The sequence below is a fragment of the Dromaius novaehollandiae genome, chromosome 2 (assembly GCF_036370855.1).
Source record: "Dromaius novaehollandiae isolate bDroNov1 chromosome 2, bDroNov1.hap1, whole genome shotgun sequence".
In the NCBI taxonomy this organism is placed as follows: Eukaryota; Metazoa; Chordata; class Aves; order Casuariiformes; family Dromaiidae; genus Dromaius; species Dromaius novaehollandiae.
In genome coordinates this window covers 108,335,829-108,480,007 of record NC_088099.1, presented here as the reverse complement: position 1 = coordinate 108,480,007, position 144,179 = coordinate 108,335,829, and the positions used below count along the sequence as shown (strand labels likewise).

The 144,179-nt window shown below is 38.2% G+C and overlaps 1 protein-coding gene across 4 annotated transcripts; it reads right to left on the bottom strand.

Annotated features, from left to right (window-relative positions):
- Positions 1 to 53,841: 53,841 nt before the first annotated feature.
- On the bottom strand, positions 53,842 to 123,706 carry NETO1 (neuropilin and tolloid like 1). 4 transcript variants are annotated; one of them, XM_064507136.1, is made up of 12 exons: positions 123,601 to 123,706; positions 121,988 to 122,978; positions 118,324 to 118,377; positions 116,662 to 116,799; positions 108,602 to 108,850; positions 83,238 to 83,279; positions 83,004 to 83,131; positions 70,930 to 71,158; positions 59,662 to 59,775; positions 56,886 to 57,444; positions 55,632 to 55,706; positions 53,842 to 54,366 (listed from the first exon to the last, which is right to left on the bottom strand). In XM_064507136.1, the coding sequence occupies exons 2-11, from the start codon at positions 122,013 to 122,015 to the stop codon at positions 55,646 to 55,648; spliced, it is 1,602 nt and encodes a 533-aa protein (XP_064363206.1). In that variant the 5' UTR covers positions 122,016 to 122,978; positions 123,601 to 123,706; the 3' UTR covers positions 53,842 to 54,366; positions 55,632 to 55,645. The 4 variants fall into 4 exon arrangements, with proteins under 4 accessions (XP_064363206.1, XP_064363207.1, XP_064363205.1 ...); XM_064507137.1 differs by lacking the exon at positions 123,601 to 123,706 and adding an exon at positions 123,213 to 123,322 and having other exon boundaries at positions 53,842 to 54,803; XM_064507135.1 differs by lacking the exon at positions 123,601 to 123,706 and adding an exon at positions 123,213 to 123,322.
- Positions 123,707 to 144,179: the final 20,473 nt, after the last annotated feature.

Below are 144,179 nucleotides of genomic sequence, written 5' to 3'. Positions count from 1 at the left end.
GAGGATTCCTTATCTGAGCCACAGTAAGTGTAGATTGCTTGTCTGAAAATTTTCAAGCCCAGATACAAATGATTACATATTGTTTCATAACCGACTTGCAAATATGGGCCAGCCCAATCTGTGCCTTGTTTTCCAAGAAATGGCAGAATGCTAGAGTCTACTATTTTTATGGAGAAGGGAGATGAAAGGAAGGTAACTCTACAGCAGGGCAAACTAACTCAACAGCTTCATAAGCCGTGTCTAGAGGATTCAGAATTAAGCTGTTAGTTAGCCCTGCAAAGAGCACTTGTGTTCCTCTTTCTCATTCTTTTAATAACTAGCAAGGTGAAATTCATGGAGCTGTGTTGTTAGCACACCATCTGGTCTTCTCCTGGTTGACCAGGTGCAGAAGACAACAAATTCACTGTACATCTTATGAATAAGCCACTGTAACTTGTACTATGTCTCCTTTGTGTTTTTCTCCTGCTCCTACATTAAATGTTGATGACAACTGGTCACATACTTTTTCCTTACACATTAGTCCAGTCTAAAAATATGGAGATATTCATTCTATAGCAAAAAAAACCCTCCCCCAAAACACCATCTATTTTAGAATTGGGCTTTTTTGTATTGAGTTTGTTCATGTTATTGCTTGGTGCCCAGAAGTGCTTTCTGTTTCTTGAAGTCCATCACTTTCTAAGGATGGGAAACTTTTGCATATCTTTTCATGAAAGATTTTTGCTGTAATAAGGCAAAAGAAATCCTCTCTCTCCAAAAGGAGAAATTTTTTTTCACACAAGGAAAGACAGACACTCAAGCATTTGGCTTCCTCTGTCTTGCATATATTTTCTCTGTAGGAGATGCTGGCAGTTCACATCTGCACAAGAGAAGAAATCTGCAAAATGCACATGCCATCAAAATGTTGAGCAGCCCTGAGACTGGCAGATGGAACACTAAACAGCAAATCATACTCACCTACACAGAGCAGCCACATCAATTTAACTAATTCACACACCATATTTTCAAATAATTTATTTTCATTATTATTGCTCCTATTTGCAGGGTGATCTGAGAAGCTGAGTTTGATTTACTAAAAGGGTAGGGTTTTTTCCCTGAAAGTGATATAGAATTAGGTAAGTATAGGAGAGAGACCAAAGAGAAAGCTAAAACATCTGGTCTAAGTGGTGACATATCATCATAGTTACTGACTGTCAGATGGAAAGAAATTTAAGAACAGCTCTTGACTCAGGAAAATATTTCTTTATTGCTTCTTACCTTTTCCTCCCCCTAAAAGTTTGTTCTTTCCCTATGTGAAAATAATAGGGAGTAAAAACAGAATGACAACAACAAAAAATGCAAGCTAAGTCTATTAGTCCTTTAGTTTAATTCACACTTCAAAATCTTGTAGCCTACAGTAAAGTGATATAGTTTAAACAAAATTAGATTGGCTCCTAAACACTGAATCATTTATGAGCATGTTATATAAATATATGTACATTTTGTGCTACATTTTGAGCATTTTGGCTAAAATTTAGCACTGGAGTTAGCCTTTTTATATTATCTGTTCTTGAAATCAAGGTCTTAGGATAATTAAAGTTATTTTTTGCATAAAATGAAAATCAGCTCTGCAACCTAACTAGTTTCTAGATGTAACTTTGTTTTTCTATGGTTTTGTTATTTTGTTTTGGAATACATGGTAAAAATATTTGTCAAATAGTAATATATTTTTTTAATCAATTTTTCTCTGTGCAAACTTTTGATTAAATACCTGCAGACAGATATAATTCTCTGAATAAAGCACATTCATTTGAATTTAGAACTACCTGGACACCTGAAGAGGGACATGAACAAAACATGATAGTAGCCATTCTCCTGTCACTTGTGCCTGAGACTACATGGATTTGAAAATGGAGCTTAAGTTTCTTGTGGTTTAGGTTCTTGGAAAATTGTACCTGGTTTGCATAATAGCATTACTGTAGCACTTCATGTTTTCCCCAGAATACATGATTTTTTTGATAGAATATGTAACTACAATGAAGCAGCAAATGTATAAATATAGAACATTTTCTTCCTGAGTTTTCAGATAATTCAGAGATGCAAGTAAGACTCCACTAGGTTAGTTTTTGCAATTTGCCACAAATTTGAGTTATCAAGGTTCAAATATTGATAATAATTAAAAAAAGATGCAAAAATCTCACTGTAGCCCACTGTCGTCAACAACTCGACATATCCTGACAGCATAATTGACATATGCGGTAACATGAACAATTTTATGGCTATTTTAATGGAAAGAAGAAAGTGGAAATGAAAGCCATATGTACAAAACATAGGTAGAGGAAGAGTTCAGATAGACAAAGAAAGAAATCAGAAACAGCAGTTCTCCTAAGAGCACGTGATGAATCCCTGAGCTGGTCAGAGTTCTGAGATGGATATATTCAGAGCTTTTTCTATAGAGGGAGCTCCAAACGGACTAAAAGACTTAAATTCTGAAAGCCCGGTTTTATAAGACTGGAAACCAACATAATGAACTTTTTTCCATCAAGGAAAATGCAAAATGACTTTTTCAAGCACAGCATGGACAGGAAGGTTCACATTCAATTCACCCATTGCCCCATATGTTCTTGCAGGCAAGTCTTGCTTCCAGCCTCGTTTGAGTCACTCAATAACCTTCCGAGTTTCAGCAAACTCTGCTCAGCCCCCAGTTTTCCTTAGAAAATCCCTTCCTTCTCCACTAACATTGGCTTCACTGCTCCTTTCAATGACCTTGACCTCAAGCATCTCCATCTGGCTTTAAGGAACATAATGCAATTATGAATAAAGGAGAAAAAGTCCAAATGTCATCTCTCTTGGGGCCATCATATTACTAAGTTGTACCATTTATACCAAAAAGGCACCAGAAATAATAAATCAAATAACAAATCATGGACAATCTATACTTCTCTTACTGTGCTAAGATCAGATACTACCATTAACCAATGAGCACATTTTCCTTGAACACCAAAGGAATTTCATTGACACTGGAGGATGGTATGCTTTTCAATATGTAATCCTACCGACAGCTGAACTGACAATCACTTGAAATTAGTTTGCAGCTGATATATATACAACATTTCAAACACTCTTGTCAGGTGAGAAATTATGGATGAGCTACTTAAAAATCACTTTCCATCCCAAAAAAGATCTTCATGAGGAATATTTCCCACTGAAGTCAGAAGATCACGTGTGGAGTTTTCCTCAGGTCTCTCAGATGGCTCCCCTGTCTCAAAGACTCTGAAACCCAGCCCTGCAGCCTTGTGCAGTTAAATATCTTCACGTGACATTGAAGACAAGGCCAGGCAACACCTCTCTGGCACATTCTGACACATCTTAGCAGTCTAAACAAGGCCTACATCATACCAGAGACAGTAAAGCAGGGTAAAGAATAAGCCATTTCCATGTGTAGTAGCATCAGCCTGAAATTGATAAAAATAGTCACCATTTATGCTGGCAAAGATGCAGAATTTCCAGAAGGAATCCTGTACCTACTTAACATGAAGATCCAGGGAAGGCAGGTGTCTCACTTTGCAGATCTGGGCCACTATATCTTTTCTGAAGAGTTTCCGAACACATGAGCCCCAGATCTGCTAGGGATTCTTAAGGAATTTAGGGAGGAATCATGTTGCAGGCCCAGTGTCTGCAGCACAAGCACTGCAGCAAATGCTGATACATTCCTCCCGAGAACAACTGACTCCTTGACTTCCTCACCAATGGGCACTTACAGTGCTTTGAAGAGACATAACATTTCTTAACACAGAAACAATTCATTTCTAATGTATTTTTTCTCTCTGCTCAGTCAGCTCAGAACAGAGCCAGCTGCATGGAAACACCTGACACCTTTCCTCAAGCTGGGAGGCAGAGGGGAATGTAGTACAAACACATTCAGTTACACAAGCCCCTTTGTATCATCATTTTGACCTAAATTCAGCAGGGAACTGCGGAATAAGCCTAACTTTGAGCCTGCAAGAAGTCCTACCAGAGTGAAAATAGGACTAACTCCATGCTTAAAATAGTAACATCTTTGATGCTTTACTGCACCAGGTGACTGTGAACATCCTTCCTGCTGTGTTCTGGTTACAATCAAAACTGCTCACCAACAGTCCCAGCAGCCAGGCATGAGATTCCCTACTTCTCACAGGCATATTTATTTACCTGCAGCTCCTCTTAGCCTTTATAAAACTAAATCACCAGACAATTAATTGATTTATTAATGTTGTCCGGGAAGAAACTTAATCGCTGGAAAGTGGAAAAGATGTCAATAACATTACCTTGGGTCAGACAGTGGTTTTTCATGGGATGTGGCTGGATACATAAGTTAATTCATGTACATAAAGGTAAAATACAAAAGCATCTTACAGTGAGACAGTAAGACTAACTAGTAAGTTCCTTAAAGATAGGGTTGCCTTACACACTACCTCAGGGCATGAAGAAGTCTGAGTTTCATCACCTCACCTGTCTTCTTGCCCTAGTCTCCTCTCCAACTAAGTCTTTGCTATTTCCCTTGGGAAAATAACCCCTCAGAGAAAATGACACAGTCTGTAAAATAAGCTTACTATTTATTATTCTTCCCCTAAAGCTTTTTTTTTTGCTGGTCATCCCTCTCTCCATTAGAAAATTCTTCCAAAGCCCTGACTGTAGAACTAAATGATATCTTGCACATCCCAGGATATCTTCCACACCCTGCAGCTCCCTCTTTCAACCCAGAGATCTCACCCTGTTAAACAACTGTCCCTTCTCCTCTCAGTCTTTCCTCCCTTCCTCCCTTCATCTTCATATTTAAATGTAGTATTTTCTCCCTAATCCCTACTCAAAAAAAAAAAAATGTATTTTTCACTCTGCTTGTGCTTTATGTTTTGCAGCTCAGATTCTATCTTATTTAAAGAAAACAAATACAAACCCAAGTCCTCAAGGCAGACACTGCTCTAATACTCTACACTGCATAATTCTAAAAGATTACTATCACTTTAAAATGCTCATAATTCATAAACTATAACAATTTCTTTCTATTCCTGAAAAACAATTCCCTCCCAAACCTGAGGGGCATCCTATCTCTACATTTCCTACCTAATGGCTGCTTGGGGACTCACAGAAGCACTAAGGCTGTAAAGGCAGCATCTGCAGAAGGATCAGGGCTACAGCAGCAGAGAGGGAAGGGCAACAGAAGATAAGATCCTCATCAACCAGGTTGCTCTGCAGCAAAAAACCTGTGCCACCACACCACTTTACATTTCATCCAAGCAGAGGGCAGCTCATACAAAGCTGACCAAAATCACAGCACATATCACAGTTAAAATGCTATGTGCAAAGTTTGCTGCCTGCTCTGTAAGGAGAGCACTCCTAACACATTCCTGCTTCCTCACAGCTTGTTAATCACCCCTTCACCTGCTGCTGTTCTCAGCTGTGGCACATCATGTGTGCAGAGAGCTTTAAAATAGCTTTTGCAGATAGTCATTTGAACCAAACAGCTGATGCTCTCCCTGCAATCAGACTCAGACACTCTGGCTGTGCTGCCCTCAATTGCGGGGTTGAAGGCTCTGTGCCTGGCTCACTGGTGAGGCCACATGCTCATCACAAGTGTCATCTGCAGGCTTTTGGTGAGTGGCACAATCCCCAGCATGACCTCCTGAACAGGCCCCTTCAGCAGGGAATGTAGCAGGCATCTGACAAGAGTATTTCCAAGTTCCTGCTTAGGAAAACAATTGGCACCCTCTGGTGGTATGCTGATCCAATTGCTTGTGAACTCTCTCCCCAAATGTCATATGCAGTGCCAAAAGTAAGGTACCAGTTTCTGTCATGATGACAATATCACTTAAGAGCCCTGGAAAAAACGCCAGAGAGCTCTCAGATCTGAGAGCATGCTTTGCCAGATTAAACTTCCTAGCTTTCAACCCACCAAGCTCTCTCCAGGGTCAAAGACAGTGAGGAAAAAGTTATTCCTGTTCTCAGTACCAAGAGCTTTATTTTTTTTTTGGGGGGGGGGGGGGTGGAACTGTCACAGCCTAATTTTTTACCTTCCCTTTGGGTTTCAGATGCTGACAGTTTACAAAAACACCATGGGCAATAGAAGTAAAATCACGCAGGAAGGTAACAGAACTATGAAATTTGCAGTCACTTTCTTACTGATGCATTTCTTACTACAGGAAAAGTTATGGTGGAATTTAGATCTATATTTTTTTTTCAGTTTTACAACCAAAAATCATAATTTCAATGACAGGGGTAATGTAATTCAGATTTCGCTTTGATTTGATTGACACATAGGAACAAGGAAGCCCGCTTTACTGGTGCCTACCCAGTCATGCAGAAGATTATGTAAGCTTCCCCAAAGCACTTGTTCGTAGAAAGGGCAGTACGTAAAAACAGTACACATCACAAGTCATGTTTTAAAGGGCAGAAGGACAAATATTATCAGACCTGCAGCCGCATGCGCCCTCATTCTTTTCTTATTGACAGTGGAGCATTATTACTGACAATATTGAGAATGTCATGGCCATTACTCTGACAGCACAAGAACTAGAGGGGCAGAGATGACTGAGTTTGCAAAATCATGTCATTCACACCCAGGACTTCACATGTAAAGTACAGGTGGGAGCCATGTAGCTTATTCAATGCTGCCCCAACATGCATGTCAGCTGCTTGGTAATAATTGTCATGATGTATTAAGCAGTTTGCTAAAAAAGTGTAATGGCCCTGTATACAGTATAATTTAGAGGCCATGTTCAATGACAAGAATTGTCTTAATTATCTTTTTCCTATGAGGTAAATATTGCTTCCCCTAGTACCTGTAATGCACCAGTGTAAGGCACCAGGGCTAGTGTTCATTATCGTCCCAGGTAGAAAGACACTCAGACTCCATGATGTATTACTTAAAATAAGCAGCTCCCTTTGTTGGAGCTAACACTAGAAGAAAAAAGAGATAATATATAGACAGTACAGATAATCTTACATCCCTTCTGGGATGCTGGGAACCCCAAGCTGTCCAGCCTTGGACAGACTTCCAGTTGGGCCATGGCACGGCAGGGCATGCGGTGCACCCCGTCAATGGAGATGTTTCCCAACATTTTGGTCTTCAGAGCTTTTACAGGGTTTTCTTAGAAGAAAATAGGTCTATTCATCATTTCTACTGTCAGACAAAAGGGTATTCACATGAGAACCTGCTGCTTCACTTGAAGGTAAGGGCAAGGACACGCAGGTGGTGTGGTCACCTGTGCCAAGTGGGTGCTGCCCACAGGCTCCTCCATTACAGTTAGCCCTCTAAGTTTATCTTGCAGCCACAGGATATGTGCAGCACGGCACAGTCCTGAAGGTCAGGCTACATGTGCAGCATAGGGCAGGACAGCACAGCACAGCACAGCACAGGCCTGTGCCCGCTCAGGTTAACTGTTTACGTGGATCACCAACTCCTGCAATGGTCAGCGTGTGCAGCTGGGGATACAGTAACATTGCTATATGTGTCTACCATTACCAATATGTACTGTAATCCCTGCACTTTTGGTGAAGGCCCAATATAATCTGTTTGCAGGTATGGCCAGGAACGGGGCCTTGTTGGATCTGCCCATAAGGCATAGGTACGTATTAAGCCTTCATTTCACAAACTCCGCACGGCCACACTGCTTCCTGAGTGGCTTCCTAGGTACACAGGATACCCTGGCTTCAAGTCCATTTATATATGCCATCAACATTCAGGTGTCCAGACGTCCTGTGGGCCCATTTATCAAGGACATCCTCATCACGAAGTAGAGCATCAGGAGACAGAGTAGTGCTATTAATCTGAGCTAGCCTATCCACTGCAGTGTTGTGCTGCCTCTCTTCCCCAATACCCTGGGTGTCATGATCTTCAACATATCTAACCCACAGCTTTGAATTCACACATTTCTTGGCTAACTGCTTCCATAAATCCTGACCGCACAATGGTTTCCTGTGTATTGTCCAGCTGTCTGCTTACCACTTGCTAGCCCATATGACTCACACTTTATACACTGCCCGAGAGTTAGTATATATGTATCATGCAGGACTTGGGGTCTCCTCTGACATCACGAATACAAGCCATTAGATCTGTATACTGACTGCCACCCCTATTGACTTGCTGGGTCATGAAGAATTGCTTAGTGGGATTAAAGCCAGCAGCCTTCCACTAGCTCTGCCCCTATAAATATATTGCTGATCCATCTGTGAACCAGGCACATTGTCGCTGCTTGGGGGTGAGATTTTCATATGGTGGGACTTCCTGAGCCAAGACAGGGGGGGAAGGCTCCAAATTAGGTTTAGCCACATTTGTCCTATTTGGGCTATTTTTTCCTGCAAGGCACTGATTTTGGGGAGACCTGGTTCTGCTTGTGTAGAAATACACCTGTCTGGCTGTTACTCTTTTCCAATTCTGCAGTTGGTACCATTAGACAAAATCAAATGCAATATAGGCATGCCAACAATTACAGTAATAGTATCTCATCCAGTCACTTGTTCAGCTTCTACCAAAGCCCAATATGCAGCCAGCAGCTGTTTTTTGAAGGGCTGATAGTTTTGTGGGGAGGGAGGGAGACAGTGTGACCGAGTGGGACTCACCTCCCTTCACCTCTCTGTCACAAATTCCAATGAACAATATCATCACCTGAAACTAGCTCTTCCAGTTCAAAAGGTTTGTGAAGTTGGCTGGGACCTAAAGCAACAGCATGGGAGACAGCATGTTTAGCCTGCTCAAAAGCTGTTTTTTCATCTTTACCCCATACAAACTCATTCTTCTTTTTTGTTACATTATATAGGGGTCTTAAAATCTATGCCAAGTGTGGGATAAACTGGCACCAGTATCCTAGCAATCCCACAAAGCACTGTATGTCAGCTTTATTTTGGGGCTCAGCTATATGAAGTGTCATCTGTTGGGCAGCTTCAGGCATAATCCAGCCAGGTTCTTGCCAGATGATGCCTAAAAGCTTTATTTCAGCTGCTGGTCCTCGTACTGTCTGCAGATTAATTTCCCAGCCATGCTCTCTCACAGTGTTCAGGACACTGCTCTGCCTCCCCAGCACCCTGCTCGGCAGGTCCACCAGCAGAGTGTCATTAATGTAAGAGGACAGCTCACACTTTGGGGACAGACCACACTCTTCCAAGCACCAAGCTGCAATGCCAGGACAAACCATGGGGCTGTGCAGGCACCCCTGAGGCAGCACCGTAAACATATACTGCTGGCCTTCCTGGGAAAAGGCAAGCTGTATCTGCAGCCCTTTAGCAGTAGGGACACTGAAGAAGGCATTTGGAAGCCGGTAGCAGCATGCCCAGTGTGCCCCTCCGCCTCTAACCTCTCTAGCAGGGAGGCAATACGGGAGCGAGCACAGCCCAGGGAGGGGTGGCTGTGTTCAAAAGCCAGTAAAGTTTGGTCAGATGCCAGGACCCACCTGCTTTCTTTACGGGCCACATAGGGCTATTAAAAGGTGAATGTGTCTGCCAGATAACCCCTACTTCCAGCAACTATCTGAGAGGTTTCCGCTTGTCCCCAGTATTGCTCCCGCAGCCGTAGGTTGTGGCGGGGAGGGACAGCACAGCCAGGATGCCTGTAGTTCTCCCCTCCAGCGACGCCCAGAGCCAGACTGATTGGACACCGAAGGAATATTTTCATCCAGTGGTGTCAGAGGTCTTTCCTGCTAACAAACCATAACCTATGATATATGTGGGCACTCTTGTAATCCATGCTTGAGCTGTAAACTGTAGATAGTTTTCTAGTTGTAGGGTTAGGAAAGCTTTTCGAGTCAGTCCTTCCACCCCCCTCATGCATTAATAGTTATCAGTTTATTCTTGGATTAATGGGATGGATTTCCATGAATTAGGATTATCTCTGCCTCAGTATCTAGGAGAGCCATAACCCATCATCTATTATGCCATCTCCAGTGTTTTCTAAGTACAACATACGGGTGATGGTCCGTCAGCGAGCTCCCTTTATAAACCCTCCTGGAGAGTGACCATCTGTTCCCTATTCTTGTTTCCAGGGAGAAAGGTTGGGGTGCCTGGAGGTAATTAAGGAAGATGTATTTTCAGTGTCAGCAAAAGAGGGTGCAGATGGGATTGATGCCCCAGTACTCCTCCTTTGCTTCTTCCCCTTTGCTTTGGCATGTTTATACAAGCCCTGCAACTAAGGAGTTGGTTTTGTATCTATCTGTTCCTTAGGCATTCCCACCTGGATTGGTGCTAGAAACATCACTTTCTGAGAAACCTTTCTCTGGTTTTTGCACTTCTTCAGACTGATAAACACCAAGCTGCGGTGACAGAATAGCACTCCCCCCTACTTTTCCCAGTGCAGCTCCCGGCAAGGGGTTACTGGTCCTCTCAAAGCAAGCTGTGCACCTGCTGCTGTACAGGGTTTTGCAAGACAGCATCCAAACACTTTAATTCTTGAGGATTCAAATGGATGCTGTCTCCCTCAAGGTCCCATACTCACAATAACCACCATGCCAGCCTTTCCCCCAGCTTTTGCCAGTATGTTTCTGCCAAGTCTTGCAAGTCAGATTGTGTGTAATCACACACTGAGTCAGTGTGTTTGCGCACCCCCAGAGGCCCCTCTGCTTTTTTACTCACTAGCAGCCAGACAGTGATGCTGCTGCCCATCTCATCTCCGACCTCTCTGTCCACTCCTCACCACTGGAGTCTGGTCTACCAGCACCCCCCCAGCAAATGGCTCATGCTCCAGCAATGTCCCCCCACTGCACTCCAGCAAGCACCCTCCATCCCGCTTGCACCAGCACCATTGCTGCTGCTCCAGGGCCTCTGTGCACTGCTGCATTTGCAGCCCATATGGGTCTTTATACAGTATATCTAAATACTTGCATATTTGTTTCAAGCATGTTAGCATACTACAAGCAAATATAATGTAAATCTTGCTGAGTTTTTCCTTTTGCCACCCCTTGTGTTTGGAGACAACTTAATATTTCCACCAGGATGGGACATTCAGATAATTCTCTCTCATTTTCCCAAATCACCAGGGGGGTCACCAGGCACAAATTCTGTGTGTCCACTCCCCATGGTGTGTGTGACCAGCTGGGCACCATTCTGTCTGTTCCTCACTATCCTTTTTCCAGGAAGGCATTTCTCACCAGGACCTACCAGCTGCACCAAATGTAATGCACCAGTGCAAGGCACCAGGGCTAGTGTTCATTATCATCCCAGGAAGAAAGACACTCAGACTCTCTGAGGTATTGCTTAAAATATCCTTTACTGGAGCTAACACTAGAAGAAAAAAGAGATAATATATAGACAGTACAGATAATCTTACATCCCTTCTGGGATGCTGGGAACCCCAAGCTGTCCAGCCTTGGACAGACTTCCAGTTGGGCCATGGCACGGCAGGGCATGCGGTGCACCCCGTCAACGGAGATGTTTCCCAACATTTTGGTCTTCAGAGCTTTTACAGGGTTTTCTTAGAAGAAAATAGGTCTATTCATCATTTCTACTGTCAGACAAAAGGGTATTCACATGAGAACCTGCTGCTTCACTTGAAGGTAAGGACAAGGACACGCAGGTGGTGTGGTCACCTGTGCCAAGTGGGTGCTGCCCACAGGCTCCTCCATTACAGTTAGCCCTCTAAGTTTATCTTGCAGCCACAGGATATGTGCAGCACGGCACAGTCCTGAAGGTCAGGCTACATGTGCAGCATAGGGCAGGACAGCACAGCACAGCACAGCACAGGCCTGTGCCCGCTCAGGTTAACTGTTTACATGGATCACCAAATCCTCAATGTCTCCTGGATCACTACAGCAGGATCACTACAGTACAAACCCAGTTTCATCAGTATATTCATGGAAATGCATTAAATCATGCTTTGCCTTTCCCCTTAAGAAAGGGAACTGGAGAACAGGAAGATCCACTGGAATTTTGGACCCAATTTGCTTATTTCAGGCTGCTGAGTTAATGCTCTGTTGAGTACTTCCATCACTGCAGTGGATGATCACCATTATGAAGAGCAGATGACTGCTATCGCCACTCAGAGACAGCAAAACTGAAATAAAATTTTACAAAGTGCTTCACGCAAGGTCACACAGGTTGATTGCATCAAGGTCCAGGTGATGATTTACTGTCCTACCCACAAAAGCATCTTCCACTAAATTCTAGAATCCCTATTTTGATAATTCAAGGACTTAGATGGAAACAGAAAAACTTCTGCTTGCTTTTCTTAAACTCCATATCACAGAAAAATACAGGTCAGAATGGACCTTTGGAAGTCACCTGGTCCAGCTTCCTGTTCAAAGCAGATCTAACCTGAAAGTTGTTCAGGGCCTCCAGCTGATCAAGGCTCATCCAATTCAGCAATATATTGCAACATATTTGTGAAAAAAGTGCACTGATTCATAGAAAAATATTATCTTTCCTCATCACTAACACTCTCCCATTGGGAAAGTATTTTGTGAGACCTACATCTGAAAAGATGCCATACTCCAGTGTCATTTCCTTTTTTTTTTTTTTCTTTTCTTGTGGAAAAAAAGAAGCAAGTTTCTTCAAGGCTTCACATCTTCCAATTCTGACGCCCACTCAGACACAAAGTGGGATGAATGTGAAAGTTCTAACAAACCAGCAGCTACAAGGTAGCACAGAACTACGAGTCCTGGCAAATTTTGATAAGATCACATCACTCCTTCTACAGCAGACACATTTGATAAATCCATCATAAAGCATTTTAAACAGAAAAAAGAAAAAAATATTCTCTTGTTTACATGATTATAAAATAGGCATATCATCTTTTCCACTGAGCTCTCTCTCTGTCTTCAGCTAAGCTCTCCAAAATTTATCTACAAAAATTACATGCCAGCCCCCCTGGTGGTTAGAAGTATAGAATTTATGGCTGAGATAAGTTGAATCTTGTCACCTTTTATGTCAGGAGAAGGAGGAACTGGGAAAAAACCTATCATTTGTTTATCAAGGTAATAATATAGCTACTGTTTACAACAGTTTAAGGAAGGTCATACTTCCACCACAAGCTAATTCCAAAATGCCAACTGGTCTTCATTTAAATAGGACTTGTATAGCAATGAACTGAAATTGTCTTAGAAAATTAGTTTTCAGTTCTGTTTATACAGAATGTGATGTTTATAGTGAACTAAGTTTGGTTAGGACTCTGGAAATTTCTGCTATGGCTTTCAGTACAGATAATATTGTCTGCTAATGGCACTTGTGCTCCAGGCGCCTTTTTTTTTTTTTTTTTTTTTTCTTTTTAGTGAAAATGCATGTTTTTATTGCTTGAACTGATAAGGAAAATTTAATATAGTGGTCATCAGGTTTACTTTTACTTTCTATTTCACACTTTCTTCATGAACATGTTGTTTATGCTGAATACTGCTCTGGGCTGTAGCTGGCAGAGTTATTTAGTAATGTAGCTCTGTTCCACCATGCTAGGTATTACCTACTGAATTTAGATATAAGCATATAAAAGTTAAGGATCACCAAATACAACAGTCCACACATACAAATCACACAAGAGAAAACATGAAATCTTGTTTATATTAATAAAACTTGTCTTTCTTTTAAGGGACATATGAATAAAGTAACCTTTCATCCGGCTTACAGATCTAGAACAAAATGAATGCTAGTGCAAATATTTAACATAGCACATGTATCTTTGCATGACACTTGGTCAGTCTCTTTCCCCTGTGGGTCTCTGATGCTGGAAATCATTTCCCATATTTGGGGTTTTGCATGCATGTGTTTTTCAGGAATAGAGATTTGAAAGTGATTTCCAAGGTACTATTTGCAATTGCTCTCTTGACAGGTCTCCAGTAGTTCAGGTCAGGAAAACTGTTTTGCTTTCTCCTCAGAGCCTAGCAAAAATACTTATTTTAGCTCATTGGGAAGACACAATAATCCCAGTCTGAACCAATATTTACCCAAGTATGTCATGTAAAGAAGCAGTTTTGGGGCCAATCATCAAGGCTAGACCTCAGACCTGTGTTAAGTCTGTGGTTAGGGACGAAAGTTAGGTTCAGATCAGAAGAAGCCAATAAGCTAGGGTTATGGTTGAGGCCAGAAAGGGCTGTGAGGCTTTGTTTGCTGTTAGTCTGGCACTTACTAAGTGCAGAATTAGGTCTATGATCAGCAGAGATCACCAGGGCAGATTCGCAGAAACAGGTCAAATTAGATAAGGGTATATCTGCATGCTTTAAATGCCATCATTATAGTACTAATGAATATATCAGCAAAAATCCACTTGCTTTGTGTTTCTCTTGAACTGCCAAGAACTCATAGGTGTAATTAAATCTTAGATTAGGATTGGGAGTATTGTTCAGGCCAGCAAAGAACTGTAAACTAAGTTAATGGCTGCGTCTAAAGAGACCATTAGTTTATAATTAATGCTGGAATCAGCAAGGGTTGGAGAGCCTGGTCTGGTGGTGGTCTCTGGGCCTACCAAGGGTAGCTGGCTTTGAATAAGCACCAGGAGTTGTCACCTTGCTGGATTAGCTCTGGGTCTGTCAAGGACTGCTCAGCTGTTCAGACTGGCAGAGCTTGGTGAGCCACAGCTGTGGCTGCTGCCTCCAGGAAAGCTGGTAGCATAGAAATAAAACAGACTATACGGGAAAATTTTGTGTTGTGTTTTTTTTTCTGAAACTGGCACAAGGTACAGAAGACTGTTTAAGACAGCTGATAACTCAGCATTGCAGATGACTGTAGTGCACGTGCTAGGATAACTTTAATGCAGGCATCTGCAGGGCCAGCCAGCCTAGTGTTGGTCTGGATTGGGCAGAGGCTACAAGGCTGTGATTAAAGCTAGTGCTGAGGTTATGATTAAGGGTATACTTGAAGTCAATAGACACCTAATCACCTCCAGGTCCAAATGGGCTTGCTGCCTGCAGGTCACTGAGTCTGAAACCAAGACAATTTTAAGATGTGTGCAGACAGGATTCACTGTTTAAATCTTTACTTTAGCTGCCTTTTGGCACAAGTCTTTGTGTATGATAATGTCTTAGATAAGGCCTTGACGCCTGTTCATCTGAATCAGACTTCAAATTGGTGATGGCAAACTAGACACTCAGAAAAACTCGTTGTAAGGAGGAGACACATCTAAGACCCCAGTATTCCCATAAATGGGGAAAGCTCCTTCTCAGACCAGGCACAGAACCTTAGGCAGGGACAGATTTGTCTATTGATACGTATTTTGTAAGGAGAGAGGTGAAAAAAGCACAACAACCCTCTGTTTTAGCTGTTGCCTGTCTATGAATATGTTTTTCACTAATAAATTCCAGGATAAAGAAAATAGTCTTTAAGAATTATGACATGTAAAAATGCTATTATGTTACCTATATTAAGCCTCTCTATATTTATGAAAACATTTTAGGTGAAGATTTCATCTTTTTCTATATTAGACAAAACTGTTTCCTGAGGTCTGTATCTGTTGATAATGAAATTAAAAGGGAAGTAAAAAAGGCACTTACATGACATAGTGCGTTTACACGAAAATGTGATACAGACATTAGAATGAATGAGGAAAACTATGAAAAAGCTAGAAATGTCCTATTTTGGAATAGGATGTGTTGAAGGAGGAAGAAGCTGTTTTTTAATTTCCACTCCAATTTTTTGATGTATTTTGGGGATGAGAACTCATTGACTTTTACTACTGACTGAGAGGGAGGAGAGGGGAGATGGGATTCTTTAAATTTCCTCAAACTTCCCCCCAGTCTCTTTCTGTGTGGAAAAAAACAGAATTAAAAAACATAGCCAGATAATGCCAAACACTTTTTTAACTAGAAGATTGTCTATAGAAAGGTAAAATATGAAAAAATAATTTTGAAGCCTTTCAGAATGAGCAATCTTTTAAACACTTTCTTGAGTCACAAAAATGTTCATTTTTCAAGCTGGTCTAGTAGGAATGAAGTCAGTAGTGTGCTACAGCAATTAATCTAAAAGCAAAGAAACCAGGAGAGAATTACAGCATAGCTATGCAGTTTTATGGATGCCTTTAAATACTTTGTAACTGGAGTTGGCACTTTCACTTCAGGCTGTATCATAATCCTAAAATCCAGCCTAATTAAGTAACAGCCAGACATTCCTGAGGCAAATAAGTGACCGCAACCTGAGGCCCATTTTTCTCTTGCTCCTGACATGAATAATTTGCAATAATCTTTTTGCTAATTACTGTCCCTTTGCTCTAGTTGATGCTGGAGCTTGGAGGAAGAGACCTCACGCTTCCCCTTGGTTGCTTATTAGGAGAAACAGCAGGAGCCAACCATGTGTTTTTCTTCTCTTGTGCAATTCAGTATCTTAAACATGTTGAAGATTGTCCTTGCACTTCTTTCCCTTATAAAGTGGAAGCTCAACATGCTTTATGCAAGTCTTTAAGTAAATCTATGGGATTTTTATAAAGGGTGTAGACTATTAGTGTTTGCCCCTTTCCATTCTTTTTGTTTTACCCAGGAACCACATAAATTCAACATTTCCCTGCCATGAATCACTATGATTTAGGTAAGCTCTGTGCTGATGCCAGCAGAGTAGCATTTGATTAGGAAGGGAGCTATTCCAAACACATAGATGGTGGGTAAGAGGGGAATGGAGTATCATTTTTTCCTCCCTTTAACCACAGCTGAGTATTTTTGTAGCCAGATCTAAAGAAAAACAATGTATTTGTTGATATCAGTTGTATTATAGTCAGAAAATTGCAACTCCCAGGAATAAGTCATCTTAGCAAGCAGGAACATTCCCTTGGGCCTTGTCACAGGTGTTAGCTCACACCTATTTAACAAGTTACCCAACAGTAAACAAAACATTGCCCAGGAGAAGCCAACAGCGAAGAACAATCAATTGAACATTTTCAAACAGCTCGGGAGAATGATGTGAACAGCAAAACAGTTTTTCACTTCAGAGGTCACAGACTCGATTTTCATTTCACCCACCACTCACGGCTTCCTCTACACTTGGGTGCATTTGGATACAAAGTTGACTGCTTCTATATCAGTAGGGTAAAAGGGATGAGTAGGACAGGACTGAATAAGCCATCAAATACATCAGTTCTACTGTTGAAATAACTGCTTGAGTATCCTTCCATACTTAGTGACTATCTTTTTGCCCATCTTGGCTGCATCCAGCAGGCAACCAGCACAGTTCCTATGCACAGCAGAGGTGGCCATGAAAAGCCAAAAAGGCAGCTGGGATGAACTACAAGGATGAATGGCCCATTACTTCAATCCCAACTCTTAAAGATCTTCCAGCACAGACACAACTAGTCTGTGATTTGCTTCTCTACCTTAAGCATCAGTAACATGGCATTAAGAATTTTCAGCAGAGTCAACAGAACTAAAATTTGAAGTGTTGATAAAACAGTGTAGTAATTTTGGATTACGGGCTCCTATTTTTTCATTATACTCTAAATATTATGCTTGGCTTCACTGACAGCATAAAGCAAATATTTTGTTTTGATTTAGAGCCCCATTTTATTATCTCTTTATGTCTGCTACCAAAGCATAGCTGAACTTTTAAGAAATGGGACTGAGAAGAATTTCAGGTGCTATCTCTATCCGGCATGTTATTTGAGTCTGGTATGCCTGTTTAGTTTTGTTCTTGGCCTGCTCTTGTTAAAGATGTGGAATATGTCATGCAGGTGTTCAGCATAGATAATTTAAAGAGGCACTAGGATCAGGAGGAGCCTGATTTTGATTTCCATTTCCAACACAGTTTTAGAAAAAAGATAGAGGAGAGGAATGGGTTCTTTTCAACTCTATGATTTCCTTAAAAAAAAAAAAAAAAAAAACTCAGAAAAAGCTCCTTCCTCATCTTCCTAACTATTTGGGATTACATCACAGAATTCTGTTCTGATGAAACTGAAATTGAATTTTTTTTTTGAAGCACTACATTTTGATTGAACAGTCTTTTTGAAATGAAAAATAAAAATTATTTTATTTTAAAATTTGAAAATAAAAGATACTACATCAAGATGAGCCATTGCATGACCCAACAATGTGCCATTGTGGCAAAGAAGGTCACCCGTATGCTCAGCTGCGTTAGGCACAGCGTTGCCGGCAGGTGATCAGAGGTGATCCGTCTCCTGTACTCAGCCCTGATGAGGCCACATCTGGAGTGCTATGTTCAGTTCTAGGCTCCCCAGTACAAGAGAGACATGGAGCTTCTGGAGCGAATACTGAGATGATTAAGGGATTGGAGCAACTCTCATATGAGGAAAGGCTGAGAAAGCTGGGACTGTTCAGCCTGGAGAAGAGAAGGCTGAGGGGGAATCTTATCAATGTGTCTTAATCTGATGGTGGGGAATGAAGAAGACGGAGTCAGACTCTTCTTGGTGCTGCCCCATGACAGAACAAGAGGCAATGGGCACAAATTGAAACACAGGAAACCCCTCTGAACATAAGAAAACACTTTTTCATTGTGAGGGTGTTTGAATATTGGAACAGGTTGCCCAGAGAAGTTGTGCAGTCTCCATCCTTGGAGATATTCAAAACCCAACTGGACACAGCTCTGGGTAGCCTGCTCTAGCTGGCCCTGCTTGAGGAGGAGGGTTGGAGCAGATGATCTCCAGAGGTCCCTTCTAGTCCCCAATTATTCTGTGATTCTCTGCAAATTATATGATAAAATACTCCAGTACTTCTGATCATAATGAGATGTCAAAATAAATACCAAAGGAGAACTTTCAATCAAAAAGAGGCAGTATTTTTTTCCATAAAAATCTGTTTTCACTCTGTAAATGTTACCAGTTCTAACAACAAATCATCTGAAGAAGTGCACAGACTGAATGAATGGATGTTTTGATATGGAACATTTCTGAGCCATTCCAACTACTCTTTTATCCAGTTTTGCCATCTGATGGTGTTGACATTTACATATTTCTCTCATCAATAAGTGTTTTTGTGGTAATATTTGTGCAGATGACAAGAAAGGAATTTGAAAATTAGAATTAATTATTTAGAGGTGATAACTTTGAACCAAAGTAATGATCGGTTAACAACTATGACTAACGATTGTCCATGCGCATGCACACATATCCCTTTTGCATCCAGCTACATTACAACCAGAGCAGAATGTCAAAAGAAAATTTTCCTTTGGAGTATATCTCATGTTACCTCAAATTTCCCTGAAATGAATCTTTGTTCAGGATTAGTGTTAAAAATGTTCCCTATCTTTGCCATTAGATGTCTCTGTTATCCTTTGTAAAATACCAACAGTACATAGTTTTTCAATGTTTCCAAAACTGTGCTTAGAGGATTCTTTTTATCCCTCTCTCTTACTCTTTCTGTTGGGTGGAAGGCTTATATACTAACAGTTTTAAATAAGCTATTATTAGAGTGCATCTCTCCCTATAACTTAAAGTTTACATAGGAAACTTAATTAACTAGGAAAAATTTGCAGGTTTGCATCCCAACACTGAGAAAGGAATTTCTTAAGTCTGATTTTTGGAGTCTGAATAAAGATAAAAGCATAAATAAAAAAGCATCTGAAGTTTTCTAGCTGTCTTCTTCCTCCCCATATACCTCTTCATAGGGAGGACAAACCTCATCCTTCTTTTATTTACAATAGGGCATCAATTATCTCTTGCATCTCTATGTCTTTACTGCTTCTATAATTCTGTAATTAAATTGTAGCTTGGCCTTCTAATCAGAATGTAACAACTTTCCATTTTCTCCACGTTAAAGGCCTCTCAAGTTTCTAAGTTTTTCTAGAATGCAAAACATTCAGCAGAACTTATGCTAGATCCCTCCTTCATGCCACCATGTTACCAGAAAAAAAAAACAGTTAGGAAAATGCATGAAAAGCAGGGAAAGCTGTAAATTAACATCTCTCGGCAGCTCCTGCTACTGTACATGGAGGCTGTATCTTTTGATGATGATTTGATGTAGCCATCAAAGCCACACATCCAAAATAGAAACCTTAGAGAATAACCCTGACACAGGTAGCAAAGAGACACTGGAGATTTCCATAATAATCTGTATTATCTGGGAAGCAGGGAAACCTCACCTGTCAGATTAGCTGATGGCACATGAGCAGTCTAAGCATTAGAAACCTCCTAAGCAAACATGAATGGCCCCAGGGTGTCCTGTGGTGTATCAGGCAGTAAGACGGTGACTCCAGCTGCAGGCAGGATGGACTCCGTTAAGCCAACAGAAACACTTCAAGCTAGTCTTTAAGAGAAAAGTTAATTACATTCAGTCTTACGTATTTTTATTTTAGTCCTCATTGTTTGGGAAGACTAGTACAGGTCTGGAGGCTGAGATAGAATCTGCTTCTGACTCACATGGCATGAACAAAATTACTACCCAAATTCCTATAGCAAAGCACTTTTCCTTTTGCACTGTTAAAAGCCAGCTTTATTTTCACACACCAGTTGAAATTGCAAGCAGTTAGAAAAGCCAGTTTCTAACTTATAAAAAAAAGAGATGATTTGAACCAAGAATCATTGAGAAACAATACATTTTACAAAAAATGCTTTTCAGAGCGGAACCACATTTTAGTGTCAACTGAGTGCATGTTTCATGTTGAAGGAAAAACAGCTTAGTGTACCATCTGTTACTTTTAATAGCAAACGAACACCATGAGTTGTAGTTAATACTGTTGATGTAAAATATAAGAGGGATGTTATAAAACTGCTCAGTGACAGATATAAACACACTTTGAAATATGAATGAGCTCAAGCAATTCAATATGCAACTTCTAATGGCCAGCTGTTCTCAAAAGATAAGGCAACATCAGAATTTTAACAACCTCTGTTCCAGGCAGATGCAGGCTCACTTCACTGATCCGCAAGCTTATGGGAGAGGCATTTCCTGCATAAGGCACACATAGGGTGACAGATTCATTTCATTAAGACCCTACAAACTTAGGGGAAAATAATAATGTCTGTCTTGTGCAGAATAGTCACACATCTCACAACCTGACAGGTGGTATGAAAATGTCATCATGGGTATATATATATGTATATATATGCAAGAGACTCTTATGACAAATTAAAGACCTTTTTCAGAGATGTCCAGAAAAATCCAAATAGTACTTCTTCATTTTTGCTTGACATGATGCTACAATGACATTACATATAACATAGGTCTTGGTACTATAAATACTCACTTACTGGGACATGGCACATGGATAACAGCCCAGTCATTCTATATTACATCTTCCTATTCTTTCTGACAAAGCTCAGTACTGAATTAGGAAGGGGTGGACCTGTATTACTTCTCCCTCATTTTAAAATGTAACATTATACGCCCTCTGTATTAAATGCATTTATCAAGTCTTTGGATGATCAGGAATATGATTTAGAGAGTTTCATTAGCTTATTGTCATTAATAATTGTCTAGTTTCTGTTCTGCTAGCTGCCATTTCATTGCTTTTATTTTCTGTGAAATGTTCTTTCTCATGCTGAAGAATTAAAAAAAAAAGGCAAATTTTTTTCTTGATAGAGAACAAGTTGCTGAAATCTTTTATTAATAATGCCTATTATTCTTTGGCCCTTTAGGTGAGAAATGGTTGCTAGGTTTGTTGATCTGTCAAAACATTTAGAACACAAGCTAGAGCCTTTTTCTCTTCACAAATTTGAAATATAAAACAAAGAAAAGAATATTTATGAAGCCCAGTTATTTTTCAAAGCCCTCACTGGAAGCATACAGGGCATGAATGAACACAGGCTTTAATTCAGTGCCCTATTGTATTTAATGCTTATGATGAATTATACTCTAGCCTCTGGCCTGGTTACTTCTTTGCACTTATGCTGAACCTAGGTCAATAATGGGTGTAAACTGCATGTTCAAAAGTCAATTTAGATCAGAATTACTATCAAAATTCTCAGAAAAGAAATGGTCAGATCATCTCACAGATCTTCGGTCAATTCAAAGTTAACTGTCTAGTCTAACCTGGTTACTTAGGTTCCTCCATAATCTTTGTCTTGGTTTGTAATTTTGTTTTTTTTTAATTTGAAAGTGTGGATATAAACTCGTAAATTGAGTGGCTGGTGGTAACTGTAGATTCAAGTGTGACATTTGAATTTGTTCATCTGTGGATAGGTTGTCAACAGGTTTATAAGAGCCTAATTGTATATATGATGGTCTAACTTAGACTACCTTACACAGTCCTTGTATTTGGCCTCCTGAATCTAAACTGTAAATTTACATACATGAAGATCTATATCCCAAGAAGTATTCTTGAAACTTCTATTACATTTATTGCATATAATAGGTGAGCTTTGTCCTGCTCCGCCTTATTTTCAGAGAGCTCTGAGCCCCATAAATATAGATCAAACTGACCTTTCTCTGAAAGAATCCCGGGTTGCACACCTGTGGGCAGGCAGCCATGGAGACAGTAACTTCAGATGATTAACAACAGGAAAGTAATTTGGTGTACAAGTGTATCATTATACATCTTGCCATCAGTAATGCCACTGACCATATTCCACTAGCTCCTAGCAGTTTTTAATTATTGTAGTATGACCATACGATATCAAAAGGAAAACCAACCCAAATCCCAAAAAGAAATCAATCCCACCAGAATTCTACTACTATTACCTGGATTCTATGTTTGTTTAGAGGTCATTCATGTGGATCTCTTTGAAGAATTGTTGCTTTTGATAATAAAAAATTTACTCATGATATTTCAGATCTAAGATTGTTTCTTTAGTTGATAATCATGGTGATTTTTAAACTCCAATTTTACGTGAAAACAATTTCTTGGGTCAAGTGGTTTAGGAATAATAATTCTGGTGTGCTCATTATATTAAACAGACTTTTAAAAATTATGCTCAGATAACTTCCCATAACTTCACAGATATCAAATATAAATAATGCACAGGCTTTTCTTATCCTTTTTTCCAGGCCACAAAGCTGTGTCAAGGCATATATCTCACTAAAGCAGTAATTATGACAAGGGCAACAAAGAAATTCTGTGACTGTGCTGGCTTAAATATATAACATACACATGCATGTTAAATTCTGCTGTAAAGTGACTATTAAAAGCAGGTGAAATCAGCCTTCAGTTTTGAAAGAGGTGTTAGATTTAGTGAACAATGCTATAAAGCAAAAAGATTTATGCTTTTAATTATATAAGACAGTAGCAATTGTCTTTGATGCAAAACAAGTCAAGAAGTAAATGGCACTTGAATGAATAAATGGATTAGCCATTGGTCTACTTGTTGGTTAATTTACACACCAGCCATAACCTTTTATACTTTATACAGAGAAACAATTATTTCTTAATTAGATAAAAACTTTATATTGTTCCACCAGTTAGCAGAAAATGTCAAAATTTAGAAAGCACCAGCTGATGAATAGGGAAAATGATAATGAAAAAAACAGGTTCAGGAGCATGGACCTAATGAAAATGAAATGAATAGATTCAGCCAATAACACTGCTCTGCTAGCTTGATTTAAAAATAGCAAAATATTTCTAGTAGCTACATTTTCTTCTTTTTTAATACCAGACTATTTGAGGCTAAAGGATTAAAGGATGACGGTCATTTTGTTAACAATGAAATGTCGAAGAATGGCACACTCTGCAAGTAAATTTAATTTAAAATACATATATATCTAATTTCCAGAGAAAATACATGGCAGGACTTGCCATTTAGTAAATTTATTGCAAATATTTTTGGAATCTATATACCCAGAAGTTCCTTGGTTGCTCTCACAATTTACCCCTGCCTCTTTCTAGGAAAGAAGGTGGCACCGAAACTGCCCTGAAAGTGAGGGGCTGAGCATAAAAGGGACAGAAGAAAGGATCAGAGTGGGAAAAGCACTGGAGACTGGAGCTTGCTGGTTAAAAGAGTATAGGACAAGAGTCAGCACCTGCTACTGCCCCAGCCCTCGTGGTGGCTATCCAGCTCCTTATACTTCTCTCTTCCTTCTTTAGCAAAGCAAAAGCAGCAGCAATCGGCTTTGCTGTACTGTGCTCTTGCGCAGGCGGCAGAGTCACAACCCAAATAATCCCTTACTTTGCTCATGGATACAGCTTTGCATCAGGGACATATTTTTCCCCCCATTGGTTGTAATTCTTGTCATTCATATGTCTTACCTCTCTGGGAAATTGCTGCCTGTCTTTATCATGCTTTAGTTATTAGGCATCACAGAATTTACTGTATTTCAAGTATAGTATTCTTCATTGCTGGCCACCAAACTCTCTTTGGTTCCAGAGCTATTTACTGGTCTTTTCTGTGTACAGCAACTAAAAAATGAGCATCGCCAAAAAACATGTTCAGTCAGCTTAAATTTTGTGCAGCTTGACAATTTTCATCATAATTGTACCACTTTGTCCATAGTTATATTGAGGGGTACCAGTAGCACTGTATGCTTGTTTTAATATAATATCAATGCCAAGTAGTGCTGCAGGTACTTTTTTTACCATATTTTGAACTGCAAGTCAAACAACTATCTAGCCAGTTAGTTTATCTGGATTTTCAGATCTTTACATTTTATGCTGTGGCTCAGAGGCAAAATATTACCAAACATTCCCTTAAGGATCGATAAATCTGTCTGTCAGAGTCACATTATCAAAAGCATTTGATATATCAAAAATATTTGGTATTATTGGATCTGTTTCATCAGAATCTACAGTAATATTCCATAATATTCTTATGAGAGGTGAATCCACCTGAGGGTTTCTGATATAGGCTTTTGCAGACCATAATGAGAAAGATCTAAGCCTTCCCTTTCATTTTGCCTGTCCTTATCAAAGTTGAGGTAATGGCCATTCTCTTCTACTAATTCGTAATTTTTTAAGCCTTAAGGAAAAAATTACTTTATAAACTTCTTGGGTTAAGCTAATCCCTGCTGTCTTTAAATAATTCCTTGGAAGTTCTGTTAACATTTAGTGCATTGTTGTTATTGACCATTCCAGATAACTCTCTAAACTCTCTGAAGTTACAAGTATTAAACTAATGGCTCACACAGGTTGGAATGAACAAATGGTCTAGGAAAAAGCAACACAAAAACAAATAAACTTGTAATTTTCTATTCTTGTCTATGGCTTAAGAAGTTAAGGAATCAATTTTGGTGAAAATTTCTCAGGAAAAGCATTTTTTCCAGAAATGCTTCATAGTTTCTAAAATTTGAAGCATACATGCCTAGCAGGGGTGTTGCCTTTTGGACTCTGTTGTTTTCAGATAACTTCCATTTGGTCTGATGTGACCACTAATAGCAATTTAGTAGCAATGAGTATCATTCGGCCTAGAAATATATGAGTAGATGTTCTACTAGAAATTTTCACATAGTATCTCCATCAGCAAGTCTAATGTGTTGAGGGAGTTGTTTCATTTTGATGTGTTTTTTTTTTCTCCCTTACTTTTTCAGCAGAGGAACCCCCCTGAATGCTGTTCTTCGCTATAAGCTCCCAGAAGACGAGCTATTGGGCTCTGCAGAACACTTTCAAAGCAACCAGCCTTGCCAAGGCTGCAGATGAAGGTCATATTACTAAGTCTGTGTTGCTGGACAGAAATACTTTGCCGATGTGGGACCTAGCTCTGGGATTTACAGTTCTATTCTCCACTTGCCTACCACAATATATTTAGTACTCACCACCATGCCTTCTCTCCTTTCCCTACACAGGGGGCATCACAACAGTGGCAGCACTAGATGCTGGATGTGGCAGCAGATTCTGCTGCCACAGATTCTGACATTATTTATGCAAGTCAGGATCAAATTTCAAATATTTTCTACAGCATTGTCACTACAAATGTATAGCTCCCTAATGGCAGTCATCATATTACTAACTTGAAAATCAGTTTTTTATTAGGACCAAGCCAGTCATACTAACTTTCTGGGTAAAAAATCATGTTTTTATGTAGATTTTTATGTCTGTTCCCTTTCCAGACAGCAGGGAAGAATCATGCCTACTTTTACAACCCTCCAGCAATACAGTGCATGTATTGGCAGGTGCCCAGTTTGGAGGGCAGATGCTAACGAAGTTTTGCCCTTGACTTTCCGTAGTTCCCTTTGGATGGCAGGCTTTAAAAATACTACTGGAAGGGACACATCTTGCAGTATAGGAAGTGCCTTATATGAAAGACAAGACTTAACAAGGAAGACTGTTTTCATCCTTCTCTTCTGCTTAGCTTGAGAACAGTTGAACATAATTTGACTGTGGGTCTTGCAACACACTTTAGACTTCTTATTTTTGCCTGTTATATTTAGTCACATCAAGATTATCAACATGGTATTTGAAAGATCACATTTAGAAGATTCATTAGAGATCTGGATATTTGACTTACCTATATTAGTCATGTTTTTCGTTCCCCTCAGAGTGGATGGAAGGAACTAATTCAGGTGAATCATCCTCTACACACTTCTTCACACTTGCCTTTGGAGGAAATGAATCACTCTTTAGACAGGCCTATGCCCTTCCGCTGGCTATAAAAGGAACCTAGGAAAACAAGAGTTAGATAAACTATAAATAGGTCCAACATTTTATTCCAGAAGTCAGAGAAAAAATTCCCATTGTTGTAAGCTGTATCAAGCTTCCATCCCTTGCCATATGCAATGGCAGCTGTAGGACTATTGCCTCCAAATACACAATAGTAATGTGCCTCAGCAGAGCGTATAAGTTTTTCATTTAAAGCTGAAGGTGCTGGAAATCCTAGCAGGTGGTTTCCCTGATTCATAATGTGATTCATGCCTATTCACTCATAAAAGCAATGCCATCCTTACCGTCCGCATTCATATCTGCCTAATTTCATCCCCAAAAAACAACCTGAGCAGTATAGAAGAGCTGTCACTTTCATTTCAGTCCTCAGTAAGTATAAATACTAGAGGTAAAAAGATTGATTTCAGTAGGACTGAGATTTTACCTTAAAAAGAAACTCCTCTTCCTTGTGGGCAAAACCCTCGAACTATAAAAAATACATAGAGCAATATACATTTGTTTCAAACAATTATTTGCCCATTCTGTAACTCAGTTAACATCAGTGCAGACTCACCTAGTTTGACAGTTCATGTCTTAATACATGAGTTTCAGTTAGGTTCAAGCTGGAGATAGTATATTTTGCTGACACTGCAGCTGTTCAGCAGCAACAATACATAAACCTGCTCTAGCAATACAGATACACTGGGATATCAGTGAAATGGAAATTTAAATGAAAAGTCTTGCAGAAATTAATAGATGCTGTTAGCTGAGATGATGAAACTGTCAGGAGTTACTTTTTTTTCCATCTTTATGAATTCCAATGATAACCATAAATAATTTTTGAAATCTTGTGATAAATTTGTAAACAAATGAATCTGCTTTACATGGAAAAATGATGAGGATTGCATATGAACACATCATGGAGACACGGTCACATATTCGCTTAATAGCTACACTATTGCCTTCATTAAATAACACAAAATCAGAAAATAAATCTCTCTGACCATTTCTTCTTAGAATAGCCAATCTTGGAAGCATAACATTTGAAACAGCATCCAAAATGAATGCAAAGTTTAAGTATGTTAGTGATCACCCTTGTACAAGTCTGTGGAGAATACATTGCTGCTTAAACTTTTAAATATACATATTTTTATAATACACATGTTCTCAAAGCAAATTTTGTCACCACAGGATTCAAAAGTTACACTGCAGAATTGCTGCTTTGGAGCAAAGTTCAGTTTTGCTTAAGAAGCTGTTCTATGGAGTTAATCTGCACCAAGGAGCATTCATCTCACCACTGAAGTTCAGTCACCTTTTGGATGAAATGCAATAATCATTCTTCATTGGCAGTGCTACAATGAAAGCTTACACAAACAAATGAAGAACTGCTTCTTCCTCTCAAAGTGGAAGGAAGATTTTTACACACTGTACCTGTAGTACTTGAAAGTCATTCCCTTCATTAGGGAAAATCATGTTAGCCCTGGGAAAATTATACTGACAGAGATGTAAGAGGTTGCCAGATGAATGTTTTATATTAAAGATAGAGCTCTGCTTTTTGGGAGTTGGGCGGAGGAGCCCTGTTCTGAAGAATGAAGTTAGAGGCAACTAGTCATCACACTAGAGCCACAGAGATTTACCCTAATCAAAAATATTCATTTTCTAGAGAGCCAGCAGGCCAGTAGCTACTTCAGTGTTCCTATTGAACAGAAATAGATCGCAGAATTGTGGCCTGTTGTGAAGCTATTAGGTACATCTGAGAGCCATTTAAATGCAAATAGGATTTGAGCTGTTTGTCAGTGACTAAAAACAGTCTTCCAGGCAACTGCCTTAGTAATTAGAAACCATCTGGTATCATGAAAGAATATGGTACTTTTAATACATCCACAGGCCAAAAGGATGCACTTTATCTCTTACAACAATAAAAACACCTATGCTTGTATGTTAGAGCTCTGACAATTAATATGCAAAATCAGCTCTATCTTGTTATTTTTCCTCTGGGTCTCTGCTGGAAAAGAAATAAATGAAAAGCATGAAAGAGTGCCAAAAAAACCTACAAAAAGATATTTTAAAAACAAAGCACACTAACAGATGAGTACTGGACAAAATGAAGGAGCCTTGCTGAAAACCTTTACCTTCTTTTTACCTGTTCAGACTGTGAAGGACACAAACAAGAAGATAAGTTTGGCTGTTTACCAGTCAAATCTCCTTACAAAATTGTGTTCTGTGTTTTCAGGGTGTGATATATAGAGATGGATTCAAAGTGGAGCAATTTATCTAAAGTTTCTCTCTTCTCAGGGCCTCAGAACTTCAGATTTTAGGATTTTAATGCTGCAGAGATTGAAATGAAAATACTCTACTCTAAACTTGAACTACCCTCACAATTTTTCCTTCCAAGCTAATACATTCTAGGTCATAGATGGGCACACCATTCTTTATTTAAAAAATGGACCTCTTTAGTGTTAGGGAGATTAAGTGATTCTTACTGAAATGTAGTCATCAAAACAGTGAATAGCAAATGTATCAAGTGTGTGTGTGTGTGTGCGTGGCACAATTCCACAGTTCAGTTAAAGAATAATATTTTTTCCTTGTGTATTTAGATGAGTACTGAAACTGAAATCTCCTTTAAAGCCCTCAAGACTCAGGATTCTCGACATCCTAGTGCTTTGGGACACACCAGCTCTTAACAGTGAAATTAATTTACATGAACGTAAATGTGAGGCCATCAGCTTGGAATTGTAATGATTCTTCTGCTTGTTACGTGTAAGCTCCCTGGGTAAGAGGTCTTGATTTTGTTTCTCTTCTACTATGCATCCCTTTATACAGAATCAACTCTGTTACTGTTTAGCACTCGTAAAAGATGTCTGTCTATGTTAATGGATTATTTTATCACCTTATTTCGATCATTATATGGCAATATAAAGAAATCAATACTGCTTGCTTCATTCAATATCCTCATGTGTAATAGCTATTCAAGCGATTAATTTCTGTGTCAGCAGCTATTTATTCTCCTTTAGTATATGACAGGTTGAATTGCTTTTCTCTACACCTTTTAGTTATGGTCCTATGTATAACTTAATAAAGAGAGAGCAAAACTCTATAGCCATTCAATTCCCCATAATTTTTGGTTAATTTTCTTTGTAAACTTGCTCTTCGTAATAGCTTTCTAATGGTCAACCATTTTACCTCAATTCTCACCTAATGCACACAAATTAATTTGATAATAGAAACTAGCGGAAGATATTCTTCATATATTTGAAACAGTGATAATTTTATAGATAGCAATAGGGCTAACATCTCTTAAAAGTTAAAATAATACTAAGACAATTCTTCAATGGTCTCCATACAGATATCATTAAATTTCTAGAGATACCATGTAAAGTTTCTGTGGAACACTCCATCTGAGCTGGGACAATATGTTATTTACAATGCCGCCAATGGCACACTTAAGTGAATTCTAATGTTGTTTTATATTTCTGTGTTTTCTCAAAAACAAATAAACAAACAAATAAGTGATTTGTTTGAGGCAGATACCAAAAAGGGAAGTGTATTGACACCCCTGCAATTCAACCACTTTAATTTATCACATTCTCTAAAACATGAGCAGATTTTGCTTTGCCAAGCTGAAGACCTAAATCTTCACCATTGGTTTATAATGTCACTCACTCACACGACTGATTCTCCAGATCAATCTTACTTACACACATGGTTTCCTTGCATGACTTTTCTTGCCAAAGCTGATGAAAGATTTATAGTCCATGCCCTTCATAGTTTGCTAGCTTGGCTTTACAAAATTAAAATTAAATAATAAAGATGACATAATTTACATGATATAAAGGAAAACAATATCAACATCTTTCAGCAGCGTGCTTCTACTATTTTTTTAACAATATAAAATTTCATACTACCAACATTCTCTTGCAAGTTAGGAAAAGAGAATCATTACAGCATTATATTAACAATTTTGATTAATGTTCTTCCATGAAGTGTAAGAGCTAGCAGTAAGAAAATGATAAACCAAAGAGACTACGTTAAATAAAATAACAAATAAATGTAACATTTATTAGGAAACTATACAATATAACAGCAACCTTCAAAAAACAGTAACCCAAAGTCAACTTGAAGACTGCATTTACAATTTAAGTATACAGATTTACAGGTTTGTTGCCTCATAAACTACAGTCATGACAATCTGTCCCACAGGACATATTTTTGCAAAACTTAATGGTGCACCTTTCCAATGATCAAAGACCCTTATTGACCTAGAGAAGACTGTTGTCTGTACAAATGAAACCAAATAGAGGGGGGGCACATCAATCAAGGAAGATACGAAATATCACAAGGGTCACCTAATAAGAAGTGCATTTTTTTATGGGAAAACAAATTAGCAGACAACATATCAAATAATTAAGCCAACTGAGATATATACTTCAGCTAAAAAATTTCCTGTGAAATTTGCATTAACTGAAAAGACTGATGTAGGGGCAGACAGTGAGGGATTGGATAAGACAGAGTTAAAGAGCCAAAAGCCTTGGGAGGAGTGAATAGCAGTATGTAGATAAGGTAGTAGCCGCACGGAATGAGGAGGAGTGCTGATGGGAACATGACCTTCGGGAAAGTACAACGTGGCGCTTACAAGGGGAGTGGAAGGTACCATAGATCACTGTGGAAAGTACCGACCCAGGCTAGAGCATATAGAAAGGGCTTGCTTGCTTGAACAAAGTTGATTCTGATCCAGCACATCGGAGTCCATGAATCAGTCCACCACAAACGGCACCCGAACAGGGACCGAAGACTGACTTCGTCCAGGGCTGTAGAAGCAGCAGATAGCTGAACCAGTGGCGAAGCCCAGCTGAACAGAGGAGCTGCTGAAAGGAAGCGGTGTTGCACGCAACAGGTTACCTACCGCTGGACGGAGGTAAGTGGCCGGGAACGCGTGGGAGCCATGGGAAACGGAATCTCCCCGCAGGATAGGTCCGTGCTAAACATAAAGCCTCTGCTGGATGACACGGTGGTGGGAGCAGTGGGTGAATGGGACTCCTTGGAAAACGGAGAGGACAATCCACTCAATCCTGGGCCAACTGACCCTGAGCAAGAGCTGGACTTGTATGCTCCAGACCCCCATGATAGATGGGGTCCTGTGTGGCAAGCCGCAGCGCGGGAAGGAGACGTAGACCTTCTCTGTGCAGTTGGCATGTCCCCCATTGTTTATGAAAGGAAAAGACGCCCCCAATGGGAGGGCCTGAATTTTTCTTTAATTAAGGAGTTGCGTCATTCCGTTCATGAAAATGGTCTTAGCTCACCCTTTGCAATGGGCTTTTTGCAATCAGTAATTGAAATGCATGTCTTGGCACTGCATGACTGTAAAACTCTCACACAAATCCTGCTAACAGCCACTCAGTTCATGATATGGACTAGCCAATGGCGACAACTCGCGGAGGTGGCGGCTGTAGAAAACCTGGGGCGCCCCCCCGATGATCCCCTGCACGCGATAGGCACAGACGTGCTCCTAGGGGAGAGACTGTATCAAACCCCCGCGGCCCAGGCTACGCTTCCAGGGGGGGCTCTCACCCAATCTAAAGGATTAGCATTCAAAGCATTCCAGAAAGTACCCGATGCCGGGAAGACCCAACAGTCCTTTGTCACCATTCGACCAGGGGCACAAGAGTCCTATATGCAATTATTAGATCGGTTGAAAAATGCTCTAGATAAGCAGGTTGATAATGCCACAGCGCGAGAAATCTTGTTGAGGCATATGGCGATAGAAAATGCTAACTCCGACTGTCAGCAGCTGTTGAAACCGCTGAAGAATCCCAGCCTTAAGGAGATGATTGAGGCATGTCAGAACGTGGGCACTCTTCGCCACCAGATGGCGATGTTAGCCAAAGCCTTTGCTGCCTTTCGCACAGGCTCCGAGAAGTGTTTCTCTTGAGGAAAGACAGGTCACATAAAAAGGGAGTGCCCTCGGAGACCCCAAGGCAAGGGGCCTGGCGCTGGTGTATGCCTGCGATGCGGGAGGGGAGGACACTACGCTAAGCAGTGTCGCTCGAGATTTGACAAAGATGGTAAACCGCTTCCACTGAAGTCGCAGGGAAACTGCCGAGCCAGCATGCAGAGGGGCCACGCGACGACACAAGTCCCCCCTCCTCTGGCGGCCTCGGCCTGTATGCCAGAACCAGCAGAAGCACAGGGATGGACCTCGCCGCCACCACAAAAGTAACTCTCTTCACCTCGGCAGTCGCCTTGGTGCCCATGGGAATCAGAGGACCATTGGGGGATGGGCTGAGCGCCTTATTGCTTGGCTGTTCCTCTGTGACGCGGCAAGGCCTATTTGTGTTACCTGAGGTTATAGATGCTGATTTCACCGGGGAAATTCAGATCATGGTATGGACCCCTACCACACCTTGTCAGATCCCCTTGGGCTCGCGCATAGTGCAGCTCATCCCTTTCCGCAGTCAGGTGCCACATCATCTGGAAAAAACGTGAGGCAACGGCGGCTTTGGTTCTACCAGGCCAGCCCAAGTCCTGTGGTCCCAGAGAGTCTCTGTGTGATGCCCCTGTTATCGTTTTACCCTCAAGCACTCCACCTTGCAGCAAGAAATGGAGCTGGAAGGAATCATGGACACCGGTGCCGATGTTACCGTCATCTCGGCAACCGTCTGGCCCCCCTCGTGGCCGACAGTCAAAATGGTGGCCTCGGTCTCAGGCATTGGTAGGGCCACCCTCCCCATGCAAAGTCAACACAATATCCTGCTCACAGGACCAGAGAGCCAGGTGGCAAAGGTAAAGCCTTTCATCCTTCCTAGCCCAGTCACTCTCTGGGGTCGGGACTGCCTAGCACAATGGGCCTCCATCTACACTCGGATTTCACGTAGGGGCTGCTGACACGCAGCTTCCCCTAACCCTTACCTGGCTGACTCATGCCCCAGTTTGGGTTGATCAGTGGCCCCTTTCTAGGGAAAAGCTGCAACATTTACAGAGCCTTGTGGGCAAACAGGTAGCTGCCAGCCATGTTGTCCCCTCCACTAGTCCGTGGAACTCACCTGTTTTTGTCATTTGAAGAAAGAGCAGGAAATGGAGCCTGTTACATGACTTACGCCAAATAAACATAGTAATCGAAGATATGGGGTCCCTACAACCAGGACTCCTGTCCCCCAAAATGATCTCACAAAATTGGGCGTTAACAGTGATAGACCTCAAAGATTGTTTTTTTATGATCCCCTTGCATTCACAGCATGCTCCCAGATTTTCTTTCTCGGTTCCCCCCCTCAATGTCGCGGAACCTCATCGCCGATACTATTGGACTGTGTTGCCACAAGGAATGAAAAACAGCCCTACTATATGCCAAGCTTTTGTGGTGAAAGTGCTGGCACCCGTCCGACAACAGCATCCGCAGGCAATTGTATGTCACTATATGGATGACATCCTTGTGGCAGCCCCCACAATAGACTCTATGTAGGTGGTACTGGAAGCAGTCAGGCGTCAAGTGACTCTGGCTGGACTTGTCCTAGCACCGGAGAAAGTGCAAGAGATGCCACCTTGGAGGTATTTAGGGTGGCGCATCACTGAGCGCCACAAGAGCTAAAATCATGCGTTAAAATAGAGAACTTGCACGATTTACAACAACTACTAGGATCCCTCAGTTGGCTTCGTCCTGCAGTAGGCCTGACCAACGAGGAGCTTCACCCACTTTTCACTCTGTTAAAGGGAGACCCTGCTTTAACTTCCAAAAGAACCCTCTCCACCGATGCCGAGAGGGCACTACAAACTGTTGCAGAGCGTCCCACTGCTCAGAAAGCCCACCGGAGGCTGGAAGGTGTTCCGTTTGGTCTGATCATTTTTAATTCTACATATCAACCTTTTGCACTCTTAGCCCAGTGGGACCCGAGTCAGCGAGATCCCTTAGTAATCATTGAATGGCTGTTCTTACCGCATCAATTCTCAAAAACGGTCACTACACAATCCAAGTTGATCAGTATGCTGATTCAAAAAGGCAGGGGCAGAATGATGCTCTTGTATGGCCAAGATCCTAGCAATATTTATCTACCCATGGACCTCAAACAGCTAGAGTAGCTTTTGAAATATTCATTGTCATTCCAAATTGCCACAGAGGGTTTCACTGGTCAATTTAAGATCCATCTACTGAAGCACCCGCTTTTTCAAATGCTACCAAGTCTTCCCATATTTAAAGGCTCATATTTAAAGGCTAACTTAGCCCCACTCCTCTAAAGGCACTGACAGTCTTTATGGACAGCTCTGGTCATATGGGGAGATCTGTCATTGTTTGGTGATCGGAGGTTAACGGCCCTTGGCAGCAAGATGTCCAGGTGGTCCAGGGGTCTCCCCAGATTATAGAATTAGCGGCAGTCATTCGCACCTTTTGCCAGTGGATGACAGATCTCAGTATAGTCACAGACTCTGCCTACGTGGCAGGGCTCATTAGTCGCTTGGAGTCCACATGCCTGAAAGAAGTCTCCAACCCTCAGTTATTTGCGCTTATGAAGGAATTGTTGTTCTTGTTGAACGGGCGATCAGGCAAATACTTTGTCATGCATGTGCGCTCACATACAAGTGTCCCAGGCCCGATCACGGAGGGAACAACCAAGCAGATGTGGTGGCTGGCCCTGTTGTAGTGCCGAACAAATTCAAGCAAGCCCGCCTGTCACATGGGTTCTTTCACCAGCCAGGGCGCTGGTTTGACAGTTCTCTCTGTCCAGAGAACAGGCACAGAACATCATTACCTCTTGCCCAGATTGCCAGCAGCTCATGACAGCCACTCCTGTAGGCATCAACCCCAGGGGTCTGACGGCACTGGAACTGTGGCAAATGGACATCACTCATGTGCTGGAGTTTGGCAAATTAAAATATGTGCACGTGTCCGTGGACACTTTCTCAGCGTGCATTTTTGCCTCCTGCCATGCGGGCAAAAAGGCCAGGGATGTCATTCGACACTTTATGACTGCCTTTTCAGGGTTGGGCATCCCCCAGCAAATTAAAACTGATAATGGCCAAGGGTATACTGCTCACAAAACTACACAATTTCTTAGAACATGGGGGATCTCTCATGTTACAGGCATTCCCTACTCGCCTACTGGCCAAGTTATTGTTGAGTGTACGCATAAAACCCTTAAGGTAATGTTACAAAAACAAAAAGGGGTAATGGCCCTAGGTACCCCCTCAGAGTGATTGGCAAAAATATTATACGTGCTCAACTTCTTGAATCAAGGGACAGAAGGGGAACCGGCGATGTTGAAACACTTTAACTTCCTCTCAGAAGGCTTAAGCTCCGTGCCTCAGCAGGAGAAGGCACAGGTTTTGGGTAAGAACTTAGCAACTAATCAGTGGGAGGGACCTTATCCGTTAATAACTTGGGGTCGAGGATATGTTTGTGTCTCCACAGGTATGGGACCAAGATGGGTGCCAGCAAGGTGGGTCCGTCCATCACTACGACAGTCATTGCCATCCTAGTGGGAGTAACGGCGATGAGCAGGTTTTGGATCTCACCTGTGCCTAAACAGAACAAATGGGTAACCCTGGCAAACAAAACAGGTCAGGACACTCTGTGCCTCTTGATGTCCATGCCAGGAAACCCCTTTAGTACATGCCTGGTGGGAATCCTGACAGACGGATGGCCAAACACAACCCAAACCAGATCCATCTGCGTGGGACCCTCAGGCACTGGCAGCAACAGCAGTTGTGGTCCCAAATTGGTTGATGACTGGGATGGATGGGCCAGGTACTTGCCCCCCTTTGTGAACGAGCCGCAGGAGTTTGAACTCTTGGGCTCAGTCATGATGAATGCTTGCTTATTTTTCAATTATAGTGGCCGAAATCAATCCCTTGCCCAGAATGTTAATTCCTCATTGACAGTCTATAAGAATGTGACAATCTGGTGCAATTATACCAGCCTTAATATGTCCTTATCTGCAAATAAGACCACACAGCTTCCCCTGGGGGTCTTCTTTATCTGTGGATACCGAGCCTGGGAAGGGATCCCTTCACACATAAGGGGAGGGCCATACAGTTTGGGACGGCTTACACTGCTGACCCCAAATTTAACAATAATCACGAATTACACAAAATACCACCATTGCTCACAATGGACAACTCATGCCTTTGACCAAAGTTGCGATAGTGAGGTTGAATTTTGGAGCACCAGGCATTTTGGCCTCTATGCTTGCACCAGGGGTTGCAGCTGCTAATGCTCTTAACACGTTGAATAAATTAGGGTGCTGGCTCGTTAAGCAAAGCAACGCTAAATCCACAGCCTTGTCTAGCTTCTTGATAGATGTTGACTCTGTCAGACACGCCACTTTGCAAAATCACGCAGCCATAGATTTTCTGTTACTTGTGAGTGGCCACGGGTGTCAGGATTTTGAAGGTATGTGTTGCATGAACCTCTCAGATCACTCTGAGTCCATTCATGCGAGCATTCAGAAATTACGGGATGGGGTGGACCAACTTCGGGAGAATGATGAGTGGGGATGGTTTGGCAATCTGCTGAATAATTGGGGTTTAGGAGGTTGGATAAAGCAGCTAATGGAATGGATAGCAGAAGGTTTATCGATCTTTTTGTACATCCTAGTCTGTGTCCCTTGCATTCTGCAATGTACTCAGCAGATGGTGCAAAAATCAATAAACACGGTATTAATAGTTCAACAAAACAAAAAAGGGGGAGATGTAGGGGCAGAAAGCGAGGGATTGGATAAGACAGAGTTAAAGAGCCAAAAGCCTTGGGAGGAGTGAATAGCAGTATGTAGATAAGGTAGTAGCCGCACGGAATGAGAAGGAGTGCTGATGGGAACATGACCTTCGGGAAAGTACAACGTGGCGCTTACAAGGGGAGTGGAAGGTACCATAGATCACTGTGGAAAGTCCCGACCCAGGCTAGAGCATATAGAAAGGGCTTGCTTGCTTGAACAAAGTTGATTCTGATCCAGCACACTGGAGTCCATGAATCAGTCCGCCACAGATTAATATACTAAATTTTGAATGACAACAAGGAGAAAGGGAAAAGATATTTGGATTAGATATGAACAGCAGAATTCTTGAGGAGTTCCACTATATCATTATCTTTCCAAAACAGATTTTTCAGACAGCTCCATTTCCCTCAAAGTCCCATTCAAATCAGCCAGGATCTCTAGCTTTATGGATTTATTGGCAGAGAATGAAGCCACTCAGATGCCTCAAGGATCTGCCCCATACTATTTGTTCACCAGGAATTATTAGTTTTGTTGAAGATTATGTGAAGTTGTGTTGCAGATAACTCTTTTCAGGCATGATGGAGAGGAAAAAAAATCAAAGACTTTTTTTTTTCTCTCTTTACGCATCTCAGTATGGCTAGGAGAGGAAGACACAGCTCTCTGTCAAAAAATGACAATTTTAGATTGAATTTTCCACAAGGTACCGGAAAATGATTGTTTCAGTGTTTTGGCAAGAAATGAAAGACATGAGCATCCTCATGTTGAAGGACAAAGAGGAGAAGCAGATATTAGGAGTGTCTGGGCTTCTGGCCAACAATCTACACTCTTGGACTGTCTCTGAACATCTGGCTCCTTCTTTCGGGTTCCCTCTTCCTCCCTTCATAAGTCATTCATTTTAGAGCCACGGAAACTGTGATTCACAGTGTCTAAGCCCTCTCACTATTGCAGTAAGGACTCCTGGAAGTCCAGAGGTTTTCTTGACCACTTGGCTCCTGAACCTCTTGGTAACAAGGTTTTAAGGTTCTCTGTTCAGGTACCTCAGCAGAGGAGGGAGAGAGAAGCAAATCATGTGAACAAATATAAATATTTACATGAAAGTAAGTTGTACTTATTCCCTTCATAATCAGTGGAGAGATATAGATACTTTTCGAGCACAGTTCATCAGATCTATTTTAAACAATTGCATGAACATTAAAAGATTTCTGCTACACAAGTGCCCATACCATCTGTAAAGGAGTTCTGGGGTGACTAGCTCAGACGTAGAAATATGTCCTGCAGATATTTGAAGTCAGGTATCATGTAATTAATCAAAAATCAGAAGCCAAAAGCCTGAATCCATTGCTCAGTATGTGCTCCTAGTCATTTAGGATTTCAGACATTTATATGACTTCGGACAGAATTTTTCCCTTGGAAAGTAACTGGGTTCAAAAGGTAGGGGGAGAAGATTAAAATTTTTATATTTTTTCTTCAATTTGAAAAAATTCTTTAAACTTATTTGAGAAAAAACAGGAACTTTTTAACTCTCTACCTTTTCTGTAAAAAAAGTCCTTTAGTTCGCAGCAACTTTGTAATGTGTCTGGATCCCTGTTACAGAAATAGAAATTTCAAAAATGGTTATTCCTCAGCAGACACATAAAAGTGTATGGTTTTATGTTGGTACTATTAGCTCTCATTACAGTACTTGTGACAGGGAAGTGAAGTCTCCAGCAATATTTTTTTGTGTTTCTGAATGTCAAGGATTCACATACTAGAGTTCAAGGAATTTTAAACTTAAATTTTCCCCTTTCCCTCAGGAACTGAGAAATAATTAGAAATTCATCTGCATTATTCCTCATCATTTACCAATTTATTATATAGAAATAAATTCCTGCTTTCTAGATCAGGTATTCCAAAGCTGACCAACAATTCTTAGACTTTCAGGGTTATCTTTATTTTTAAGATACACTGGATGTTCCCCATGAGCAGTGAGCTATACATATAGCCATCTTCATGAGCAAGTTACAGCTATTAGGTCTTCAGCATCTTCTAAGGTCTCAGGAAAGGATGACACTTGCTTACAGCAGGCTTTTGCAGGGAGTCTATTCACTTTAGGAAGTAAAGGCCTGATCCAAACCCCACTGAAGTCAATGGAAAAAGACTCCCATTGACTACAATGGGCTCTGGATCATGCCCTAAATCCAATCTCTTCATTAATGCAGGATTAATAATAAGATGTCTTTCCAGTAGCCTGGAGTACTTGAGGTCCTGGCAATTTCAGCAGAACAAATTTCACTTATGACTGCAGTCCACTGGAATTTGAAAGGTGAAGTCGATGTCTTTTTCAGTGATAAGAAAACCTTATTTAGGGGCATTTTCGATTCCTAGATATATTCAGTTCCTTCATTTCAGTCACATTCCTTAGGCATCCTAATGAGAAAACAGAACAAACAAGGCCAAAGAAACATATGCTGTCCAAAGCATACTTCACAAATACAGTATAGGCCACAATTTAATCACTGAACATAAGTGAGTCAATGCTTTTGGAGAGATCAGGGTAGAGCCTAGCTACACAGGACAAACTACAGGATTGAAGCACAGGTAATCAATTATACAAGGATTTTTTTTTCTCTCTTCTTTTTAAATTAATAGGCAAGGCAAGATACAAAGATTCTCAAAGACTGTTCTCACTTTGCACAACAAAACAGAGCCAGTTCATAAATGATGAAAAGTGGCAGAAAGATATAAATGTTGCAAATAGTAATAACACCGTTAAGTTCTCTGAACTTGCAGATGTGAATGGTGAAATAATGTTATATCAGTACAAGTTTTGACAGATACTAAATGAATAGAATTACTACACTGTTATTAAATCAGATATAAAATATATCTATATTATGATCAGTTTTATATAAAATAAAAATATCAAGCAAACATATTCTGTTCTTTTCCATTTAAAACTGCTATTTCTGATAAACCATTGGACAGATCAGCCATTTCAAAATATCCCTTGCTGTACCCATTGCCTGCATTTCATTACATTGTCATTAGCAGTACTTATTATTTGAACTTGGCTATTCCATCTGACAAGACTTGTTTAGAAGTTGAAGCTGCTTTTTTTTTTTGTAATCAATTTCTCATTGTTCCACTACAAAATAACATCCAAACTCCCATGCTCTTTATAATAAAGACCTTTCTAAAGTCATATTCTAGCACATTAAAAAATCGATGGGAGCTTTACCATAATTTCGGTAGGTTTTACTCTTGATAGAACAACACATTCACTGATCAATAAATGGTTGTATAGTTATTACTGTTCTCCAGCGAAGTCAGTGCAGTTAGTTTAAACTAAGTTTTCAGATGAAGAAAAACTGCTTTGGGTTTGCACTGGCATGGATGCTTTCATTTCAGAAGTTTTAGAAGAAAATACTTTAAAACTGTCAATCAAAATATCCCATTTTCTCAGAGTAACAGATTTATTTAGCATAAGCATAAGTACCACCTTGCTTATCCAAAGACTCTCACAAAATACAGATAAACCTCGGGTTTGGATGCCTGGTGTGAATCAGCTCAGACTTGCATGTGTCTCTCCCAGACACCTGAATATTATAATAAAACTGGGTTTTCTGGACCTCTCTCTCCTTGTTGTTGAATTAAAAACAAAACAAAAAAAACCCCAAAAACAAAAAAACTTCAGATGTGCTGATTTTGCTGTAAAAAAATACTTACACAATTTTAAAAGCTTGAAAGTTTCTGGCACTGGAAAATCTACATTGGTCTAGACTCTAACTATAATCACATCTAAAACTCATATAGACATGAATAATTCCAAAGACCAGATCTGAGATAAATGTATGCAATATCTGTATTACTTTTTCATTTTCCTCTGACAAGTTCTGGCCAGAAATACTACTTTAGCTTAGAATTCAATATTTAGCAACACAAAAGCTAACTGAAGTTGCAAACCTGTTGAACACATGAAGTACAAAGCCTGTTTTCAGTTTGCTTCTCTCAATATCCCTTTCCATCACTTCATTCTTGTGTAAATTAATGTCTAATGAGTCCTGTTTCATTCAAACTGTAGTCTCTGAAACTTAGTGGAGGAAGAGGGAGCCTCCCACCCCCTGGATCTGATGAAAACAAGACAGAATCTCATGCAATTTATGTGCCATTGGCTGAAGCCAACATAGGCCAAAGAAAGTTTTGAATATATTTGTTTGAATAAAAGCCATTGATTTGCATTGGTGTGTTTTTCAGCTTACCCAAGAGTTAACATTTATCACTATCCAGATTAAAGATATGGCAATAATTGGCAAGATCAATAGATATCAAAGCTCTTGGAGCAGCACTTAACAATTGCTTGCCTGAAGCATATATAGCTTGGTTAGCAAAATTACCTTGGGTCATTGGATTATCAATGACATCTTGATCTATGGCTCCCACTTCGTTTAACTGAACAAACGTTCAATACCTGCTGCTAGAATCTCACAGTGACACTGCACAAAATTTAAACCCGAGAAATTTGTCCAAGGTGTACAGTGGATAGAAAACTTCTCCCATTAATTTTCAGACAGAAAGAGAAAGCATTAGACAAGATGAAACAGCTCTGCTGGAGAGGATCTCACTGCACAATACTGTTTCGAAAAAAAGTCTTCCTTATCCTTACTGTACCTACAGCAAGGAACTTTAAATGTGCAGAAGGATGCTTCAGTACCCTCCTCGGAGGGACAGGCTAATGCTGTAAAGACATCTAATACATTTTTAAGGTAGTTTTAAAATCAACAATTAGACAAACGCATCTATATATTAGATAGGTTGTTTCCAACAGTTCTTTCCATATACATCTCAGACAACAGTTTCAGATCAGTCCTTAATGTTCCCTAGAGAACTAGAGAAATCAATAAACAAGGCCATAACAAATTCACAAGACAGTTTTGTCATTAGAAAACCTTGCAAGCGGTCAACGGTTTAATTATTACAAGGAGTGAGAGTGTCTATCATGCATCTAACACCACAGAACACATATTCAGGGTTTTAGAACAGAAAAAATTACTAGTGTTAATTACATTGCACACCCTTAGAAGTCACTCATTACTTTTGGCAAGTCAGTAGGTTGGATGAGATTTTACTTTCTCTTCCTTCACCTCTTCTATTCCCCTACAGTTATTAAATCAAAAAAAATTTTTTTGATTTTCATTACTTTCAGATGCCTACAAAGGTCTTCAACTATCATCTCATATTTACCAATACACAATGCATACTCGCACAGAAGAGCAACAACTACTGACTGCTCAGAAGGCCTAAGTCAGCAACTATAGTGCCAAATCTTCACATAGAACAAAGTTATAGTTTTCAGATGTGCACCTGAAAGGATGGTAATATACATAAATAAAGATAATAGCCAGGCAATACTACTGGTGCATATTCTGCAGCTCAAAAAGTACATGGTCATTAGAGCAAATCTGGATGAAAATCATGAAAATGATTTCCCTCTTTCCCTATCTCTTTCCCTTCGTCTCTCCACCACTCAGGTAAATAGCCCCCTTCTTCATGCCAGAACATCCCATCATTCAAGTATGTTTCCATTGCTTGGCCTGCATCTCTTCCTTCACAGTCTTACCAGCATCCCTAGTCCCTGGTATTTCACCCTTTTTTTCTGTATGGTCAGCCATAGCAACCAATGCCATGAATTGGATCAAAAAACATTATTCTTAGCTGGCACTGGTACAAAGCGATAAGCATTGATCTCACAGGTTTACAAAGAATAGTGTGAATGGATAAATATGTAATGAAGCTTCAGAAATAAAACCAAATATCAATAATATCAATCTTGTTTTCAAGATGGACCTTCTGTGACAGAGAAAGGAGGGTTTTTTTCTTTGGAGAGCCTTGATGAGAAACAGAATTCTTTTACACCCTAGAATGTTAAACAAAACACCAGGCAGCAATATATGCTCTATCTTTAAATAGTTAAAATCAACATTCATTTTTTCTAATCAAATGCATTCCTCTTTTTAAATTAAATTAATTGATTAAAAGAGTTGAGAGAATGAATGCTTACTCTCATATTGCTTACTTTCCCAGTTCATCCTCAGGCAAATGTTTGGTAGATTAGGCCTCCAATAGAAAAAGATTCTGCTCATAATTGTGTTTTTTTATTTGTAGAAACTGTCAGAACTGAAGCATATCTAAAAATAGTTTAAAAATAAACAACCCCCCTCTACTTATACACAAAGTAACTCTTAATCAAAACTAATGAAGGACAGAAGAAAAAAGCAATAACACCATTTAGAGGGGAGGCATAATATCCTGAGATATTTAATATTTTAATTGGTTATCTGGAAGAAATGCGAAACTATATGTTACGAGTTTTATCCTAGCCTTATTAAAGTCAGTGGCAAAAAGCCCAGTGAGTTCAGTGGGGCCAAGATTAAGTCCTAATTTAATTAAGAAGTGACTTCAGATAGAAAAGTTACCTTTCTCCCTTCATCTTCCTATGCTAGGAGAAAGAAATAACAAAGATTTATTGAAAGTTGTCACAGAGGCAGGTAATTGAGTTTGGTCTGACCTGGATCAAAGGAAATAAATACTCATGAGGAGAGTAACTTTGAGTGTGAATTCCTTGAATTAACAGTGCTAGACACTGAAGTTTCAACTAACAATGCTGACTGCTCTATTAAAGTGTCTAAAATCTGCCCTAGAGAAAAACTTGCTGAGTTCTGTCTAAATACAATAAATGTTGAATTCCTCTCTAAAAAAACATGCAGAATTAGCTGCACATCCCCCCATGATTACAGTCTTCTCTGCCAGGCAGCCACTTGCAGTAAGTTCATATATGATGGAGCCACCCAAAGAAATCACACACACTCCCCTTAATAGAGGCAAAAGGAGTTAGCAGTAAAAGACCTGCTTTGCCCTTTCCCAACAGAAGGGTAGCAGCACCTTGGGTCTCCTTCTGCTGGCTGCCAGTGGTCGCTATCACCTCCCTGACCTTGGTCAGCTGCAAGACTTGGTTGTGGGGAGAAAACAGACTATGCTCTATAAGGGGCATGTTAGGTAGCAGCCCATCTCAGCTGTCTTCAGTAAGGATATCCTTCCCGGGTTCAGAAGCAGAAGCTTCCAAATTCTACAGGAATAGCAGAAAAACATGAAAAAATTGATACATTATCAGATCCCCCCTCCAACTGGAAGGTTTCAGATATTGTAATCTAAAACTGGGAGTTCAAGCAACTTATGGAAATACTGAATTATTCTAAATCATTCTAATTATTCTAAACTAATTTACTGTTTAACTAGTTATTCTTGAATAACTCTGCTAAATTACTCTCATCCCTCTTTCTGGTTAAAAACAACCATTTGCTAAAACAACAACGAAAGGGAAAGGAGAGAAGTAAGGAAGAGTATGACTCTTTGGCCCAGCATTTACAGGCCATTTTCTGTCGTATGGGAGACTAAGGTTGAAACTTCCCAGACCAGATTCAGAAGGAGAGACCAATTCTACTTCATGAAAATTAGTGCTTTCAGATACTAACAAAGCAGAATAATGTCAGAGAGCTTGAATCTGCACCTCTCATGTTCTCTTGGTGGCAGCAAGAGAAGTCTTTTTACAGAAGGACTTTACAATGGGTTGGCTTCTGATGTAGAGTAGGATTAAAGAGAACAGCAAACTTACTTCTAGAAGCTTTTCAGACAAGGCCATGTCCCACACTACTCTCCCCACAGTGGCACAGGTTTGGCAAAGTGCCAAATGCCCATCAGTCCCTTTGGCTTCTGCTATATTTATTCCATTGAAGGTCCAGCTCACCCAAAAGATCTTTTTGCAGCAGGTTTCAAGATTCAGCTTCAAGACATTATGCACTCTAACAGCTTTTAACATTCATTAAGAGAGATTAAAAGCCATAAAAACAATAACGAAACACAAAAAATGTAAATGCTGAGTATCTTTAGTCATGATCTGGTAGAACAGATGTTTTCTAAGTATCATGACATTTTAACTGCATAATTTTTTTCCCCAGAATAGAACACTACCAGCATCCTCAGCAAGTGGACTGATAAATCTTTAAAGTTTATGTTCATCATCAGAGTAGTGAAAATACATTTTGTAATGCCAAGCATAAAATGTTCTGGAAATGGATGAAATCCTTCCTTTGTGTTTCTCAGTCCAACTTCTGTGGGCAATATCAGTACAAATTCATGCAGCATTAGCTTGAGAACATTTGCAGTTTTCAGCAATTGGATGACTGCTTATTGCTGTCTGGGGACGTGTAAGCCCTTGTGTTCATGCTGAAGTATCCATGTACCTGGGAGGTATGCATACTAAGTGGCAGAAAGCATGCCATATTATAAAACTGATTGCACATGCACCACATTTTTACAAATTAGTCCATGTTAAAACACTACTATATGCATGATTTAGAGGGAGATTCACGACTTCTGTTCAAACATGATCTTCTTGCAATTTTTAACCCAGAATTTACCTCCTGCTGAAAACAGCAAAGGCAAAATGCTGTAATGTTCTCATATCATGTTATTTGGACTTACGAACTTTATGAAACTTTAATAACAAAGAGGCTTGTATAAGCACCAAGATTACAGGTTTTGATCGAAAGCATGTATCAGTGCAGAATTCTCCCCAAACAATCCATCACCCAAACTGTAGCTAGCAAGATAAGGATTACTCTTATCATGAAAGAAAACATCTCGATTCTGCTTTTGTTCTCCCTCTTACCTTCACAATGGCTGTTATCAGTTTAGACATCAGCATATGAAGAAAAGACAGATTCAGCTCTTCAGAAGTAATTCTGCACTGCCTTTTCACTTAAAGGTCACTTTTTAGGGTTTTGTGGGTTGGCTCCTTGAATGTGGCCTTGTATTACATCATTGCATTTTTCTCCTTCAGACAACCTATTATGATTACAGTACTGGCTAAATGCCACACTTCCACATAAGGACGTTTTGCTAGGTGCTACAGGAAATCTATAGCACAGTTCCTGTTTCTAACAGATTTATAAAATACATAGAGCAAAGGAGAGTGTTCGACTAATTTTCTAACAACTTTCAAGAGTACTTAGGAATCTAGACAGTTCATAATTCTTAGGACTACATGAAAGAAGCTTAATTAAAAAGTTAGTAGACAAAGCCTGATCCAAGTCTAAAACCAAATTCAAAAAATTCATTGGAAGATTTGCAAATTCTCAGACAGGAACAGAAGTGGCTCCTTTCCATGGTATGCTGTACATTGAGTGTATGCATAGATGTACAACTTTTTTTTTTTACTTACCACTGTTGGATTTTTGGATGTTTTTTTCTTAGCAGCCTTCTTTGCTTGCCATTTCCTTTTGCTTGTATTCTGAAACTGAGGGTAATTAGAACTGTTTTCATATGGGGAAAATAGGTCTACAGCATAAACCTAGCAGGCTGAAACATTAGGATTTTTTCTCCCCTAATATTAGGGGGATCCATGTGGCTATAGTGCTTATAGGTTGTTCTTTACATTGAGAAAATATTTTAGTATTCTTCAGATGTAAAGTCTTTTCTTCTCTCTTCTGACCCAGCTGGTACTCATCACTGACAAAAGTCAGCTGCAAACTAGGAAAGAATTCCTGAGATGTCTGAAGGCTAGAAGAGCTTGGAAATGTTGATAAACCTCAGGAAAAACTAATTCTAGATCTTCAGAACTTCATGCTCAAGATAAATTTCATTTAAACCATGGCGTTCAACAAGAAGTCTTTAAGATAGGTGTTTATCAATAAATACGTCTCAAGAACTCTAAAGAAAAATCCACACAAGGTGTGGATTTACTAATCCACTAATCTAACTAAATTAGCTATCCTGATATTTCAACTATGACTCTTAAGATGCAGAATAAATATAGATAATATAGTTAATATAGATACAATTATGGTTAAGGCTTAACTAGATCATTTCTCCATCACTTACTGTCTGCTACTGTTATCATTATAGCAGGATTTGCAGTGCTACCAAAAATGACAATAGGACTAGCTGAAACATAAAGATCATCTCCTTTGACTCATTCTCTTTTAGTGTCAGCAGTAATGAAGGATGAAGCCCACTCTTACTGACTGGATGACAAGATGCTGATTCAGGGATTATCTAAAAAAGCCTCAGTAAGAGAAGAATTTTCCTAGTGATTTCAGTGGATGCTACTCCGTTAGTATGTAGCAGCTTGAAACTGTACACTTTATAGTAAGGAAAATAAAGGGAGATATTGTGTTTTGCAGTATTTCATGGTAGTATTTACTTGGTATGAATCACGCATTGTACTTTTAGCAGTTTCACGTATCATGCTCTGCTTTTCTTGCTTCTTAAAGATTATATTTGATACAATCAAATGCCTTTTAAATGTTTTCCTCAGCATGGTGCACAGATTCTACAGAAAGGAGCATGTGCAAAGTCTGTTTGACTAATTCTGAGAGACACAAGAACCACCAGCTTTCTCAGATCATGAAAAAAGTTCCTGAATGTTCCTCTCTTTCTTCCTTTTCCTCTTTTCACTCTGAACAGATGTGTATTTAAAACTCTGTGCTATATAAAGCTTAAGTCCCTGTTGAGATTGCCATAAAAGTTTATGCCTGTTGAGATTTCTGTCTTTTAATCAAAGCCAGCTGAATAATAAAATCTGAGAGAACTAAAATCATGCAGAGCTTCCAGAGTACTCTTCTATTTTGGTTTTTATCCATCTTGAATCTAATCATTTTCCAGCAGCACATTCAGTTAAACTCCAATGACATCTGATAGCATTTTTTTAAATGTCATGTATTATATGATATCACAACAAATAATTTTCCTCTTGAGCTCCCACCAAAATAATGCTACTGAACTGCAAAAGGCATGTTCATCCAATAGACATATATGCAGCACAATATTTGCATAAAAAGGGGAAGGGCGTAAAACTAAGAGTTTTGGCTAACTTTAAGGAGCAAAAATCTGATCTGAAAACCCTAGGACTTACAATAATAAAGTCTCATAATCCTCACTCTCTTCTGCTCTGAACTGAAAGTTCCCCACATTGACCTCACTCTCTTTTTCAATCACCGACTTTATTTTAGACTCCACAGTCACACTATTTCTGACAAGATTTAAGTTATTGCTAGCTAACTCAAACTGTTCTATACTTGCCTGGGTTAGTTTAGACTTTCCACCAACACGCTAATACTTAACAAGATCCTTAATGTCATTGAGTTACCCTCAAATGACAGCAGAAGTCTCTGAGCCTGGATCATTGCCATGAAACTTAGATCACTGTTGAAGAAATTCCTCCTGCAGGCAAAGTTGTAATATAGTGTTTCATTACTAAGTAGGTGCCAGATACGCTCAGAATATCAAGCAAAAACAGCCCATGGGTGTTTTCTATGAAGATTTAAGTGGTGCACCAAAGCAGTAGGTAGAATGTGGGAGTGAAAAAGTTGGAAATCAATTAAAAATTTCTTCCATTGGCAAGAAAAACACAAAACGCAGAAACTGATGCTGGATAGAGAAGACAATAAATCTATCTAGCCAGCAAAATCAGTTGTATTTGAAACATCTGCCCCAAAATAAAGGATATCAGCTCTTTGTTACAGTTACTATTAAGTATTAGGTTAAATTGTTGAATTGCTATATAAATATGAAAATGTTTGTCTTCTTCCGCTGAGCTCCATTTTATAATAATATGAAATCTGTTACAAAGATGGGGGTTAGGACAGGGTTTGTACTGTAACTTCTGCTGCTGGTCTTGTAACTGTTAAACATACTATTGCTGCATTGTTCCCTGGAAAAACACATTTACTTATGGCTCTCTCTTTTACTGTTTTACTTCCTTTTCTACCCTAAAGGAGTTAATTAAGCATTGAGCATTTCATATGTGCTTTGAATCACTGATTTTTCAAGAAAAGGCAAAGAGCAGCTCACCTGTATCTTCACTGACCTTTCAAAGTCCTTCAGCACTAAGGAAGGACTTAGGCATGAAGCCATCTTTCTCCAATATAAATTTTATTTTGTGCTTCATTAAGGCAGCAAATACAATTCACTTTCAAGAAAGTGATTATTTACTAACTGTAATTTTCAGTGAACTCGGAAAAACAGTGGGATCTAGATGGATGATGGGAATAGGAGACTGAATCAGGGCCTACAGTTTTCTCAGCACGACTTCAGATGGAAGGCATCTTCAGTTACAGATTCAATTGATGAAGTTGGATAGTCCATTTAACCAGACACCTGCATGTAGGATCAGTGCAAAAACCCCCACCTTTTTTTTTTTATACCATAGCTGCAACAAGAGCCACTGTTACCTTTCACATCCCCCTATGGTTAAATTAATGTCAGGTAAACATTTTCCTTTGAAAACACCATTTTAGTAGTTGAGTGTGTTTACTATGGCTCTCACTGGAGCTAAGGAGGATGGACTGAAGAACAGTAAATTTACTAGGACTAATTAAGTAGGTATTGCAGACCAGGCCACCAGGGCAGCTCCACAATGCACTTTAGCAGGGAAGTCCTTGCCTGCCTACACTTATGCAGATAGCTGTTAAATCGTTTCTAGAGACCTGCATATAGTCAGTACTCACAGTTGTGATGTCCTGCCCCCAGGATAAAGCAGAATCACACTCGAGCCTTCCCTTTTATGAGAATGTAGGGATGCAACGTGGCTTGGTGCTGTTGATCAGCAGGCCTGCTCCTTTGGTAATGAAATCTGAGCAGTCGTGGTCCTTCCTTTTTTTAACATGGGCTGCTGGACTCTCACACTACTCCCAATAACAGTTTGTTGCTTGAAGGGGAAGGTGATTCCCTTTTTTCCTACAGCGTCACTGGGAGTTTGGGAATGAGCATGGTTCCTCTTCCTGAGAAAGAAAACAGAGGGAAAGCAGCGGCTCCTGCTTCCCCGGAAGCTGATGCTCTCACTTGGCCCAAGACAGCTGTGTCTAGCCATGACAGGTGTTTGCCAGGCTATACAGCACAAATGTGTCTTAAAAGGTGTGTGAAGGAAGATAAGAAAGTGATTTACATCATGTGAAAGGAGGTACTAATACAAGTACAGCATAGGAGAAAACACGGAAGTGCTTGAAGTAAAACTTGTTTAATGATGGTGCAGGTATCACCAGGAGAAGGGAAGCAGTGGACATGAATTCCTCTTTGCGGTGCCTTGAGGTATGACTATAGCAGAGGCTAGCCCAGGGATAGATGGCACAGACAACCCTGATGCACAGTCATTAAGATGCAAATCCAGTATCCCTAATAAGCCTATACTCCGCTCTGTGCCGATACATCTCCACAGTTTTGTTGTGCTATTTAAGTTTAAGGTAACTGAGGTGTGCTGCAATCACATATTTTCAGTCTGCTGTTTACAGACAAGGTAAGGTTAAGTTGCTCTGAAGTGATCAATGAGGAAGAGCAGGGGAATGCAAAAGGAAGAAATGGGAACCTAAGGCCAGTGAGCTGATGATAGAATTTCAGCATTTTCAATGAATCTGGGGGAGAGAGGGGAACAGGGAAAAAAATCACTGTGAACAGAAATGAAAAGTTGCAGAAAGACAGACAGAGAATGATCATCAGAGGGTAGAGTTGATGCTAAAGTAACAATGAGAAGAGCTGTGAGACCAGGACTTCACATCACATGCTGAGTCAGGAGTGAGGAGATAAGAGACTCCAAGATCAGGTACAATGTTCAGTGTTAAAGAGTTCAGAATTGTGCAGTTTTCTCTCTTTATATCATTTAGCTCTGCAGTTCTGCTCCCTCAGCTGGCATATTCCTGCATAGTAACAGGGAGTTTGCATGTAAAGAAAGCAGAGGACAAGCAGATACAGAGAGCCAGTGTCCTGTTTGCAGGACAGTGTTCCCGTAAGGCAGAGGAAATACAATTCTCTTTTGGAGCTGGACATGGACATGGACAGTACATTTTTATTTGAGGCTGAAGAATGTACCTTTCCCAAATATGTCTACAAATTTACAAATGGGTATGAGAAACTATCCTTTTATTCTAATTAGCACACCTCACTATTTCTCTTCTTTGTCTCTGCCTGGTTTGGTGTTAGTAATTTCTTTGGAGCAGGAAACCTTTCTACTTTCTCTTATTCCCTCCTGTTGACACAGTAGTGAGCTCTGAAATAGTTATTTTACTGTTTGTTACATCCTTACCAGGCTTGAGAGTTAGTATCTCTGGTAGAAAAAAGGAGAAGAATGAGGTATTAACATTTCTCAGAGCCATTTCTTTTCTTCAAGATGTTTCCAGGATTGGGGAAAGATTGACAGGTTTACACTGGGATGGATTAGAAATAGACTTCATGGGATTTTTAAATGATGCTGCAGACCAGACTTCCCAAACTGAAAAGGCCATATTTCCCAGAGGGGAGAAATGTTCACACTATCATCTAAAAAGAAAAGTAAATACATAACTTTACAGCCATGGGAGAAGGGGTGGGGTGGGGGGAGAAAACAAAACTCCAAACAATACAGCAATGTGTTGCAATAACAAAAACTCATCTTTAAAAAATATGCTTGTATAAGAATTAAGCATACTGAGAACATGGCTATGCATCACACATCAATCAAACCAAAATGCTCCAGTAACTGCCACTCTCAGCCTTAGCCGAAGACAAACATGAGGTAAAATGCATGAAGCTAACAGTTGCAGCTCAGCTAATCCACACTAATTTACTCATATAAGACATACGTGTTAACTCAACTAGCCACAGCTCCTTTCCATATGATAGGGAAAATTTCACTTGTAGTCTGTATACAAGTACAGCTAATTGAACAACTTGCTTGAATAGTTTTCTGTTTTTAAAAACGGGGCTTCATGAGAATAAAAAATACTCATAGCAAAGTCAAAATATTTACTTTCAGCAAGAATTCTACTCCTTTTAATTTTATATTTTGAGTTTTATAGATCATGTTAGGATAGCCTACAATTCCGTGATACATACAAGTTATATTTACTGTTCGTAATATTGTGGACTAGGTTATTACTTACATTGACTACATACAGTTTATAGTTTCTTAAAATTATACCTTTCAATTATAATATTTTAACTAGTTTTGAATTCATTTTTTCTTTAAGAGATAATTTTATAATTTTATCATATTATCCCAGAATAGAGATATTTGTTGTTTATAATTGTATTTTTGTTTAAGGGTATACCTAGCTCTTAGAAAACATTTTTATCAAGGAATTTTCAAGATCTAGTAAACAATAAGCACGATCTTTCTCAGTTTACAAAGGTTTTTGTGTCTCTCACTGATTTCCCCTGCCCAAGCAAGGATGTGAATGCAACACAGATATTTATACCCATGTTTACTCTAGTTTAGTTATTTTAGTCAATGCTTCACTGGAAAAAAACATAAAATGGATTTCAATGTGCATGTCTAGTAGGAAGTAGACCCCTCTACATTTCAGTGGGATTTTGGCACTTAAATATATAGCAGCTTTGAAATTCAAGGCTTCAGCATTTGTCTTCAGCATTTGATCAATATAATTCTCTCAAAGCTAAATTCCCATGTTTAGATTTCACCTTATATAATATTTATTTATACACTATTTCTATTAGCAAATATTTATAAATATGTGTGTGTGTGTGTGCACATGTGTGCGCATACATTTTTTTCAGCATGTCTTTCATTCTCCCTTATTTGATTTTATAATGGAAAGCATCTGTGCATGGGCATGGCAAAAATCTTATCATAACCTGCTTAAGAATTGATTTTAAAATAGGACTGGGAAAGATCAGAAAAAAAAACAGTAATAAAGTATCTGAACTTGGAAACAGACAGATTTAGAAATGACCTATTAGCACATGCTGAAAATCCATGGAATTGAGAGAAGTTCTCAGTGACGACAGAGCAGGCAGGGCTGGGTTTCACAGCTAATAAGTGATAATAAAAAAATTAAGCAAGCTAAAATTAGATTATGTAAAATACATAGCAAATATAGTGAACCAAAAGGAGGCAAAGCATCTGAAACCCTTTTTCTTATCATGTCATTCCTAAATCATGTTTGTAGATATTGTTTCATAGAAATCAGATTTCTTGTATTTGTAATTATGCAAATTTTGTACCATATATTTAAAGAGACAAAATAAATGACCTTATTTTTTATATCAGCCTTTCAGATTTTCTCTTTTTTCAGTCTATTTATACTTCGGGAAGATCCATGGAATTCTCCCCACTTTTTCAATAAAACATAGTAGTAATGCAGAAAAAAATAATGACAATCCATGAGTGACACAACTCTTTTAAGGAACTGAGATTCGTTTTGAGACAGAATTTAGAAGGTAACACTCTTAACTGGTAATCAAACTATGATTTTATGCATGGTTATTGAGGTCCTAAAAAGAGCATTTTTTTGACTTTAAGTAATCTTGTGGCATTCCAGCCAATATTTTCTTCATAAACTAACCACTCCATTTTAATTTAAATGTTGGTTACTAACATGTATGGCTGGAATTATGAACAGCACTTTATCTTGTAAGTGAAAGAGTACTGTGTATCTGTACTTCTAAACTTGGACTTTAGCCACAACCTTTTTGTAACCGATAACAATCTAATTTTATGCTACACTGCAGCAAACTTCCTAACAACTGCCATGAAAATAAATTAGTTAAGAGTGTAGAATTACATGAAGGTTATCACGCACCTTTTAAAATCAATTTCATTGAAATTAGGCAAACATCTTTATGTATTATGAATTCATTTAAATATTAAGAAATTCATGTATTTTGTTAGTAAGTCGGGGATGGAAGAGCTGACTCTCAGGAATCTGAGGTATCTAGGTTTTAAGCTCCTAAAATCTAAACTTTGAGTTTAAAATCGTGAATTATACCACAGGTTTTGTAAGTTTAGTAAAAGAAAACATTGCCGTTAAACTCAAGGTAAGAAATTATTATACATTGTTTTATGTATCTTTATATAAAAAGTTACAAGTAGCAAGCATATGACACAGAAAAGGAACAGTAACAGCAATAATAGTGAATGCATGCTTTTTACAATGTGTCTAATAAAGGGATTTTTGTCAACTCAAATATTCAATAACATACATGCAGATTATTTTCTCAATGTCAAGTTCAGTCATATTGCTAGATGCTTATCCAACAAACATTTCTATCGAAGTGATTATGGATGGCTAAATACCTGATTTCAATAAATTGTTCCTGAAATTGGGAATTTTACTCGCAACCAAAAGAAGGAAGAGAGAAAAAAGAAAAGAGAAATGACCAATAAGCATATTAACCAGTCTTATTGCCTTCTAGTAATTTTACTCAACGCTGCTGAATTTTGTTATGATATGAGAATAGCTGGTCAGAGAGTCCATAAAACCTCTAGCTGGTGTTTCCAAGGTCGATAGTTTCACATTTCATTGTAGCATGTTCAAAATCACCCAGGAGCGCACTATTCTCAAGCAGTCTATATAATGAAAACAATGTACATATAACAAAAGTTCAATGTAAATCTTCTTTCACATGTCACACAACATACAAGTAGATAACAAAGATATAAAACATGTCAACTGAAATGAAACTAAGATAACAACAACAGCAACAACAACAAAAAGCTGGGACAGTCTCAGTCAGGAACTAATTTCTTCTTCAAGTTTCCAGCAAATCTCAAAATTTAAAAACTAAGGAGCACTTGGTGGCCAGCAACCAAATTACAAAAGAAATATATTATTGTGCAATGGGAATATCTTGTTAAGGAAGTAAAAAATGTCTGTAATTCTTAGGTTTGGATAAAGGCAGTGGAATGAATTTAGAAACATGTCCACTCTCTCTTTCAGACAGCTGAAATAGTTCGCTATAGATTTTTCCATTCACAGTTCCCATGATTGTATAAATAGTTCTTCTCTGAAAGCAAAACAAAGTCAAAATATGTTTTCCCTATAAAGAAAAATATAGACAGATATTTATCTAAACTACCTAGAAACAATAAAAGCATCTATGTATTTTCTCCCAGTAAAATTGCTGTATACGTATATACACATATAAACATGTATGTACACATATAAACATATATAGACACATATCTATGCTTATATAGAAATAGAAACAAATTGTCAGACTTGGCTATCTATAACTGCATTATAAAAGATTGGAGATTATATTTATTCAGATTTTTTTTTCATTATTTTGTGCAAATTATGCAAAAATAAAGACACTAGGAGAAGATTCAATGAAAAGGAAGTGTAATTTGCAAACATTAACATTAGTACTACGGAGTCACTGAAGTTAACAGTACTCCCACACACCCTTCCCCAACACTTCACAATGCTGAATGAATAAAATGAACGGAAAACAGATAGTTCCATGTCTTTAAAACTGGGGTTAGCTTTCCAAGTTTTACATACATTTTCACAAGCTGGAACTCTAAATTTTATTTTCATAAATAAAAAATAAATGAAACACCAGAGCCATGCCAAGCATCTGTCTTTAAAATGTGTTTAGAATGCAGATTATATTTAGCTATGGGATGATTACTGTCAGGAATAAGAATTTAATAGATTTTGCTTAGTTCATAATGTTAAAGTGGTCCTCTGTATTCAAACCTGCCTCTCTCCATGCAAAGACTTATACAGGGTAGCATATAACTTGAGAACTAACAGACATTTTAACAATATAACAAATAAAATGGAATGCAACAGATGGTTCATTTGTTGTTTAGGTATCGTTACTTACCTCAGGTTTGTCTCTTAGACCCTAGTTGTGTTGTACTCAGACTCATGTTTGCTTAGAGACCCAATGAGGCAGAACCTGGAATGTTATGGCTATTTCATTCAACATAATAATGTTTGCATAGAAAAAAGAAATATATGCATATAGATACTTAATAAACAGTACACCTTGATAATCTGATCACTATTGATGAAGTAATTCACAGTGGCATGCAATTGCATTAAAATAATCAAATAACTACTTTTTTAAGAGACAGAAATGCCTTAATGTGCAAAGAAAATATGGAGGGCATGTAAACAGTCACAAGAAGTGCATAAATAATGCATGCAAGAGAAAACACAAATATATATAAAGAATTTCTGAGTATTCTTTTTCAAATAAATGGTTCATAATTGTTTCTGGTTTTCTTTTTCTTTTACTTGCAAACTTTTAATCATTCTTATTTACAGGCATTCAAAGTGCAATATACAGTAGAAATAGCTCTTGTATTAAAAATATCATGGCGGTCTTTACCTTTTAATTCATTAGAAAGATTCCTTTTAATTGCATTAGTGTATGTAAATATGAGTAGTCTGTATTCACTATGCTTTCTCACAGTCTAAGTGATACATATATATATTTATATATATATATGCATGTTAATATAACAAGCTGAGATATTGTGGTTAATAATAGAACAGATACAGTTAAGTTTTGCAAATACTGCCATTCACTATGTGGAAAATTATGTTTTACAGGACAAGGAGTTTCCTTATCCCAGGATAATGTTTCTAATTATTGTACCATGCATCAAAATGGATAAATGTATTTTTTATTGATGTATTGATTTAGATATTCTGGACCAATAATGGATGATACTCAAGGCCACCTCTTAGTGACAAGGAAACCACATACACGTTGCTCTTTCAAAAACTAGATTTGCACAAAATCTTCTTTAGTTTTTAAAATTTCTACCTTCTCTCTGTTGACCTGTGTGTGCATGTGCAGGGGTATGTGTATAAAATAGTAAAAGAAAAAGAAAGATATAAAGTAGAAAAGTAAAAATTGAGATACAGAAGTTTTCAGAAAACTAATGAAGAGATGGGAGAAAGAAACAAAGGAAGAGAGAGATAATATAATGGTATGTGCTATCAGGAAATAGAAACTTAAACTGTAAACAGAGAAGAAAGAGAATATGTCTTTACTGAATAGAGTGAATATGTTTGAGCAATCAAGTCCTTACACAACAGTCTTCATCAAAAATCTATTGATACTGACCGCTGGACAGCTTTATCATGTCTTGACAGCCTGTGACTTGTGGTTGGTACCTCTTCAATTTCATCTATCTCACACGCGTCTGCAGCATCTTGTGAGTAGCTATGCTTCATGACAAGGATATTTCTCCTGTTCATGGGCTGAATGAGGGGTTTTACAGGCTGGGGTTGTATTTCTGTCAAGACAGAAGCATCTCTTGTGCTGAGGTTACTACGGCTGCCCTTAGTGCTAGACAGTTGTGATCCACAGTGATGGTCATGAATGCATTTTGAAGATGATCTTCGCAGTTTATGATAATTTTCAAAGTCATCTGCAACATCAGCAAGGTCAGCGGTAGGCCCTGTCCCTCTAAGGGTGCATAACTCATAATGAGGAGGCTCAAACACCTCCTGGAACACTGTTTGATCAAAGTCTGTTTTCCTTTGGACAAATTTTTTACGAGGCTGCTTGATCTGTACTATAACAGAGACAACAATGAGGATGATCACAATGCAAGAGGTCACCCCAATTATAGTCCCACTGGTATTGGTAAGTTGGTCCAATAGGTTAGCTTTTCTTTTTTCTGTGTGACAGAAGAAAAAGCAGAGCATTAATCGCCAATTCAAGAACGAACACAACCACGATGGGTTCACAGCTTACTGCAAAGTCATGTCTAGTTTGAGTTCACTTAGTCATTCTCACTGGGAAAAAAATCAGGTAGTCAAGAAAACCAAATAAACAACACATAATTGTCTCAGCCCTTTCTCTTGGAAGAATCACTTGATTTATTCAGGATGTATTATAAGCTTAATTAGATGAAAGATTAGATGATTAGATTTAGGTTCTTTACAAAAAACAGTTGCCATAACAAACATGGCTTTAATTTCACCTTGCAACTCCATTTGCCTGCTAAAGCCCCCAATACTGTTACATAAGTTTTCTTTTTTACTTTCTGCCTCTTCCAGCAAATATATGCAGCTAGGAAAATAGAATCAATGAAAGAGTTTACAAGAGTTTACAGGATTTAAAAAGAAATTCATCTTTGCATTGGGAACTCCTCTGAACTCCTAATATTAACTGATTGGGGCCATTGGCAGTATTCAATGAAAAAGCTAAATGAGGAGAAAATAGAAAAGTTGTTCTAACTGAGATTTCACAATGGAAAAGAAATTGTGTGCAATTTGGATTAAGACCTATTAATTACCAGAACATTTCAAAACACCCATAGTCAAAATCTAAAAGCTGATCCTATGCCCTACCCTTTACCCAAGGGCTGGTAGGAAGTTTGCCAACAAATTCAGTGTTGAGAAAGAAGAAAACCAGAAAATATGCAGTAAAATACTACAAAGGCAATGCAGTTTCACTCTACTGTTCTGCATATTTCTCTGTGATTTGCTTTCAAATGGCTGCAGATACACAAGACGGTGACTGAGCCTTGTAGAAAACCAAGCTGAAAGCATTGGCATCTGTCAAGACTGGCACCTGTGATTAAATTTCAACTCCCAATTTAGCATAATTTTTCCTAGCAACCTAAAACATATGAAAGGGCTTAATAAAAAGCCTTTGAAGTGAATTTTGTTTGCACTAAAACAGTGACATCCATCTTTCTGTAATCTCCTAGATACCAAAAGTGAACTTTTCAGTACTCCTCATTGCCTACACTGGTAAATTCATTTGGAGTTTCTCCAACTGTCTGACAAAGACTCTGGGGGAGTATCAGATTTAGAAAAAGCAACAGAGCAGCAAACAGCCTTTTTGTGGGAACCAGCAAACCTGATTTTTTTTATAAGAAATATAAGAAGAGATAAATACACAGGACCCAGTAGGAAAGATCCTTGGCAAATGAAAGAAGGAAATTAAAGAGAGGGGAAGGGTTTCTGTTTTCCTCTTCGCTGAAGAAGAAGTGGAGATCAGATAATTCTTTCCCAATTGTATGCTTAGCTTTTTGAAGAATATTATTCCATGTCACAGTTTTGTTTTGTTCTTTTGAAATACGATTTCATTTATGTTTTACTCTATTGTATTGCTTGTCAGGATTTTACAGGCTTCAGCAGATTTAGGGGCTGACTGCTAATGCACCTCGTTCTGAATTTTTTCTTGATTGGTTCCTAAATTTGGCATAGCCCATGTTTCCAGGAACAAATCTGCAATAGCAAGGGGGAAGAAAGGGAAAAAAAAAAAAAAAAAAAAAAAAAAAAGAGCGAACAGTCTCCCTAGCCTGTAATGAGAGTTAGTTAAGCTCTTTTTCTCCGAAAACAACACAGATGCAATATTTGGAAACCACTGTCAACACCTGGTTGGGAACACCAATGCCTACCTATGAAATAGACATTATGCCTGATTTCCCTGGCTTATTCTTTGCACTTCAGCTTCACTGGAGGATTATAGGTGGATTTGGCTGCTTTTTATAGTGTCACTTCACCTGTGTTTTTTAGTGGTGCTATTATGGACATGGCATGCAGTGAAAAGACACCTGCTACCCACATGCTATTCCACAACAAAGTTAATATGACAAAGGAACCAAAAGATTATTTTCAATTGCATTTAAGATTGTACCAGAAACGGAGACCAAGTGATCAGAAAACCTGCCAGAAGGATATAACCAAGCCAAATTAACACCAAGCAAAACCCATCAGTATTCCCATGTTTCTTCATTTTCTCCATTGCTTGATGTATGCTGCCCCAGATTTACTCTTTCTTAGCTTTGACCCATCTGGCACATATTTAACAAGATACTAAGGGTAATGATTCTGTATCCCATGCAGCCTGATAACTTGACAATTGCAATTCTACACATTACCTTTGCAGTGGTTTTCATCCCAAGGATACACACAATTCTGGAGTCCATTGCAGACCAATGTATTATTAATACACATATTACTGTGGCAAAAGAATGTGTTGGCTTCACAAGGGGCTAAAAACAAGAGAGAGAAAGCTGATATTAAGTAGTAAATCATTCAACTCTCCCCAGCAAACATAGCTAGGCACGATCATGTAATCTGTAAGAGGAGAAAGCTATACAACAGAGATTCCTTCAGCATATTTATTATTCCATATGCCGCACTGACAGCACTCGAGTCACACACTGTTTATTATTCTGTGGCATGGGATTTTCAATTGTGTCTAAGGTGGATGGACCTCCTTCTACTAGTTTGATTCTAATGGCAAAGAGTTCCTTTTAAGGTTTGTTGGTGATATTCCAGTTTTATTTGACAACTTGTCATGTCATTACTGAATGAAGATGTACTTCAGTGTCCGTATCAATGGTGTCTGAACATTTATACCCAGCGAAAATAAAATTGTTAAAAAAAGAAAAAAATTGATCATACAAGATGCTCCAGTAAAAAAGCTACCCCTTTGATTACAAGAGTAGAGATTAAAAACAACAACAGTGTTCATAGTGTCCGTGAAGCGCATGGTCTTGGAGAATCATGTCCCTAATGCTACTATAGCTTCAGGATGAGAGTTTTATAGAAGGCCACTTATGAAGAAGCATGTTGGATGCCATCAGTAGGAACTGCACATGTTGCTAAACCAGGCTAAAGTATTGTGAGATCTTTAGGTGTTGGGCTTGTAAAGATATTACTCCAAAATTGTATAACACAGTAAAGATAAAATATTTCTGATACCTCTTTTATCAAAATTGAACCAGAAGATCTTCCCTCATTTATATTGAAAAAAAGGCTACATTTTTATCAGTGTGAAATACGTTAAAATTAATTGGTTTATGTGATTATTTAGCTCAAAAAACCTTTAATATAATTACTTTTTAAAATGGAAGTTAAAAATAGCTTAGGAACCTTAACTAATCAGAAGGAAGTTATGATGTTCACATTATTAATTTTTGTGACTTGGATTTTCATGACAGTTTTTCTCCTCTGCAATTATAAAAGTAGTTCCTGTGATAAGCTATATGCATAGCACAGAGACTGACTCAGAGCGAAGGACTACTTCAGTGATTTGCTAAGGACAGTTCAAAGGATTTATAAAGTAGAACTTAATGTCTCCATACATCACATGAAGAAATACACTTTTGTTGAAAGTGTCTACTTTCAGATATCCAAAACTGACTATAATGGCTTCTTCAGAGCAGTAATGGTCTGTTAAATAAATAATAGATGTCATCAAAATTTGTACACTTCTCCAACTATGTAACCATCCAGTTAGATATAATAGTTTACATATATTACATATTTTAATAGTGTGTATAACATTACATATTGTCACATAACATATATCTTGAAATTTACTCACACATCACTTCTGGGGACTTCAACAGAAGCCTTAATATTGTAAGGGGCCCCAACAGTTATGGTCTATTAGCTAAATAACACATTTCTAAAACTGCAAATATTTATTTGGGATCATAAAAAGATATTTTTTGAGAGAGCTCTATTGGCTCTATGTGTGCGTGTGTGTGTGTGAACTGTAACCCACATTGCTTTTAAAAAGTTAAAAGCTATCATGAAAATTTACCAAAATGCATCAAAATATACCTTTGTGACAATAGCTAGAGTCCAACAGTAGATGTTCTACTTTTACATTTGAAGCTTCATAGGCCCCTTCTGTCTGGGTGCCTGTGTGAGCTTTGCAGTTACACAGTGGGTGGATCCAGATGCAGTGCAGGGAAGCTGCTGCGCTGGAGGGGGATATCGCTTAGCCAGTGCAGAAGGCACATCAGCCACACTGCTTCCACTCCAGTGCTAGCTCAGGTTTTGGAAAGATCTGGCTTACCATCTCCTATCAGTGACCCTGGTCAGCTGCTAAGTTTGCTACAAGAAGGATTTTTTTAAAAAATGTATAGAAAAAATATCACAGCACACATGCATATTAGCACTGGGTAGTGGTTAGAGACAGTCCTTATCCATAGCTGTCATTTGGGTCATGTCACGATATAGAGGATCCACCAGAGGCAGGATCTTCCTTTTACACTCTAGCAGCAATCCCTGTTCCCTGGCAAGGCTTTTCAAAGGGTTTCCAGCTCTTTGGGGGCTGGTTCTCTTACACACATAAAGAGTAACCCCCTCTAGTCTCAGGGAAAAAAGAAGTGAAATAGAGAGGGAGAGAATTTATGAAAAGGAAGCCTAAATAGATCTAAGAAGCCACCCATTGAAAATGCATGGTAATGAGTGGGAAGTGCACAAGAAAAGAAGACCCAAATGACAAATGGTGAAAGCATAAAGAGGGACAAGGGGGGGAAAAAAGTGCAGGATTAGGAAAAATTGTGCTGGTAAAGGCATAAAGAAATAAAAAATGTACAGAATGGTATGAAAGGCCTTAGAAGGGAAGTGGTAGGGACAAAGTGCTGTCTCTGGGCAAGCAGAAGCTTTTAGATGTCTATGACTTGCCCTTGTCATTTTAAATTTTGCCTGATCTAATCCTGAATACGACATCAAAAAAGGATTAACAGTCCCCAAAATCCCCAAAAGGACAGAGAACAATTTCAGGGAAGAAAGGACAGTTATGTGAGGCACAAAAATAGGGATTTAAAAATATATAAGGGTAGTAAGTAGAAAAGGAGAAACTGGAGGAAGGTAGTAAAGGAAGTGAAAGGAAGAGAAAGAAAAAGAGAACTGCGCAAACCAGAGAAATAGATGATACTCGAGGCATTCTGCACTGAAAGAAATGACAGGAGATTTTATATAACATGAAAAATATCAGGAAAAAAACAGGAATAAGAGACAAAAAGTAAGAGCAGTACAAAATACTTTTTTTTTTTTTGTGCAGACTTTAGAAGACAGGATAATTATGCAAAGTGGTGGCAGGGAGATCTGTAAATGGAAAGCAGAAAAAAGGAAGTAAAACGAAAGATAACCCCCATTTCCCTAAATTCACAATATTGAACTACAGAGGAAAGAGATGTTATATGAAGAATAAATGTTAAGACTAGATGAATAAAGATGCAGAGCAATTTCAGAGTAAAAGTACAGCAAATTTAACATGAGAGAAGCCCAAGTGCAACAAACTTCTAAACCTAAAAACAAACAGGCTCCTCTTCTTTATATTTTTAAAATTCAATATAGTCAAGTCTTGTCTGTGATCCATTGAAATCTGAGTGATTAAGCTGGACAAGAAATCAATGTATTTTTTCCCCACTAATGAGAGGTTTTTGTCAGAATGAATGAAAGCATCAAGGGAAGCTGAAAGCTTGTCAGTCCCTATGTACATTGGAGGAATTAGCTTTTTTTGCCCTGGAAGAAGCACAAAAAAGAAGTCTTGGAACTCTGTAACAAGGACATTCTAGTAACATTAGAAGGATAAATGAACTGATAGTAAATAGGATTCTTTTGCAGCAGGATGGAGCTGGCCCTACTCATCTCCTGAAGATGTTACAGACTCAGGAAGGGAATGGAAACTGGCACACGACATCCGTGGCTGCAACACTTGAGAGGTTAACCTCAGCCTTGAACATCAGCTATAGCAATGCCTCAACATATAAAAGTTTTAAACCTGAGGAAAGGTTGTGAATGTTATTTTTCACAAAAAGGAAGCTACTGTTATCGCTAGCTTCAACTAGATAAATTAGCACAAACTTGGAGGAGATGATCCTTGAAAACCAACCAGCTCTCCTAACCCCTTATTTTTCCAGGACCATCTCCCATGGGAAAAATTAACACAAACTCTCAGCAGAAGTCCTGCTATATCAGCCTACAGTCTTCACCATGAATCTCTAAATGCTCTTTATATGACAGAGCAGTGGGAATATATGGAGCTCAGCCAAGACTGGATGATGAGCCAGCTGAGAGCTTATGGGTCAGGATTAGTGAGCAAATCAAAACGAGCAATGTTGTGGTGGTCTGCTACTGACCATCTGATCAGGCAGAAGAAGTAGATGAGGCTTTCTTCAGACAACTGGAAGAAGCCTCATGTTTACAGGCCCTTATCCTCACAGGGGACTTTAACCAGCCTGACATCTGTTGGAGGGACAACACAGCATGGCACAAGAAGTTCAGGAGATTTCTGCAGTGCATTGATGATAACCTTGTGACACTGGTGATCTAGGAACTGAGGAGAGGGGTTCTTCTGGACCTCGTACTTGCAATCAGGAAAAAAATGATTAGGGATGTGAAGGTCGGGGAAGCCTTGGCTGCAGTGAGAGATGAGATCGGGGAGTTCAGGATCCTGAGAGGAGGGACAAAGGCAAAAAGCACGATCACAACTCTCGGCTTCAGGAGAGCAGACTTTGTGCTCTTCAGGGATTTGTTTGGAAGGATGCCATGGGACATGGTCCTAGAAAGATGAGGGATTGAGGAGAGCTGGTTGATTTTCAAGGGTCACCTGCTCTAAGTTCAAGAATGGTCCATGCTGACATGCAGGAAATCAAGCAAAGGTGGCAGGAGGCCTGCATGGATGAATGAGGATCTCTTGACTAAACGCGAACATAAAAAGGAAGAATAGAAGAGGTGGAAGCAGGGTCAGGTGATGTAGCAAGAATATAGGGACACTGTCCAGTTGTGCAGGGAAAAACCAAAGCCCACCTGGAGTAGAATCTGTTGAGGGAGGTGTAGGGCAACAAGAAGAACTTCTACTGGTGTATCAAATGTGAGAGGAAATACCTGGGGGTCCTGGTGGACAAGCTGAACATGAGCCAGCAATGTGCTTACATGGCAAAGGTGGACAATTGCATCCTGGGTTGCATTAAGAAGACTATTGCCATCAGGTCAAGGGAGGTGACCCCTGACATGAGGAGCTGGGACTGTTCAGCCTCAAGCAGAAAAGGCTTGAGGGGACCTTATCAATATGCATAAATATCAGGGTGGGAGAGTAAAGAAAGGGAGCCAGACTCTTCTCGGTAGAGCCAGTGACAGGACAAGAAGCAATGGGCACAAACTGAAACACAGGAATTTCCACTTAAACACAAGAAAAACCTCTTTCACTGTGAGGGTGGTCAAACACTAGAGCAGGTTCCCCACAGAGGTAATGGAAATATTCAAAATACGACTGGACATGGTCATGGGCAACCTGCTCTACCTGACCCTGCTTGAGCAGGGGGTTGAACTAGGCAATATCCAGAGGTCCCTGCCAACTCCAATTCTAGGATTTTATGAAAAGATGACTGCACAATTTGATCAAAAGTTCCAGTTGGTATCATGTGGTAATATTGTTTCTACTGTGCAGCTTGAATTAAGAGCTGCCAAGGTATTAAGTGGCCTAGACATTAATGAGATAACATATTCAGCACAATGAACAATTCATAATTATTATAGCACAAAGAAGCAAATTATAATTATTCATATAATTCTACCTGATATTCTGATAATCATCTTCCATAAATCCTTGGATTTTTACAGCATGAAAATACTGTAATTTAAATTAAAGCACCAATTAAAGAAAAATTTTATTACCAAAAGGTCTATTTTGAGTTTGCATTTGAACCATTTAATATTTTCATAGAAAACTATAGTTTATATAACACATATTTACAGAGAGATTAAAGATTAGTCTGATTTTAAACAATTCCATTTTACATTATTTTTAATTACAGTATTTCCTTTTTTTTTAAATGTATGTGGTATGTGTAAGGATAATTTGTATCTTAATATACAAACAGATTTTACACTTTTTGAACTAATTATATATGCAAAGTCTTCTGCTTTGCAACAATTATGGATATTGAACACAAGATGGAGCACTTATCCCAGAGGATATATAAGCAAATACATGGACAGGAATAGAGATGGTAACTCACAATCTTTTCCAGGCTTAAGAAAATTATACTTTAAAAATGCCTAGAATGAGAACCCTATTTCTTCTAACTGACTTGTAAATATATTTTTATTTCTGGTGGGGACAAGTTAGGTGATTGTTATAATGATCATATTTCCAGAAAGTCACTATTCCAGTATATAAAAAACCCTGAGTTTAGTATTTAAAGGTTACTATTTTCAAAAGCTATAAAAGTTGAGCCAAAAGTTCATGGTCTATAGCTTCTTCCTATTAGAAGGCTCTGGGAATGACTATGGAAACAATAATCTATACTTTTGCATCTATTAATATGTAATGATCTTAAATTCTTTTAATCCTGAATAACCCTATTGCAGAGAAACTTGAAGAGCATTAATAGTTCTTCCACATGCCATGTTTACAAAGTAAAACCAAATAAAAGCAGTCATATTTTCTGTTTTTCCAAAAAAGGCATCATTGACACAGTAAAATAAATAATCCTCTACACAAGTAATACATGCAGATGTATATTTATACTATAAAATAACATTATAAAATTTATATAGAGATAGGACATTGTTCTTCTAGCACTATAACAAGTAAACAGTCTGTGCATTATGAATAGTTCTTATGCTATTGCAATGTTATGATGTTAGCAACATAGTATATTGTCTCTCTGTGTCTAGAGCACAATTTTTCAGGGTTATATGCTGGCATAAAAGGCAAGCATGGCCAGGTAGAAATATTTTTACATGGTAAAGTCAAAAGCAGACTTTCTGTGTGCCTTTTGTGTGAAGCCTGGCTGTTTTGCTTCAAGGCAGAATTTTTCCCAGTGTTTTTATACTGTTCCTCAGCACTATGTAAAGTTAACATAACTCCACTGCTTCTGTGATGTGAACTAGCTCTAAGCAAGCTACTTGAGATGTCTACGTGGTACTTCTTTGAATGCTGCAGACTTACCCTGAAATCTTAATAACTGCTAAATGTGAGAAACATTTTCTGCTGGACTCATTACACATTTCATACAGGCTCCTCATGTACTCAGTAGCTCTCTGCATCATGCTCTGCACATTAATACTTTAAGTAGAGATCACCTGGAATTTCCCACTGTTCCTTATTGAAAAATATAGCTCTCCTTTTTCCACAAGAGAAAGAAAAGAGAAATTCCCCAGGTGTTCTTCACATCATCCTTGAAACAGAGGAAGAAGTGTTCTCTCAGCTTCTTTAGGGAAAAGTCCATCAGTCATGCTGACAGACTGTTTCACTTATTTTATTAAAATTATAAAATTATTAAAATAGTTTAAGTAGTGTATACTACCATAAGTATGTTATTTAAAATAATATTATTTATCTCTCCCTTTGCCACTAACCAAAAAAAGCCTATTAAAAATTCAGCTTGGTAATAAACATTTTTAATATTGAATTTTCTTTCTCAGCCACATTCAAACAACTCTGTTCAAGGTGAAAGTAACTTTGACTAATAGTTAATACAAGATACACATTAATAGTCTAATCTTAAAAAAAACACATATAGGTGGCTTGATAATTTTTTTAAATATGAACTCGACAGAGAATGGCCGCTTAGGAGTGAGTGTTTAAGGCATGTGTTCAAACCTCCATGCTGGATTGAGTATATGCGCTCTAAGCAGCACAGGCAGTTATTTTGCTCAGGGACAGAGTGGCATTGGGATACTTAGACTGTCAGGGGTTTTTTTGACTATAGATAGCCTTAAACAGCACAGAGAGGCAGAAAATCACAGATGAGTGCTGACAAGTAAGGAAGCAATCCCAATGGTTTCTTTTTTTGTATGTTACATGGAAGCAGGGAGCAAAGACATCAAGACCTTCATCTGCTTAGACTCCTAAGTCCTTCCAAGTGGAAATTAGCTCTTACTTTGCCTGTGTTGCACTTTTCACATTGTTGTTCCTTTTCTCCCCTGTTCCCTTTGAATTACCACAATAAACACAGTTATTAATACTGAGTGCCTGCAGTGACTTCTCACCATTAGAGACTTGCCCTCACATTTGGAGGATTATCATAAGGGAAGCTAGCTGTCAGCAAGGACTTTGCTGTCACTTGATAAAGCTATGCATTGCCCCACTAAACACGGCCCTGCATTTCCATTGGAAATGTGGGTTTGGGTTTATAAAAAGGAAATAGGAATCATAGCACTTGTGCTCCTTTAAGAAAGCTGCATGCGACAGGGCTTTACAAACAGGCTCGGGGCTCAAAGTGGCGATGAAACAAGAGATGAAGGAACGACATTTTCTGATGTGTGATGCCTGAGAGGGATTCCCTTGCCAGCGGGAATGTTTGGAGGGTGCGGGATTATGGATAGAGAGGGCAGCGGTAGCACCAAATAGCTGTCAGAGGTGAGGGGAAGAACATCGTGTCTGCTGTGCATACAGAGGGGTTTTCTCTTATCCCATATGCCCAGGTTCAACGAATCTGCTTTTAGGTTAAAGCGTAGGCGTGTCTGCTCAGAAGCATCTCTTTGAAGGAGCTGTAGGTGCAGCATGTCTGTCATTAATCAGGTTGAAGATTGCTGTCAGAATTGTGGAAAATGAAATGAACTGTTAGGCAGTGGGTGAAAAAACATTCATTTTTCAAGTCTTCTGAACAGATGAACAAACACCTTTTGATGATACCAGCTATTTTTCCTCACATCATTCTGATTCTTAAATTAATTGATTAGATATTCAAAATCAGTCGTAGACAGTGAATACCACACACAAAAATATGAAGTATATATATATGCTTAGAGAACATATAAAACACTGAAAAGGCAAGGCCTTAAACAGACAAAACTCGTAATCACATTTGGAATAGCTAATAATGCTGATCACAAAATACCTTATCATTCCTATAAATTATCAGCTATTAAGGATGAATTGATTAATAAATGCTACTTAGCTCTACCACTGTTCTGATCATGTAAGAATCATCACTGAATTTCTGGAGTAGTAAATTTAGCATCTTTCTGCATTGTATGCCTATTCTTTCTTCAGACACATTTATAGCACTGCTGTTCTGTAAAGCATCACTGCAGGAGGTCTGGAAACTTGCAAGACTATGTTTTAAAGGCCAAAAAGGCAGACGTGGCTGTATTTCAAACATAATTTGTTTCTTTTTATATGTATATAACAGTGTTGGAACACACTGATCATGCTAACTAACCCATTTCCACAAAAAATGCTTCCAATTCACGGAAGCTTGCATGATGAAAGACTAAAGGTATCAGGAACTTCATTCTGCAGACTGTGATGACACACGAAGAAAAGAATGCTGGGAAGCTATACCTAACGGTACCTCTTGATCATTCCTCCCACAGCAACAGTAGATACAAGCATCTTACTTTGTCACTCTTTCACATGCACATAACCAAAACATAAATGTCATCTTTTTTTTCTGTCTCAGCTCTAAGTGAAAAAAATAGCTTTTTCTCTTTCTGTGTCCCTGAGCTGAGACACAGGTGTCCGTTCCCTAATGCCCGCCTCTCTGAATGATGTCTGACTAGGACAGTCATCCATCCTTCCCTTCCATGCAGATGAGTTAGTTATCCCCATAAGCTGCTGAAAGACCTCACAATTTACATGCTACATGCTGGGCGCGTATTGGAGATCTGCTCTCACTGACTCCTGACAGGCAGCACCAGTTTTCGGCACTTAGAGATAGCTGAAGGTACAACCAGCGTCACCTTTAAATCTGTAGAGTCAAGTTCCAGCTTTAAATACACAGATGCAGTTTCCACTAAAATTTTTGAACAGGTTGTGCATGCATGTCTCAAAGCACCATTTAGCCCTTAATAAATTTCATCTTTTAGCATGCAACAACCATTCAGCAGAAATTTAGAGAAAACATGTCACATTAAGATTTTCAACCTCCCAGTCAGCATACTGCGTAATATAAACTATCAGCTGTTTACAAGAACAGGGCAGCTCATCAGTTATAGTACATCGGGTAAATGTATTAAGAATATTGTAGGAGAAAAATAGTAACCATTACTTTTCCCTGCTTTCCTTTAAAATATGAAAGCCTTGCAAATGTGCACTTGTTCAACACTCATTTCAAGTTAGTCATCTTAGTGCTTCACTCGCCAGTTCTTTATATGCTGTGAACCTCCAGTGTCTGTGCAGTTGTTTCTAAGGTAACAGATCAGGATGCCTTGTGAAAAAAAATGAATCAGATCTTGAATATTCAAGACATCTCCAGTTTCAGAAATGAGAAAAGGGCACTATCATCTCAACTGAGGGTTCTCACTACGTGTTAGACCCTGGCCTGATTTATAGACAAGAAAAAATACAAACCCTCCTAAGTCTACGGGGGCGGGGGGGACGGGACTATAGTGGCATATACAGTTTCAGACATGTAGACTGCCAGAAATTTTTAATCAGAGCCATAATTAAGGAATAACAGAAGCTGGTCTCAACAGAGTCTCCTTGCCTCCTTGCAGGGTACGCACAGCATACAGACGAAGAAGATGTTTGTAAGATTGCCCCTTCACTCCAACCACTGACAGCCACAGAGAAATCTTCCTGACAGACGTGTGATGCACAAACCAAGGAATGCATTAAAAATGTACATGAATCAGCATGTGTATATAAATGCATATGCTCCTTCCTTAAGGGACCGACCATGCATTATTTCCATTAAGAAAAACACACTGATGTCTTTCACAGCTGATTAACTGAATCAATCATTTTCAGCGGATGGGATTATTGTTTTTTAATACATCTGGCAATGACTACCTTTGTTTCTTTCAAAGGCTGCTTTGCCTATTATCTGAGTCCAGGAAATATGTAAACACATGAATGCAGGCAAGGTACATAGTGTGAATATTAACTTTGCAAACCAAAATATCATGCAAAGTTTTCAGATAAATTCCATTACTACAAAAAATAATCTAAATTCCTTGCTTAACAAGATCTGGCATATATATTTATAGAAATATGCATTTTGAACACGCACAAACACATCCAGCATCCATGATAAAATAATCATAAGGGATCTTTTAAGTGCCCATCACACTAAGATCTCAAAAAATGAATTCATAGTAAAGGATTAGGTTTGATAAAAATAAATTCTAAGCTGCATTGTCTTCCACATTGTGTAAGGAAAAGCTGAGACACAGAGTGGTCCCAAAGCTTGGGGATCAGCTAAAAGTCCAGGTCATTGTGCTTACTGATATCCTGCCTTCCTGCCTCTGAATCCTGTGGTCTATATCCACTGCATTACAAATTATTTCAGACTATAAAAATGCATGGAATAAAAACTGCTTCAATGATTTACATAGCCTGTTCAGGATCATCCTTCTGTGCTTACTCTGCATGAAGAAAACATTAACAGTTTATGGGACTTGTATCATTTAACAAACTGAAAGGTGGATACAGTGCTTAGTCTTACGTTCTTGGAAAGATGTGAAGAGTATCTGGAATCGGCTGCTTCGACTGCCTTCATCTGCCCACATGCGGATCACACCGAGACCCGTCCGCAGCATTACATCATTAGCAACAGTGCTGCAAAACTTTGCTTTCAAATCCTCCACTGAGCTACTTCCATCATAGACAGCCACAAAATTCCTTTTGCATTCATTGGAATTTTGCATCTCATAGTCCAAAAATCGTAAATATATCTATGAAACAAACAAACAAAAAGGCAACATGTACAGATATTTGAGAATGACTAAATAAACATTAAGCAATATTGCTCTGTCTTGTGGGAGAAAGATTATACTATAAACCCATCAAAATATTTTTGCTGGAGCTGATGAGCCACAGGCCACTTCCATGGATAGGCATTAATACAGAAACTGAGCATCGTTTATACTTCCTCATATTTTCCTTGTTTCAAAGCTGAATCCAGCAGAAGACCTAGACTTTTTTTCCTTCTCGGCAGTAAGGCCCTTATTTGCAGACATGTACCCATCCATGAAAAGTATGCAAAACAGTCCTTCAAGCTGAAGGGCAGATGTGCCAGAAATTTCTTCTTTCACTGGCACAATATTGCTCTATTACTTGCCTGACATGGAAAATACTAAGGCAAATAATTGCTGCTCCCTCCCCAGAGTCAATATGTGTCATCTTTGTGTTGTGTCTCAGCCACCCTGATTCAGGAAGTGAGAATCTGTGAGGCAGAACTCAATCATTCATCTTTTTATGTTTCTTTAAGCAGTTTGGCGACCATCTCTGCTTTTCTAAACAAAACCCTTATGATATACATCTTCATAACTTAACAGGGATGAAATTGAGAGTATTTCATGGAAATAGCTAGAAACTTAGAAAGTTTCTTAAGAAATGACACTTGCATGGAAGCTATGTTTCCTAGTTAATGTAATAGATGTCTGGCCCTTTGCAAAGAACTTCTTAAGCCTACCCAAAAAGCGGGGGGTGAGGAGAAAATGCTATTATTTGCTACTCAACTTTATACGGACCTTATTAGGGAAACACTCATTTTCAAAGCAACATCAAATATTCTAGTAACAGAGAAAGTAAGTAGCACTTTCAGTAGACACATAATACTTAATCAAACTGTTAAGCATACCCAGGAGACTTCAGGGGAATAACACAGAAAGCTAAAGTAGGGCAGAAATAGCGTTAAAAAGCCAGTGAACATACTCAGCATCCAGCTGCATGCATCTTTACTTCAAACAATAAGCAAAAAGAAACTCCAGCTGTATGCAACATCAGATATACTTCTGCACAAACAATCTTATTAACTTCAAACAGTTCTTCATGTGCACAGAACAATCACTTAAAGGGTTTTTCTAGATCTGCATAAAGTACTCAAACACAACATATCCTAGCAGCATAGAGGACACAGCACTTCACCTCACTGATATATTAAAACTCTTATGGTTTGAGAATTGTGGTATTATTAAGCAGCCTACCACTGCTTAATAATAGCTCAGATTTTTAAATGAGGGTTTTTTAGATACTGTAATATAGTACATTTTCATTCCTTGTTATGCTCTGCAACTGGTCTCTCTGAGGAGAAAATTTGTAAGAAGATTTTTACTAGTAAAGAAATTTGGTGTATTAGGTTTCATTTTGCTTGTCTGACTTTTTTCAAATACATTATTTATGACAGCATATTATTTTCATAGCCATTTTGATTCCTGGTTCCAAACATTTATTTCAAACATTATTAATGGGGCCCTTTAACATGTTTGTACATGTTAATTTGTCTTCTTTAAATAAGGAAATTGAAAGTGATCACAGGACAAAACTGATAGCGTACTAATGACTGTGTCAATATTGAGAACTCTTAGTAGCCGATTACCAGCTACATTTCTATTGCAACGTTCCCATCCTGGAGAAGAACTGGGAGGAGTATATTTCAGTCCAATTGCTGCTAAGTGGATTCTACTTTCACCATCTACTTAGAAAAAATGCTGTAATACTATACTTATATACAATATAAAAGGAAACTGGAAACATCTCTAAAAAATAGAATGTTTTACATTAATACACAAAGTAAACTTTGGATGGCAAAATCTGATGTCATGCAATACTTTTTATAGTTTTTTTTCATTGCATTGACCACTTGTTCCACCCATGAAGTGGACTGAAAAATTACTAGAGTTCTCTCTCCTGGGGTAGCTGAAATTTTCTCACAGTATCCACCACTTTTTTATACATGTATTGTCTTGAGAGCCATTTCCTCTTCTCTTGGGGCACATGTAACTTCAATTCCTGCAAAAACAGAGCATCTACTTCTTTGGAAAAGTCACATTTAGAAGGTCCTTTGAACTCTGAAATTCTGCTTAATTCAGGAAATGTATTTTTAAAGTTCCCTTGCACTGCCTATATTCCTTTACAAGCTTTCCTTTCATTCTCTGCTCTGTCCCTCCCTTCTTTCTCTGGCCAGTCTCATTGGTCTTTACCAGGTGTTCAGGCACCTCATCCTTCCTCTTCTCCTTCTCATGTTCCAAATCCTTGTTCTCATTGCTGTCCAGCTATTGAGCATTTCTGTCTTGCTGATGCCTGACTACTTTAGCCCCTCAGGTAATCCTAGTTTTCAGTGTGGCTTCTGCTGTTTTCCATTTATATAGCTTCAGCCTCTTCCATGGCCATCAGGAGGACAGCTGATATTTGCTTCTAGTTACTTCCCAGAAACTTTTTGATCTCTGATAGGAAGTGCATGAAAAACTGGAGAAACAGACAAAAAAGAGTAGCAGAAGGCCAGACAAGAATTTTGGACCAGTGAGAATCTCAAACACAGCCATACAGAATTGGGATGGGCTACCCAAGAATTGGACTCTTACCCCTCATTCCCCCATGTTTTGATGACATCCTCTCGTATCAGGGGTCCCTAGGTTGCAGCTGGCATAGGCATGCCATCGTCCTGCCAGAGCAAGATTTTGTGAGAGGGAGGGATATACGGGAATAGGCAGAGCCATGGTACCCATGCCCAGAAACTGGCTACATGTAGGGCATTCTGGAGAGCTGTCTGCTCTGCCCTAGGGATCACTCATTCCATAAACAAGAGCATAACAGACTCATGAAACCCTGACACAGTCTCCTCTGTGAAGCTCCTGAGACAGTCCATCTCTGCATAATATTTCACTTATAAGGGGTTAAATGTGCATCTTACTTTTCTTTCCTCCACTAGCAGAAGTAGCTTGCCTCTGATGGACACTTCACTGCTTGCCAGCTTTGTCACAGATAATGCAATAAAAATCTTCTATAGCTGATTACATGCAATATCATATACATATGACTGTTTTCCAGGAAAACAAAACAAGTCTACATAAATAATCTGAGAACATACCCTATAGGAAAGCACAGAAGGCTTCCAATATATTAGTGTCATGAAAAATTATGTTTATGCCATATATATGTGTCATATGTATGCCATTATTATACTATATAAAATATACTGTATATTTATTACAACATATATATTCCTTATTTTTATCTTATTCCACTTTTCATGAAGACTCTCACCTACTCCAGAAAAAATTACCTTTAGCTGACTGCACAAATATAGCAAAACTATCATTCTCCTAACAGGGAAAGGAAGTCTCATACTTGCTCACTTGTTCTCTCACCCTTGCCTTCTAGTCTTGTATAAAAACATATATGTGTGTCTACATACAAATATATATATATATAAGCATACATATTTGCACACTGTATTCCCTTTCAGTATTTAGATGAAATCATATCCATTTTCATTCTAACAAGAAATGTGAGATAATTCTCCCTACGATTATAAAATACCAGCTCTCACAGCAATTTCCAGTATTCATCAGTTATTCCTGCTCTGTTAAATATAATGTTCATATAACAGTACAGCCGCAGTCTTATTTGTATAGGTTTGTAATTTGACATTCTCTAGCTTCTTGTGAAATATTTCTTGGAGTAGGCAGTTATATATGCTAAGAAGGAACCAAGAGCACAATAACTTAGCGCTTCACTTTCTTTCAGTCAAGAAGCCAACACTTCAAGTTCTTCCCAGGTCTGAATTCTGCTGTCAGTCACACCAGATCACCTCTGTGTGTGATAAATTCAGCTAAGATCAAAAATTGTTATAGGAAATACAGATTTGATAAGTACCAGGACTATCAGAAAGAAATATTTGGCTTCAAAATCTACGTCAATCCTTTGGAAAGAAGATGGCAGCTTCTACAATGGCATGAAGTTTCATAAATTAGATATAATAAATTCCTGACATTCTTAAGTGACCTGGAATTTCATTCTCATAATCTCCCTTGGAGCTGACTATGCCCAGAACTTTATATAAATAATGAAGCATTGATCCAAAGCTCACTGAAATCAACGGGTATCTTTCCATAAAGTTGATTTGGATCAGACCCATGGACTAAGACTGGAGTGATTTAGTACATTTTTAAAAACTGGAAACAGATTACACAAACTGACAACCTGATATTGAATCAGATTTTGTTTTAAAGAGCTGAAAGTAATTTAATTGCATCTGCACACCTCTGCCAATTTTTATGGTTTTTTTACACTATTTTTGCCATTGTTCCTGCCATTGGGTGTAAGATCCACACTGGCAGAGAAAAAACACTAATAAATTGAGTTCCCCATGGAAAGACTAAAACTGATTATATGACAAACATTTAGCTAATGACAAACAGTTATCCAATGCACAATGTTCCTGATACATAGTTTTCTGAAATCAGTGACAAGATTCTCATTACTTTTGCTGGTGCGAGGATCTTGCTAAAAGAAATTAAGCAGACAGCGATAGAAAAATTTTCAATATTTCTGATAATTTCATGTAGTTTGATCTTAGTCATTACTTCTACCAGCAGTAGATAAGAAACTTTGATATCCAACAAATAAATAAAAAAGAGATTACTTAAACTCAATGGCCATCTTCTGCCTTCACTAAGTCTCTGAGAATTTTGCCATTGATTCCAATGGGAGCACTGGGAATGATAATACTTCTCTAAGAACTGATACATTATCATATTAGCATAATCATGACTTTCTTGTTTTAGAGAATATCTTACTGGAAAATAGAAGCACAACTGCTCTATCTTCTTCTTCACATTTCCGTTGCAAAGTTTTAAGAAGACCCTTTCCCCAAATCATCAGTTTGATATTACTTTGAGAAAAAGAACAGACCGCTAATGCACAGGTACTAGCTTTTACTGAGCTTTGAGATGTCACTGCAAATGCCATTAGCAACAAAAGTGATAGAGCTTCACTGCAACTGTGGTATATATAATTTACAGTCAGTCACATTTGAGTTTAAATAATTGTCTTGTCACTTTTAAGGTTTGTATTGTCATCAGAATAATGGAAAGGGAAATGCTGGCTAAGTTGTACTATTTTTTATTTAAATTTGAAAACAACAGAAACCCCTGACTGCATATATTAGAAAAAAAGAATGGTTGCAAACTATGAATAATACATCACTTCAGTAAAATGGTCAGATTATAATCTCTTCATAGTGGATCACTTTTGATGAGTTCTGCTTTTTAATCAATCACTGAAGGTTAGGGCTGACAACATGATTGAACAGGCCAGTCAAGAAAAGTTTCAAACCATATCCCAGCATATCAGACTTAATATATGTGCACAGACATTCAGTCCCTTATAATACATCAAAACAAAACAAAACAAAAAAATAAACCACAGTAAAAAAGTGCTCGTTCAACTGTCAAAAATAATTTGGATATGAGACAAAAATCTTGTCTTTGTCAGGGCCTAACTTCCATATTTTGCACAGTCAGCTTCTAGGTTCAACTGAATCTCCCCTAAACGCAGGACTCGTGGTTCTATGCCCTTCTCCATTGATCTGTGACCAGGTATAATTCTTGCTTCATTCTGCATCTGGTCCAGACATGTGTGATCAATATTAGACCTTCAAGATAGTATTATATGACAGTATGCCGGTATTTTGGTCTGAGAAGCCCAGTTTTTAAAAGCAGATTGCGCTATACGAACAAATCTCCTTCAAGACAAAAAGACCAATATATATACATCACACAAATAAACCAGCCTAAAAAGCCAACTTACTAACCATACTGAATTTCTCTATGAAGCAGCCTATCCTGTTGCTTGGACCCTAACGGTTTTCTTGGAAAATCAGTATTACTTCAGCTGGGAAGCATTAACAGTACGTGATCGGGGGGGAGGGGAATTGACATTTTGGGGCTCCCTAATCTCAGCCTGCCTTTTCATCTAAGAGACCATGTTGGGCAAACAGAGAACTCCATACCTCTTTTTCTTCTCTCTACTGGGGTTTGGGGGATATTGTCCAAGGTGACAGCCTTATATGGTACTTCTTCTAAAACCACTGTGATTTGCAGCCACTTTTAGACATCAAAATGCCATTTTCCTGGACAGATGAAGCTCTTTTTTGCTGCTTTGTCCTCTCTGCTGACTTTTCTGCTTTGTCCTCTCTGTTTCTTCAGACTTCTGTGAGTCTCCAGTAGCTGAAATTTATTCTAAGCACTGAGACACTCATTTTTCTCTTGAATGGTGGCAAAACGCTGGCAAGTGACAACCTTTACAGTTCCTCAGTGCTGTCCTGCTTTTCAATGCTGATAACTAGATCCCATTCTGATTCTGCTCTTCTCTCTGGTAGATGTTTTACTACTTTTATCAGTAGCTTTTTTATTGCATTCCCTAACAACTGGTTGGACTGATGATGATGAGATTGGTTGTATTTCTAAACCTGAATGGCATAGCTTCACGCTACCTTAACACTGGTTTGTTGTCAGTGTTACTCTGTCATGTATATTATCTTATCTGCTAGAAGAGATTCTACACACACAATAGCTTGGCTTGCAGCATCATTTAACAAAACTATTTCAAAGAAGTGATTTTAACAGAATAACATAGGTAAACAGCATTTTCTACCTGTTTAAAAACAATTTGTCCAGCCTGTTCCCAAAAGCCAACTTTGAATATGCTATTAAAATGGCTTTTTTAATCCATATTATTTACATTATTTGCATGTGAGCAAGCTTTAACAGCTTCTTCAAAGACAGAGTTCATTTGAAGCCAGTGCAAAATGTCTCTTGTTCTTAGGTGCTTCAGTCTCTAAATTACTCCTATTTCTCTGTAACACTGAAAGAATCAACATACAAATGCCTCCCATTACATTTTAGCATACTACTAAAAGCTGCTCTTCTGCATCTGATTAAGAAGCCTCCAAAAACTAGAGATATGCTAGTCTGCTAGTGCTGACAGCTTAAACTATTTTTCTTGTAGGTATCATTCCAGAATATGAGACTTCACTTTCCACACGAGAACAGAAAATTTTTTATTTTTGTCAGATTGGTTTATACAGAATTGTAGCTCCGAAATTTGCTTTGCTGTATGGTTTTTCCCTAACAGTCTAGGAAATGCATGTGCAACCACCAAATCTCTCTCAAGATTACATTCAATCTGAAAAACAGGCATTAGTAATTGCAAACATCGTCTCTGTATCTGATTGGATTAGTGGATACAGGGCCTGTTTTGAGAATGGTGGTAAGTGATTTATAGCCCCTAGCAGCTAGTAGTGCCTGCCATTTGTAAATAAATACTTAAGTGTGTTTGTTATACTTTCTTTCCCTACTTGAACATAGCAATACTTGCTCTTGCTAGCATGTCTGATAAATTAAGCAATGGTGTCCAAATTTGATTGCTCTTGTCAGGGCCCTGAGTACAAGGGCAAGCTCTGCAAACTTTTTCCTCCCAGGGCTTCAGCTGCCTGTCCTCAAATTTGGCTCTGATTCAGCACAGCAGTGCATCCCTGGCTCAGACTGCTGGGAAAACAGCTCAGTTGTGAGAAAAGGCTGTGAGGAGACTCAGCTGGCACATTTCAGCTCAGGCCCACAGTCAGTCCTGGCTCACATACTGCTGCAAGGCCACCTGCACCCAGCCTGGTGTGTCGCTGACCTTGCTTTGTCAAGTTGCCTTCATGGCTTGACCTCATCACTGCTTGGTTTCAACTGCACTCTTGACCAACCCTGGTTGCCATCACCTGTCTTGCTCTGCTCTTCCTGGGGTGCTGCGAAGCTGCACCCTCACCAGTGAGCTCCCTGCCCTGCCTGTCCTTCATGCTATATATCAGAATTAGGGCCTTGTTAATTAATCTTTCTGTTTCTTAAACTTTTTATTAAGTCTTGCATCCTACAAGCAAGAGATATCTTTGCCAAGTTGCATGCTCAGATGAGGTGATAGAATTATTTCTTGTGGTAGGCTTACTGAGAATGGCCTCAGTATTTGCCCGGTCTAAATATACTTCTTGCTTGTTCCACCCGAATAGATGACTTCCACTGGACAGAATTCAAAATAATACTTGTCCATCTGTAATCTGGCAGCTCTCACTCTTTCCCAAGCTGCCCAGAACTTCTGATTATAAGTTCTTCTTATTTTCCCCAACATCAGAACATCATCTCTGTAAATGTTTTATTGCTGGTACCATCAAATTCTGATGTCTTTTTTTTCTCTGAAACTTCTCAGTGGCCACACATGATACAATGATGGCTTGCTGGAACAATTTTCTATCAAAGGGAGCATTAAATGAGCGCAAACATGTATTCTGTTTTCCTAAGGGTCCTTGTCAGAACTCTGCTGACACATCCAAAATAGAAAAACACTTATTGTTGGTCTTATTCTTCTATAGGACTTCACCCTCTGTAGACAGTGAGAAAACACCAACATTCTTTTTAATTCCTTCCTGTCTACCCACAAATGAAGGATTCTTTCTCCTTTCACTACTGTAGCCAATGATATCGCTGAAATTATTCAAATCCCAGTGCAATAAGCTTCTTCAGTTCCTTTGGGGCTTTGTTTTACAATGAAGGGCCATGAATTTTGGAACAGCTCTTCTAAGTAGCTCTTTACTGCACTGGGTAGGTTGGCATTCCCAGATTCAGTCAGCAGCTCTCTTCTTCATTTTCCATGCTTACCCTGTACCGATGGAAAGCCATTTCGACGTGAAGTGCAGATCCCCCAGTACTTTTGAACTCCAGATTCACAGCTATCTTACTCAGTAGGAATTGACTTGGAACAATTAAATGAATGACATACTGTGACAGTGACAACCAGTCACTGTCCAAAATAACGCTCCAGGGTTGCATATAGAACGCAGTAATGTTTAAGCTGCCTTCTGTTGTCTTCTGCACTTCAGAAAGTTTCAGTTCTGCCTACAATTTCAGCATTTTACCTCTTGTGTATATGGTAGTCAGTATTTAAAGTGTGTGCAAGGAATTTTCCCTTCTCTGTCCCATTCCAACTTGCTGAGCTTAGCAGCAATGTTACACCCCGGCTGTCAGGTTGAAGCTCAAGCTTACAGCTCTCAAATTCAGAGTCTTTGACTGATCTCTTTGCTTATATGTTGAGCTCAGACTTGGCTTGAATCTGCAATTGCAAAGCATGGAGCAGACTTGGTTTAGATTGGATGAGCTAAAGCCAAATGAAATTGCACAGTCTAATTAAGAAACTAAAGATGCAAAGATCCAACCCAAACTCTGTCTGAGAAACTCAGACCTTTTAGGCATAGTTCCCAGTAACAAACTGTGCAGCCCAAAGCATAGGAGCATGTGGAGATAAAGACGTCTGTTGAGTTCTTACTGTTCTTAGCTGGGGAGTAGCCTGTTCTCATAGATGCAAGCTGTCATAAATTAGAATGATGTAACGGACTTACTAAAATGAATATGCCAGCAGTTCAAGGTTAGCTACGTACAAAAGAAGCCAGCTATAAAATATGGACTTTAGAATCCAGTGCAATAGAATCAGGCCCATAAACATTCTCTCTGTAGCTCCTACTTCATAGAAGGTTTCTCTAAATTTTATCCGCCAGTTCCTTCCTTAATATCTGCAAACTTTTTAACCTTTCGCAGTATGGCAATACAAAGACTGTATATGTATATAGGAAAACCACACTATAAATGTTCAAGTGCATAAATTGAAGCTACACATCCAAGCTGAATCCTAGATTTCCTAACTTGTGGCTTTTCCTCCACATGCTATGAAACACTGATTTATATGCCTTTGTATTGCCCTGTCTCTCTATCCAGAGAATTGTGTAACATGGGAGCAGCAGGGTTCCTCAAGACATGATGCAGCACACTCCTCTGCCTAAAGGTAGGATCACCTTCATTTCTCTCATTCTTCATAGCTGTTTGTCGAACCTGCTCTTAAAGACTGTTAGCAATGCTGACTGAACGAACTTCCTTAACCAGTCATTTATAATGCTCTCCTTGCTGTTCGAAATTTTCTTCCTTTAATATCTAGCCTGAATCTTCCTGTTGCAATGCTGGAACATGACTTATCCTATAGAAACTGACATCAGAACATACCTTCCTAAGATGTTTTTATTATACTAAGTCTGGCAACAGGCTTCTTCCCAATGTCTTCTACATCACATTAAATAATTGTAAGTAAGTCTTTCATCATGTTTTCCAGCACTGTCTCATTGCCCTCCTTTCCAAATGCTCTTCAGCTGGTCCATAGTTTTTTGAAATGAAACATAGCTAAATACAGGTATAGAAGTTCATAAGGAACTAAAAGATCTCTAACTCTCTATTAACAGTGACAGTGTGGCATTCTTTTGCTACATGTTGTGGTTATGGTCATAGGGCTGCACAATTTGTATTCTTACATCAAGGCTAAAGTCGGGATAAATCCTACAGGTAAGCAAATATGGGATTTCTAGCAGGACTTTGAGTCAGGCAGAACTTCAGGGTTAGATCAAATAAGAACATCACAATGACAGCTGACAAACTAAGTATGAACTGAAATTAAGACTTTAAGGCAATTGTATTAATTTATTTAGTTGTGCTGATAGTAAGATTTTATGTGTTTATCTGTTTTCTCATCTACTAACCTTTCTCACCTGTGTCCTTACACAGTGTAGCACAATAATCATTCATGGGTTCAACCATTTCACATCTATAACTACTTACTCTAGCAGAATGGAAACCTCACCTATTTAATTGAAAACTTCTATAAATACTGCATTTATCCAAAAGTAAAAAATATGAGATTAAAGTATATTCTGAAAATAATTTGTACCTGTATTCTTCAGGAGCCAGCTATTCAACTCCTCTCCTAAATTTTCACAATAGAAAAATGCTGAAACAAATGAACAGTTTAGTTTTTCTTTTCTGGAAACCCTTCCTCCTGTCAGATGTATTCAGTACAGGCTGCTCTGGGATTACACAGGAAAACACCTCCTTAAAGGTTGCAGAGACAGATGGATATGTAAGTTCTAGCTTGTAAAACCTTTCTTGTCAACTAGAAGACAGCTAGTAAAAATACACTGTGCAGCTGCCTTTAGTAGAGTGAAAGAAAGTAGGTGGAAAGCACAAAGCTGTTCCAACTGTAAAGGAGGAGAAATGGTAGTGTAGCCAGCAACAGTTAATCCAAACAATAACTGATAAACTGTGGATAAAGCAGGAACTCAAACAGAATCCAAGGAAAGAATCATTAAACTCATTGGAGCCCTCTCCTGCTGCTTGTTACAGAGACATGGCTTTTTGACTGCTGCAAGAGGAAAACAAGAACACTACTTCTTTTTGTCAGTGGCTCTAAAACAAAGGAACCAAAGGCCTCATACAAAGGAATGTGAATTTACCTTGGTTCCATTTTTGCAGTTCACAAATGAGAAACTAACACGACCTTAGGGAGCCACCAATGTTCCCTAAGTAGTCTCTCTGTTACATATTTGAAATATATTGAAAAATAAAGCAATAAGCTTACCTCTTGGGTAACTAAACATGCTGATTCTTTTAAAATATGAGTAAAATTAAAGATTAGTTTTAGCAAATTACTTATGGCACAAAAAAACACATCAATGCTTCCCACATCATTATTTATAGAGAAAGAAGGTTATTTTGGCTGAGGTGACAAATTACACTTCAACAGCAGAAGGAAAAAATAGTTTACAGGTTCAAGCTGTAAAGTTATTAAGCAAGATCTGTCTGTACTAAGAAATGCACACCACATTAGAAAAGTCAATTTCTTAAATTAAGTGGCAAATCAGCAAGTGGATGAAGGACTGACCTTGGATCGGGGTGGTGCTCGGATGTACCATTTACAGTCTACTGCTTCAGTTTCAGAAGCTTTTCCTTCTTTGACAATTTGCACAGATTCCACAATTCCTTCAGGTCCTCCCATCTCAAACTCACAAACTGAATAACAAAATACCAGAAAAATGAAACCTGAACAGCAAACAAAACTATTTTCTACAGCAGAGTGCAAAGGCCTCCAAATTTTAGGAAAAACCAACATACCAACCTGGCAATGGTTTCAAAACACCAAGGTCCTTAAAATCTGGATCTTAAAAATTGAGAAAGAAAAAATTAATTTTGTTCAATATCCTGGTTATAATGTCAGTGTGCTACAGCTTGACAACACATTTCAATGATATAATTACACGTGTATTTGGGGGAAATGTACCTTGCTTTTAAAACATGTTTAAAAGCTATGACAATGCACATTATTAATGCAGAAAGTATTGATACTATCATTTTTATTTTCTGTTATGAAAATCTACTTTGGTCATAATTTTCTCTGTCTCATTCTCTCTTTCAGAAGAGCAGGTTCAAAAATATTCCTGCATACACCAGCAAGCAAGAAGGTTACACAGCTACCCACTCAGTATTTTAATACATCAGTTTCATGAAACAGGATATATTTACAGATCCATTCAGGATCACTTTGCCTATTTTACATTTACCAGTATGATTATAACACTCAGCTTTACCTAGATAAATCTAAACTTCATTCTGCGCTTATGAATACTCTGCCGCCCCCCACTGACTGTAAGGAGCCACTTTTTTTGTCAGAACCATCCATTTGTTCTTCCAGGAATAAAGACCATAAGGATTTACCATAGAATTCATTGGGTTAACAAAGGTACTAAGTGTAATACATATTTTAGATCAGATAAACATGACTACTTTTACTGTCTAAGATGCTTTGTGTCATGCTTTTACAGCCAGGTTCATCACTTACACAGAGTGAGTTTGGTCTTAGATCTATGCCCCAATAGAAAAGCATCCATAGAAAAATCAGCATTTAACAAAATTTGGACCAGTTTGAAGATACTGCCTAAAAACAGAAATGTGAAAGAGGCTAAATCATTTGAAAAGAAGATGAACTCTTCAAAATAGAGTAGTCTTGTTACAGAGTTTCTGTCTCTTGCACTGCCATTCTACCTAGCATGCATATTCTATACTTTCTTTCACCTTCAGGAGAAAGGAAACGAGAAATAAAATTGCTGGCTTCTATATTTTTTGTGGAAATTTGGTAGGATCTGGTCTTCTAAAATCGGTGAAAAACATTTATAAACGAACACATTAAGCTTCTCCTGGGCCACTTTCTGCTCAAGCCTCAAAAGGACTGCACAAGAAGAAAAACAGGGTAGAGTTTGAGCTATGCAGTCTACTCATGGAACTGATTTCATTGTTCCCAGATTGGGTCAGTGTATCAAAAGCTATAAATAAAACAATGAACAGAAATTTTGGAATTAAGAAATAAATGAAATGCAGAAAAAAAATTCTACTGTTCCCCTCTTGCCTCAGTCTATTCCATACAGTAAGACTCATAACCAAATAACATCATGAAAAACAGAAAATTTAGTGCTGTATGAGGAAGATCAGCCATTTTAACCTGAACAGTGAGAATACACTGACTTCAAAACTGGAAGTCTAAAAACATCCTTTTAAACTGTCTCTCTCTATAGCCAGGCAGCCTTTGTCCTTCCCAGCTATCTTTTATATGCACAGTATAAATCGTAAGCAAATACTCCTGAACCTAAGGGACTGCAAATATAACTGAGCAGGCCATTAGCATTAATTGTTAAGCAGTTTTATAGATTGGAAGATAGATATAATACCCAACAACATGTAATGTAATTAAATATTTCAGTTAATGTACTCAGATGTTCATACCTACTGCTGAAAGCAAGACACTTAAAGGAAATCTACTTTAACTTCAAATTAATATCCAAACCATATACAATGTAGCCCCTGCACGTCTTCTAATTGCTGACCTAGGGTTTGCATAGGATGGCTCTGATCTACCAGAAATACCACATCAGCAGAGTACAGAGGAAGAAGGAAGGAGGAAAAGACCCCGATAGGATTTCTCCTATATGAAGAAGTTTTCACATAAAGGAGTGCTGGTAGCGAAACTCCACACACCTTGCTGCTTCAGCTGACCTCACCATTCAAGAAATATGGAGGGCGGGAGGAGGAGACAAGTTTGTGTGTCAGAAAGGTAAGGTGAACAGCTTTCTCCTTTGAAGTTTCTGAGTCTGAGCCTACCCTGTAATGACTGCACATCAGCTCTTCGGCAAGGTGTGCAGGTTCCCCGAGGTCTGGGCTTGGGAGACAGACCTGGCTCGCTGTGCAGCGCTCAGGAGGTGAGCCTGGGTACAGAGTCCGTGAGTGCTTGTGGTTGTCTGCCCACTCTGCCCATGTGGTTGGGGTGCTTTGTGCCAGGAGTGGCAACAGGGTCCCCTCTCTGTTTTTGATAAAGTGGGTTTGGAAGTCTAGTTCTTTATGACCTGCACAAAATTTTTGTTCAAAAAATTAATATTAACATGTTGGCCACTGGAGGCAATGTAAGCCCTTTTCTAAATTAGCTGTGAGACAGTGTTCTTATCTAAACATATGTCCACGTGAAGTGTTTCTGTGCCGCAGCTGCTTCCACAGCTGGGGGAAGGGTACTGAGGGCAAAGCCTCTCCCCAGGTCTTCAGAGTCTCTGGGCAGCTCCCACACCAGAGGGAAGTAGCGACTGGGAAAGCAGTGGTGGCCTCTCACCATGATAATGTGTAGAGTGAAGGAACGGAAAATTCACTGAGCTGAACCTGAGAAAGAGGTCTCAGTTAGTGAGTGCCTGACAGAAGCAGAGTGGGAAGCATTCTGCTTTGTAAATAAAGACTGTTATCCTGGTAAGGATATAAAATATGAATATTTTGGTAATAAAAAATACTGTCTTTTTTTAAACTTGTATTAAACTGCAGGAAAACAGCATTGGCTCAACTCCATTGAAAAATAAAATGAAACAACTTTGTTTTCTAGATGCAAAACTCATTCTACCCACTATTCCACTACATACTGTTTATTTGGAAAACATCTTCCTTCAGAAAACTTAATAAGGCTGAAGTATAATCCAGGTCACATAATTTGACCCACAAAACAAAGCCGAAAGTATGTTCTCATTTGTCAACAATACAGGCATAACAAAACCGCACATAAGTGCAGAACCTATTAAAGCCCTAGAAATATGGTAGACTACCTTGGACACATAAGTGCTCAGGTTTGAAAAATGATTCTTTTGCAGCTTTTCACCATTATGAGAGGAAGAGTTAAATAAAATATATGACACCTGAGATGTCCGTATATTGGCATAATGCATTTCATTACGCATTAATAATATACCAATATTATTATAACAAGAACAACAATTCGGAAGTAAGGCATTATCAGAGATGCTGAAATTTCAACCATTTTTAAGCATACTTACCCACCAAATGTTTGTTTTTTAAATAATCTGTTATTAAAATGATTATACTTTAGCAGCTCCTCTGTATGCAGTTCAATCAAACAGTTACTATCAGTCTGTCTGAGTCAGAACCCTTTAAAGATATATACACACTGACTGGCTAAATCTTCTAATAGGCAGATAGTCCCTTTTGCAGCTGACGAAAACCATGGGAAAATTAGGGAAATTTTCCTGAAGAAAATCAGATTGATCACCACTAATGAGAGAGAAAAATAGGAGAGTTAAGGGGACTGCAACACATGAAGATTTTTTAAGGGGTTCTCCCTAATGGGGAAGTGAAATGCGTAAAGAGGAAGTGGAGAATTTCCATAAGAAATCTGAAAATGTGTAAAGGTTATGTAAACAGAAGACCTTGCAGCCAAGGTAAGTCCTGTGTTTCATTTTGCTGAAGCTTTGGATGTCTCTAGAAAAAATGAAGGTATCTTAAAATTTCCTTTGGTGACATATTACAACCCATTCCACAACTAATGTATTCCTGAAATATTAAGTCAACATAACATTTTCTGTAAAGTTTCTGTATAGGACAGAATTACATTTGAAGCTTCTTATGAAACACAAAAATCTGTGCCAGGTTATTTAGAATTATTGGAAAACAAGCAGAACAAAGAACTTCTGAGTGGTCCCAGGAGAAAATGGTGATAATCTATAAATTTCCTTAACCAGTAAAAGATAACCAAACACTGAGACTGCCTGACAGTGAAATTGCTACTCAAAAAATAAATCCAAGGTAATTACAGAGGCTAGACAAGTCTCTATCAGGATGCAGACCTGATCTAGTGGATTTTGCTTTGAGAAATGGGAACACATGTCCAAAATGGAAAAATATGTAGTATTTAGGACTAGTTTCACATGAATCCACTACGTCTTCATGAAGGTTTCTGAAGGAGTTTTGGATGCAGACTGAGATCTGTTCTACACCCGGCTCATGGAAACCATGTTGTTTTCTTTATTTTTACAGTTCAAGCAAGTCTGTTTTTTCTAAGATGCTGGCAAGCATGAAATTTAAATGCAGGGAAAGTTATAAAACAAGGGGATAATTGTCATGAGTTAGGAGGCCTGATTGCTCAAACAGCTTATGAAATAAAGCAGGAAAATTGTAAAGTACAAAGGGATTGTAGATTGACTGGATTAACTATTCTGAAGGTGTATAAATAACTTGGTTTTTCAATAAACTGCAGAATCTTATGTGGCTGCCCATCTGTGGCATATCCACACAGAGACACATTTACCCACCTTTGCATGCATGTATGCACACAGTCTCTCACTCTGCTCCACTGAAGCTTGCTCCAGCCTGGCCAGCTGCCTGGACTCCCATTTTATTCCATTCTCCTAAAAATACTACCTGGTTCACTTTTTCTCTTTCATGACAGCAAAAATCAAAGGTAAAGTCTCAGTGAATGTTGATTGTTCTTAATTGCTCTCAGACTTCAGTAAATACCAAGCAAACACACAACTGTCAAGCGTGCATTACAAGTCAACAGATAGTTAGGTTTCATTTCAACAAACAGTTTAGGTGTCATGATATAAGCAGAGAGGTTATGGCAGAAAACACGGTTAATTAGATATTGTTTCAAATCACACATAGCAATAAATCCAACAAAAGTGCAATTACCACACTTTAAAAACATTCATGCAACAAAAATTCTGTAACACACACTAAATTATCTAGTCTCTATTCATCACTAGCATGATTCTGCAGACCTTAAAAATTAATTGCACAAAATATGCCTAACATATATTCTTCAGTGAGCATACATGCACAGATACCTTCTTCTCTTGCACTTATTATCAGTCATACACTGAACAGACCATGACACAGGAGATGTTGGTTAGCACAATATTGCATGCCAATTTGAAAATTCATATCACCGTAGAGCACAGGCTTCACAAACACCCTAAACTTAACCTAACATTTTATTCTACTCCAGAACTTGTGTCGTTCCACAAGGGATTCATTTCACCCAGTATCAGAGGTTCGATCTAAGTTAGCTGCCTATGTTGTCTACGTTCAATAGTCACAGTAGATGGAAAGCTTTGGAAAACAATACATTCCAACTTCAGATAGTTGTCTAAAGCAGGATGAATTGCTTTCTGGCCCTCTTGCTCCATTGACTATAGAAGTAGGTATAGATTCATTTGAATAAATACCTACATGTTAGAATTAGGTATGATAAATCCTACTGTACACATTCCGTGCTGGTGAGTAATTTCTTTAGAGTATGTGAGTGGTTTTTTCTGCACCTAAAAGTGTAACATGTTTCAGAATATTTGAGGATCAGTATTGTATTGCCTATTTTTACATTCTTACCAAAAAAGAGGGGGATATATCCAACTCTTTAAATAGTTGGAAAACATGAAATATAAGTAAAAATAGTTATCTGAGAAAAAAAAACAGGTTTGTAATTGTAAATTATATGTGTGATACAGAATTACTATCTTAGGAAATAAGAACCAGTTCATTTTTCTTAATATATAGCCAAAAGTAAAGTCAAATTCTTTAAAATTCAGTGATGTCAACAAGAAATAGGTAGATAGTATCTAATAGAAACAGAGCAAAATGCATTAAGTTCAAACTAACTACTTGCAATAATACATTACGCAGGAAAGCCTTATGAATCTTTGAAAAGGCAGATCAAATTTTGAACAAAACATCCACAATTATCAAAATTATTTAACCTGTGCTTAGGTTTAACCTCAGACTCTGCAAGGCATTTAAAGTAATCATAAGTCATACAGAAAAAATATAGTATATCCTTTCTTACATATACACAAATTTGTGAGTAAACCTCTCATATTTCATTCATCTGAGTTTCTTTAACTTTTCATACAAAGTTCATATGCAATCTTTCTTACACTGCCAATGTCAAACCTGCTGCTTGTACTGATATAAAAAAAAACTTGATATCTGACTCCTGGCAGTCAAATCATCTAAATAATAGATGTTTCAATATCTCTTTCTAAATATGGAATATTAACCTGGTATTTTTCTTACCATATCTGGCCTACAATCTAGTCAATTATGAATAAATGTTTATCTCTGAAGTATGTACAGTCAAAAATATGAGCAGCTACTGTGTGGCCAGAAGTCAAGATGAAGGCAATGTGTGCCATAAAATCCTAGTGCAGACTGGAGACCTGATTTGCAAATAACGTCTTAGACATTTTACTTTCTCTTGTTCTGTAAAATAAAAAATGAATGAGATACTTGATCAGGTTATACATGGTAAAGGGTCAATGTTTGAAATGTAAAGAAGCTCATGAATACAAAAAAATTAAACAGTTTGTTTCCAATTTTTTAATGGATGCATACACAAAGTAGTCACAATACGTAGAAACCTTATGTTGCTAATTATGAATAGGGAAATTGTTCAATTTTACTAATTGAACAGACAGATAAAGCTATACTTTTTCATTTTATTGTCTTTGTATGACCAGAAATAAGCATTCAAAATTCAACCAATGCATATGTGTACTTCTCTGTCATAGAACTTATCAGAGACCAGCTTTTAAATGCAAATGTACATGGAAAAGTAAACAGAAATGCAGTATTCAGAGAGCTACCACTTCTTTTCAGGTTTATGGAGTCAGATGTCTTTTGCAATGATTTCGAGGAGCCTCAAGCAGTGCTGCATTCTTGAGGTGTTTATCATCATTCTGCTCTACAAAAGCAGAGCTTGCAGAACTCAGCACAGAATAGCAGGATTATTCTCAGATATTTTACATGGTTGTCTCTTAATAATGATGATATAGTGAAAATACTGGAAGATAATGAGTAAAAGATTTTAAAAGACAAATAAAAATATGCTCAAGCATCACAAAGTAAAATAAAAGTTTCTATAAATAAACATTTTTGTGAGGTGTACAAAAAAGGGGACTTAGCTATTCTGCTAGGGAGAGTGAGGGAAAAGTGCTGATTAAAAAATACTAAGAAAAATGTATATGTAAAAATACACACAAGTTATTGTCTTGTTAGCTGAAAAGGAAATTTGTTCTGCTTAATCTTTTCAACTCCATAGCCACATTGTAACCTCAATAACTGTCTTAAAAAAAAAAAAAAAAAAAAAGCAAAGTATATACTGTAGTTTATTAGACACCCTGAAAAAAAGGTTCTATAATTATTACAGCTGGTAATAGTATGTGCTGCATTTACTCTTTGTTTTCTGTGTACTGTCTTTTAAGAACAATACTGTGAGCAAGGGCAGCTCTTCTGGAGACTACATATTTATAATCTAAAGCAATGCTTCTCAAACTGTTCACTAGCAAGGGCAGAAAAGAATTCAAAGGTGGTAAGTGCAAACGCAAAAGTGACTCTTAGTATTTCACCTTTAAGTTCTATCTGATATTTAGACCACCAAGAAGTCACATGAAGACAAATAAGCCAAAATGGTTTTGTATGCCGGAGAGGTTTGAGAAACAATGATTTGGAAGACGCAGCTCCATAAGGAGACCCTACTTTGTCTTGCTTTTGGTGTTGTGACTCACAATAAAACTACACAGTTGCTGTTTGTATTAGGAAGAAATTTGATAAATGGATGCTGCAAGTATAAAGGGAAGTAAAATCATTGAACACATCATATAACACTTATAGTCACAGAAAAAAAAATGCAATCAACACATATTATGTTATATGTTATAATAACATGTTACTTTAGCCAGATTTCTTCTAATATTGATATAGTACAATCTACCTCCCCGAAGTATGACTTCTAAAACTAGATTTTTTAGTTTTTCTTATGTCACATTTACTAATCTCAGCTTATATTCACAATCAAAGTTTTCCTATACTGTAATTAGTTTATTATACCACATAAGTATGTGTATGCATATATACATAGAGCATATTATAATTCTATCCCCTCTTTCTCCCTGATTTACAAACTGCACAACTATGATGGCTTCAGTAAGATGGGATATATTGCAAATATTAGCAATAGCTAGGAATTTATATACCAAAAGTTAGTTCTTGGTTCTTTGATATAATTTTGGGAATGAAAAGGCAATATCAGTAGAAAAAGAACATTCAAATCCATTTCTTCATGTCTATACATAATTTCTTAGCTTTATTTGGCATAAAGCTTTTTAAAAAAAAAAAAAAAAAAAAAAAGTAAAACTGTGCAATAGGTAGACTTTATCCTAATGTGTTACTAAGACTGGTCCAACTGAGTAGGCAAGAAGTGACCTGAATGAATTCTGCTGGGACAAAGTCCTTGGATACAGATGTTGCATCTAGATTTCTCTTTTCATGCACACAATGGCATCCTTTGAGACCTTAGCCTGCTTCACTCCCTTGTTTATTCTATTAAGTATTTAGCATAGGCTATTTCTCCAGTGTAAATTCTGCATAGGCAAGAACCACATTAGAAAATAAGAGGACTCATGCTAGCCTGGGTCTCATCCTCATATTGGACATATTTGAGATGTGCCCCTAAATCCCAGAAGGGAGAAGTGCTTCTTGGTACTGCACTACAGAGGCAGTCAGAGAGGAGAGCAAGAATGGGCAAGTGTCATTCTCTAAGACTGCTGAGTGAAAAAAGAAGTCTGGGAGCCTTCTCGATGACCTGGGTGGGATTATTTGACAGATAATTTTTATTATATCAAATATTTATACTAGCAACTGGATGCCCAAACTAGTAATCAGATTTCCCCCTCCTTGTGCAGCACGTTGTGTGTGTGCAAACACAGGGAAAAATGATCCTCTGACAAATAATTCAGGGCCTGCATAAACTTTCATCTGCCAAGTGCCTGCGGGTGCATAAAACTAGACTGACCGCACTCACGAGACCACCCTTTTTGAGCTCTCCAGCCAAGGAACCTCTGCTAGGACCGTGCAGCCGACCTGGCCACTGGGTCTGACTGTCTGTCCGTCATCATGGGCAATATCTCTTACACATCTTCCCAAGACTATATCCTGGCGGCTTCTTGTGATTGATTAATGATCTCTGAACCTGACTAGGAAGAAAGATGTGTAGCATAAAAGCACTCTAGAGCTTTTCCTGAATGATGCTGAATACTAAGTAGGGCCTAGTTATGCAATTTCAGCATCATACTACTAAGACTTGGGATTTGTCTCATTGTTTTGTTAGGGATGCTCCTGGCCCAGCCTAAGGAAGTAATACTTCTGGTTCACTGCAGAAATAGTGGGGAAAGTAATTCAGAGTGTTTAGCCACAACTGCTTGCTAGGCATTACTTCTCCAGACTAAATCAATTTACATATGGTTTCTGCTTGCTACTGTTGTGTGATAACTCTGCATATCCTTTCAGAAGGGCTGTTCATGCTGTATCAGTCCATAGCGCGGATTTCCTAGGACAGAGCAAAGTTATTGGGAATAACTTGGCAATATAAAGTAACCTTTGTTACTTTATGATAGGGGAAAGGTTTTATCCTAGTTGTACTTCAGAAGCCTGGATTTAGCTTTTATTTAAAAAAAAATCCCAGAACCTACAACAGAACAAATGATACATTCACCGTGATGTTACTAGCTTTTTGAAAAGATACATTTTTATCAACTGTTATATTCAACAGAGTATATCAGCCATTACTTGTGCTACTTCAGATAGTACTGAATAACCTGTAGCTGACCCCACATTAAGACGCATTGCCAATCCAAACAGAAACATCAGCTTAAAGTTTACACCTACTCACACCCCTTGCTGCACCTGGCCATGCCAGCTATGGCAGGTCGGCTATGACATCTTTGTGGAGATAACTGTCTCACATAAAACATTAAAATATTTCATCTAGTTCACCTCCTTGAAGTGACCATCTCTGGGTTTTAATGGGAGACTTCACATTGTCTCCAAATATTTTCCCTTACTGTCTAGCAAAGCACTAGGTGGACACTTCCTTAAAGTGAATAACCTTGTCAAATAAACCTGAAAGAGATCCAAGCTGTATTTGAAAAAACAACTGATTGCTTAATCATCTGGCCCTATAAGATACCAGAAAGTGATAAAGCAGACATAATACTCCTGAAAATAGGATCCTTAGACAAGAAAGTGGAATAGCTATAGAAAATAGCCATTCATTAGTTTACTGTGCAACTGGAAATTTCTTTTAAGTTATTGGATGGATTGTATTGTAGAGCTCTCCGGTAACAAAATCATTTTATGCTTCCAAAGTCAATGTCACAGGATGTGGAAATTAATTTAATAACTGGAATAGAAATCTGTAGATGTTTAGCATCAAGAGAGAATTCAGGACTTTCACGCCACTCCACTGGAGCCTGACTGCTCTGTTTCTAAAGAAAAAAGTCAAAGGAAGAAGGCATTCATTGTGTTTAGCAAACCAAATCTTCAACTCTAATTGCTATTATGTGTCCCTACCACAGATAACACAATAGACCTTAACTCAACATTTTCAGTGAGCAAGAAGAGGAACTCTAAAAGCCAATGTAGCTCAGTGAATTGCTTAGAAGAGTATGTTAGTGCTAAGAAGAAACATCTGCAGGAAAAATAAATCTTCTGTCCTGTTCTTTTAGCACACATAGCAGTATATATTTCAGAGAAAACAGTTTTGCTACCCTTTCTGCCACCTTTCAAAGATTTTTTTTTTCCTGAAAATGTTGTTTCAAGGAGTACACATCCTCTGACTCCAGCAGGTTTCCCAGATCTACAAAGCTCTGTCTACAGAATAAGAACACTGGCTTTCATCAGCTTTATCTGCAGAGATATAGTGGACCTGCCTTGGAGACAGATATTCTTACTTGCATTTTCTTTTGCTTCTCCATCTTTTCAGCAGCACAGGGTGGCAGTTTTCTCTAGTGAGAAAATTTCGGTACACTCCAGTTCTCAGAAAGAAGGTATCCTTTTTTAATGCTATATGTGATAAACTATGAACTCTTACTTAAACTATCCCATTACTTATTAATTTTACATTTAATTATATGTTCAGATATTTAAAGGCTATAAATATTACATGGGAAGGGAGCAATAACTCTTCTGCACTTTCCAGTATTATGTGATTCGACTTTTCCCGAGATTTTGGGGAAAAACCAAAGTCTTCACAGCTTACAGTCTTTGGCCTTAAAGTCCAGCTGTTGTTGGATACAACTTCATGAGAGTGACCTTCCCTTTCATTCAAATAGATCATTTTGCTCTAACTTCAAGCAATTAAAAATGCCAGAGAACAGTGCAAACCACGCTTAACTGCTAGTACTGACACAGCATGGACATAGCCTGTTAGAAACAAAACACTAGATCTGCTGGGACTTTTATCATTCTGATGAGGAAAGCCCTACTGTATGCTTTGCAGTGTATTTGACTAAAACAAATATAATTTATACCAACCCTAACCCAAAATGGTTTACATTTAAATAAACAAATAATCTCATCAGTCGCAGTAGAGGATGTTTTGCTGTATGCCCACATGAAAAAATCAACAGGGTGGCGAATGCTAAATAAAGGGTCTTCAATCTTCAACCTCTTTAACTGCTGGGATTTTTTTCTTTCTTTTTTTTTTTTTTTTTTTTAAACAAGAACCTGTAATGGATCCTTGCTCCTCTCTGAGTGCTCGTTTATGCTACACACATAGTTCTGTGTTCACTAACTGATTCTCAGACTGTTTTGTTTTTAGCAAAAATGGGTCTGCGAACAACTGGGCATCTGTAATCTAGAGTTTGAATAGATTAAGATTTATCTCAGTTACCTCTGACTTTCCCTCACCCCAGAAACCCTACTCCTAGTTATCTCTAAAACAATGATTATATTCAGTATATCTTATCTATATTTCAAATTCTATTGTCATAACTTGGGAATTTAGGAGTTAAAAATGATAGTTTCCATGAAATTTAATACATCTGCACTTTTTCTTCCCTATTCAGAAACTACTATTGTGAGATATCAATGCAATTTCCACTGGATTTCCTGGCAGTTTTGGTACTGATTCTAACAGAAGCAAGTTTATTGAGTGCTACACTGATTGACTGGTTCAGCCTCATGCAGATAATGATAACTGGTCTTTCACACCACATTCACCATGAAATGGCCATTGGGATCCAATGGGTCACTTTCCAGAAAAGTACTGTTCGTAAGTACTTATGTCTACTTCATACTATATCCAATATTGTCACTAACTGGCTGAACAGAAGCCTGGGAAAAGAACGGCAAGCTGGGTACTGATTAGACATTGTCCGGTTCTTCAGTTCATGTGGCAATATTTAGAAGAAATGAGGTATCTGGGCAGTTTTCACTTTCAGCAGCATGTCAAACATGGATGGTCAGTCACAGTACTTGGGATTTTTAAGTATAGGTCAGCAGCTTATCCAACAGGAAGGCAATAATTAAATTTCATTTGACCAGATCAAGTTTTTGGCTGCCAAACAACAGGATTTTTCCTAGCTTGATTTGAAAGAGTCATTTAAAGCTCTAGCAATAAAAAAAAAAAAAAAAAAAAAAAAAAAAAAACCCTCAACTATAAATAAAACCTTTCCTTTAAAAGTATTTAGTAAATCGCTGATATATACATTCTAATATCACTGAAATGCAATATTCTAGCACACAAAATATATATTAATGCTAAAGAATATTCATTGTGGGGAAAGAACGTACAATTACAAAGAATCAAGTTAACCAAATCTGATTTTTAAACAATTAAGCCAGTATACACTCTATAAAAAAATTATAAAGTTATTTTACTTAATTTCAGTTCAGAATTCATTGTTGGTAGCAGTTAATAATGGAATGTGTAATCCACATAATGATATCAGCATTATAGCACATAATATTTTTGAGATATTGCTACGTTCTCTTTTAAAATTAATTTCCACATATGTAAAAGAAATGAGCTACAGGAAAGAAAGCAGAGGAAAAAATCAAGAGCAAGCAAGAAATAGTATGATACAATCTTTTATTAACCCACATACTGCAACCAGCAGATTTGATAACATTGTCTCTTGAGCTTCAACTATCAGATAACATCTGGCAAATGATGTTTGTAAGTCCTGTTACACAACATCTTCTGGCTTCTCAGTGTCATCTAGGGGACTGATATGTGACTAGAATAACACATTTTAGACCGCCTGCTTCTGTCATGCTAGTACAGATTTTCAATAATGGATATGCCACAGAGATCAGTTTATTTGAATCCAACTTCTCAAAAATACTTGGCAATTCTGTTCTCATAATCTTGCCTGTGACTCAAGCAATCTTTCTCATCACAGATCTTCACTGGATATTAAATGTAGTCTTTTGACAACAAAGTATTCAAATAGCCTTTATGTATCTTTAATGTGTAATGATCACTAAAGCAATATTTTTTGATCAGAAGCATTTACTTACTTGTATCTACAATTTTGCAATGACTTTCTTACCTTTCAGACGGTATTGTGGGTTGTTTGGTAGATTTTATTACACTAAACATTAAAAAAAATTCTTTAATGAAGAGCCCATTTTAGTCTGTGTAGCATAGACCAAAACATTTTGTCTCTTTGAAGTTAAATTCTCCTCTACAAATCTATCTGAGGAAACCTTAATATGTCAGACACTCATTTACCCAGCGAGTTGCAGAGTACACTGTGATCACACAAACAACGTTCATTTTACATAATTGAGTGGAGTTTTCAGAGCAAGAATAATATGAGGGCCTTGGGTCTCTTGATTTAAAAAGGTAGCAAATATTTGTGGTATTTATTATACCATGCATTTTTAATACGAAACTGAAAATGTCTGTCTTGAGAATTGCTCTCTAAGGGCAGATGTAGTTTTGCTGACAGTAATGTTACATGATTTGATTATGAATGACTAGCACATTTTTAATGAAAGGCCCTGAATTAGAATGTACATCCATGCCATCACACAGAGCTCTTAAGTCAGATGGGAAATACCATAGCAGATCAGAGCACAAGGGCAAATCCAACCTGTCTGATCATGCCTCCAACTTCACTGATGTGAACAGTCGCACCCTTAAATCAGAGAAGAATTTGCTCTGTGTAGCTGAAATCTACTCTTTTCTGTATTGTATAAAGTTGGAGATATTGTTTTTATGCATCAGATTATAGTTATTAAATAAACACTGGAATTCAATGAAACTATTTTGGTTAAAAAAAAAAAGACTTTAGACTTCAGGAAGACAAGGGGGGTTAAGGAAGCCTGTAGTCTTCATTTAGTAATCACAAAAGCCAGTTTTAAAGTAGTTTTAAATATCTTATTTGTTTAAATTTAAAATATGACATTTTTAATTATAGCATACAATTTCTAGCAAATAATTAAAGGTTGTTTTGTTTTTTAATCAAAGGAACAGAAAGGAAATCAGCCAGCCAATACAAATAGAAAAAATGTAATTGAATGATAATGAGGGGCAGGTTCACAAGGAAACTAAACTTCTTAAATCCTATTCTCCCTGAATCCTGTTCTTCTACTTAAATTCTTAGCTATTTCAATTGGTGTCTCACCACCTAAATGTCATTATGCTTGGTCCTAAATGAATTGAGAAAATAAATGAAATGAGAACATGATAGGTATTTTCGGTTGTCTGCAGACTGCTGAATAAATGGATGAGGTTACTAAAGAGTAAATAAATTAGTGATAAATAGCGATAGCTGCCAATGACATACAGCACGGAAGACAAAGGCACCATTCCTTGAAAGACATGCAGCTGAGCTAGCTCTTGGTCAAGAGCTCTGAGCTTCTCCATTTGGGGAAAGGCATGTGATAGAGGTAGCTACTTCTGGATCCTGACTTCTATTGAATTCCAAACTCAGCTGGTCTGGGGGATAAGATTTTGCAGACAGCAGAAGATACTAAAGATCTTTGTGGCTTTTCCCAGGTACCTCCATTTGGGGAGTTTTTGCCTGGGAGTTTAACTTTCAATTATAGAAAAAAAGAAGATAGTTCAATATTAAAAAAAAAAGTCCCTTTTCCTGTCAATAAATGATCATTCTTCTCAAAAAGTTGTTCTCAAGTGCATCTCCACTTTAATTTTAAGAAGCCCGGTTGGCAATGGATGCAATACCATAACTTTAAGTAGCAGAGATGTGATAAAAATCCACAGTAAAGCTTATTTTATATTCAAAACATAAAATCCAAGGACAGGAACCAGTAATCACTGCAAAGTGTTGCAGAAACAGTATCACTTAATTTTATAAGTAGCAAACCTGATCAACACGCTGAATTAGATTGAAAAACTTATCTAAATGAATTTAGTTACAGGCACAGCTGAAGAAAATCGTACGTATTTACATACAGAGAATACATTCATTTTGAGACAATTCTGAGGTATTTTTGAGGAACAGGTACAGCTAGAAGAGTAGTGCAGGAAGACAGACAAATTGCTAATTACAACATTCTAACTCCAAACAAAAAATGCAATTTACCGTAGCAGAATACGAAAACGGGGAAAATAGGAAGTTAATGAATGAGCTGAGCCTTGTAAAGGCCATATTAACTTTGATTGAATAGACAAACACAAAATTGGTATATATTACAAAATGACACAGAATCACAAAATAGTTGGGGCTTAAAAAGGACCTTTGGAGATCATCTGATCCAAACACCCTGCTCAAACAGGGTCTACTAGAGCAGATTGCCCAGGACTGTGCCCGGTCAGGTTTTGAATGTCTCCAAGGATGGAGACTCCACAACCTCTCTGGGTATCCTGCTCCAGTGTTCAACCACCCTCACCATGAAAAAATGTTTTCTTATCTACCTTCCTATCTCTTTCTTACCTCTTCTATGTTGACCACATCATTTGAACAACGGTATAAAACTAGCTTTTAATTTGTGAAGAGCTGAAGAAATGGTAGTTCAGTTCTCCAAAATAAACAAGTATTTCTGTTTGACTCAATTCAGTAGATGGCAGGTGGAGGAGAGTATTTGAACACGCATACTTTTAAGTAATTCTCAAGTCTAGAGATTTCAGAGATTTAGGCACATATTTAAAGGTAGTCTTGTCCTTAAATTCTTTGCCAAATTGAGGCTAGTTTTAGTGGCTTTTCTGTGCATACTGTAAGCCTAAGCAAATGTTCTTTGAAATTATCCTTGGGCATATAAGAAAGTAATTTCAGAGATTTTTGATGGATTCATAGTGTTAATTTATAGTAGCTGTTATTCTTATTTGGCCTGAGAGCATCAATGAAACAAAACCTTTCTTCAGGGAAAAAAAATAAAGATACCTAACATTTGAACTTGCAACAATAAAAAGTATGTAAAAATTGAAAATATCTACACATTGAATATAAATTGAACAAAGACAACTTATTGACTTTCCCCAAAAGAGAAAAGTAATGGTCAAACTAATGGCATTCTGCAGGTGAAGATGATTTCAAAGATTTGCAGGAATGAAAATTATCTGACAACTTTTTTTGCAAGCTATCTAATAAAACACCTACAAGATGCAGTGGAAATTACATTGTTTGACATTATAGAAACAGACCACATGGGGCTGGCAACTTCCGGAACTTTACATAGGGATGTCGTCCTCTTGTGACATCGTATATTTGGTGACTGAACTTTTTGTCAACCCTACCCTGTTGGCCTGAAAAATTTGCTAGTTATGAGATTTTAAGGGCATATCTCCACACAAAGGTAATGAATATTAGAATTAAAAAAAAAAAATCTTTAACCTACCTTGGGTTCACAAACATTAAACAGCACTCCTAATAACCAGATGACTCTTGCATGGACCAGTTTTCATGGTTATATGCTTCTTAGTTATACATTTCCATATTTTAAAGTTTGGATTAATTTAGTTTGGGGTTAAAAGATGCAACTGCTCATTTCCTCAATTTGTCATGTTCATTTTTAGAATAACTATGCCTGCATTTATTACATACATATGGATATCATAAACTAAAGTTACTGAAATAGAGTTTATTCATAACTTCTTAATGTATATATAAAGTAAAGATCTTTACATATGGTAAAGTTGTCAGTATCTTGAGGTAGAATAAAATTATACACAGAAAGAAAGAAAAAAATACAGATAGGGATAAGCAGATAGAAATTTGGTTCAGGCTCTTGATTTTCCACAGACTTCTTGTGTAGTTGTGCACACATTGCCTAGAATCAGCAGTACAGATGAGATCTTCTCTCTGAAATTTTTCTATCACTGTTCCTCATAGGGAAAAAAATATGAATGGTAGTATTTCTCTATCCTACAAGAGTAGTATGATAGCATTATATTAAAGATTGTAAGATCTTGGATATCACAATAAAAAGAAAGAGGAAGAGAAAGAGTGGGCGAGATGAAATATGTAGAAATTCTAATGGGCCAGTTAAAAGTTTAATTAAAAATAAGATAGGGCAAATATCTGTTGAATCTGAAGTAAGCATAATTTACTTTTGGACATGGGCACCAAAGAATCTCAAATGTGATACTGAAGATGAAAGAATTACACAGTCTACATTTCTCAAAAATCAATAAACAAATCATCATTGATTGTATCCATCAATATCACAAAAGATAAGGTGACAGCATACACTCACTAGAATTACAAAAATATAAAAAGATTTTTCAATAGCAGTCATCAAGTACTGGTAAGCAGAAGAGACTCTCTGGATTGATCACTTGACAAAAATATTGGTAAGTTCTACCCTAAGAAAATGAACCAATGCTGAACAGTTATTAAGTGTACACACTGAAGGCTGACCATAGATTTGAATTTAATGCACATAACTAGGTATTGCACATTACACAAATATTAAATTCTAGAAATAGAAACGTGACTGACTTCCTGAAAGACTACAACATGAAGAATCAGAACCCCTAATTATTGGGCAACAAACTCTTTTTCTTAGTTACAGGGCACTGGGAGCTTTCTAACAAGAGTTTGCATACATCTCTTTAAAGGAAATTAGGGAGCTAGGAAAGCTTTTCAAAGCGTAAAAAGTCTATCAAAGAAAGCTAAATATGTCAATAAAGAGCCCTACCTATTGTTGTCAGAATTGAGGAATACTTCAATAAAAGACCAGATGATAACAGGAAAAGCAACACAGTTGCTCAAAGCTATGCAATTGTCAAATTAACAAATATGGCTGAACGAAAACAAAAGATATAAACATGTTTTTGTATCTAATATAAAAAGACCATTTCCTGTACGGCCAGCTGAAGCATCGGGCCACTTGCAATTCTGCGCCAGAATAGAAAACAGTTTCTCTGCCTAACAGAAGGGCCACAGTCACGCGGGCCACAGTCATGCTGATTAGACAAAAGCACTGAGGTGATTGTCCAGATATATTGGCTACACTTGTAACACCTCAGAAACCTGTAGGTACAGTGCATAAAGATGAAAATTCAGCCCCTTAAGGAATGGATAAGGAAAGAAAGAGAATTGCTTCAGTGTCAGCATAATCTCTGCAGACATCCACATCACCAAGGTCACCAAGGGAGACTATTATAGACGACAGTGTTACCAGGAGGAGGCCACAACACAATCATCCAAAAGTGCATCCTAGTAAGAGATAATAGAAAATATGCCAGATATGGAAGTCAAGTGAACAATAACAAACTGAAATAACTTTGAAAAGCATTCAGAAACTCCTCACTCATTACATATCAGGGAAAAGTTTCTCATTTTTTCCCAGAAGAAGTATATATTAAAATGTTTGGAGGAGAAATACAACATTAGATACATAACAAGTTTTGGAGGCACTCATCTAAATACATATATTAATAGTGAAAAAGCTCATTAAGAACCAAGTTGTTTTCAAGAACTCATGGAAGAAGCCTACCCAGGCTTTCTGTTCAGTACATGTTCCATGTTATCTTCCCTGCTCTGCCATTTCCAAGAGCTTTGCAGACATTACAGACAAATCAAGAATTAATAGGGGGAAAGGCATAGTCCAGCTCTTACCAGTCATTTCCACATCTAGCAACAGTACTTAAAGCAAAGAACAATCACTGCAGATCAGACCTGGAGACCACCTAACTCAGTATCGTATCTATGCAAAGCCAAAAGAGGAAAGAGAAGAAGAAAATGACCATATGTTAGGAAAACCCTCCCCTTCCTCTAAGATTTAGTTTTCATTATTCTGTAACAAGTAATAACATAAACTATTTTGAAAATAATGAGAATGGTGTTGTAAAAATAGAACTTGGTCTAAAAACTTGTTTTTTCTAACATTAATTTTGAATACACATCTAAGTTTGTTAAAGATTTCTCCCAGATGTTTCTGAAGAATCAGACTCTGTCAGAGGCATGTGGGTCCTCTGTAAATAACACTTAGCCATGCGACACCATAATCACCTATACTGTATGTCAGAAGAAGTATTTCCCACAGAGGTTGGAAAGAATCACTCATGCCTGTACAACTGTTCAATATCCTAGTGAAATCTCCTCTGCAAGTTTGTGTTCAGCTTGTCATTCCAGGAGAATGAAATGAAACTGGAACAGATACAGAAAAGGGTTTTGAGGGAGTAGGGGAGTACTGACGGCAGGGGAGAAAAGAGCTTATGTCACAAAACGATAGTAGAAGACATTGGCTTGCCTAATCAAGCAAACTGAAATCTTAAAAAGGATATGACTGCCGTCTCTAAGCCTATGTTGCAGTGTCATGTACCCCTGGTGAGAAAAGAGCTATCAAAGCTAACAAGTGGCATTGGTACAAGAACAGAGACATAAGGGGGCACCTGATGAAGAATAATTTTAGGTAAGCAATCGGGAGAACACTCCTAATAGTTACAGCATTGGGTCCGGGGAATGGCTTTCCATGGGAATAGTTGAAGCAAATATAACCTCAACAATACCAACAACAACAACAACCTGAAATTCTTTTAACACCCATCAGCAAAGGGATATGAATTGGACATTCATGATGGGAGTTAGAAACATGCTGTCTGCAGTCCCAGAGTGAGGCGGCACTAAATGATTTAGAAGATCCCTTCACTCCTACGTTTATATACAGTAAACGCAATTGCAATCCTAATGTCCCTCTTTAGTGCATCTCTTCCTAAATCATGGCGTAGAGGGTTTTTTTCTTCTAATTTTAGAATATTTAAAAACATATCTTTAATTTCTATTTTTTTATATTTATAATGAAGCTGAACACAGTAGTCATTTTTAAGTTTTCAGCTTCTTTTTGTAAGAAATATGATATTCTGGCATTCCGGGATTTCTAAAACAGGAATTTTTGTAGTCGCCTTTTGAGTACTATATAAATGAAAATGTAACTATGTAATTATGTGCATAAAAAGGGGCAACATGGGACTTGAGAAACCTGTGAGATCTTTTAGATACTAATTTACTCTGCACTTGTTTTTCACTTCACATTTAAAATAAACATATTATCCTATTAGCTTCCCATATCTATTGTACTGACATATTCTGCACATAGTCCTGTAGTTCATGGAAGTTCATGGAACTTATGGAACTGCACAGTGCAAACCAAATTCCCTTGAAGAGGCAATATTTATGTAGCTGATCATGATTTTCATTGCAACACGTAAATGCATCATCCTAGATGTTACAGTGAAATGATTCTTGTTCATAAGACCAGAAGGCCTAATATATCGTAAATGACAATATCGTGTAGCCACACTATTGCACACTTGTATGAACACAATAAAAATTCACAGCCCAAGGAAGCTGCATATAACAATTGGGATTACTGACGACTAGAATCCTCAATAATCACATAAAACAAATTCACACTTTTCTAAAAACATCAGATCTACTTTGCTGGCTCAAAATTTTAAAGGAAGGGTTATAATGAGTCATTTCTCACAATTTCACAGACACCGTGAAAAGCGCTCACAAAGCAAGAGGTCGATTCAGTCACATTCACATGGCTCTGAGATTGTTTATTGTTTCTTGAGAAGCTTAATTGGAATTAAAAGGCAGTTAAAAAATGTTGTCACTGATGTTAACTTAGAAACAATGAGACCAAGTTCAGAGGAGAACAAGAAAATAAATAAAGCAAGCTAGTTCCCAGAAGTATTTTTCAGCTGTCCCAAGAGCCTGGGAAATTCCCTTTCTCCAGATACACACAAGGGAGGACATGGACATTCGATGTCAAAATGTATTAGACAGTATCTTATTTCAGTGCTTTAGAATTGCCTGTATAGAGTCACATAAAATTTTTCTTGAATCCTAAAATTTGGAACCTCTCCTCGGTCTAAATCGGGAAGAATCACTCAGCAGGTTTTTGGATTGTTATTTTAACAAGATAGATGACATCATTATACTATTTCCCTGATTTTCTATAGCTACTTGTGACAATGTAATGTGGATATAAAAGTACTATTATTCTGACTAGACAGTGTTTTACGTCCCACTTTTCAGGGCATAAGAGTATAAAGTCTTTTCTGTTTCCATTACCAAACAGTTGAACAAAAACATTACAAACTGACCATTATATTAATGAGGCTAAATAAAAACATAGATGGTTTCTACTAAGTGATGGAATGAAAGTAATGATGTGCTGTCTCAAGCCACTGTCCTGCAAAATCAGAGACCAGGATAAACAGAAATCTGATTATTCTAGCTGAGTAAGAAAGCTCAAATAAACACATCGTCTCTCTGTCCGAATCCTTGTCTACACTGAAAAACTGACTCATTTTAAAGACTGGTTCTCAGGAACAAGTCCCCTTGAAATAATGCTTGAAACATCAAGATTGGACTAGCCAAAAAAGTGACTCAAGGCCATCTCAGAAAAAGCTTTTGAGACATAACTTTTTAGAAGAAGTGAGGATAACAGATCAAGTAGAAGGAACCAGAGATGTGAAATGAAATTTCTTCTGTAGGCCTTTCAGTAGTTCAGAGCATGACCAAATAAGAGCAAGAAAGAAACAGCATGTGATTTGTCCCATGTGTCCTTCCCTAGCCAATGTAATTTGCATTCAAAATGAAGCAAAGAGCAACCTGAAAATATTTTAGAATCTGAGATGTTATCTATTTTATAGATAAGATTTGCAAAAAAAAAAAACCCTTGTATTCATTTACGAATTAAGTTCATAAGTTCAGAAAATGGCTAAAATAATTAACAATTAAAAATAAAAATAAAATTAAAATAGCAAGTAAGGTAAATTTGCTCTGTTTTGATTTTTTAACTTTCATGTATACAAAATGGTTGACACATACTTTTGCATCTAACTTGCATTCTGTTATTACTAGTATTTGGCTATAATAATATAAACAAAAAAGATAGCTACATCTTCTTTTAGCCCAGAATTTTGACATTTCAAATAGTTGATCATTATACCATACATGCAGCTTCATTAAACCACATGCTGCTTAACCATGTAATTTATAAAATCACAGAACTGATAAGGAATTATGTGCAAAATTTTCAGTAGTGCTAGCACTTATTAGTGCTAGACAGGCGTAGCTGTGTTTGTGTTATTTGTGTGTGTATTTCTGGAATTATTTGTCACGAAAGTTGTTTCTTCTGCTAGATCTCATCTTCTGGAGTGCTAAAAAGTACTCAGAAAAACGTAAGCACGGTTCTATTTAAACAGAATGGAATGTAGGACAAAGGAGTCATATCTGTTTCCAGATGCTCGAACCCCCATCTGCTAAAGAAGGAAATCCCCGGAGTGACTTGTGAAATTCCACTGGCATTTTACATGGACACACAGAGAATGATCTGTGTGTGCAGTTTACAATTCCAACCATTACTCCAACTCCATAACTCCAAGAGTCAAACAAATTAGGATATAGAAAAGGTCTACTAACCAAAAAATGTTACTCCATTCCTTAGCCAGGACGGTTCCATGTAATTTCTTTTTTTAGGCCTTAATCCAAACTAGTTTTAAAATGCCTCAGGTGACAGGACTCTTTCCATAATAGAGCTTCATTGGAACATTTTTCCAGATAGCCTAATTGATCTTTTCTTTTTCCCAAACTCATCCAGTTAGCTGTTTTTGTACACCCTGAAGACACAGCAAATAATTTCTTTCCCTGCTTCTCCATTCAAGTAATTATAAATGGCTATAGCTTCAACTTATCCAAGTTCGCTTACTTAATTCTTTAAGTCTTGCCCTGCACACCCCCTTCCACACACTCTCAACGCCACACTTCTTGTCCTCACCGTCAGACCAGAAAGCCTCCTACCCAGGCTGCGGTTCGGCAGAGCCCGCTGCCAGGTGGAGGCAACAAAACACATCCTCCCCAGGCGTTTGGCAGCCCTAGACACCTAGAGCCTTTACTTGCGATCACGTCCTTGTGATTATTTGAAGAGATTAGCTGAGAATTTTCTTGTGATCCCTGCTTTGTAAATAGTGTCGTTTCAGGCACAGTAACTACCCAATATGGAGCTAAGATGGCTCAGGTGATAATTTCTGGAGGCAACTGAATTCCTTTCTGTTATTGTTTTATACATTCTTGAAAGTTGTCATCTTTTTAAGTGAGTTGACTCACTTAAAGTGAGTCACTCCTTCCACTGCAGACATTTGCACAAGAGATTAATCCATGCCTGCATAATACAGGACTGGTCAAGCAATTCAGCCAGAATGAAAACTGTATCCTGTTACCGGCGATCAGGGAGGCAGCAGTGCTATTTTGCACTTGTCAGATTAATCATATTCTCATTTTGGCCAATATTCCTAGAAACTCTTTTATTATTTGCAGAGCTTCATTTTGAAAGCTATGAAAAGAAAAGAGATAGCTATTCCATCTGAAGTCTGGAATAATTTGTGCTGCTACAGCAATTTACCAGCATTGATCTTTGTGTAGAAATCCACCTTATATCAGTCCAAGAGGAATGAGGATAAAACATGGTTCTTCAAATTGTTTTTCACTTGAGGGTTTTTTAGACAGAATGAGTTGCAGACTGTGCTATGAGCAATCTTTTAAATCATTATACATATCCCTTTGAAACAAGGAAGACATGAAATCTAAAGCAAAGGACTTTGGAGGGAGATGGGAAGGAAAATGGTAGAAGCCCACAGAGCTTTGGTAACAGAGATAAAAATTTAACTCACTTTTCAGAGACAATTATGTGTGGATACAGTAAAATTTCACCTATGGTCATTGCATTTACAACAGGTACATCTATATGGCTATCAGATTAATGGCTTGTTCTCTACAAAAATTCTGTTGTTGTTTGAATCTTCAAAATATGCTTTCCCTCTGGAAGATAGTATCCTGGACTTTAAAAAAAAAAGAAAGAAAGAAAGAAAGAAAGAAAGAACTACTCTGGCTAATTTTGTAACTATTTTCCTTGCATCAGAGAAATAAAGCTGCATAGAAGAACACTCAAGTAGTCCTCGTATCTTCTATGATACTACTGGAAAATTAAGCAAGCAGAATTTGGGGCCAGTTAATCTTAGCAGATTTTCTAAAGAATATTATTCCACCTAACACAATTTAACTAAAACAATAGGTACATAACTGACAAAATTACATAATAATTACAGTGCTTCAGAGTGAGCTATATTAAGGTATGACTCATCACTCAATACATAAGAAGGTACAGAACTACGTCAAATCCATCAGTGTAGGGCAGTGTAGCTGCAGCCACAAATGAAGTTTAAGATCAGCAATCTCTTGCTAGAAGGGGAGGTGGGAATATTTAACTGGAAGTATGACTATGAATTTTTACTTTAAATGAATTAAGTTAAAAATTTGACAAAGAAGGAATAATTGTACCATTACAATTAAGATGTTGCATCTCTTTTCAGAAATATTTAATACATGTTGCTATTTGAACTCACAATTCCTCTGGCAATATATGTAATAGTTTGTTTTATCGGAAAGGGAGAACTAGTCCACTCCTCAATGGAGCAAATGACTGGTGAAGTGAAAAAGCAATGATGGAATTTTCTGAGAAAATTACACTTTTTTATTAGAATACTTTATCAATGATCATTTTGAAGGAAAAGCTGTGCAGCAATCAAGCACAAACCATATACCTTCCCATGTAATATTTTGAATGATTTTCTACAATAAAATTCTATTGAAAACAATTCTTCTAAAAACTGCAGACACTGAATATAGGCATCGTAGACAAAAATGTATTGAAAATTTCTTGCTTGAATAAGCCTGATTTGTTATGCAAAAGATACGTGCCTTGTATCTTTTTCCTATCTTTTAATAGTTTCTTTAATATCAAACATATTCCCTATTATAAGTATTGTTCAGTAGCACAATTATATATCATTAGCAAAGTTACTGTGCTAAGCTTTTTCTTTGAAAAAGTGTAATATTTTGTACTCACCAGGTGTAAAATTATATCGAGCAGAAAAACCCATAGATTCCAGCTCACCATCAGCAAAAAATTTAATCCATAGGAATCTGCCACTGGATTTTATCATGGGTGGATTTTGCTGTCCACAGAAACGTCCAATGATTGGGGAAAAGCCAAAAGGTCCATCACGTACTTCAATATGGTCAAATTTACACTCCCAAGAAGGCTCTATGGAATATTTTTCATCGAAGTGTAGTTCAATACATTGTCTAGGGGCAGCTAGAGGTGAAAACAAAATGATCTTATTATTTTCTAAACCAACACCCTTCAAACCTGAAATAAAATTAAATCAAAAATAAAATTAAATATCAAAAATTAAACAGAATCAAATATTCCATTTTTCTATTTTTCCTTAAAAACAATACTTTCTATGTTTGAAAATTATTACATCTGTGCCTTTATAGATTTTGCACCATTGGCCTACTTGTATATTCTTCTCCTTTAAATAAGTGTTCACGATACTAGTTCTTAGGGAAACTAGGAGAGTTATCTACAATGTAAAGCAAAAATACATTTTTAGGAACAATTGATTCAAATAAAAAATCTCTTTAAGAATCTTATTTAACTGGAAAACCAGTCTTTTCAGATATTTGGCAGGGGGGAGCTAATCAGAATAGATTTTACCTAGTGCTCACAAAGATGAATAAATATCTGATCAGGACTGTACTACAACATTAAGGACAAATTCTGTCCCTATATGTTCTGAAGTCAATAATAGGCCTGAGTATAAATGCTACAGCAGAATTATTTATTATTTCATTTGAAACATAAGAAATGTGCAGGGAATTGTCACGTTAAAAAAAAGATATAAGGATGAAGCAAAATTAATTATCTAACTAAGGATAAAACAGTGTTATACTGAAAACCTTGAAGAAACTCTGAAGTGATCACATAATTAGATTTAAAAAAAAAATCCTTATTCATAAATATTGAGGCCAGTGGGGATCACAATGGTCTCTGACAAAATAAAAGGAGCATAACTGCCCTGGCATCTCCTGTACAAAGAGAAACCAATCACTAGTGGAACTACAAAAAACAAGACAGCTTTGTCTACAAATTTTAAAACATGCAACATCCCTGCGGTGTGCTGCCCCTATCCTTAATCCCTCCCACAGCTAAAAATGTGTGCCTTCAGCATGCAGCTCCTGGATCATTTTTCCTGATAGACTCATCCACTAAGGCAAGGGTTCCCTGTATCACTGCATTTGCTGCCTCTCATGCGATCATGTCCTTATCTTTGCACATATTAAAAGAGGTTGGAATTACTACAAGCTTTGCCTGAATTATCCTTCTTTTCATATTAAAACATGCAAGACCAAACTCCAAGCCTAGCACATGAGCTTAACCTAGCAACTGCTGACACTCATGTAGTCGGTGTCCTTCATTTCTTTTGTCAGGAATAATGAAGAAAGTATCAGAGGCCATTGCTGTGCAACCAAAACCTAGATCATACGTATATTTTGAAATGCTTTAAACTGAAAACTTTTGGAATAAGCTCATTACTTACTTAAAAAGGCAGGTCAATTAGGATGAACTAAATAAGTAAGTGTTAGGTATAGCTTACAATTTTTACATAAGAGCACACAGTCAGATCCCATTTACAACTGTACTATGTAAACAAGTGTGATATCATTTTATGAGACCCATTGAAGAACTGAATTAATAGCACATTCAGGTTAGCTCAGAAAAAAGATTTGTTTTACTAGCTTTATTTTTAATATTAGTATAAATGGATGACTCATATTTATTTAAATATTTATTTTAAAGTAGAAAAGAAGCTTTAGTTACTGCTATCAATTTGCAGAAATTTGCTGTTAGGAGAGTACTTACTGTTAGCTCTTTGTTATATAAACAAATTCATTGGAAATTAAGATTGTGAACTTTGTGCCCATATAAATTCAACTGCAATATCAAAACCTAAAACTTTATGTAGAAATGCATAAAATATACAGCTCCTAGAAATGAAATTACCTTGCAAGCATGAAAAAAATTACTAAATTAAAATGAGAGAATAAAGTTTGCAAAGAAGATCTCATCAATGCTACCATGGGTAACGTCTGAAGACCAAAGTGGATGTTTTAGATTACAGTAAAAGATTAAATAACTGGAAGATGTCATTGATTAATTTTGTCCAGATGTTTCTACTCTTACCCTCACATATTTATAACACACACTGATTGAAAACTTAACTAAGTAATCCTAGGGGAGCTGAGGGCACATGTTGATCCTCGACCATATATTGCATGCTCTTATTCCATTTAAGATTTGTTGAGAACTACTCATAATTCATCTAAGGACTGCAGAGTCAAGTGTCAGAAACTCCAAGCTCGCCAGGTTTACTCTTAAGGTAATCTTAAAAATGCTCATGAAGTCCTGGACATCTTCTATACTCACTATTCAAATACAGTGTTACTAACCTACCAAAAGCTTTATTCTAGCATAACAAACTAGGCATGAGGGCAAATTCTGATAGTATTGTTAGTGTCGAATAGCATCTTACCACAGCGTATGGCTACTCTGCTTTCCACGGCAACAAAGAGAGATATCTGCTTTAAAAATGATCTTTGCCATTGTTCTTGTATGTATGCCATTAACATAACAGGTTTGTTCTTACTAAACTTCCTATGTAGGAATTCGCTATTTTATTTCATATTAAGAGGAGACTTATCAGCACTTGTCCAAAGTCAAATGCTTAACAGACCTTGCCTGAATAGAAGATTTATTTCACTTATGTTAAAAATGGGCATAAGGCCCCTCTCTGAGTTATAGCAAGTTCATCTGATATGATTTTGATTTTGAAAAGGAGCCTTAAAGTCCATTATAGATTAGTGTAATATAAAACGAGTCTTTGTGAGTAAAGGAGAGTCAGGCCTACAGACCCAGGTGTAGGGTCTGCAGGATCTATTTAATCAGTGGAAGCACGGCCTGAAGAAAGACTGCACAACTTTCACATCCTTCATACAGCACTCTGAATCTTACATTGCCAGCTAGTTTTAGGATCAAAATACAGCTCTATTTTCCTTGCTTCTGCTTTTATTTATTTTCAACAAAGTCAAGACAGGGCTTTTCCTAGTGAAGCTCAGTGCTTGGTAAAGGATCAGAGAGAATCACATCAGCTTGAGGAGCACTCAAGGAAGTTTCTACTTTCCCTCTCAGCTCTCACGTGTAGAGGCTACTGCACTTTAAGAATGGAGCATCAACTATTCATTAGGGCTGGGTCTTCAGTCTGGCAGCTGGATTACTGGTAGTTCACACTCCTTAATCATTAAAATGACCTCCTGGCATGATTTTGACCCATGCCAATCAGAACTGCCAAAACAAATTCTTGGATATGATGTGGGGTTTGCACCAGCCAAGGACCACTCCCAGTAAGCAGTCTGGATGTGCACTCTGTGCCAGGGAAGGTAAAAGAAGTTTAGCTGTATATATGTGATTATACCAGTCAGCCTCAAGGCCAGAGAACGATTCCTGACCTGTTTTAGGTATTAGCATAGGCACAGCCCGTGTTCCTGCCTGCTATGCAAGTTAGTCCCACAGGGCTAGGGTTTTTTTCTCAAGTCTCCCAAGGAACGTGACACTTCGTGTTTCTGGAACTACAAGAGCTGTGGGGATTGCAATAGACTGGGTAAAGGGAGGAAGGGATCCTATGCAAGCTCTGTGCACCTCTGCAGTGTGGCGCATTTCATTATGTTCTTTTAAATGCACCTCCTTGCTTCATTGAACAAGTTTAAAGCTAAATACTATTGTACTATTCAGAGCTAAAAGTTACGGGTTTTGGTTGCAACAGTCTACATAAAAAGCAAAATGATTCAAATCTTCCTGGAAATGACCATAAGGGATGAAAATACACAATTCAAAATCCCCGCTTTAACTTTCATTGGCAAAGAAGATATCTTTTAGCAGTTATATTCTGACTTTAGCAAAGGGTTTCTTTGCTAAAAGTAAGCTAAGAAAGTATTACATGCATATACAGCTTGCTCTTCTGCAACAAAGTGTCTGCTACTGTGCTCACAGTGAAACTTGTGTAAATACAGGGAAAACAAGCCCAGAATGATGACTAATAACTGTATAATTGCAGAGAATATATAAATATGCATTTCTTCCAGACTGGACTGACTCTCTAATCAAAAAGGGATGGATGGAGTGATCATTTCTGGCATTCCCATTCATAGGTAAATTCCATTCATATCTTCCAAACTTCTTCTGTGGCTACAATGTCAGGATGTCAGGAAAAGTTGCTGTAAAGTCCAAATGAAATATACTGAAGCTATCTCATAAAGCGCTTTTACTTCAAATCTTAAAAATCTTCCATATTTAGCTTCCAATTATCTTTCTTCAAAGATGTTAAATACCATAGAAAGACTACTTAATGCTTGCATGTCTTGTCATCTTTTTGATCTAATTATCTTACAAAAGTGCTGTCTCGAGATTTTACATTCACTGAAAAAAAAGTCATTGGGTTCCAACTTGCAATAGAGGAACAGTTGCAGCAAAAGCACACAATTAAGGTTTTAATTTTGATCAGCCTCTAAGTCTGTGTAACTGACAGCTAAAGTTAAGCAAAAAATCTGTTTGAATTTACCAGACTGCCTGAAAATGAGACATTGAACTAAACGCCTACCCCCAACTATCTCAGTTTCTACATCACTAACAGTTTTGAATAATCCTTGCTATTTCACGTTGCTCAGCTATTGTGCATAGGGAAGCCACCTATGGACTCCTTTTAAAAGGGGATTTTTTTTCCTTGTTTCGATAAGCACATTTTGAAGCCAAACATTTCCATGAAATGCATTAGACAAATGGACTTGGAGCAGACATTTTTAGCTCTGTGATACACGACCGCTTGGTAACACCTGTGGCATTCTAGGAACAAGGAGAGTTTAATGATGTTCAGAAGAACGTGGAAGGTCTTCAAGACAGCTGTGTCTAAATATCCCCAAAAATATAAACTAGGAGACTTACTTCATATCTCCATAAAGCAATCCTAGCCTATATTTATATTTATAAATAAGTATTCAATTATTAAAAACTGATAGAAACACATAAGTAATACAATTCCAGATTTTTATCTCAATTGCTGATATGTATTGTGCCAAGTATGGCCATCCCACTCCACAAACAACAGACTTTGCTCCTACAAATTCTCCTATGCAAATTTCCCTTTAGGGCACACGTGCCAAATTTTCTGCAGCCTGGCAAAGGCTAATGCTGCTTCTGTGGCTGTGATTGTTTCTGGCAGCTATGCATTTTGCTAGGCGAGAGATGTGCATATGTGAACCAAGGGTAAAATTGAAACCAACAAGGGAATGTAATGTGTACACTCAGCTATTTCCTACATTTTATATATGCCCAATAAGGTTAAAAAAAAAACAACAACAACTTTACAATGCATTTCAAAAGGCAGATAGGACTCAGCAGAAGCTCCTTTATAGCGCAATTATTTTTGTACTGAGTCCATGACTTCTGGATGACCTAAAGGATTTCTTTTAGAAAGGCATCCAATCTGGACTTCAAAATTTCTAGTTGTTCCAATGGTTAATGATTATTACTACCAAAATAGAAAGACAAGAAAAAAAAAGGAAAGAAAAAGAAACTTCTAGCTGTTTGATCTGCTTATGCCTTTGACTGCTAGGATAGAGTCCTCTGCAATCAGAAATCCTAGAGACTGTGTATGATCACAGCATTTTTTGCCAGCTCCTTTACTTCACCAAAGTAATTTCAAAATGATAAAAGATTGCATGTATTTAAGAGGAGCTACAATATGGAAAAAAAATATATCATGAGATGAAATTCAGTTTTATTACAACAAACTACATACTGGAGCCCTCACTCAAGGCCATTAAAGTCGATAGGAATTGTGGTTGAGGAAAGCCATCTTAATTCAGCCTAGATTATGTTTAATAGTAAAAAAATGAAAGAAAGGAAGAAAGTAGGCAGAAAACAACCTGGTGATCCAAAAACATATTTAAACTCACATCACACAGCTGTCACTATCCCATGGTTCTAGTATGCAGAACTCTCTAAAAATATGAACAGGAGATAGCAATGTATGAACGATGTCTTGGATCACATTGATAGTCCCTCTAGTCTGACACTTGATATTCAAGAGTAGCTAGAAGTTATTCCAAGTGTGTTGGAATCTTAATAATAAATATAGGAAATAAGACGCATATAGCAGCGTTTCTGGCTTACTCTAAAGTTTAGTGGATGTTTATGCATCCACTATGCTAAATTAGCAAGGATTATCCACTCTAGCTTACCTCAAAATGTTGTTCAGATATCTCATTAATTCTCTATTTATTTTGGTGGCTTTTTTCAGAAATAGCTATTCCTGTTTCTTTTTTAGAAGATAGAAATAGACAGGGTGAGATCAGAGCCGAACCCCGGGCTAGGGTTTACAAAAAGAGTCATATTTCATTTCTTCCATAGCCTTGCTCTTTAATGATAAAGCATGTCTCCCTACCTCAGTGCCTTGAACATAAAATAGCCCATAACATAAAATATTTCTTCTCAGCCTCACAGAAATATTAGAAAGATAATTTGATTAATGTATGCAAGAAGACCTGGGTCTAGGAACATAAGTGTAACAAAAATGAAACACTAAATACTACACATTGAACCTAAATACCTAGTAGTTATTTTGGTTTTATTTTGTTTTAAACAAATTTCTAAACTCTGAAAGAACTTAAATGTTTATCATACAACTGCTTAAATTCCAGTCTCAAGTAGGGAGAGTTTTGAAAGAGTGGACAAGCATAAATTTTCCTTAAAAGGCTTGTTTGATTCAGTTTTTTTATAATCTCATCTTTACTTCTGATTTCAGCCAGTTTACCTAGCGCTAAAGTAGAATTCAGAGATGTATAATTACCTTAGTCATTTTGCTACGGTGTTTTTTCCTAAAGAAGAGATACAATATTTACCACCCACCATTTCCCCGGAAGATTGTTATGAAATAATATATTTCTATTGGTAATTTGGGGCTATATTTGGAAAAAAAGGGAAGTTGCTAAAAATGCCTAGTGGGGTTTTGCAAAACAGCTAGTTCCATTTGAATTAGCTATGCACATTTGAAAACCTCTCTTGGAACAATCTGTATCTTTAATAAAGTAAATATTCCTATAATTCCCTAGTTCCCTCATTTGTAGCTAATAATTCTGTCCAACTAAGCATGGACAGTGCAATCATCAGCGTTACATTTGCACATATTCATAATTCATGCACAAATCTTTTTGGTCTCAATGACTTACCATACTGTTTCTGCATCTTTTCTGTTACTAAGCTCTAACAGGATCTAATCTTTATTACCTTTCACAGATTCATTTTTACAGGTATCTCTTCAATATCCATTGTGCTAAGACTGATGAAAAGAAACCATGTAACTTGCTTCTAATATACCTCCAGCCTTTCGTACATCACTTCCATACTGCAATTATCTGTTCTTTAAAAATTGCACCTTACAGCTGATTGGTATTAACATTTTTTCTTTTCCATTTGCTTCATTTGTTTTCATTTCTGATGAAAAATTGGGTGGAAAATAATTTTTATGCTTACTATAAGGTTGTTTTCTGTATGACCTTCTTTACTGTATTTTGTCTAGCTATACTTGTCTTCCTTGATTCAGCCGTGATAAACTTAAAAAAACCCATATGAGAAGTCAAAAGCATTTAAGTTTCCTGTGTTTACTCTTTTTACTCATTTTTAAACATTCTTTCTTTGAAAACATCATGCTACAGCATGTTAGGTTCTAGCCATTTTCCAGATATACTGAAATTAGACTGTGTTTATTACTGACTGACGTACCACCACTATGCTGACCACCTGAACTGATTTATGAATGTACCTTCTACAGATTTTTTTTCCAGAAAATAATAATTTAAGTGCTGTGATATAGCTTCCCTAAATCTTGTTTCTTAGAAATATTTATCATGATCATATAGGCTTTACCCACTGTTCACATACAGTGAAATGAAAGACATCACTGTTTTTTGAAACAGTTGCTGACAGTATATTGAGAGTCTTTGGCTGGTCACCTTCTATAATGTAGACGCACTCCCTGTCAGGAGGATACTTGTTGGGATAATTGGGAGAAGTGAAGATGCCTCCTTCGGCATATTTTGTCCAAGTTCCACACTGCACTGGTTTCTGTCCTTCGGAAGTAGTTTGCTTTTCTGTAAAATGATCACATTAAACATTACATAATTAGCTCACAAATGATTATGTCCCTATGACACTTAGAACTCTCTTACAGGTTAAAACAGTTCTTCCTGCTAGCAGCCTAAGGTTTTTTCTGTGAAGATGAAGAGTCATCACTGACTTGGGGAAAATGAAGCTGTCCTTTAGGGGTATGAATATCTAATTCTTACTGAAAGTATCTTTTAATTCAAAATTGATTTCAGAGGAGATGAGGGGCTTGGATGTCTAGAGGAAGACATGTTTATATTGCTTTTGAAATAATACCCTTATAGGGAAAGCATCTGCTCAAGAAATGGGAGACACCAGCTTCACATTCACATGTCTCAAAAGACTCTAGCGTATGCCCTATCAGCAAACTGCATGCTGTGGGCAGGAAAACATCAGAGTCATGAAATCAAGGAGAAAACGTGGAATTCAGACAGAATATAAGAATTGCTTATAATCCACAGCAGCTTGGCTCTACGTCCACCTGACAGAGATGGATGGAGGGAATTCCTGGATTCTGGTTCTAAGATTATCTTTATTTTTAACTTGCTGTTTGCTGCAAAAATGTATAAATAGCTCTGGGGCCAGTAACTAGAGTTCAGAACTTCCCTTCTCCTAGGCGAATCATTAGATTCATCACTCTTGTACCCCTTCCTGCACATTGGCACACAGCCTGGAGATAAAGGCTGAAGAAAGGGAAGAATCGCTTCTTGGATGTCATACTTTAACAGTTAGGCCATGATAAGATGGGTGCTGCTATAATCTGATTGGTTTTAGGGAGAAAAAAAAAACTAGGCACGTATTACAAGGAAGGATCCCAGGTTCTAGACCTCACACAGGTGGCCCAGGAAGCTCCTGTATATTGGAAGCTCGAAATCTACCTATGTCTAAGAAGAACTGTTCCACCTAACTTAAGCTACTGAGATTTATCACCAAATCATTAGAGGCCCCTTCAATGTATCAATGGGGGAAGACAGGCACCTTCCAAGGATGATTTTAACCACCTGATATATGACCTATATACCCTGTAAGTATTTCTCTTTCTTCACTGTCTGTATCTGAGCTGAGGATAATTCCCGATTTCCTGAGATGAATTCAGATCCAAATTCAGAGACCCTCTGGGCTCAGCATCTCTCACTGCTTGGCTCTCGCCACACTGAGCACCCGGGTTTTTTAAGAACCTCCTTCTATCCTCACCCTGCGCAAGGGGCCAGGACGCCTAATTCTGGGTTTTGAATTCTGCTTCAACAAGTAAAGGCACCTAAAAGCTAGCCATTTCAATTCCCAATCTATATATACACCTGTGTCTTTACTTAGACCTAACCAAGGATCAGACTACCCACTTGTTAAAACAAGAACCATTGAATTTTTATCAGTTCACAGGCACACTAATACTAAAAACAAATGAACAAAAGGCAGGCACTGGAAGTAGGTGTGCTATTAAAAATTAACAATTCAAATCCATACTTTAAACTCTAATGCAATGTTTGAAATACGGTCTGAAGTCTACATACCCGTTCCTTTTTTGGTTGCCCCAGACAAATGTAGGATGATTAGACTTGCTACAACTGAAAGAGAAAAATAAATTGGATATCAGTATGCTAGTGTCTGCAATCAAACAGCTGTAAACATTTATCTCAAAAGAATACAAGTTTAATAGAATTACTGTACAGAAACAATCTGCTTCATGTTTACTTGCATCTTTAAATTATATTTCTTGTATAAACACATCTCTTTCTGACCTGCCCATGGAAGTATTTTTCTTTGTAAATGTATCCAAATAAAGAGGAGCTCTTGGTTAAAATAAAAAATCCCCAAGCATTGGTGTTTCCCTCCATTTTTTTTCATTTCTTAGAGCAAAACATTTAACCAATATTTATTTAATCATAATAATAAATTAATAATAATAATAAAAATAATAATAAAATAGTGGTTGCTTCAGAGGGAGACAAAAACCTGCTAAGCTTCAGTGACAGTAATCTCTGTTACTATGGCATATTAAAATTTGAAAATGGATATTGTGAATATGAAAGAAATGAGGGGTTGGGTTCTTCACATTCATCAGGACATTTGCAAATTCCCAGTGAAATAAATTATTGTATGTGCTTAACAGTCCCATTAATCTAGTTTGTGTGACTCTCTCAGAGCATGTTACTTAATGCTGCAATAAATCTGCAGCAAATAAAAATTTCCTATCTCCAACCATGATAGGACATCTGTGCCTGTTGAGAACGAGTGTGGTCTTTCTTAGCTTGACTTTAAGCTCTCCAGCATAATTCCTGAGTTCCTGGGAGTTACAGAATACAAAATTTTGACTGGAAAAAAGGCTAAGAGGGAAATGCTTAGGCCAGTAGCAGCAAGATTGCTTTGGAAGAGCAAGGCCGAAAACATCTTGGTCACTAGCTATCTACCCGATGAAGAAATCATCCACTGAGGATGGTGTTTTCTTCCCATTACCTGTATCTTGCTTGGCTGTTGAAGAAAGTGGGCTAGCAAGAGCAGAAGAGAATATATCCATCAGTTCCTGGAGTGCTGATGGGTTTTGAACCCAGCTAGTTTGGCATTCAGCCTGGACATAGTGCCTAGACCTCACTAAAACTAAAGTACATATGAACTTGCATGTTTATCCTGATTACTTCAGATCAATGAGTTGCCATTGTAGTGCTGTTGACTATGAGGAATTAATAGACTTGTGGTCTTTAACAATTGCAATTGAATGGCCTACTTTCCTCTTCTTACCCCCAGGAGGCACCAAAAGGCATCACAGGCCTTCACCCACTCAAAAAGGCATCACCAAATACTCCCTTCTCAGATGATGTTGCATCATTTTCAGATTTTATACTGTACATTGTGTGCAATTTTAACCGTGAAGGAGGCCACTTTATCCGTATTTCCAGTATTCTAATGGCATTGAGATCTATATTTTGATGCCTTTGACCCTTCCCATGTGACAGCGAGTTTTGGACAAGGACGATGGCTACCTTATTAAACAGGGGAAGGTTGAAAGGCTGGCAAAATGAAGACTTGGCAGCATACTTACTGTTTCTTGATCAGGCTCAGCGCCCCTGTGCCTTTTGAATCCCCAGCTAACAGAGACGGATGTTGGCAGAGCTGGTAGTTAAAAACTCTTCTGTGTCATCTGCATTCAGCGAGAACATCACATCTTCTACTCAGATCTGGATGTTACCCAACCATTCATGCCCTCACTCTCCTCAGAGATGGATTCTGGAAATACATGCTAGCTGGGACTCTACCCTTCAGCTATGTCAGAATCTGAAGGCAATGAAGGATTTGTCCATTTACTAAGTTGCTCATTTACTTAGCTGTGTTTCCTGCAGTGAACATTTTGCATCTATGCCTATAATCCTCACCAGCCAAAATCTACTTTCTCAATAGTGTAAGGTGTTAGACTATGGAGCCAGCTGCAGGCATTCTTCCTTCCCACTCATTTATGGGAGCTAGAATAGGAGACACAGCAGCTAAGTAAACTCATGGCTAAGTCAGAGACATTTCTTATTAGCCAGTTAATAACAACCCGTACCTTATAGATTCCTTTTAAGCACCTTTAAGTATTAGCTCTCCCCTCTTTTTCTATGCATAAAAATTGAAGTTCAGAGAAATAAAGTAAGTTGTCCAAGGCGTCAAAATATTATTGCAACGATGACAGAAAGAACACAGGTCATTTCAATTTCAGTCACAGCCACTGGAAAGAACGCTTCCAAGTCACAGAGCCATGTTGCTCCACAGCAAGGAGCTCTACTTAAACATCGTCATGCCAGTATTCATTACTAATTAGGAACTGAAATAATTTTGAAAATAAAATGTAATAGACAAGAAGAGACTGAAATACTTTGAGCTTTTTCTCGATATATCATATCAAAGACAACTGGATACATAGAGTGAGATACTTCTCCCATATTAACAAAGAATGAGAGAGCGCCACTCGATTTAGCATCATTAAAACCAGCATTACCAAAACACGTATCTTGCCAGAAAGTAATTAAAATTATGGGCTTTATGGGAAAAGATGACACAATATGTTTCATTCAAGCTTCAAGACAATCCTGTTTATTCTATGACCCCTCTCCTTTTTCATCTCAAACCACAGGAAAAGAAAAAAAGACCCCCAGGAGCCCAGCCATGTAGCCTTTACTCAGGCACTGTCACTCAGGAAGCTTTGACGATACAGCAACAATATTGGCATTATCTATGATTGGGAATTATTTCAAAGTAATTTCCACCAAATTTCTTGTTGCACTCTCTGCCTCCCTCCTCCCTGTTGCTCTCCTAATCATCACTCTAGTTATAACCATGCTTTCTAGTACCACTCTTATGATGCATCTTCGGGGATCTTTGCATTTTTCCATTCCAAGCCATACATTAGAAGGTCTCTCTCTTGGCCACGCAGCTTCTGGAGGCTACGGGTTGGCATGGATGTGGTTTAGCCCGGCAAAGAGTTGTTGGAAAAGCACTGCCACCATAGCGTTGCTATTTCACAGGTCTGGGCTTACAGGTAGGTGCTGAAGGGAACTGTGCCCGCTCGAGCCTCTTCAGGGGGGTGGACGCTACGCAAAATTGGGGCGGGGGGAGATAGTTGCATGCAGGTAGCCCGAGGCCCCTGGGGATCGTCGTCGAATAATTAATATATTTCGGTGCCTCCCTCCTGCTCCCGGGGGATTTCTCCTGCTAGCGGGGGCGCCGCGGCTGGGACGCGCAGCGGCCCGCAGCCGCGCCGGAACCCCGCCCGAGGCGGCCGCCCCCGCCGCGGCGCTCGGCTCAGCCCCGCGCCCCCGGCCCGCGCCGTGCCGCCGCCGGTTCGCGTCCCGCCTGCGGCTACACCGCACCGCCGCGAAAAGCGAGGGTAGTTTCCCCCCTCCCCTCCCTCGCCCGTCACTTCGAAAGCCATTAGACACATAGCGCCCAGGTGAAAGCCTCCAGCGCCCACAAACGCGCCCCCCCCCCCCAAAAAAAAAAAATCACCGTGCAAACTCCAGCTACCGGCCTCCCTCTGCTGCACCGCACAGTGGTGGGGATGAAAAGGGGGGATAAAGTTTACCCCCACGCCATGGAGGTCTGGGCGTCCCGTCACCCTAGGTGCAGAGACAGCACAAGGTATCCCCCGCCGTGCGCGGAAGCACAGCAAAGCCCAGAGGGATGGCGAGAGGGGGAGATACTCACTGTGAAAGAAGCTGCGCCCATGGGTCATGTCTGTTCCTTACACAAGGGGCTTCGGTCTCCACTAATTCCATTTAGATACGGGAGGACTTCCAGTGGCGGGGAGAGGATAGAAGTAGGAAAAGTAGAAGAAAAAAAATCCTAAAGCCCACACACAGCAGAGCGGAGCAGCCCTTCCTCTCGCTCGCTCTCCCTCGCCGCCTCCAAATAATCACCGCCGGCTCGGCCACATCACACCCGGGCTACCATCCTCACCACCATCAGCGTTGCATCGCGGCGGGCACGGCGGCGGCGGCGGCGACGGCCCGCGCATCCAGCTGCCGGCGGGCGGTGGCGGCGGGGCGAGCCGAGCCCCTAGTCACCAGTTTCATACAAAACCAAAAGCAGATCGAAGCATTTCCTGCAGGACTCCGAGCCCAGCGACTTCCAGCCCTTCGGCTTCTTTTGATGCATTGAAGAAGGGATTAATGGGTCCGTCATCAGCTCCCTGTGCTTGCTCCTCTGAAGGGGTGGGGGCGGGCGGGAGAGAACCCAAAGAGGAGGGGTGGGGGGAGAAAGATCTACCAAATAGGGGATTTAGTCATATTTGTGTGCAATGCGATCCTTATTAGAGAAAAAATCCTTTAAAATCGAACAAATCCATTTTGCCAAACCCTCTCCCTGCGCGTTGCATAGTATTAAGCGGCAGCTGCGGCAAGAGGCTGGAAACACATTGCACCGTCTCAAATCTTCTCGGGAGTGGATGGAGCGAGATAGAGATGGGCGAGGGCAGGGAGCTGCCCCCTCACTGCTCCAGCGCAGGGCGAGGAGCAGAAGCAAGCCCTGGGGACGCTTCCATTCACTCGGCGCAGGGAAGGACGCGAGGGTGGCGGTGGTGGGCAAGGAATAATTTCAAAACTGGGAAAGGAAGAGCAAGAGGAGAGGAGTATTTTTACCCTCCCCGATCAGTTTACCGACTAGACAAAATGCTCGCGGGTTCCCCTTCGGACTGCACCTGCCGAAAGGAAGCAGAGAAGATTTCCTCCTTTGAGCGGAGACTTCTCCGTGCACACACGCACACACACAAACGAAAGGGAGCAATAAAAGTTTAGCTGTTAATCCTCCGGCCGCAGATACCAGGATTGCCTCCTCCAATCAGCCCAGAGACGACGGCAAAATCTCTCCCGTTCCCTCCTCCCTCCCCTTTCCAGGCTTATCTCCCCCCACCCCATCCCCGGCTACATCTCACCCCAACATCCATCCTTTGAGGAGGCTGCGGAGGGCTGGCGGCGGGGGAAAGAGGAAGAAGAGTAGGGGGCAAAATAGTCGTAACAGTAGCGAGAGGAGCCGAAACGATGTCAGCGAGGAGAGCAGTGGAGGGCAGCGCGGCCCCCGCGCCGCCCCTCTCCCTGCAGGCCCGCGGTACCCGGAGTCGCCGCCCGCTGCGCCGCGGGCGCCCCCGGCCCGCCCGGGGCCGCCGGAGGGGTGCGGGGAGGCGGCGGCAGGAGGGGGCAGGCAAGGCCCGCGCCGTCCGAGCGCGAGGGGACGGGCGCCCCCCGGGAGGCGCAGCGGGGCAGGCGCCCCCAGCCCCTTCCCCGGCGCCCCGGCTCCGCTCTGCTCCGCCCCGCTCCGCGCACCTGCTGCTCCGGCCGTCTGCGAAGAGAGAAGTGCGCCGGCACAGCCGGAGGACAGGCGGGGGGGAAGGGAAGGCTGCAAAAAAATTAAAACCGAAATGCAATCCCGGAGCCACCTGTGAGGAGCAAAGGTAGCCGGTGGGCGAGCCCCGGGCCCGCCGGATTTGCAAGCGTGCGCGCCCGCGGAGCCGCGCTGCCACCGCCTCCCCCGCCGCGGCCGCGGCCCGGGCCTGCGCGCGTGCGCGGGCGTCTCCGCGCGGGGCTGCCGCTTACCTGGAGGGCAAGACCGGGCTCGGGCGACCTGTTGTCTGTAGGGCAGTGTTTCAGCCAGGCAGGTGCCTCTGCTCCCCTCGGGGCAGCGCGGCATCGCGCAACTGCTAATCCAGAAGGTGAACGGTGAGAAAAGCCTCGGTTTTTTTCGGTAAATCACGGTGTTTTAACAAAGAACCTTGTTTTTCTTTTTAGCCTGTGGATTGTCTGTCTGCTCTGCACTCTGAAATCGAGGAAGGATCTGCCATTGATACTTAGGAATTCAGACAGTCAGCAGTAGCGACACGCGCATTAAGATAAATCTGAGGTGATCTTGGCTAGCAGAATTCATGCATCCAGTCATCCAGCCAGCCATCAGCCCAGCCAGCCTGTCTTTGAGCATTTAAAAATCCTGCTGGGTGACAAGGGCACAAGATGCAGCTACAGGGCTCTGCGGTAAACCCTTTCTAATAAGGAACATAGAGGAAACAAGACTGCGTGAAAGGATTCATCCATGTTTTGTGTCATCTATCTTGCCATTAGCAGCATCAAGTCTGCAGTTGTTAATCTTAATAAACTGTCCCACTCTGCTTTCCAACCCTCTCAGCACTTCCTCTGACCTTCCCTACTCCTTCCCACCTCCAGTAAAAGAGCCTTATTTGTGCAGTAATTGAAAGTCACCTGATTTATCCATAGGATCAACTTCTATAATACAAATGTGCAGAGCCTCCCTTATTCACGCAACAGTAGAACAACTGAAAAAGGGTAGTGGTGAAAACAGTCATAGGAGTGTTTCTAGACAGTCAGATGTTTCTCCTGCAAGAGGATGCAGACATCCATATGGCTAAGTTTCAAGTTATAGTTACTTTAAAAGGCTAGAGAACAAGTAGGCATAAAACAGCTGATTTTGCTGTTCTGTGAAAATGTGCTGTGTCACATCATATAACAGTAAGCTTCCTCATTTCTCCCCTTCCGAAATAGCATGTTTTCTTCTTAAAAGGTCTTCATTCTGTTTTGATTGGCACTGCTTATATTAAGGACACCGTTGCAATGACAAATAGCATGTGTAGCAAACATATTTGAAATACGCCAAAATGTAATCACATGCTCTCACTACAGAGTGAGACATCCACAAAATAGCTGAGGAGCAGCCATGATGACCACTGCCGCTTTGTTAATGAGACCTTAAGGACATATCTCAGGATCTACATAGCTGGCTGCTAAAAGCAGTAAGTTTGTTCAAATGGGTTTATAAGCAAGTACACAGTGCTTGTCAGTTAGAGACTGGTCCAAATGAGTTTCTACCTCAACAGATCTCCTGCAGAGAGTCAGAAATTTTGAACCTCATACAACTGCTACCTTCTTCACCTTTTTGTTTTGTTTTATGGCTCATTTTGTTGGAAAATCTGTGTTTATGTGAGTTTTTGTAAATACTCCTTCTAAAAAGGTAGTGACTCACCAGCCAGCATGTACGTTTCAGTATACAGGCTTTATGCAGGTGAACATTTATATACTTAGCATGTGCTTCTATATCTTTAATAAGCCAATAACCATACCCTTGCATTTCTACTAGACAGCAGACTAAAAAAGGAAGAAAGGGATTCACTTTTAATATAGTATAAAATGTCCAAAGAAGGTTTTTTGGCTGGAACAGAATAGTGGCCATAAACAGTCTTCTTAAAGGACAACTAGGTATTGTTTGGAATCCTTTGGATATTATTTTGTAAAGCTCTTATTGTCTTTTAAATGATATTAAGGTTTGTGTGTGCTTTTTGAAGTTTTAAGTTAAGAAGTTTTGCATTTTTCTTAGTGTAAGAACATTAAGATTCAGCCTTGTTTCATTACATGGAACTACAGTTACATTTTTAGATTAGAAATGTACTTTTCATCTTATTAGTTCTTTATTGGATGTCAGTTGAAATCTTATTTTTTAAAAAAATAAGCAAAACACACAAAAGAGTTATGTTTCTTGATTCAGTACATATATCAGTGTTATTCGTTGTAGTTTTAACCAACTATTACATGATAATCCCCCTGTGTAGTACATTCTGTCAGGCTCTCTCTTTCACTTTAGCTGTCAAGCTTTCTCTTGATTTTAATGGGAGTTGTTTGGAGCCAGAAGATTTCACTCAAACAGCTATGGAATGCCTTCTTCTTGTGGTCTAACATCTCTAGGCTAATCTAAGACAAGCCTGAGGATGGTTAGCATGGCAGAAGGGAGACTAAGCAGTTGAAGACCAATTTAAACACTTTCAAGTTGAGATTTACAAAAAGAAAAAAGACAACTATGAAAATAGCTCTGACAGTTTTGTAGGAAGAGTTTCTCATCAAGAAATAAGTGAAGGACTACACACTTTTCTTAATTGGACAGAAGAAAAGCTTTTGCCTCCTGAACTGTGTTATACCAGTGTTGCAGTCCCAAGGCAAAAAATAAAATAAAAAAATAATTAAAAAAAAAGACTTCTGCCTTGCTTTCCCATTTCAGTAGTCAATCTTTGTGTTTACTATGATAAATAACACTAGTAAATACCATGGGAAGAAAGAGAGAGAAGGGGAAGAGATTGCTTTTTTTTTTTTTTTTTTTTTTTTTTTTTGGTTAAGGAAGAAAAAATATCTTTTAAAAAAATCAGGATAGAATCAGTTGCTTTGATTTGTAACCTACAATAGAATTCAACAATATGATGATCAGTTTTATTTCAGAGATTATATTCTAGAGGAATTCTTAGTTTGCATTCCCATGTAATAGACTTTAGCGTACAGCTGTATTTTCTCCTCCTTGAATCAGAGAATATCTTTTGGAAAGCTATGCTGTCTCTGTTAAAAATTCCCAATATGGAAAAATCCTTCGTAAATTGTACCAGTAACTATTTTCTTTCTCCACTAAAATCTCTGATTTCTAGTCAGAATTTGTCCAACATTTATACTTTTGCTTGGCCTTCCAGATAGTCTTACCGTAGTCTTAGTGTCCCATTGACTGCTGTCCTATCTATGCCCCTTAGTAACTAAGCAAGTGGATTAACTCCTCTTCACGCAGATAAAATCTCAAAGGATTCAGAGTAGCCATGAGTACTCCCATACTCCCATGGAAAGACTCCTTGAACTGCAAGAAACAGTGAAGCTCCAAAACAGGGCAAATATTGGCTTACTGTTTTATTAAACAGCAATCCACTCATTTCAGGGTGGGAAAGAAGAAAGAACAGAATTATAGGTCACTTATCTACGTTAAAAAAAAATCAACAGTGTGAATTCTGTGCTAAAGTATTTAATCACAGATACACTTTTTGTCATGTTCTCTTTGTGAAAGGTTTTGTTGCCAGAACGTAACAAGTCTAAACTACAGGCCCAAAATAATGCCGCCATACACAGTGTGACACCAGGAAACACTAAAACGCACCAGCAAGCCAATCAGCACATCTACGCTAGTGGTTTAGTTTAGATCAGGAGTGTGTTTTTGAAGTGAATCTCCCAATCGTACCCACTTACGGTCTATTGGAGCAGCGTCGAAGGTGCATGAGCTGGATTACTTTTGGATGAAACTGAAGCGAGGGATGTGCTCCGAGGAGCAGAGTTTATGTTTTCCGGCTTCTAAAGAGCTTGCAGTCCACAGGACTCGACTAAAGCCAACACTAAGTAAATCCTTCCAAAAGACACATAGAGAAGGTGTGGAGCTCTCAGTACCAATCATTTTGCCTTTCAGACAAGCTCCTTTTGCACTGACCTACTTATTAACGTGGACATCTCCAATATTTCTTTCAGCTGAGCTAGAAGCCGAAACAATGAAAACTGAAATAGATTCTGTTCCTCTTATGATGAAACACCTACTGAGAAGCAGAATTTATATAGGCGCTGTCCCCTGTTTGATGTCAAGATATCGGCATATTTTGGTTCCTTAAAATAGAATCTATTCTTTCATTACCCATTTTCCAGGCTTTCTCAGAACTCTATCTTGTAAGTGCGGGAGGACTCTGAGGCTGCACCCTTCTGGCTAAATATCCTAAGTACAAGTACAGAACACCTCTTTCCACAAACTTTTCTTTGAAATTGAAGTTTGTTTCCCTTCTACGAGTTGGTCTGTGTGATATTTAAATATCAGAAGCAAATAATTTAATTTAAACAAAGAATGAAAAAAAACCTGTTACTTTTTATCTGCAGAGTTACTCATAATTAGTCTAGTATTTGCTAAAACCTAGCTGGATATACATAGCACTCCATGACTTCAATGAGATAATAGACTTCTATTTCTACAGGAAGCTTACCCTTTTTTTTCCCTCCCATCTGCTTTAGTCTTACTCTGAGATGGAATGAATTAAAATTATTTGCTTTATGTAGGAATATAGGTATTGAGAAGGATACTTACCATGCTCAGTCTTCTTTGCTTTCCCTAGAAAATCACTGGCAGCTACCTTCTCTGGAGCAAACGATGCTTGTGAAAGTGCTAGCCAGGATTCCATTTTTGAGGCTGAGATAAATTTGGCAGCTAAAGAAAGGATTCAAGAACTTTTGGTTTTACCATTTAAAGAATAAGGGTCATTATTTACAGAATTTCATAGTACAGAATACCTTTTTTTAGTAATTCACATGTTGGTGAATTGGTTTATGAATTAAAAATAGGCATATTTCTATTTGAGGTAATTCCATGCTTGAAATTCCATGCTTATTATTGGCAAAACCTAGAATAAAGCTGTTAAACAGAAATACTTGAAAGTTCTCCTTTCCCATTCATCCAATAGGAATTCTGTGATTACTAGTCTGGCCAAAATAACTAACATTAAAAAAAAAAAGAAGAAGAAGAAGAAAACAAGAAAGAATGACAAGTAATTGATTTTCAAAGAAGTGACTGTAAGAGTACATGAGTGTCATGGCAAGCCCTTCCCAAGATTATATTCTGGATCAGGAACCACGAGCTAAGATTTTGAAGACAATCATGCAAGATAAACCGTGGGGCTATGCTTAACTGAAAATTGAAAACTGAAATGGCGGAAGCTAAAATCAAATTTAAAATATAGCTGTTCCTCTTCATAAAGCCTCTTTGTCTTAACATTTAAACTTAAACATTTAAACACTTAAAACTTAAACATTTAAAAATTGTTATGTGCAGCTATTCTAGAAAAGTATTTTGTGCTAGTTGCCATACAATAGACATGTTATATGAACTTCAAAATATCTCTTACATAGATCAGTATAAACCCCATCACAGTAACAAAGCTTTGCTAAATTTTGGAACGATGTAACAAGGACTAGCTCATGTTTGAGGTGGAAGATCTGGATCTTTACACCACAGTTAAGAGATACCCTTTAATCCTGAAAATCACATAACCAATAATTGGTATATCTAATTAAGTTCTATTGCAAAATCTAATACAACTCTATTTTATGTATTTCCATCCGAATGTTATGTTGGGCAAATGCCTTAAAGAATTAAAGCCTTCTGATATTTATTATTAAGTAATAAATTATAAATATACTGTTATGTATTAGTGATAAATGTATTAACAGTCTTTCTGTAATTACTTTATTATTAAGCCTGCTAATTATTACTAGGGAAGACTATGTTAGTTTCAAGCATAATATGAGGTATTAAAAGAATCAAATAATGATTCAGGAAGATTCAAAACACTTTTATACCTACGTATTTTCCCACTTAAATGATTATTTTCAGGATTTAAAAATAAGTTCCTCTATGATTCATATTTACACAAGCAAGAGTTCATGAATTTTCCAAACCTGTAAAATTTCTAGGACTTCTTTCATTCATATATCCTAAAATATATTTCAAATTTCTAAACCATCCTAAAATCAAAAGCTACATATATGCATAAGCATACTAGTATGCATATACAAAATTTTGGAATTAATGTTATTCATTAATACAGTACTGCTTTGTCTTGTGCAATGAAGATTAGGAATAAGTCAACTTCAAGTTTTCTAACTTCATCTTTTTTGAACAATGCCAATTCAAGTATGAACACCCATACAAAGCAGAAAATACTGGAAAACTTCATTTCCATATTTACATAAATTTAAATGAATCCTTGCAGAAATTTTGCTCAATCTAAAGAAAAGGGGTGGGGAGAGAATCCTCTCCATATGATACCAGCTGTAGAAAATGTTAATGCAAAACAAAAGTATCTGATAAACTCATAAGGCTCCAAAGGAGAGGAGTAAAATGGAAACTGTAGCATGGATTTCTCGGTAAAAGCTAGTGACTGCACACTCCCTAGAGGGATTAAAGTGTCCACAGCCAGCAGACAGAATATGCTGATGAACAACAGGAACTTTCTGCTGGTGCAAGAGCAACAGTTCTGTGCCTAGTGCCTGTTGCCCTTCTTCGGGGCAACACTTACTTTGGGCACAGGGGAAAAGAAAAATTCTCATATATCATCTTTAACTAGTTATGTGCAAATACTGCAACAGAGTATTAATTTATCTATTGGTCTGCCATGTGTGAATGGAAAATTTCTGGAAATAAAGGCAGATAACTACTGTGGTAATGAATTATAGCCTGGCTACTGATGCCATTGAGACCCTGGCACAATACACAGATATAGTGGTCTGTTCACCACTGCATATCCATGTTTCAGGAACTTTTTAGCTATTAGCTGATTCATTTGTGCTTACTTCTGAGCCGTCTCATTCTAGCTTTGACTGCAGACTTCTTGCTATAGCTGTACTTTTGGCAAATATATCCAAATACCAGTTGGGGGTCCCACCTGAAAAAATAATGTGACATACTTAGGGACTGTGAAAATTTATAATAAAGTACTTGTTCTTCATCATATCTAATGGCATTGTTTAATTTAGTTATAAAGATACCTGGGTTTTTTTTTTTTCCTGAAGTCCATTAAATATTCTCTTTGCCATTGACAAAGAAATGACCTCTTTATTAGGACAAAACAGCGCTGTTTCATCTACCCAATAGTATGGAATCTTAAAAGCAATTAATTGGAAAGTTCAACTAATTTTTATTTCATTAGTGTTCTAGTGGAACACTGTAATTAAATACATTTTTCCAGGGGATTGTTAATACAACTCAATTTGCAGTTTAAGACAAATACTCTTTTTCACACTAGGGAGACAGGGTAGCTCTTTATTATTTAAAATGTAATGTTTGTAACTTCGTGCAGTGGAAAGAAGAGCATGAATCTTGCTGTCTTGTCAAACTGTTCATCCTTGCAACAGAGTAAAAAAGACAGTGGCAGGTCACACATTTTGGGCTCAAATTAATTATTGTTAGATACCATGAAAATACTCATTACTGAACACAGTACTGTAGGCCTGGTTCAACAAGGACACTAATTTATAATCTCTTGGAGAAAAAGAATTTGAATGCTGTTAGCATTTGAATGCTAACTGCAAAGTCAGCATCTTTGATATAGCTACCACATGAGTTATATGTGACACATACAGCAAAGCTACAAGTAAATAAATGGTGTATTGATAACTAGACTGAGATGACAGTAAAATAGGAAGAGTTATATGGGAACGTTGAATTAGATGCAGAAACCTAACTTGGTCAGCAACTGTAAATCAATAAAATTTGACTGAAGCTGTTGGATGCACATTTATCATTCCAGATGAAGTTCTGTTTTAATTATTAGTTTATAGATTAACATGTAGTTTAGACTTGCACTGTTTTATTCTGCTTTTAATCTTGGGGTGGGAGAAAAGGGGAAGTTGTCATGGGATGTAAAGGGTAGATAGATGATGGGAAGTGTGACATACTCCTTATGGAGATACTCAGATTTTAATGTATACTGTTGCAAATACACTCTTTTAAGGTAAGTCCTCTTCTCAGGCAAAACTATTTCATTACAAATATTTAAGAATCTGGGTAGCTCCGCTGTTAAATATCAAATCAGCTTCTGGTAATGGAATTATAGATACTGCTGAGGACCTGAATTCCTGGGTCAGCAGTACTCAGAGCCAACCAGAGGTTCATTCAGCATCATACTACATGATTTACATCTTCCAGTAGGTTTTTGAGTTTTAAACATAGTGACCATGAGTGAAAATAGAATCACATCGAGGCTCTTAGCAATACAAGAAAATCCAAGTGGTACTGTCCCAAAAACGGGGAAAAATAGTTCACCTGGGAAGGACATGGAAAGTGCTCCAAAGAGTTATTGCCCAAGCAGCAACTATACAAGTGCGACTGGTGACTGCTGCCTTCGCATCCCAAATGTCGGGAAGAGACAGATCCTTCTGTACCACATGTGGTTCACATGGCCAGGCCCTGCCTGTAATGGCACAGGGGCACACTACTGCCAGGGTTGTCCTTACTTGAGCCATTTTGCTATTTTCAGAAATCGGTTGCCTTGTGAAACTGGTTTCACTTGTGTTTCACAGGGCAGCTCAGAAAAGGTAGACCAGATTTCTGTTACAGGGTTGCTACAAAAAAGTCTTAACAGAAAACATACTACTGCATTTCCCCCACCCCTGCCATCTCTATTTCTGTTCTACTTCAACAACATAAAATTGGTTACTGGTTACTTTGGTTTAGGTAACTCCAAAGAGATACTGGTTATTTTGGTTTCACATTCATGAAAGAAATGTCATCCAAGTGAGAGAAGTTCCTGAAAGAAACTAGGGAACCAGAGAAGTTTAGAGGTAGATCAGATACAAACCACTAAATAGAGTGCTGATGGTCATTTTTTACCTTAAGAGGTTTAGCTTGAACCTGTTACTGAGCTCTACATATTGAAAAGATTTTTCAAGCGGTAACCTAGAAAGCAAGCTTCTCAGTTAAAGCAGATGCTTTTCTTGCTCTGCATAAGTGAAGGTTTTGCTTTTAGGAGACTGATATCAAAATGTTCCAAATGGGACAAAATGTTAGTAGATATTAAGGCTGTAATTTCTCCAAGAAACTAACTATACGTACATCCCTCTATGACTATTGCCTACATCAGTAAGCTGTGATTAGGTGAAAACTTTTTTGAATTTCTAGATTAAAATGCTTGCCCTCTGATATAACATATATTATATCTCCATAGTTAAGTAAAACGTTAAAAAATCAGCATCCATAGTACACGTTTCCTGTAAAATGCAAACCATTTCTTTCCAAGGGCTGGGCTCATGGAAGAATAATCACCATTATTTAAAATCTTTGCTGGAGTAAAATTTAGCATCATTAAGTCAATAATGTTAACATTAGCTTTGATTTCCATCTTTGGAATGGCCTTTCACATGTGCAAATTTTCACAGAGGTCTTCCTGTTTAAATGAATGGTATGTACTTCCAAATGGCAGTTATTTAAATTACAGCTCAGCTTAGTCAATATATTCTGCACCAGCTTTCTAAAAATTCTAAAAAGCCTCAAGTTTAGCTGTTCTGTTTTAAAACTGTCAAATATTATTAGTGAAACAGAGAATCCATTCAAAAAGTAATTAATTCTGGGGCTTAGCGTAAACAGTTATTTTAATTAAAAGAGTGCCAAATACTAATGTCCTACTTCTTTTTACTTAGAACGTGAACAAAAGGTCTAAATAAGTTACATTTTTAATCCATTTTAAATATAAGTTGAAATATATTAAAGACATATGCCCTGTTCCTTCTGTTTATAAATTGACTCAAAAGAAATATTCAAAAGTTGGAAAGACTATGTACTATATTTCTTGGTTATGCTGTGCCATTTCTCTTATTAATTCCTTTCTAGCTAGCACTGGATAGGGAAATCAACTGGTACATAATAGATCCTGTTGATATGTTCATTTTACATATGACATCAGACCTCAGTTGTGTAGTTAGGACAACTGCCTCTTACAGGTCCACACAAGATGCAAGGTCCACATTTTTCATCTGAAGCTGTGAAGTAGTGCTTTCTACGGTTTTTAAATTTACATCTTCTTCAGGTTATCCAAAATTTAAGTTATACATGAGGAAGGCACTCTGAGCTTGAAGATACATGAGTTTTAGTCAAGTTAGCTTCTACTACAGCTTTACAGAGTCTCCAGAATTTGGTGATTCTGTGTCCTCATGGAGAGCACTAACAGTCCAAGTAGGTATGTTTGCAGTGTGCCACGAAGCACAAGCTGGAGAATCCCAAATTAGCATTTATCCCACTCCCTGCAGAATGGGAATCTCCAACAAGATAATCTCTATGGCCTGAGTGGGTCTGAGCCACTCAGCACCCATGGAAAACATGATTTATTGGCTACAACAGGGTGCTGCACCATGCCATCAGTGCTGCACCTTGCCACCTCAGGAGTCAGATGGAGTCAGCTGCAGGATTAGAGAGAGATGGAAACTGAATCTAAAGGCTAAATATCCATACCATAAATATTATTGAATTTGGCACCTGAATTTACATGATCAGAAAAGAGATCCAGAAAGGGATATTTAATCACTCGCTCTCTACTCAGAGACTGAATTTAACTGTTCATTGATTTAACCATTCAGTGATCCAGGATCAGTGAAGCTTGCATTTGATGTATTGCACACTTGAATAACTATTCTTTGCCTACAAAGAAAATCTTATAGATGTTATTTTTTCCTGGGATAAAAATTTATCAGTCATCATGGTGTCATATGAGATACAAACTTTTACATGCTACGCTATTGTCATGTAGCATGTTAATATTGACCTAGTGTTACTGGTAGGAGATATATCCTAGATGGTGTATCAAGGCTGATCTAAAGTTCTTCAGCATTTTCAATTTTAAGGTCCATTCTTGGTTTCCTGTACCTTTTCTATGCTTCACTCATTTGCATAGACTTTTCCTGCCAGCTATGACATTCTATCTCCATACCTTGGAAAAATGTCAAGAATGGTTCAAACATTTCACAATCTGATGTAAAGCAAAAAATGTTCTGCTCATTATTTCTTTATTTTAATTATTTCACTGAAAAGTTTTGAAGACACATTGTTTTAAATAGAGGGACATGAATTTCAGTTAAATTTCTAATGCCTTGTAAAAATCAATAAAACCCACATTTTGGTCTACCCAAATTTGATGAAAATTCTCAGAGTAAGAGTTTGAGAGTCTTAGTTTCAGAAGCATATTAGGGCTATCCTCTGCCTAGTAGGAAGGACAGTGGGAAAAGATGGATAGGAACAAATAGGACAGACCTCAATCGTAACACATAACTGAAGGTATATTCCTTCTAGATGGTGCTATTGCTTAGCGTTTGTGGAAAAAAAATCTTTTTAGAAAAAAAGAAATTGACTGTGATCATTTAATTAGGGTCTTTATTATTCCTTATACAAAAAAGGGATTGTATTAAGGTGCCAGAAAAATCTTGCATATAGCATCACCTAATTTCTGAATGTATATTATAATGATATTTTCAGGTATTTTAAGGTCTTTTTTCAATTTTATACATATTGACATAACTAAATTAAATTGCAGTAATTAACACTATTGATTGGATTTGGTCTTTAGAATTAATACTAAAATGAATCTATTAGCACAGAAAGACTTGCCTTTTTCCTCTACAAAATTAAAAGTCTTGAAAGCCACAAAAGTCTCATATAACCTCCTGAAATCTGCAGGTACATACAAATAATCAGATGACCTGCACAGACAGCAGAGTCCCCATAGGTCAAAGAGGAAATGGACCAAATCAGAGAACTGTCTTCTCTTAAGGAATTTACATTTATTAGTACTTATAGCATACTAATCAATTTATAACCATCAGAATGTGTTCCCTTTTGTTCTGATGCCTATTTTATTTATATGAATTTAAGAATAAAGGCTTCACTGGAAATAAATTGAGAGATTCAGTAGTATAAGTATTCAAAAAGCAGTAGTTCAAAACCATTTACCTGGCAAAAGTCCCAGGAAGACAGCAGTGGGGTCATCTGTTCAAAACATTATATGGCTCCATAACTGCAGTCTGTGAACATCTCAAAGTTTTTATTATATTTATTTTCACATCTTCATAGAATCATCGGGAAATAAAGCTGAGAGGGACTTTTAAGAGGTCACTGAGTTCTCTGGCACCAGGCAGGATCAGCTATATCTTTGTCATTCCTGATATGTGTTTGTCTAACCAGTTCTTTAAAATCTCTAGTGAAGGAGATAATGCAGTATCCCTGGGCAATTTCTTTCCATGGTTCAGCGATCCTATTATTACAAACACTTATGCTAATATCTAACCTGACTCTTTCTCGATGCAAGTCCCCTGTGTTTTGATGAAGTGCAACAGTCATGCAGAGTGGGTCTAAGTACCGCTGGAATATGAGCCTACACTGATCTGGGTGCCGTGGTGGTGTTCAGCTGAAGCTTACTACCCCATCAGGTGAACTAGATTTTCCACTTGAACATTATGAGTCTTTGGCTCAGGCAAGTTACAAAAATCACAGAGGAAGGATATTGAAAACAGCTATTACAAAGCATAAACTATGGGCTTAACACTCATAGTCCCTCTCTCCAAACTATCTATCTGCAGCAAAGCTCTTTGCCAAACTTGTACTGCCCCTGCAAGTTTATATATAGGATACTTTAAGTGATTACTCAGTGGTTGATGGAAGGCATTGCAGTTGTAGTTCAGTTACACCATTTAAGCACAGTTTGTAGTCAGGAATAGAATATGACACCATAAGCCTGAAACATTTGGGGTGCCAAATATTCCTTCCTCATTTCCCTCCTGGCTGCTGAATGCAGCGTATGTAACGGTGACCCTCGCTACTGCTCACTTTGCCCTTTTAGGTTCCTGCTTCTACTCAAGGTTTGCTTCTCAGAGCCCATTTTTTCATAAAACTTTAATGAGCTAGGAAAGTAAACACAAAGGTCTTGATGCTTTTATCCGCAGCATATAATGTGAAGGCACAGTCTAGCACAAGGCCCTGTGATCAGAACATGCTTGCTAGAATCTGAAGTAATTCCCAGATAATCCCTAAATTTTCTAATAATTCTCAAGAACAGACAGATGATTGCATTTGTGAAAATAATGAAGCAATAATCCTCATAAATCATACCAGTCCACTTTCAAAATATCCAGAAACTCAGCTGCTATACAGAAAGTGAGAAATTACAGGTGATAGCATTTATGAGATCATTCAGGAGTTAATTCAAACATACTCTGAGACTTACAGTCTGCTCATCCTTTTGTATGATGACTTACTTAGCATCCTACAAAAGCTATATCATCTGTAACTTGTCTTTGAAAGTTACTTTAAATGTTGGATCCACATTCATCACTAAGTTATCTATATCCTTACAAAATAAAAGGTTTCAATGAAAAAATATCCTATTGATCAGATTTAATGGGTGGAGTTCCATAGTAGGTCTGAATGAAATAAAAGTATCACTATTGTATTGTTTCATTTAGTGAAATGCTCTATTTGCTAAAAAAAAAAAAGTCCACCACGTGTCACTTTTCATGTGAAAGTAATAATATTAAAAGGAATAGCTTTGTACTTCATCCTGCTTTTCAGACTCAGAAATACATGATATAGCAAAAAAGAGAATGTGTTTGTTTGTTTTCCATATCTTCATAGCCTCATGAAAACCTGACAGGGCATATATATAAAGCAAATATGTATACAGAGAATATGTAAGGAAGCTAAAGTTTTATCAGAGAAAAAATGAATTCTGTGCATTGGCTTTCACTGCAGAAGAGTTGAGGATGTTCCTCTCTGCAACGATTCTTTATGGAGAAATATAAAGCACTGTTTAACATGAATTTGGTACTAGAAGAATGAAGGGTGGCAGTAGCAATGCCAGCTTTTGAAAGAACAGTCATCTGGATAACTATATCAGACTAAGCTCCTCAGTGGGTAGAATGGTAGAAACAACAGTGAAGGGTGACCTGGGAATAAACGCTATATGGTCGGACAAATCAATGAAGCTTTTGTAGAAGAAAATCATGTCTGATATATCCATTAGAGTTCTTCAAGACAGCAGTCTGCATGTGAAAAAAATAAAAGACAATTTGGTTAATAGATCATTCCTGGCTATTCAGTATATCCTACACAGAAGTTCCTAAATAAGCTGTCAGAGATACCAGGTAAGGTTTTCCCATGATAAGAAACAAAGCATAGGAATAAATGGTCAGTTTTCACAGTTGTAGGACTTCTCAGAGAGAGCTTTTCAAGCCTCCACTGTTAAACACCTTCAAAAATAACTTTGAAAATTATATGAGCAATGATGTGATAAAGCCTACTGAGAATACAAAATCATGCAGGAGAGTCAAAGCTGAATGTGAAGAGTTACAGATGAACATCATAATATTTGGAAGATGCCTTAAGAAACTGGAAGGTAAAGCAGCAGATTAAACTCAAAGGAGCAAAAAATCACCCAGTGACATACTCACAGTAATGGACTGTATTTTACTATGATGTATGAAATGGCTCTTGAAGTTTTTGTAGGTAACTCTTTGCAAGTATCAGAAACAATTTTCAGCAGGCAAAAAGGCAAAATGAATGTTAGTAATGATTAGGAATGGAATAAAAAACAAAATAGACAATTTGGTTATGAGCTCACATTCTTACATGCTGTCTACAGTTCTGTTCATCTCATCTCAAAAAAATTTCATTAAAATAGAAAAATGGGGCAAAGGATGGGAAGAGAAGAGATTTTTCTGTAGTAGTTTCTACAGGATAAGAAAGTTTACGGAGAGACTGTTGGTAGTAGATATGGTAAGAGCCTACAAAATTATCAGTGATATGAAGAGGGTGAATTGGGAAAGCTGGAGGGTAAATACTTACCTTACTTCTTGTTTTTCTTTGAGTATCTCCTACTGTTGACTGTGAGGGACAGGATACTAACAACATTTTGCCATTCAGAATTGTTGAAATGTTCTTGTTAGTATGCCTTTTAGGATTTGTTTTTAAAATATGCGTGTCATTACCATTTGCATGCAGTCTGTACAAAAAGTCTAAAAAGCAGGAAATGTTTACCTGAACTTGGTGATGCCACATGAAATCCTGGTCCAGTACCAGTATGTGCTGATACAGACTTCCATTGGATAATGCTGGTTCATCCAAAGCCAGATGTTTCAGTCACGCACCTAGTTAAACAGTCTTCCAAAAAAAGACCTGCAAGATGCTTGCCTTTGCTTCTGGCTGTTCTCATGGCAAGTCAGGAAGACTGGAGGGTAATTCAGATTTTTTATCTCTGAAAGAGACAAGCCAAGCAGTCTTCCTCTGCTTTGGTGACTCTTGAAATATTTCAGGCTCCCTGAGGTACCTGGAAGCCCCAAGGGCTCTTCAGCTCTCCAGGTTTCCTTGAATGACACTAAAAGCCTGAAAACTCCCACTCCATGTGGAAGGGTAGGTAGGTCGTCTCTTGGCTGAGCCACAGTTTGGGCGGGGGGGGAGGCATTGTTTCTGGAGTTCCTGATTTAACGCTGAGCTGCTACAGAGTCTGGAGGTTGTGGCTTCCTGGCTCGCCATCACTGTGCCAGGAATGTCTCACAGACAATGGCTGTTCTGCAGTTTGAGCTAAAATCTGTGGCCTGTTTCTCAGCTTTAGTGCTTGAAATGTATACTCAAGTTATTTGATCTGATGCAGTTACATTCCCAGAGGCAAAATCTCAGCCTAAACTTAATCAGCATCTAATTGTTACTTCTACAGCTCAGGTATGCTACACGCTGCTATGAAGAGTGCAGAGAAATCTTACCCAACAAATGAGAAAACCGCAACAAATCAGCATTCATTTTTGCAGAGGTTTAAAGAAAAGTTAACAGTCTGATTATAATAAAAGCTGCATTTTGAGTCAAGTCTTCTTTTATCTGTTTCCCAATCCTGAGCAAAATTGAGTTAGTTTAATTTTTGCCTCTTTTCGTAATGCTGCATAAAAAGGCCATTTTTAAAAGAGCGAGAATGAAATTCGCTTTCATTTTATGACTCAATGTGGAAATGAAAAGAAATGAAATTCCCTCAGAAGTTTTGCTGTTATTTAGTCTGCCATGTGTACTGCATTTACAAGTGTTTTCAATGCACTGAATGAATGACACCTCCAAAAACTTGCAGTATCCACAATATACAATGAAATACTCCTACCTAAATATTAGAAAAAAGGCTTTTTGAAGTTTTGGTTTCAAAACTAGTCGCACACCTCTAATTTGAGTCTGAATTTTATTTCTCATCTTGATTTAACATAGACCTGCAACTGATGTTTGTATTTTCCCCTGTGATTAATTACAAGCTTAATGGACAAGAATCTTTTAAATTAATTTAGGTTTGGACACTGCAGTTTGGATGGGAGCAAATGTTCTATCTGTGTGACTTACTAAAGGAAAGGAGAACAAAATTTACAGGTAAAATGAGCCTATTTAAAAGAGAATATGCAGCTCTTTATTTCCATCGTGCATAATTAATTAGAGGAGTAGAGAGAGATGATTTTTCAATTATTAAAGTGCAAAACTTATACTCAAGCAATAGTTGTGGCTAGATAAATACTTAATGGTGCAAAATGTGGCTGTTACAGGGTGCCCTAAAGAAAATAATAATTGTGATGGGGAAAAAAACTTCCACTGGCTGAAATTGTAAGTGGCTATGAATGAGTGCTTGTGTGGTGCACAGAAATGATGAGAAACTTCTTTTCAGCACTGATGGAGCCCTATGCCATTTCAAAGATATCATAAGAGGAGAATTTGAATGAGGTGGACAATCATTTTACCATTATGCATATTAAGCAAACAGGAATACAAGTTGGTTTTAGTACTCAGAGTTGCAAAATCCTGACACACATCAAAAAAGATCCAGAACACATGACACTGCATGTGAAGATTCACAGGCTTAGATGTCAGACCCTCCACTTACTAAAATACAGCCTGAGATGACAGCATGATCAAAGGACTCAAGAAAAATAAATTATTATCCACAGACTTGATGATGATCAAAGCACTTTGTAAAAATAGGACTTGAATACTGGAGTGTTTTCCTCATGGCTGCCCATACTGTGAATACAGCAGAAAAAAAAATCTGAAGAGGGACATTTTGACCATAGGAGAGCATAGATGATCGCTTTATGCCAGCTACAAAAAGTTTGCTCCTCTGACCTTGAGGCAGTGAATGGTGACTAATTATCTTCTCTGCTTTGGCACCTATAGTTCACTATCCTTGGGTCAAGCAATGTGTGTCAAGTTATCTTTGCATTCTTTACTAGCTTGAAAAATTAGATGATAAGACCCATCTAGGTTTGTGACTAATGTTGATGTGGTTGCAGGATTGTCTTATGTTGTCGGATGTATTAGCATAATGTTAGAGTTTCGAAACCACCAGGGTATTCCGTAATGTAAAAACACTCTGCAGCAAATGCCTTGCCGTCTGCAGAACACCCTCAAGCAGTATATTCTACCATTCCTATAGGAAAACCATTCAGAAAAGAGAATGTAGTTCTTCCAGGAGGTAATGAAAAGTCAGACAAGATTTCATTTAGCAATTACACCTGCAGATGCTCATTTTGAAATCTTTTACATGGTGTCAAATGATGTAGGTGTCAAGAATAATAAGACGGTTCCAAAAATATTGGAAAAGGTCAGGCAGGAGAACATACACTGCTGATGGTATTAGCATACATATTTGGGAATACGAAAGTTTTGGTAGTGACGTATTTTTGAGGGAGGCATGTACTATACAAGCTACTCAAGAGCAATTTTGAGGGCAAATATTACTTAAGGTTGTAAAAGGCAGCCTAATGAGGGTGACTGTAATGATAAGGTGATAGTAATGGCAGGTATTTGGGCCTTTTTTTGTTTCAAGTTAAAAATAACTGACCACTTGAATTTCCAGTGTCTTATCAACTACCGAATAACTACTGTAAACATCTGCAAAGCTGATATAGATTATTGCCTTAAGCTGTAGGGCCTGCAAGTAGAACACAGCAGAAGACAATAATTGCATTCTTCTTATGATTTTTTTTTTCCTTTTTCGATCTGAAATAAAATGAAACCCTTTGAATGCTTTAAGGATGGTATGTGCCTTTTAAGTGTAAAGGATGACAAGATTCGAAAAAAGTTTTCAGTCTACACTGAAAAATCTCCCTCAAAATCTCTCTTATCTGCAGGTCAGGACCTTGAACAACTGGTCTGAGATAGCTTTTTCACCAGCACAGAACACCAATGCAACAAAAAATTTCCTGACATAAGATGAGGTCACAATTACTTCTTCCTGAGGACATTTTGGGGTCTACGCTCTGTTCTAATTCTATCAAGACCCTTTTCAGAAAACCTCTAAATACGTTTCCTGGCAAGAACTTCTTTCTTTCAAATGCAGTAAAGCAAGAGTTCCTTATTACATGGACTGCTAGTCCAGAGAGAAACAAGCCCGATCACATTTATTGTCAGTAAGGGGTTATACTTCCATTCATTTCAATGTTGGTTAATTAATCAGGACACTGAATTGTGAAGTACATAAACATGATTTGTTAGGAGCCAAGAAATAGAGCTACATAATGTTCATTCTATTTATGTTCCCAGATACTTTCTGAAACATTTGTGATCATATATGCTTATGATTAGAAAAGTATCCTGCATCTGCAGATGGTGGCACAGTAAATTTAATATTAAAAGCTCTCCTAAGGAGTTCAAGTTACCGAGCAATATCAACTCACCCAGCTTCCATTGCTCCATGCACTGTGACTTGCATTTCATTCGTATCTCAATTATTACCTGCAGATGGAGTTCTATCCTGAAGCATGCCAAGCAAACCACAGGTGAAAATATTTTTTTCCACTCATCTTACAAAGCAGCTACCCATTTACAGTTGCTAGCCTCGGTTTGGATGAATCTCTGTGTAAATTCAAGCTGGAAGATAAGTAAGGAAACCATTCTGTGTTTGCCAGCTGGATAATTGCAGTCTTAAGGCAAAATTAGCATTAAATCAATGCAGAGGAAGATGTAACATCATATTAAAGGAATGCATCTGTAGAAATGGTTTGAAACTCTATGGCAGTTTTCTCTAGTTTCAGATGGGGACAGGGATTCAGCAGAAACTTGCGTCAAGGTATTAATACAAATTATTGAGCCATCTTTTTCTCTCTCTTCAAGGGCTGTCAAGGATAATGAATGGGGATTATGGCTAAGACAATGCCCAGTAATATTTCAGTGATAATTCAAGCAAGTTTCAGAATTTACCAACATGACTTACCAATACAAGTAAAAATCTATGAATGAATGAAGAGTTTACACTGAACAAATAATGTGCAAAAATGCACTAATAAAAAAGTCTTATCTTCACCTCATTATCTTAATCTTCTACAGCATATGTGTTTTGAGCATCTTAAGCTTTTCCTCAAAATGCATGGTCTTCCTGCCTCCCAGTTGGGGATTACCAGCATAGCTCTGGATGGTTATACAAACATAGATATAGTATCCTCACCTTAATAAATGCCTGTAGATTGGCCACCTGAAGAATGAGTCACTAACTAGCAGGATGGTTTTCTATATATGATGTTCTCTGCAAACATTATGCAAAGCATAAGCCGTAACTTAAGATTTTTCAGTGAGCACATTTAAATAGATACATCAGACAAATCAGTTCCATGGAATGGAAGTAGGTAGATAGAAACTTCTTGACTAAAAAGAGCAAATGAGAAAATGTGTCTGTATGCTCCTCTGAGACAAAAGTTTTAATACTGAGAGAAATCATCTGCCATGCACATTCAATGTTCAGTTACCCAAATATACATTGAATTTGTTACTTAGTTTTACTACATTTGCAATGCTTTTGGTTTCAGCAGATTCTCGGTCACTAAAAATTCAGTACCCTATATCCAGTTGAAGTGCAGTAATTACAAAAATCATTTCATTATATTGTACAAGGTTAGGTGAAACACACCAGAACTCCCCTAATTTCTACTATCCAGGAACTACTATATTGTAATTTTGCTATGTAAATGTCCTCCTCTTTCTATGACTAATGCAGTGGCTCAAATCATATTAACAGTAAGGGAGTGAGCTCAGTCTCAGAGAATCTACATCTAGTGGTATTAGGCTTTTTTCAACACAGAATTGCAGCCTTTCGCTGCAGAGACCTCACTGCTATATCAAGGGCCTGCCATAATCTGTTTTCAGGAAAAGGATTTTTCAAACCAGTCAAATATAAATCTAACAAAGAGACATACTGGCACACATCACTGCTGTTGTTGATCTTACTTCTCTTTAAGCCATTGGCAACTCGCATCAACTTACTGTGGCATTGCTGTGTCTTGATTTGAAAAGCAAATTGACTACAATTTTAATATCTGCTTTTATACCCTTTTTTATATTTTTTCCCAAGAATATTTTTGTAATTAAATTGTCAGATTGTTGCATATGTTGAAGGATTTTTTTTATTTTTTTTGTAATATAACCATATAATATACAATGTAAATTCTCCACAATGCCAGGCAATAAAGTGCTCTTTTCCTCAATATGTATCTTTTCCTGTTTCATATTTTCTGCTCTG

What these genes read in the sequence shown, in the direction of transcription:
- NETO1 (XM_064507136.1), bottom strand. Translation starts at nt 122,015, where the DNA reads ATGACCCATGGGCGCAGCTTCTTTCACA. An exon ending in TGGGCGCAGCTTCTTTCACA is followed by an intron (nt 118,378 to 121,987) that starts GTGAGTATCTCC and finishes TTTCTCTTTCAG; the next exon opens with TTGTAGCAAGTCTAATCATC. An exon ending in GAGCACCACCCCGATCCAAG is followed by an intron (nt 71,159 to 83,003) that starts GTCAGTCCTTCA and finishes TTTGTTTCATAG; the next exon opens with ATATATTTACGATTTTTGGA.